Source organism: Vigna umbellata, chromosome 4 (genome assembly GCF_029865625.1).
Source record: "Vigna umbellata cultivar VRB3 chromosome 4, Vumbellata_1.0, whole genome shotgun sequence".
NCBI lineage: Eukaryota > Viridiplantae > Streptophyta > Magnoliopsida > Fabales > Fabaceae > Vigna > Vigna umbellata.
The window spans coordinates 32366868-32488763 of NC_142168.1; the positions used below are offsets into that span (position 1 = coordinate 32366868).

The 121896-nt window shown below is 31.3% G+C and overlaps 10 protein-coding genes and 2 pseudogenes across 14 annotated transcripts; 7 read left to right on the top strand and 5 right to left on the bottom strand.

The window, feature by feature from the left end:
- Positions 1–25676: 25676 nt before the first annotated feature.
- Positions 25677–31181, top strand: LOC124836034 (Gls protein (DUF810)). Its single transcript, XM_047311087.2, has 5 exons — positions 25677–26414; positions 27858–28724; positions 28915–29370; positions 29527–29716; positions 29805–31181. The coding sequence occupies exons 1-5, from the start codon at positions 26004–26006 to the stop codon at positions 30734–30736; spliced, it is 2856 nt and encodes a 951-aa protein (XP_047167043.1). The 5' UTR covers positions 25677–26003; the 3' UTR covers positions 30737–31181.
- A 441-nt stretch (positions 31182–31622) lies between these two features.
- Positions 31623–41007, bottom strand: STT3A (staurosporin and temperature sensitive 3-like A). Of its 2 annotated transcripts, none has more exons than XM_088113366.1 (23): positions 40800–41007; positions 40026–40088; positions 39778–39833; positions 39587–39658; positions 39333–39438; positions 39202–39252; positions 38790–38885; positions 38505–38564; positions 38307–38420; positions 37737–37823; positions 36789–36892; positions 36603–36698; positions 36218–36338; positions 36050–36130; positions 35843–35968; positions 35509–35736; positions 34694–34837; positions 33859–34045; positions 33690–33787; positions 33474–33553; positions 33300–33387; positions 31952–32041; positions 31623–31848 (listed from the first exon to the last, which is right to left on the bottom strand). In XM_088113366.1, exons 1-23 carry the CDS (start codon positions 40917–40919, stop codon positions 31792–31794), a joined length of 2325 nt encoding a protein of 774 aa, XP_087969492.1. In that variant the 5' UTR covers positions 40920–41007; the 3' UTR covers positions 31623–31791. The 2 variants fall into 2 exon arrangements, with proteins under 2 accessions (XP_087969492.1, XP_047167058.2); XM_047311102.2 differs by having other exon boundaries at positions 35837–35968.
- Positions 41008–48937: 7930 nt separating this feature from the next.
- On the bottom strand, positions 48938–49713 carry LOC124836068 (lachrymatory-factor synthase-like). The gene has a single exon (XM_047311134.2). The coding sequence runs from the start codon at positions 49649–49651 to the stop codon at positions 49136–49138; it is 516 nt and encodes a 171-aa protein (XP_047167090.1). The 5' UTR covers positions 49652–49713; the 3' UTR covers positions 48938–49135.
- A 10354-nt stretch (positions 49714–60067) lies between these two features.
- LOC124836063 (uncharacterized) lies at positions 60068–60870 on the top strand. The gene has a single exon (XM_047311126.2). It carries the CDS (start codon positions 60151–60153, stop codon positions 60715–60717), a length of 567 nt encoding a protein of 188 aa, XP_047167082.1. The 5' UTR covers positions 60068–60150; the 3' UTR covers positions 60718–60870.
- Positions 60871–66713: 5843 nt separating this feature from the next.
- On the top strand, positions 66714–75005 carry LOC124836040 (golgin Putative 1). The gene is made up of 21 exons (XM_047311097.2): positions 66714–66960; positions 67450–67530; positions 68270–68316; positions 68388–68978; positions 69062–69124; positions 69249–69326; positions 69434–69637; positions 70248–70304; positions 70405–70479; positions 70559–70630; positions 71372–71434; positions 71542–71640; positions 72177–72254; positions 72366–72434; positions 72968–73015; positions 73086–73181; positions 73262–73338; positions 73937–73982; positions 74081–74179; positions 74271–74315; positions 74449–75005. Exons 1-21 carry the CDS (start codon positions 66933–66935, stop codon positions 74518–74520), a joined length of 2088 nt encoding a protein of 695 aa, XP_047167053.2. The 5' UTR covers positions 66714–66932; the 3' UTR covers positions 74521–75005.
- A 76-nt stretch (positions 75006–75081) lies between these two features.
- On the bottom strand, positions 75082–77799 carry LOC124836065 (uncharacterized). Of its 2 annotated transcripts, none has more exons than XM_088113287.1 (3): positions 77639–77799; positions 77065–77276; positions 75082–75543 (listed from the first exon to the last, which is right to left on the bottom strand). In XM_088113287.1, the coding sequence occupies exons 2-3, from the start codon at positions 77245–77247 to the stop codon at positions 75289–75291; spliced, it is 438 nt and encodes a 145-aa protein (XP_087969413.1). In that variant the 5' UTR covers positions 77248–77276; positions 77639–77799; the 3' UTR covers positions 75082–75288. The 2 variants fall into 2 exon arrangements, with proteins under 2 accessions (XP_087969413.1, XP_087969412.1); XM_088113286.1 differs by lacking the exon at positions 77639–77799 and adding an exon at positions 77441–77584.
- A 482-nt stretch (positions 77800–78281) lies between these two features.
- LOC124836070 (putative RNA-dependent RNA polymerase 5) lies at positions 78282–90270 on the top strand. Of its 2 annotated transcripts, XM_088113284.1 has the most exons (18): positions 78352–78971; positions 79607–79739; positions 80272–80346; positions 80559–80748; positions 81783–81981; positions 82104–82191; positions 82281–82421; positions 83387–83467; positions 83578–83649; positions 84003–84106; positions 85290–85438; positions 85573–85795; positions 87129–87354; positions 87808–87968; positions 88342–88525; positions 89341–89479; positions 89664–89821; positions 89904–90270. In XM_088113284.1, exons 1-18 carry the CDS (start codon positions 78613–78615, stop codon positions 90144–90146), a joined length of 2925 nt encoding a protein of 974 aa, XP_087969410.1. In that variant the 5' UTR covers positions 78352–78612; the 3' UTR covers positions 90147–90270. The 2 variants fall into 2 exon arrangements, with proteins under 2 accessions (XP_087969411.1, XP_087969410.1); XM_088113285.1 differs by lacking the exons at positions 89341–89479; positions 89664–89821; positions 89904–90270 and adding an exon at positions 88741–89309 and having other exon boundaries at positions 78282–78971.
- A 2131-nt stretch (positions 90271–92401) lies between these two features.
- Positions 92402–94668, top strand: SKIP (chromatin protein family). The gene has a single exon (XM_047311088.2). It carries the CDS (start codon positions 92528–92530, stop codon positions 94361–94363), a length of 1836 nt encoding a protein of 611 aa, XP_047167044.1. The 5' UTR covers positions 92402–92527; the 3' UTR covers positions 94364–94668.
- Positions 94669–98733: 4065 nt separating this feature from the next.
- Positions 98734–103720, top strand: NADP-ME1 (NADP-malic enzyme 1). The gene is made up of 19 exons (XM_047311098.2): positions 98734–98905; positions 99461–99581; positions 99711–99785; positions 100005–100156; positions 100240–100345; positions 100486–100551; positions 100722–100817; positions 100896–100967; positions 101050–101133; positions 101211–101309; positions 101863–101910; positions 102010–102063; positions 102172–102270; positions 102351–102440; positions 102538–102615; positions 102741–102815; positions 102907–102997; positions 103202–103330; positions 103437–103720. The coding sequence occupies exons 1-19, from the start codon at positions 98754–98756 to the stop codon at positions 103523–103525; spliced, it is 1776 nt and encodes a 591-aa protein (XP_047167054.1). The 5' UTR covers positions 98734–98753; the 3' UTR covers positions 103526–103720.
- Positions 103721–103846: 126 nt separating this feature from the next.
- LOC124836042 (pentatricopeptide repeat-containing protein At4g21065 pseudogene) lies at positions 103847–105894 on the top strand (annotated as a pseudogene).
- Positions 105895–106493: 599 nt separating this feature from the next.
- Positions 106494–110785, bottom strand: LOC124836043 (kihadalactone A synthase LFS-like). Its single transcript, XM_047311100.2, has 11 exons — positions 110586–110785; positions 110324–110519; positions 109722–109820; positions 109539–109590; positions 108855–108976; positions 108606–108706; positions 108462–108520; positions 107978–108034; positions 107717–107762; positions 107232–107311; positions 106494–106961 (listed from the first exon to the last, which is right to left on the bottom strand). The coding sequence occupies exons 1-11, from the start codon at positions 110673–110675 to the stop codon at positions 106871–106873; spliced, it is 993 nt and encodes a 330-aa protein (XP_047167056.1). The 5' UTR covers positions 110676–110785; the 3' UTR covers positions 106494–106870.
- A 6631-nt stretch (positions 110786–117416) lies between these two features.
- LOC124836053 (kihadalactone A synthase LFS-like) lies at positions 117417–121652 on the bottom strand (annotated as a pseudogene). Its single transcript, XR_015785803.1, has 11 exons — positions 121519–121652; positions 121257–121452; positions 120721–120819; positions 120554–120605; positions 119861–119982; positions 119610–119710; positions 119469–119527; positions 119066–119122; positions 118742–118787; positions 118188–118267; positions 117417–117917 (listed from the first exon to the last, which is right to left on the bottom strand). The product of XR_015785803.1 is annotated as a kihadalactone A synthase LFS-like (transcript).
- Between the last annotated feature and the right edge of the window lie 244 nt (positions 121653–121896).

The window sequence follows — 121896 nt, forward strand, 5'->3', positions numbered from 1 at the left end:
GTAGAATCTTTGTGCTCATGAATATTGTGAATACAGTAAGTTATGGGAACCCTGAAAATTTAAAACTATGCTATGAATTGATCAAAGTATTTCGCTTTACAGAGCCACATTTATTATATAACGCCCTGTTTTGGGTCTCATTTATTTGTTCAGTAAAATTTGTAAATTTTAAAAATACTTATTGTGAATTTGATTTCACCATCCACAAATATTCGGAACAAATTTATTTATGTAAATAGTTTTAAAATAAGAAAATTATTCAAAATTTTAAATCAAAATATATGATTTTGAAATAAATTTTATTTTAATTAAATTCAAATAAAAAAATAAATAATATTATTTTTCAAATCGAAAGCTTCGCACTTTCGTACCTCTATATCAACATTTCCAACAAAGTATATATATATATATATATATATATATATATATATATATATATATATATATATATATATATATATATATATATATATATATATATATATATATATATATATATATATATAATCATGGTGGAAACTACAGATGGGTTAACAACCATATTTACAATTTATTTTCTCATAAAATTATAAAATAAACGTCGTGACTAGTTTTTATACTGTATAAATTATAAATTTAATAAAATAAATCATTAGTTATCTAAAACTTTAAAACGTGTTATTTTCACAGTTCATATGATGAAACATATAAACTTTATGATTTATCATAATTTTATTCATATCCCAAATAAATATAATTTTGATAACAAACTTATTCATCTTTCAAATAATCTTAGACACGGTTATAGACACAAATTCATTCATATTCCAAATAATTATAGATACAATCCATAAACACAAACTCATTCATATCCAATTAATTATAGGAATAACCTTCGAAGAATTAGTGTATAAACTAGTACCAAGAAATCATGATCTACCATTTATAAATTTCTTCTACACCTACAAGTCATAACAAAAATATATACAGAATGATGTGATGTACATTTCAATTACTTCTACACCGAGAAGTCATAACCAAAATATATATGGATTGCACCCAATTCACATTACAATTACTTCTATACCCAGTAGTCATAACCAAAATATATATGGATTGCATCTTATCCACGTTAAATGGTAGGGTAAATTCAAATCCTTCTAAGAGTGGTTGCTACCAATCTTGTCTCTAATACATTTTGCTTACGCCGAATTATATACATTACTTTGCTATCAACAAATATTATTAGAATAAACTCTAATTCATAACTCTGATACCATATTAAAACAAAAATGACTTTTAAGATGAGATTTACATCCTCTTATATATTTTAAACTTTTTTTTATCTTTAATCTATATAAAACCTCTCACAATCATATTATTATAATCAATTATAACATTGGAAATATTATCCATTTTAAAATTTGAAACTTCTATCATAATTTTTGTATTTAAAAAAGATTCAAGAAGAGAAATATATTTAAATTATCATAAAAAAAAGGTGTAATTAAGAAAAACATACAAAAACATAAAAGAAGATCTACAATGTGTGGAAACCGTATTTGATTATGATTTTTTTAGCACATCATTAAACATAGGTGCCAAAAGTGGTTTAAAACAACTTTTGGTGATGCTGCTCTTACCTCTAACACGGCATTATTGGAAGAAAACGAAGGGTAGGTGCACTCAATTACAAATAGTGACTTTTTCTTCAATAATTGAGTTGTAGCCTTGCACCATTTCTTACACATGTTTGAACATTGCAAGATTGTTTTCCCCACCAACGAAGGAACTCATTTCAAAAATGGTGTATGTTCATGACCCCATCAAATAGCTGTAAGATATCAACCAAAAAGGACCCATTCTCTTTCTTACCACCCTTGGCTTCTAGCTAGTACCAAAAACTTTCACTTCCTTTCTTATGGGCTACCCTATGCCAAATCTACTTTAATTAACGTACACCATGATTGATTTCCATTAAACTATTACTTAATTAACCACTAATCGAGAATATTAGTAGCATTAATTAGTGTAGTACGTAAAAAGCTTGTGGGTGGTGGATATTCTTTTCGTGACTATTTTATTCTCTTCTTTCTGCCTTTTTTTAAGCGTATCTAAGAATAATTAATCATCCAATTAATTCTTGCATTATGGAACTTTGTTTTACGGGTCATTCATGTGCATATCTTTTGCTAACATTTTTTTAAGTGCTGTGGGAAAATTGCACTACATGTCAAACAGCATGGTCGATCCATTTTGACCTAATTGGGTTTATAAAATCACATTTTTTTTTTATCGAGATGATGCTGTTTTCCGTTCACACGTGCTCTTTCATCCAAAAGTTGACTAAAATTAAAGAAGAATTAAAACTAAGTTTTTTTTTCTAAATAATGTTAGGTGGTGATTTATTGGGAGACACAGTAAGTTAATGAATCTTTATCTTTATATAGTATTTTACTTTCTCGTTTCTATCATGTAAGAAATGGATTTAAATTTAACTCAATTACGCAAAACCAACTTCTAAGATGAGGTTTGCATCCACTCATATACTCTAAATTAATCTTATCTCTAATTGACGTGAAACTTCCAACACACTTTCTTTACGTCAGTCGATGTGGGACTTTTAACATATTCAATGTGAGATTTAGATTCACATTTCATTTCTATACAATATATTTCTATACAATATGAGATTTAGAATCATACTTATATTCTCAATACATAAAACGTCTCAAAATTAATGTTTTCTTATTCCGTATTTAAGCTATTTTAAATATGATGTTCGAACATATATTAGTCATCAAACAAAACAAAAATAGGTCTTATCATTTGATCTAATTTTCTTTGTATGATAAGACGTGAAAGGGTGTCTCTATTTTTCCATGTACCTTATCAGATTCTATGTAATTGTTGCTTCAAGTTTGTTTTCTGATGACGTGATTAATACACGGAAATTCTCTAATCTTTGCCATCAAATCTATCACCCTAAAGCTAGCTAGTGAAAACACATTCAATAACTCATCTAATCATTGTTTAACATAAATTAAATTCTAAAGCATGTGCTGATTTAGATTTTGAGACCACTGTTTAATTTGTTTTCCGAGGAAAAGACTTGTTAAGCAATGAGTCATTTGGATTCCATTGTCACATGCCTTTGCATATCGGTGCAAGTGCTTCAAACGACTAAGTCAAAGGTTTGCTTCAATTACCAACAAAACAACCATAAATCATTATTAGATGCATCAGAGAAAAACAGTGTCTGAAATTACCATAAACATATATAATAGTTAAAAGGTGGCTGATAAATCGTATCTCAGCACAAAATCTGATGAAAGAGTTTGATTCAAAACCCAAATGAAAAAAAATAAATAAAAAATAATCCCCTTTTACACTGGCTAATTTTTTATGCTTACTTGACTTTAATTATAATAATGAAGCATCAATCTTATATAATGTTTTGATGAAAAAAAAAATGAAGAAAATCAATTGTCTTTTAGTTTCCATAATTACCTTACTAAGAGATAAATAAGATAAAAAAAATCAACAAAAAAAAAATAAGATGAAAATTCCAAAACTAAAAAAATAAAATCACAACAGTAGTCAAATGATAACAAAAAAAAAGACATTATATAATTCTTTTTACAATAAATAAATGACTCGTTTATGTCTTTTAACATCAAATACAAAAATACGTAAATTTAAATCTAACTTCAAAACTTTACTATAAAAATGTAAGAAAAAACTAAATAATACAAACTTAATTTTTTTTCAAAATATTTGAACATTAAGTTTATTATATAATTCATACTCATTTTATTATTTATTCTAATTGATATAAGATTTTTTAATGTGTAAAATTTTCATCAACCCAATATCCTTGACCTAATCAAGTACTAGAGAGCAGCATTGGAAATAAAGTATAACAAATACAACAACAGGACAACGAAATAAGATATTTTAATGAGATACTATTTTGAACTTTTGTACATGAATTGTAGAACCAACAACATAAAAAATCTATGTAACATATATCGGTTAAAAGGAGAATTGTCATAAAACTATCAAAAGTTGGTGTGATACTTCACTTTCTATATTAGTTAAAGTATAACTAACCTTAATTATAGCATAGTACTTATATGTATAAAATACAATGAATTTTAACTATGCCTTTTAGTTGCAATTTCAATGAATCCACTACCATTACCAATCATTAAAAATTATCAAGTTTCTAGCAAATAAAATTTATAGGCATGGGTTTAACAATGTGAAACAGTTACATTATTCTTAAACACTAAACACATACGGTATCATATAGACTAATGATTAGTTTATATGATATGGAAAGATAACTCAGGAAAACCACAACTCCTGTGCCGAACAAATTAATCAGTGACATTATTCGTTCAACCCTCTTAATCGTTCGATCAAGACATCTTACTCAATTTAAGAAAGTAAAAACATGCTTAAGCAACATCGGACCTCGATTGAACTCACCTTATACAAAGGCCCAATACGAAAACTATAAATATAGAAGCAATGTAAGAAAGTAGATGATTGTATTTATTGAACATTCAAGACTTGACAATTGTAACCGATTGGTAACTTAATATTAACTTCAATGAGTGTCTTTAACATGTATTCACCTTAAAGGACATAGAAAAGACAGAAAGGTAATTGAAAATATTGAAAGTAAAATCCCAATTCATTTACGGAAGCACATGCCACATTCTAAAAGAAATTATATGATTTTTTTTTTACTTTCTAATATTTTATTTTAAATACAAAAAATTATTTTTTTTATAACTATTTTATCATTATATAGTATATCAAATAAATGTAAAAATGTATTGGTGAATCATTATTCAAATATAAATGAAAATTTGTGATAAATAATAATAATAATAATAATAGATGTGAGAGTGTGTATTTTGTAGCATTGTGAGTCCCTAAAAGTGGTTGAGATGATTTGATGGCAATGGGATGGGAGAGGCTAGATAGAGGGCCTGAAGCCATCTCTCTCTAAAAAATTTGTCTCTTAAGGGTATGCTATCTTATTCCCATAGGACAACCCTTGTACCCCAACGGACGAATCCGATTTGGGACCTCATATCACAATAGGACAATCAGACAACAGTGATATGTGATAACTCTAGATTTCCTTGGAAATTTCTATTGTTTTTCAGTGTCAGACGATGATAATTGTATGAATCTAGAGATTCTCATGTGGCCTCGTTTCCACTTTGCAAAAATATTACTATCGTTTAATTTTAAATTTAGATTAAATCTGTATTTAATTTCTTAACAAAGATTAATTAAAATAATTAAATTCACACATTTTTTAAATTAATTAATGTCATTAAATTAAGAAAAAAAAATATATCCATTTTTAAATTTAAAAATAAAAATATATGAATATAAATATTTAATTTTTGAAAACACTATTAGATAAATTAGTGCAGCAGCTGACACCTGGGAACTTGATTTGTTTGAGAAATAAATGGGACATAGCATTAGTTGAAATTAATTAATGGGTAATCACAAAAATGGAAGTATGAAATTAATGCAAGAGTGTTGATAGATCATAGTTCCCCAACGCCATTCTTTAATTTTTCAGCTGCTTCTTTTGCTTCAAAACCTGTAATATTAACAGGAAAAAAGTCTCTTTTTTTCTTCTTCTTCTTCTTCTTCTGTGTTTCAATGTGGTCCAAAATATACATCTTTTCCACCTCTTCAAATAGGGCACATTCAAAGCCCTTGTCTCATCCACCACCAACATAACTAGTCAATTCAATGGATTAAATACCCTTCTTCGTTTCAAACAATAATTTCAATGGAATAATTTTATTCCTACCCTCTATTCCAAAGTTTAAAAAATGATCCTACAAGCTATGTGCTTGCATGAATATATCATAATTGCAATTGGTAAGATGTAATTATTACAAAATGACCTTGCTTCAAAGATATTTTCTGTATTTTGCTTGCCCTTTCTATTGTAGCCAAATGGTATAAAATTAGAGGCTTTTCTACAAATAAGGCAAGTTGGGCATGGTGAAGGCAATAATTTGAGATATATAATGGAAGGGTAATTAATGAATGGGGTGCATTTCCTACAGGAAGTTGTTGGGTACTAATCAAATGGGGACACACAATACCATTGCCTTCTGTAATATGTGCCCACCCATATTCAATTTTTTTTCTTTTTCTTTTTTTCAAACACTTCACTTTCTATGACCCACGTTTTCAAAAATTCATATTTAATTAAAATATCATAGTATTCCAAATTGCTTAATAAATGTTAGCGAGTGACGGTTTAATTTAATTTTATAATTTCATACCATGGTTCGTACAAATATAATGCAAGTACTATAATTTTTTTGTTTAAGAATAATGGGAGGTGAGATTATCTAAAACTATCATATAATTAGATGTTATTAATGAGAGGTGAATGCATGTTAGCAAACACTGCTATATGAAGGAATCGATGGTTAAAAGAAGAACAACGATAACGTTTGTTTGCAACCTTCAATTGAAAAACAGTGAGTACTGTTTTAAGAAGGGAAAGCTTACTGGCTCGAACTCAGGTGTACCTGTTTCCATGTATGCTAATAACAATTATGAATTTTGTTTTCTTTCAATCATGTTATATTTTGTAATACCGTACGGTTGTGTTAAGTAGAAAAAATGTTTTATGAAATAAATATTTTAATGAGAATTATTTTGGATGTTGAGTCCATCTCCACGTCTAATATTTACATAACAGTTCAAAGAGTTCAAACTGTGTCACCCAGACACTGACGAGGGCGGAGAGTGATTGTCGGTGCAAGAGACACGATGTACAAAGGGCACAGACAAAGAGCGGCTCCTGGCAGGCTTCCGGACACATGGATGAATCAAACATACACCGGAATGAGAGGGATTTAGAGACTGTATAAGTATGAAACTACACAGTTGAAGGATAGCTTAAAGGGATTGATTTGGCTACTCATATCACCAAATGCATTTGTTTTTCGGTAGCCTGGAAAGCCTCGTGACCTTTTGGTCTAATTATACTTTAATTGGTGGTAATCATAATTTATCTTAATTTAATCAGTATTAAAGTTAATCTTCATTTCGGTTGACTATCTGACTTGTCTTTAGAACCGTTCGATCACGGGAAGATAGTTCGTGAAAAAATCTGACTAACAGTTAATCGTTTGATTTGTGATTAATTAGAGAATCATACGATACACCTATAGAAAATGTTCTGATGTCAAAGTAAATTCAACATTTGACAATTTAGGTATTAAATATCATAGTAAATTCAATTTCACACTTCGTTACCTTAAATCTATAGTTAAAGATTCCGAAATAAGCATTTGATTAACAACGGTCTAATTATAGTTCAATTTGTGATAATCATAATTTATTTTAAGTATTATTTAATATTAGGTTAATCTTTATTTTAGTTGACCGTCTTATCCATCTCTAGAATCGTCTGATCACAAAGGTAGTTCGTAGAAAAATCTTACTATTAATTGTCTGATTTGTAATTAATAAAACGATCATACCATACAAAAGTTAATTTATTTTCTTTTAATCTTGTGACTTCTCAACATGATGATGAAATTTATTTTTTTAAGAAGCTTCTTATTTTCTAGAGAAGTTTTTTTTATTTTTGACAAACTCTATTTTGTGTTCAATTCTGATTAATTATCTTTCTCTTCGTTTTTTTTTTCTTCCTGTTTTAAACACGACAACCCTGATTGTGTTGGAATATGATTGTATTTTGTCTGAAAGTGTTTGCAAGGGAGAAAGGGCAATGGTGGTTTCATAAAGCAGGAAATCTTGTCACTGTGTGCTGGGTCTGGTTACAGGGATAAAGCATAAAATCTGTGTGATTGAAAATGACCAAACAATTGCATTTCCATATATTTTGGAATATGAATTCTTCTTTGTGGAACAAATTCTTTACTTAATATAAAATGTTTAGTTAAAATGAATTCAATGCATATTTTAATTATATTCAATTTAATCTAGTTCAACAAAATTAATTTTACTTATTTATTTCTGTTTTCTTCAAAAGAAAGAAAACAAATATATAAAATATTCAGAAAGAAATATTTTCTTAAAGAAAATCTTAAACTATTTTTTATTTTTTATATATTTTCCTTTTTCAGAAAAATGGCCATATTTAATTAAATAGAAAATAATAGAATTCAAGAGGAAGTGAAAAAATAAAATGTAAAAGACAAATAATTACATTTTTAATATTAAGGACCTTATTTATTTTTTATTAAATCAAGCAAATTATTACATTTTTATATTAAGATAAAGTGCAATTTTATAGATGAAGCAAGTCTTATTCGAACGAAAATGAAACCCAAGATTTGCAAGAGGTAATAATTGTCATCATATACTTTCAAATTATAATATTATTAAATTAATAAAAAATATTTACTTTATATTTTTTTAACTTGTATGGGTTCCATATAAATTGTAATAATAATTTGTTATTTTAATAATTATTATCATTTTTTATTTTTTTAATTCTACTTTTTATCATTATAAAAACAGTAGATGTCCAAATGCATAGACTTATGTGTTTCGAGTAACCTTTATAACATTTTTAATATTTGCATTTGTAAAAAGTGTTGTCTGGTTTTTATACAATTTTTAAAAAAATTATTAACTTAATGTAAATTAAATCTGTTTTTCACCTTGGTGTGCAAAAGTTATTTATTTAAATTTTAGAGGAAAATATTTAGTGCCTCAAACTTTAAATATATTTCACATATAGATATTTTAAGTTTTACTTTATTTTAATTGATTTTAAAAATTTATCTCATTTGTTAATAAATAGCATATGACCTTTAATTTTGTTAGAGTTGATTATTAAGCTTTGCTATTTTTATAAATAAATACAAATTGAATTATAATTGTATTGTCAAGTTACCCAAAATTATTTATTTTAAATATTAATCATATATTGATATGTACATTTGTTATAATTTATTATTTGTATATTAAAATATAATAAAAATATGAATTTAGAAGAAAAAAAAAGACAACATAAAAGTATTTATTTGATATTTTTAATTTTCAATTTCATTATATTTTAATGTTCGTAAAGGTAAATAATAAAGACAAAACTACTAAATGAGTACGATGATTGCGATTTTCTTTTTATACTTAATTTAACACTAAATTTGATATAAGTCATTATTTATAAAACACATAAATTTGAAGAATTAGTTGAGATTAAGGTGTCTATTTGTTCTCTCTCCTTTTAGCTATTACACTCTACATCTTGTTATTTTTTATCTTACTCTTATCTCTTTCTTTATTAATATATATATATATATATATATTGTTTTCTATGGCTTCCATGATATCTTCTACATTGCTAATGTTGATATTTCGTTAAGTTTTACTTTTATCATTTTCTAATAGATGGAGAGATGAATTCACATTAAATTAAAATAGTAGAGACAATTTTTAAGAAGGTATACAACTTTTCATCTAAAGTTAATATTATCAAATTAAACTAAAAGTTAGTGAGATAACATATAACTCTATATTTACGAATGTGGTAATTTAAATATCACCGTTTAATTATAATCAAGTTAAATGTATAATGAGAAAATTGATACAACCCATAGCAAATTGTACATGATATTCCTAGCATTAAGTTAGTCATACGTAGAAGTAAGAAAATAAAAAGTAGTAATAGATTTTATTGGAATAGTTGACGAAAATGATTAAAAACAAAATTATTTATTTGTATTTATTTTAATCCTAAAATTTAATGTAATTGTGATTTTGACCTCTCAAATTACTTTTAAAAGGGAGTTTTATCAAAACCAAAATATAATATAATTTCTTAATACTAAATTTAAAGGTTACAAAAAATTTAAAATCTTAAACCTTAACTATTAAACCTAAAATCCTAAAAAGCTTATTTGTATTACACTGAGAAAATTAATATTATTAATGGTAAGTGTCCGTTAATAATAAAAAATTTATTAACAAATATATCGGTCGATAAATCTAAAATATACATCAACTATCACAGTCTATCATAACTCTTTTGATAAGTTAAATGTATCGATAAATTTTTGTGTTAGACTAAATTTTCATTGATAAATCATGTATTTTTAGTTGTGTTAATGATTAAGGATTAAAATTATATTTTTCAACAACAAAACCGATGATGATGAAAATAAAAATTACCCTTGAAGAACTAAAAATATATTAAATCATTTAACTTTATATTTTGAATGAATGGAGAATCTTGAGTTGTTATTGAGTGGGATTAAAAGAAGGGACCCATTTTCTTTTATTATTACTTTGCTGAAGGAAACTTCGAGGAGCAACATATGTCAAACAATTTCAGTGGTGGCTAGGTTATAGAGTTCAGACAAAGTCAACGCAAATCCTTCTAATGCTTAATGCAAGACACAAACCATGTTCATGTTCTTGTTCTTGAGAAACACTTTAACAAGTATAATTCATAATTACATCTAACTTACTGGGACAGTTATGATGACAACGTGGTAGATATTTGACATATTTCCCATGAAAAAACAAGGAACAAACAGTAATTTTTCTCATGGATTACAACAAAGCATTACGATATATATATCATTACATTATGGATTTTGTTTTCGCCATAGATAGTTACATTAGATGTTGTATATATAGTGCTTTGTCCTTTCTCAAAGTGGGCCAAAAAGAGTAAAGTAGATCTTACTCAGTTCTTCTGCATTGATAAGATTTAAAGTGAACAAGTCTAAAAGGGTTTGCTCTTATTATTTTCACTTTTCTCAACTTTGTGTAAATTCACGAAATATTTTTTTATCTTTTGTTTCACATTCTCAATGTTGAAAGTCTCCATACACAAAAAATATAGATAAGAATAATTTATTTATATTTTATATATATATATATATATATATATATATATAAAATAAGTGAAAACTTAAACTTACAAATAAATTTTATAAGTGTATAGTATAATTATTTGGTAAGCAAAAAGATCAGATGGTTCTAACCACCTAAAACTCTAGAAGAGTTGAGTGATCAAATTAAACGAAGATTAATACTAACTATAATTACATTATGACTAAGGAAGATTAATATTATTTTGAAACTGATTCTAAAATCTATAAATCCAGATTTGAGGTATTGTGATAGATTGGTTATCTTCATTACACATTTATTACTAATACTGTCGGATTTTTACTAATGAGAGTGTCTTCTACAAGTAATTAATTTAACCAAATGATGTTAACGAGAAGTTAAGGGAAAATCTTGACATATGCTTAGAGTTTGAAAAATGAATCAAGAAAAAGAGTTGATATCGATTTCATAAACCAAAACAATAAGATTAAATGAGACTTAAATCTTATTATTTCGTAATATAATATAAAAGCAATGAAATAAAGTTTATTATTGTCAAATTTGTTATTTATTAGATTTATTATTTTTTTCATATATCAATTTATCAATTTATATTATATAATGAATGAATTAACTAAAATAATATCAATTTATATTATATAATTAAGTATAAATATCACGTTAAAATTAACTTTTTTTAAGTTTAACTTAAAGTTTATTTTTTAATGCACCTACAATTAATATTATTTATATATGTTTTCCTATGATCTTTCGGAATTTTTAACTTAATACTAATGGAGCTAATAATTTTACGTGGAGCACATATATATATTATTATGAGATTGTGTTGTGACCCATGCACGCGTCTTCAACGCTCATTAGATACACCACAAAAGTTGTAAAGGACAAACGATTGAAAAACCAAACTTTTCTCTGTTTTTGGGTGGGATCAATGGCAAATTTGTGAAGTAAGCAATAGAAGAACATGAGCAACACCACTTTTTTCTTAGACAAAACCACCTTAAAAACTCGTTACTCCTTAAATCATCATCATTACATTACCTTTAAACCAAACATCTGATTCCAAACTTTTCAACCTATTTCAAAACAAAAGAAAAACAAAATAAAACAATGTAAAATTAAGGGTACACAAGCATGTGCATGCAATGCAAAATCACAAGAGAAACGGCCACGCCGTCGCCGATGGAAACGTCTACGTTCATATTTATTTGTTTTTAATATAAATAAAATAATTTCATTTTAAGTTTAATTAATTATAGTGAGTGCGTAGGTTTCTGTGTTACCGTCAAAATAAATAAATAATAAAATAAAATAAAATAATAATGGATGAGGTGAATAGTGATAACGAGAGGCTACGGTGAGAAAGATTTTTGAGAACGGTGAGTGTGACCAATCAACAGTGACTGTCGGCATTGTAAGCGTCACAGCACGTGCAATGTCACTCTCAATGGCTTATTAGGTCGCGTGATAACCCACCACTTTTATAGTAAAACTTTTCAAAATATTAATTAACTTATTAGAGGTATATGTTAAATTATAAAATCACTACATTTTTTTTTGTTATTTTACAATTTAAAATAGTTTGCCGACGTCAATATTATAAACGAATCATATTTTTTTATAAGACTGAATTTTTTCTTAAAGATTAATGTGTTAAAATAAATTAAATCGGTCCAAAATTTATATATTTACGTTTAGAATTTTTTTTTAAAGTAATACTCAATTTATTTAATGCTAGTCTTCAAGAAGTAGACACCTATTATGTACTTTACGCACTTTTAAAATGTGGCTTGCAGAAAGAAGAATTTATTGGATTTTTTTAGAAAAAATTATATAATATATTATTCTTATAAATATTATAAGACCGTACCTATGATTCAATGTATTGTGTGTTACAGTAACTCTGTAATGATAATTCTTAAGAATATCTGTCATGAAAAATAAAATGAAAAGAGAAGAAGTCGCACTTGACAAGCTAAAAGAATATGTTTCTCAATTACCTCATATTTATATATACACGTTTTTTTTTTGTTTAACTGTTTCTCTGTTTTTAATATTAAAAATAAAATTTTATGATAAAAAATATAACTATTATGATCTTTTATTACAATATATGTATAGATTTTAAAATATTCTTTAATATAATTATAATTATATAAAAACTAGTTTTTCTTTAATTTTCTAAAACCAGAAATTAAATTGATAAAGCTTATATAAACTGAGACTAAAATTAAAATTTAGTCCTGACCAGTTCAGATGAAATGCTTGAATTTTTAATTTTTTTTCATACTGTTTTCCAATGAAGACTAAATTTATAATAAGCTACACGTTGACACTAAAATTAGGTGTAATTTGTTAAAATAAAATATCAATTACAATAATATTAGAAATACATAAAATGTTGTATTTTAATTTTAACTTTATATTTAAGCATGTTAAAAAAATAATTAGAATATAACCATCCTGCAAAAGTTATTTTCATATCAACGTCATCTCGTCAGAGACTATCACGTAAAGTGTTTATAGATAGGAAAATGATACTTGAACAACCATTTTTGACAACATTTAGACACGCGCACACGTGTCAAAATCTGAGTGGTCCATTTTCATTTAATTTTTCCAACTGGACCACTCAGATTTTGACACGTGTGCGCGTGTCTAAATGTTGTCAAAAATGGTTGTTCAAGTGTCATTTTCCTTATAGATATTTGAGTCTTATAATAATTATTTAAAAAAATAGATATAAAATTTGAGAACAAAATTTAGATGTCATTAATGTAAATTATTTTTAAACCGTCAATATATGGCCATTAATCTCTTAAAACAGTTTTAATTGATTAGTATACTTTATACTAAACCAAAAAATTAAATTAAATTTTAAACAAAATTGTTTTTTCTGCTTTCAACGTTCAACGGTTCTTCTTCATCTTTTTTACGTAACAGCGTTTCACTTTCTGTCTATGTAACACTTTTACGATCAAGATTTTCGACCTTTTACTAATATTAATATATATGCTATTTGACACCTCTTTTGTTTTCTTATACTCCTGTAATGGATGCCACCGATTATTCTTCTTCTTCTTTTAATTTTTGTTTTGTTTTGTTTTCGGTTAGATTTAATTTATTTACCATAATATAATGTTTAATTTGGTAAGTTTAGTGAACTTAATTTTGTTTGAGTTTTTTTTTTCAAAATTCATGTTGGTAGAATTGAGTTCATAGTAATCTATGTTTAAGTATATATTTCCATAAGAAAATGTTGTTAGTAAAAGTAATATTTACTTGTTGTTAAAAACCAGTTGTACTAAATTACACACTTAAAATATAAATATGTTAAAATAAATTATGTTGAATAAACAGAATACTTTATGATAGATACTCGATTTTTTTCTGTGTTCTATAAAATTACAATTTTAAAAATAAATCAATTTTGCTTCAAATTATATTATTAATGATGTTATTTTACATTTCAAAGCTGTCAATTCAAAATGAAAAAAAAAAAAAAAAAAAACTCCCGAGAGTATAGGGATGACAAATAATATTTAGCAGAAATATTATTTTGATTTAAAAAAATTATATTGACCAAATACGAGTATAGAAATGAAAATAACTAATATTTAATATTTCAAATTATATATAAAAATAAAGATCAGTATTTCTGTCTCATTTTATCTTCCATTTCAATACTCGTCTTTCTTTTAAATTACTATAAATTACTATAATATTTATTTTCTTTCTTTAATTTCTTTTATCTTTTTTTATTGTAACTTGTTCAAAATTTATAAACTTCTTATTTTCATGGTATTTTACTTTTCACAGTTTTAAATTAGATCATTTCTACTCTTTTTTATTATTTTTATTTATTTTTCTTTTGTAAATAGTATTTAACTTATAATTTTAAGTATTCAGTGTAAAATTTTAATTTACTATGTAACATTAACTTATGTTTTTGTTCTATTTAACTTCTAATTTCATTTTATTCAAAGAAATTTTATTTGGATAAAACATTTACATTCAACTTTAATGGTTTGTTTCATTCAAAATCCATCAAGTTTATCGGAATCTTCAAGATATTTTTCTTTCATCACAACATTTTGTCTAAATTTGTTTAAATGGAATATTGCATATGGAGTTCTCGATTTTATTAACACATTTGATTGTTATTTTTATCGTATTAATTGATATCTCATTTGATTTATATATTCATAATTTATTCTTTATTATTTAACAACAAAAAAAGAAATATGTATTCTTTTGAGATAAATATTTAAAATATATAGTAAAAAGGAATGTAAGATTTGAAATAATGTAACCCAAATGATAGAGAAACAATAGTGTTTGTACGTAAGTTTACACCCTTAAATGTGTGTTTGAAAACTCGTAAACGTACTAAGTTCTTAGCAAATACAGATTATTTCGTACATAAATACTAAGTTTCTGAAATAAGGCAATTGTCTTATAAAATGCTCGACATTAATATGTGCTTCTTTAGAGACTCATTATAACTAATATAAAACGTGTATTTTTCTTTTTTGGAAAAAGTAAATATTGACTTTTCAATTACCATTTTGTTTTTTGTTTATTATTATTATTATTAATGTTTAGCTTGCTATTAATAACATTTTGTGGGGGGAAAAACAATCCCGTAAGTAATTATATAATGCTCTCTTTTTTTTGCTAAGTTTTTCGCATATATTTTTCTTTAAAACTTTCTATTTAAATTCTATAAGCAGACACTCTCAGGAATTCAAATTGTCATTGACTATATTGTAAGAAAAAATGTATGCTTTCACTCTTATTACATACTAATTATGTCAAAAATGAGTTTTAAATATATTTTTAACTGGATTTAAAATTTCAATTAAAATACTTATATGGTATTATTGATATACTTAATACCTTTTTAAATAATTTGGTTTTAAAAAAATATATAAGTAAATTATACACAAACATAATATAATATATATATTCTGATTCCAAATTTGTCGAAAAATATATATAATCCTTTGTTTTTTGTGTGGATATAAATTTCAATTCTTAGGTTTTTAAAGGTGGCGAAATACGACTTGTATTGAAGACATGTAAAATGATTGGGAGAATGAAGAAGGGGAAAAAGATAGTAATAAAGTGGGGTAGCGTATTATAGGCTTAATCATATTATTGTTCATGGAATACAAAAGTCCAAATAGCACCACCCATAAAATAATTGCATGAATGAGAACAAAAGTGGAAGAACGGCAAATTAGACCAAATCCATCTTCCAAAGATTAATGTGCAACGACAAAAAATGGTGGAAAGTGGGTGGTGCCACCCATATCAACCATATCATTTTCTAAACTCCAAAATCAATGTAAGATAACAAATTCATCACATTATGTAATTCTCGTATAAATAACGAAATTAAGATACAATTAAATATCTTTGTATTTCAAAATTTCATCACATTATATATATATATTTTTGTTTCAAAATTTTAAATTCAATGAATATAGTTTTGTTAATTATATGTTAAATAATATTCTAAAATGATATTTGAATTTAAACGTGTAAACAGATATAAGGAGATCAAATTTCAGCCACAAACATAATTTAAAACAATTTAATAATAAGTTAAACATATTTTTATCTTTTAATTTTGAGTGATATTTAGTCTTCTTTCGAAACTTTAGTCTGTTTCATCGTAACATTTGAATTATTTACTTTTTAAATATATTTCATCATAACGTTTAAATTATTTACTCTGTTTAACACAATTTTTTTCAATATTAATTAATAAATATGTTTAAAACTTTAAATAAACTTAAAATGTTCGGTTAAAAAGACGAAATATATGAAAAATTAAATTAGTCTAAAATTCCATAAACAAACTAATTTCAATTTTGACTAAAAATTAAATGATAAAAATTATATCTAACCCTTTAATAAACGAGTTAAAAAGATTATATTTATTACTTTTAAAGTTTCTAACATTTAATTGTATTAAAATTTGGTTTTAAGAAGAAATTACAATTCGAAGCTAAAATCATGATGTTTAACCGATTAACATAAGCGTCATTTCACCAACCAAAGTCCAAAAATCTTTTCGGAAAATAAGAGCAAATTACGCCATAAAAAGCTAAGTTTTACAAACTCTGTTTACACTCTTTTTTCTTTCTGAATTGTCCTCACGAATTTTAGATTGCTTGATCTCTATATATCTTATAGGATCTTGATTTTCCTTTTTGTCATTTGGGTTATGGGAACTTTAATGTTACGTCTTGCTGTGTGGCTCTATTATTTTAATGTTCTTGACCAGGTCGCAGTCATAGTGTAAAGCTTTTCCAATTTGAGAATGACAATGATGGCAAAAAACCACTTTCAAACAATTTCAATCACATCGACCACTCACTTTATTAGCGGTCTTTCTCTTCCTTCTCCAAGTACCACTACATCATTAACCATCAATATGCCTATGCACACCAACTGTTTGCGAAAACCTTCATGTCGTTTTCTTCACTTCTTTCTTTTTTTCACATCGATATTCACCGGTAAAAAAGTTGCCCTATATTATATTACTTCATACAGCCAAACCTATCTATCCCACAACACCATATAGACCAAGATCACATCCAAGGTTTCTACCTTTAAAATTAAATAGGAAATAAGGACAACTCGTATATAATATATCACCAAAATTAAAAAATAGGTTAATGACAAAGTATAATAATTGATGCTTCAAAATTAATCTTTGATATATTCTAGAAATTGATAAAATTAGAAAAAAATAATAGTAACAAATTAGTGACATTATGTACTTTTTACTTTTTTTTATCTGTTTGGTTCCAGTGAGGATCCAACCTCGAGGTAAGTGTCATTAACAAACAGTTTAAGATGTTAAATAATTATGAATTACTTTTAATTTGAATTTAACCATCTAGAAACTAGTTAATCTATCATATATATATATATATATATATATATATATATATATGGGTTTACTAACACGCGTACGCCTGTTTTTCAGTTGGTACATTTTAGCTATGTGTACCGCATTTTAGTAGACAAAAATATCCTTATATATCATGGATTTTAAGTTTTAAGGTTAAGGATATTTGAATAATTTCATTCTCAAAACAAAAAAAAAAAAAACAAGAAATCCTCAAACTCTTACTTACCTCCCTCATTCCTCTCAACCATTTCTCTTTCATCTCTTTTACTCTAACATTTTCTCTGTCACTCTACTGTAGTCTCAAGTGAAAAAAATCAGAAACATTTGTCGTTAAACAATTTGCCTTTGTAAAGAGTTAAAATTGAACGTCGTTAAGTTTTTGTATGAGGTGGCTAACAGTGAACCAGGTCTATGCCTCGTTTCTTTTTTTTCTAAAATATTTGCCACGTTTTTCCCAAACCCTTCCTTCTTCTTTCTCAATCACTCAATACGTCTGCTCATCTCTTTCACACCCACCACTGTTGCTCTCCTTCCATCATTGTTTCTCCTTCGAAACAACTTCCCCATAGTGAAGCCACCTTCACCGCAAACCACCTTCACCGCAAACCACCATGGAACCTGCAAAGTAGAAATCCAAGTCTGAGAATCATAAAGTCTGCAAACTTCGAGCAAACCTACCACTGTGCCTAATGAACCAGCAAACCAAAAAACCACGTCGCAAGACCTCCATGAACCCAAATCGCGATCACTATCTTCCTTCGTCCTAATCAGAAACATATAGAAACCTAGAAATCCCAATCACCTTTGAAACGTAAGAGTTATATTGAAGATCTTTTCAACCGAGTCCGTATATATAAAAGTAAAAGTCGATTCTATTACAATCAACAGAATAATGTAATAGAAGTGGACTATATGAAAGACCGAACGGTGTTAGGTAAGACCGAACAATTATGGTGACGGGATGGAGTGCAATATATGAAAGACCAAACGGTGTTAGGTAAGACCGAACGGTTATGGTGACGGGATGGAGTGCAATATATGAAAGACCAAATGGTGTTGGGAAAAGACCGAACGATTATGGTGATTGGATGGCAATGGTGACCTAACGGTGATGGTTGCACAGGGCTAGAAGAAACAGGATTCAATCATGCATGTGTCACTCCTCAAACGAAATCCTCCAAATACCCACTTCTCTTCCGCTAATCTGAAAGAAACCCAAAAAAAAACCCCAATCATGATTCCCATCCTCTACCACGAGACCAATTTGCGAACCTTAACTCGCGCTGCCATGGTCATCCCTAAACCAGAACCAATTCGAAACCCTTAACCCATCGCGACTTTCTCCTCCATCAACCCTCACGCCTAACAACCACCATCATCCACTGCATTCATCTGCGTCACCAACATGCACAAAAACCAAAAACCAAAAACCAAAAACAATCACAAACTCCTAGTGCCTCTACCAACTAGAAATCGCGAGTGTGAGATCATCATTCTTCTCGTGCACCTTAGTTTCGCATGACGCTGTGAAAAACCACTTGTAAGTTAAAACCAGGAAACCCAACTAAAATATAAGCAATTGATCAATGCAAACAATGTCAACCTGTATTAAAACTGGTAGAAAATCCATATCTCAGTAACAGTGGGTGTGAAAGAGATGAGCGGACGTTTTAAGTGATTGGGGGAGAAGAAGGAAGGGTTTGAAAAAAACGTGGCAAATATTTTAGAAAAAAAGAAGAAACGTGACATAGACTTGGTTCACCGTTAGCCACTTCATATAAAAACTTAACGCCGTTCAATTTTAAGGACTAAACATAAGAGTTTCAAAACTAAAAGGACTGAGATGAACAAAACTTTTGAAGAGGAACGAAATAAAAAATCGCTTGATAATTTAAGGACTAAAAACATATTTAACCCATTTTTTTTATTTCCATGTATTTTTTAATGGAGAAGTTATTATAAAATTAATTTATAAATAAAAACCATTATTTTAATATGTATTCTACCCATGGAAAACAAAGATTTATCAACGTGAATAAAGATATTTATATACATATTTGTCTTCCATTTGAAAACAGCTTCTTCTTTTTTTAATTTTAAACAATTAATATATGTGGAACCTATATTGAATAGCTAAAAATTATATAATAACTTTTTTATTGGAAATATTCTAAATACTAAAATATTCTGTTAAATTGGAGAAAAAAAAACTAGGGTTAGAATATAAATAATTGAGGCCGACAAAAGAGCAAAACTTTCAGAAACAGGTGGCCTCTCAATGTCAAGTGTGTCGTGTTCACAATACTAGTTTTCTACAGTTCTCTAACAAATGTTTTTAATTTTCTGAAAAAAACAACTTAACCAAATAGTTTCATTTTATTAATAAATTAATTAATAAAACAGTTTGAATTGAAGTGGGATTATCTTTATAAAGTGATTTCATTTTTTTTTTTCAGTTTGTTTCAATCAATTCTACATTCATATATAGTTTTTACATATATTTGAATAAGTTTCTCAGTAGTATTTTTTGAGAAAATAATAGAAAAAACTTGTTAATATAAATTTAAACTAATATACGTATAAAAGAAATATATATATATATATATATATATATATATATATATATATATATATATATATATTTTATTGAACGTGCTTCAATTGGGTTGAAGAATTTATCTTGCTCAATTGTTTTTTCTGTATTTATCTATCTGCAATACAAAACTAGAAAAAAAAAAGTAGTATATTGGTATTGTTAAAGAGTTGTCACTGTTGAAATATTCTACTAAAATTTTGTTGGTTGGCCTATTTGAAGATTAGCTTAAGAATTTTTAAAATTTTAATATATATATTAGAAATATATTTAAATATGTGTAAACATTTTTTTGATTTAATATTTTAAATAATGATTCTATGTGAATAAATTAAAAGTATTGTTTTTTTATATATATTAAACTAATAAATTATAATAGTAATTGAAAATAGATTTGTAAACACAATAATTTAAATTACAATATTTTTTTCATATATTTACATTTTTTAAATAATATGAAACAAAAATTTATAATCTTTGAATTATCATTTTTCATTTTAATAAGTTAATTTTATATCTTACACATGTAATTTTAAAAAATATATAAAAATATAAAAAAGTTGACATACCAACTTTTAACTCGCTCTATTTCACAATTTAAACATGACATTTTGTCTGCCAATTTAGTAAGTAATGGATAAAATAAATCCACTTATATATTCAATTTAAGTGAAATATTCAATAAATTCTCATTATATCTTTGGAAGCAGAGTTTTACTTGGAATGTTTGGAATATACATATCATTGTTTAGATTAAGAATGGTAAAAATATTTATGTTGGTTGTATCTTCTATAAAATCTATAACAAATAATTCGTACACGCGAATATTTATTATAGTATCATACAACTCATACAAACATTAATTATTTATAAAATATTAAAATTAAAATTACATTTTATTAAATTTAATATTAATTTTTATAAGTAGACATTATGGTATGATACTCGACCCGAATGCATGACCCGTATTAATGGATGTTATTAATGGATGTTGAGAGAGTGATTAGGACTTGTACAAAAAAATAAGATTTGGAACAGATGGCAGCAAATAATGGGTTGGTGTCGGTGGAAGAACTAAACTCTCAAGCTTTATTATATACCCACGTGCCCAAATTCATTTATTTTTTCTTTCTTAATTCAATTTTAACAAAACTTAGAAAAATAATCACGTTGTTATTCTCATTGTCACAAGTTTATTTATTTACAAAATATAACTATTTATACACAGTTTCGCATGCATTACATGACATTACAAGTTTTTATTTTTATTTTTTTAAAAAAATCAATTTATTTTGGTTCGTGTATCTTTTTTTCAACTCACCTTTGATTTATAAAGTTATGGGAATGAACACTTGCAATTATTATTAAAAAAATATTGATATATTTATCGAGATAATTATGATAAAGCTTATTATTAAAAAATATTTTTTATATGTTATATAAATAAATAATGGATAATAATATTATCAGATAAGAATGTTTTTCTTTTGGCAATTAAATTGTGTATTATTATTAGACTAAAACTGTCTCATTTAAAAAAAAGGAAAAACTAAATGTGTAATCAAATTTTTATAAAGACTAAAATTATAATATTTGTAATTACACTGATCATGCTAAATTGTTCAAAAGAGTAAAATAGACACAACATATGGTAATAGTTGTTTGTGATTTGGACGATGAGATGATGAATTTTATCTTCAATATTGTTTAAAAAAATTATTAAAAATAAATAAGAAACAAATTAAGCTTTTAAAGATTCCTGGTGTTATTTTAGAACTCTCTAATAATGATGCCAATAGCTTCTATTTATTGGTACAGCAGGAAAAGAACAAAATCACAATAAGGAATCTACTGGGCCTTAGTGGCCCGATACTTTTTGGGAATGTAACTCAAAGAGGGTTGTTGGTTGGTTCTTCCTGCACCTCCTTTTCTTATTTATGCACTACCATAAAATTCATAAATCCCAAATTATCCCTCATTAAACATGAATTAACATAGTGTTCATTAGATAAACATGAATTAGACATTCAATGAGAAAAATTAAGCTTTTGGTTTAGTGAATTAGGATATATTTGGAACTAAGCTCTTCATTAATTTTTTTAGGAGAGAAAAATAAAAAAAAATGAAATTGGCTTTTTTATAAGCTAAATTCAGTTTATGAAAAAATTAAAAATAAAAATTTAGAGAAGGTATATGAGAGAATTTGCATTTTTGACTTATGTCTAGACTAATTTTAACTAATAGATCAGTTAATTTTATTTTTTTATTCTAAAAATCCTCATAAAGAAGTAATACAAACATGCCCTTTGATTTCGTTTAATACGTAGTTTCTAATCGCACCCTCATAAGTTTTAAATAATCTTTCTCATCCTTCGGACTTTCAAATTACTTGGTTTGAAAATTTCACAGAATAATTTTTTCCAAATTTTCAAAACATGATTTCTGAAATAAATTTTTCAGAAATATATTTTATGTATTTTGGAAAAAAAATTTAAACAAAATTTATAGAACAAGTTTTATAGAGCGTAAATAATATTTTTAGGGTTAATTTCTTTTAATGAATTTTTTTTATTCAAAACAATCTCTCACTTCTTCTTTGCTTCACAAAGTGCAATGAAGAACATTAATGCAGTGGCTGCAATAAAAGAAGCGGTGACGAACAAAGGTGATGACGGAAGCTGTGGCGGGTGGAGTGTATAAGAGTATTTTTGTACTTTTTTGCTATATGGGAGTACAGTCAATAATAATAAGGGTGCAGGAAGAAAATACGGAATTTGGACTGCACTATCAAATTAGAGGCCCAATCGAATTGAGCTAATGGCAGTTGCTTCCTACACCACCTTGGACTGCTTCCAGCACCTCCTCATTCCTGTTTTGCCCTCCAATAAACGAATGTTTACATCCGCTGAAACTTACATCTATAATATTTTTTTACTTTCGTTTTTATCACACCAAAACCAGACTCCTCTACAAAGTAATGCATATCTACACTTTATCACACCAAAATCATTTAACATGTATGTTTGGGTTCTTCTCCTTAAAGATTTTTAAAAAGGTGGTGGAGAAGTAGAAGTGGTAGGTGGTGGAGAAGTAGAAGGAGTTGGTGGTGGCGGTGAATGAACCGACGTTGGTGGAGGAGGGAAATTCTCCGGTGTCGACAGAGGAGATTTTTTCAGCAGAAATACGGTAGATGGAGGAGAAGAAATTTCTGGTGATGGTGACGACGTTGGTGGTGATGGTAAAGGCGATGACTGTGAAGGTTGCGATTAGGGATGGCAAAAAAATCCGCGCCCGCGGATATCCGCAGATAAAATCCGCGACGGATAGTTGATACCCGCGGATATTTACTACCCGCAACCCGCGGGTAGTGGATATTTTAATACCCGCTTATAATCGGGTCGGGTGCGGATATTATACTATCCGTACTCGCGGATACCCGCTACCCGCAAAAAATAAAAATAAAAATTTAATTTATATTTTATTAAGTTAAATTTAATTAAAATTAACATTAATTTATATTTTACAATATTAAATTTAATTAAAATTTATATTTAATTTAATTTATATTATATTTTATATATTTTTTATAATTTTATTTAAATTTTATTTTATTAATTTATTAAAATATATTTTTTTTTAATATTTACGGGTATCCGTGGATATCCGCGGGTTTTAAAATACCCGCGGATATTTTTTAAGCGGATATCCGTGCGGGTAGCGGATCGGGTAGCGGGTGGATTTTTTTTTGTCGGGTCGGGTTGCGGGTAGGCACTATCCGTGCCCGACCCGACCCGTTGCCATCCCTAGTTGCGATGGCGGTTCCGACGGTAGCAGAGACTCTACGTCGTTCAATGACTGCTACTACAAGTGGTAGAGATGAAGCTGTAATGAAATCCGACATAACCGAACATAAGATTAAAGTAAATAAAGATGAAAGTTTAAAAGGATATTTTTGTAATTAAAAAAGTTATTAGAGGTACAATAATGATTTGGTGGTGGTAGAAAGAACAATACCCTGAAGTAATGAACTTGTCCATTCCTGCATGTCACATTTAATGTAAAAAGGAGACATTAAAAAAAAACTAAAATTCGTATATTTTTTCTTATTTGGTTGAGGCCATAAAGTAGAAGAGAAGCTATTTTCTAATTTCAATGTTAGGTAAGTATGAACTTTAACATAGATTTGCAACACTGTAAGATTAGAAATATAGAAAGTATTCATTGAGCTGAAAATGAATAAAATTATTTAAAAAAACTACAGATTTCTTCTATATTTATAAAATTAATTTTTTTATTAGAAAAAGAACTATGTTTTTACAATTTTCAACTATATTAAATATATAGTTGAAATTACAAGAAATTTTAATCCCAAAAACAATTAAAATCTTTAAAAATAATCTTTATTAAACATACTTTTAATGTACGTAATAGTTACTCTGTTTATACATATTAGTTTTAATATCTATTTTTATACTTTGAGTAGTTAAATACTTATGCTCACATTTATTACTTATATTTTAAACCTATTAAATATCGTTAGACACAGTTCTGTTTAAGCTATAAATATTTTTTTTAATACAATGAAGTCTGTTAGCTCTGTACAAAAATAGCAAAGATAATTATTTAGTGAGTGTTTTTTTCTCTTTAGATAAAATTAAAATAAAAAAACACCAAGTTCATTTGAATTTTTAATATTCTTAATTAACCCTTTTGCTTGACAAAATAAAAAATTAAAAAATTCACAAAAATATAAGATCAAGTTTTTTCATTTAGAGAAAATAACATTAAATCAAATTGAAGTTTTCACACAGAGGAGAAACATAACCAAATTAAACGATAATCGAATAAGATAAAAAAGAATCGAACCAAGTGTCAGAAATATAGTATACAAGATTCACCTTTAACAGTACCATACATCATTATTACAATACAACAAAAGAATTAGTATAATTAGAAATGACAAAAAATATTTTTATATTACTATTCAATAATAAAGTAAATAATACCAATAACTAGTAATGTAATCAGCCGAAACATTACTAAAAAAAATGATCATCTTTCTTAAAAGATGAATTACATATTAAAATATCATAATTAGTGTAAGAAAAAGTTGTTCCTATCCAGGAAATAAATAATTAAGAAAAGAATTATGTATAAGACGATTGATCTTATCATATCCAGCAAGCAAAGCATTAAAAAAATGGTATAAGAAAATGTGTCTTAATCCAAAAGATGCAATTTTGTTTTCTTCTTTATTCCTTCATCATCTTTTTGTGTGTCCCCACTGTGCTCTCTGCAACCACCGTTCTTCAATTTCAAAGTTCAAAGTTCAAACTATGATCTCACTCACTCACTCACTCACACCCATTTTTTCACAAAATTTTTCTCTCTTTCTTTAATTCTCCGACTGGCCCACGCACCTATCGTCAAAGTCAAGCAAGAATAACAAACACAAAGGGCCAAACGAACCAAACTTCCCCACAGCACTTTCTCTGACATCCAAGCAGAGAAATCACGGTCCCACTTCACGCGCCTCAAAAAGTTTCAAACTTGCGCCACCACATATCAAGATCCTTTCAATTTCTTATCTGGGTCACCGGCAAATGTCCGGAAAGAGACACCACCAGAGCGCCATGCCGGTGCACCCAATTCAGGAACTTCCCGGAGCTCCGTTTGGCGACCCGGCTCCGTATTTTTCAGAATCGGAGCTCCGGGAGACGGCGTACGAGATCCTAGTCGCGGCGTGCCGGAGTTCGGGGCCGAAGCCGCTGACTTTCATATCGCAGTCGGAGAGGGGGGATCGCGATAGGGCGGCGCCGGCGCCGTCGTTGCATCGGTCGCTGACTTCGACGGCGGCGAGCAAGGTGAAGAGGGCCCTGGGGCTGAAAACGTCGTCGTCGAAGGGGAGCAAGCGCGCGGGGACTACGGGGGAGTTGGTGAGAGTGCAGATGAAGATTTCTGAGCAGAGTGATACCAGAATTAGAAGAGCACTTCTCAGAATTGCTGCAGGCCAGGTTTTGAACTTAGTTTTGAGTTTAATTTTCTATCAACTTTAAATTATCAATCAATCTGCATTCATGTTTGGAATGAGTTTTAAGATGGTTTTTGTCATCCGATTATTTGTAATCGAATCGAATGACAATCTTTCTGCTCTAAAATTTAAGAAGCTATTAATAGTCATGGATTTTTTGTTTTATTATGAGGGAGAAATGGGTGGAGTGTGTGATTTCAAATTTTAAGGTTTGATTAAAGGGTTTAATTTGGACTCATAAATTGAGTTTTGCTTAAGTTGTGCTTGCCTTGCAGTGGAAGTTTTGTTCATCTTTACCTTATTCAGGTTGTCCTAATGAGTGAATTGCACTTAGTTTGACTTGATTTGACTACTGAAGTGTGTAGAGATTAGATGGAATGTTATACTTAGGTTTTAAGCAAGGACATAAGTAATTACTGTTTGATTTTCACAGTTTTGTAACTTGTGCTATACCTGATGACAAAGCTGCAGAATTCATCGTTTGTCGTTGCCTATGATGCACAAATATGATACGACAATTTGATTATTCTAAAAGTACATGTGATGTGTACGTGTAAGATACCGTATCTAATACAATTGTCCTAAAAATATATACAATGCCATGTGTGTAATATTCTTATCTAATGAGTATAAAAGTTCATAAAACATAATAAATATGAAATTTCAATTTTGTAATCTAAATTAAGATCATACTTATTGAACATTACTATAACAAGAGAAATTATAAATCATTGTCATCATAAATACAGTCTGCAAATATGAATCATATCAATCTAATTTCTTTCTAGAAATCATTTGTAAAGAGTTTTCATTGGCTCATTAGAAACAGTGCTTGCTTCTATGTTCTGTACTAAGAAGTTTTATTGAGTGTTTGTAACATCATTTAAAGGCTTGGATACTTCCTTAATATGTATTTGTGAAATATCTGAGACTATTAGAAACAAATTGAAGTATTGGTGATTCATAGGTTGTTGCTCATGATGGGTGGCAACGATGCTTGACACATTCTATCTTCAATGTCTAATATCACAGGTGGCACAATAGACTCAACAAACCTCAGTCCAAAGTTATTGAATGGGCCTAATGTGATTTAGCTGACCTGATTTTCAAGTTGCTGACCACTGAGCTGTAGCTTTTCATAAAAAAAACACAATTATAATTTAAAACTATATGAAGACAGACAAGAAGCTAATAAACATCAGTTATCATTGATTGCATAATATAACTTCTGTTTATTGTTTGTTTGGTCATTAAGTGGGATATGCTTCCTACTGTTACAAAAGGGTCAATTTCACTTCATTTCTTTGTCTATAGTTGGATGGAAACATGTGGATCAAAATTTATAGTTTGAATATGTGCATTATGGTTCGTTGTATCTGTTTAATTACAGTAATAACTTACTACTAGATGTTTGTTCATGAAATAGCTTGGAAGACGCATGGAGACAGTTGTTCTTCCTCTGGAGTTAATCCAGCTGTTTAGGAGTTCTGATATTCCCAGTCAACAAGAGTATGAGGTTTGGCTGAGGAGACATTTGAAGGTTCTTGAAGTGGGACTTCTCTTGCATCCGTATCTTCCCTTAGATAAATCAGACCCTTCTGCACAGACCCTCCGGCACATAATCCATGGAGCACTTGAGAAATCCATGGATATTGGAAAGAACGGTGAATCAATACAAACCTTTCGGACTGCTGTATTGTCTCTTGCTTGCAGATCACCTAGTGGATCTATTTCTGAGACATGCCACTGGGCTGATGGTTTTCCACTGAACCTTTGGATCTACCAAACTCTTTTGGAAGCATGTTTTGATCTTCATGCTGAATCTTCTGTGATAGAAGAGGTTGATGAGGTCTTAGAACTCATTAAGAAGACCTGGGTTATGCTTGGAATTAATGAGACGCTGCATAACATTTGTTTCTCATGGATCTTGTTTCATAGGTATGTTGTCACTGGCCAAGGGGAGAACGATCTTCTGTTTGCATCTAGTAATTTATTGGAAGAAGTTGGGAAAGATAGTGGGGTCTCAAAAGATCCTCTTTGTTCAAAAATTTTGAGAAACACATTGAGTTTGATATTAAGTTGGGCAGAGAAAAGGCTCCTTGCATACCATGATACTTTCGATGATGGTAATATTGAATCAATGGAAAGTGTAGTTTCACTTGCAGTATTATCAGCAAAGATATTAGAAGATTTCTCTCATGACTACAATCGGAAGAAGAAGAAAGAAGATGATGTAGAATACACTAGAGTTGATAATTATATTAGATCATCTTTGCATGCTGTTTTCATTCAGGCAAGTTCTGTCATTCGTTCCATCTCCCTTAAATATGAATACTTTCTTTACACATGACAAGTTATGACATGTTTGTATGTATGGTTTACTTTTGATACCACTGACTGAAACTGGATAAAATCAACGTTTTGATTTTTCCTAATGTGGTGCCTCAGTACGAGCTAACTCTTTTTGATCTTCTTTAAGGCAGAAGTTGGAGAAACTGGACCCTAACAAGCATCCACCAAGAAAACAGAATAAAGCCTTTCCCATTCTTTCTATCCTTGCTCGAGATATTACTGAACTGGCTTATAATGAGAAAGCAATATTTAGCCCCAAACTGAAGAGATGGCATCCTCACGCTGCTGGTGTTGCCATTGCCACCCTTCATGTGTGTTATGGAAATGAGTTGAAGAAGTATGTTAAGGGTATTAATGAGTTGACACCTGATGCAATAGAAGTGCTGATGGCTGCCGACAAATTGGAGAAAGATCTGGTGCAGATAGCAGTGGCCGATTCTGTTGAGAGTGAAGATGGCGGAAAATCCATTATAAGGGAAATGCAACCTTATGAAGCTGAAGCTGTAATTGCTACTCTGGTTAAGTCATGGATAAAGATCAGAGTAGATAGATTGGGGGAATGGGTTGACAGAAATCTCCAACAAGAGGTTGTTGCTCTTAATCTTATCAAGTGAACATAATATTTGTTCTTTCTTTTATCAAACAAAGTGTTTCTCCTTCCATTGAATTTTTTTGAGGTTATTTGAAGATGTTGTTGGCAAGTTTAAAAGATGTAATTTTAACTTCACCTTTGCTTCCCATAGGTATGGAATCCACAGGCAAATAAAGAGGGCTTTGCACCTTCTGCTGTTGAAGTTCTACGAATAATAGATGATACTCTGGAGGCTTTCTTTCTGTTGCCTATACCCATGCATGCTGATTTGCTTCCTGATTTGATGTCTGGTCTTGACAAGTCCCTCCAACAGTATATTTTGAAAGCCAAATCTGGCTGTGGTATATATGTATTGCATAACATTTATTTTTCTGAGGGAAATTTTTGAATCACTGTTTGACAAGGATTTCCCTTTTCTTTGATCTGCAGGGAGCCCTAGTAGCTTCATCCCACCATTGCCTGAACTGACTAGGTGTTCAACGAAATCAAAATTCAATGGTGTATTCAGGAAGAAAGAAAAGTCACAAGTGGCTCAGAGGAGGAAAGCCCATGTTGGAACCACTAATGGAAACAGCTCAATTGATATAGCCCAGATGTCTGTTCGCATCAATACCATGCAGCGCATTCGAATGGAGTTAGGGGTTTTGGAGAAGAGGATAGTTGCCAATCTCAGCAGTTCTAAATCTGCTACAGACGATATAGCAAATGGGGTGAGCTTGAAGTTCAAGCTTTCTGCATCTGCTGCTGTGGAAGGCATTCATCAACTCTGCGAATGCATAGCATACAAAATCGTTTTCCATGATCTGAGTCATGTTCTCTGGGATGGGCTATATGTTGGGCAAGTTGCATCTGCCAGGATTGATCTTTTTCTTCAGGAGCTTGAGCAATACCTGGAGATCATATCATCTACAGTGCATGATAAAGTTAGAACTCGTGTAATTGTTGAAGTAATGCGGGCTTCTTTTGATGGGTTCTTACTGGTTTTGTTAGCTGGAGGTCCGTCGCGCGCATTCTCTCTGCAAGATTCTGTCATTATAGAGGAAGATTTCAAGTTTCTTACTGGCTTGTTCTGGTCTAATGGAGACGGATTGCCAACAGATTTGATAGAAAGACATTCTACCACTGTCAGAGGTGTACTTCCCTTGTTTTCTGCAGATACTGAGCACATAATTCAGCAATTCAGTCAGCTTACGATGGAAATGTATGGTTCTACAGCCAAGTCCAGGCTTCCATTGCCTCCAACAGCTGAGCAATGGAGCCCCACAGAACCAAACACTCTTTTGCGAGTATTGTGTAACAGGAATGATGAAGCAGCTGCTAAGTTCCTTAAGAAGAACTACAACTTGCCCACGAAGGTTTGAGTCTAACAATTGACAAGTAACCACTCTGATATGCCACGCCTTCCACCCATTATAGATTTTTAGACCCATTTTTGTGTTGAAACACTGTTTGGTTTTTGAGGATACGATTGAAGTAAAGGTGGGTGCAACTGTGCGTTATACTCTCTTACTGATCAAACTCTAGGAAATATGGTGCCGTATCGTCAATAATGCTCAGAAGTATACGTTGTACAGGTGTGATTCTTGGCTTGCTAATTTGTTGGCTTATTTTTGGTTCTTGTCCAAAGCAATTACTGACGGCATTGTAATACAAAGAAGTATTTATAGTTACTTACAGTTTGTTTTATTATTTTGAATTGAATGGTTCATTTATTTGTGCAACGATGTAATCTCCTCCCCTTGGCCCCTCCCAACAAACAATCTGAGCTTGTTCTTCGTAAATGAAACAAATTATTTATTTGTGTGACTTTATTAATCTTCGAGGCATTTATTAATAAATTAGTTATTCGAAGACTAAATTTATTATTAATGTGAAAAATCCGATTCCGTACTCTTGATTGATGACGTGTTGTTCAAATACCTAAAATGTTTGCTTTAAATTACAATCAATATTTGTGTTGTAAATCAGGCAACACGAAAGCTAAGAAACTGTTAAAACAAGAGAAGCAGTAATTGACGTTAACAAACTATTTTAAACGGAAAAACGCTAATCTTTTTTAAACTTTGTACAGGGCAGTAGCAATTAAGTGTCTTGAAAATCTTCAGAACTTATTTTTAATCATTTAGCAGAAAGGTATATCCTTTTTTTTTATTCTTTTAAACACATTTAAATAAATACCCTGGCCAGAAAATTAACATGAAATCATTTTGCTGAGAGGAATTTCAATCCTAAATGAGATCTTACAAATTGGGTCAAAATATGGAATTCCAAAATTTTCATTTGATCATTCGATACTCGAGAGTAACCAACCATGCCGGCAAAATCTCTTTCATGGCAATTGCATTAGTTGTCTACATGTATACATGAAACGCACACTAATAAGCTTACCCCTACCCAAGGAAATGAAAAATCTAAACTAAAAGGGATTCCTCTTTAGTCCTTTTCTTTTCGAGGCAGTTTTTGAGCTTGTTTTCTGCAGAACATGGAAACCAGAGACCAGTCATGGCTAGGTTAAAGTGATCTCCAACTACAAATATTAAGGAATTAAGGCACATAGGAAACAATCATATACTCACCGATTTCGACTTCTTAGTCTTTCCTCTTATCCTGTTCTTTGGTGGTTTCAACTTGTATATCCGAACCATCCAATGGTGAGTTGTGAAGACCTAAATGCATTGAAAACCATGTCATCAGTAAGACTAAAGACCACAGAAGCTACTGAAATTATTAATTCTCATCATAATAACTAGAAGAAAATTGTTAACAAACGAATTTTGAGTACTAATTAAGGAATCAAAAGTAGAAATTTTACAGCCCCCACTGCAACCCCATTGGAGATCTTCCTACAACATTTTCATATAATTAAATGCATTTACTTATCCAAATAATTCTTAAGAGGATTCTAGAATAATACAATACTACTGCTATTAACAATATCCAACATATTGAACAAAAAACCCAAATATACGACTTTTAAGTTTTACTAGTACAATAAACGCCAAGTAAACCGGCAAAAAAATATAGAATGGCTAATACTTCAAAGAACTCTATATTCCAAACCTAAAAATTTGAGTATTTCAACTAGAACTTGAGAGAGACCAAACCATCAGTTGGAGTTATGGGTACTAAAGAGGGTGTAAAAAGCATAGATTGTTAAAAAAAAAAAGGTTAAATATGTTTTTGGTCCCTTAACTTTAAGAGAAAATGGGAATTAGTCCCTCTTCAAAACTTTGGACTAATTTAGTCCCCAAACTTTAGAAATGTGTGAATTTAGTCCTTTTAACCAAATTTTGTTAACTTTATTTGATGTTTCAAACGCATTTATCAGTGAACATTGAAGCAAAAATGTGTCAAACGAGATAAACAACTCAAATGCTATCATGAAATGCACTTAAAACATCAAACAAACCTAACAAAATTTAGTTAAAAGGACTAAATTCACACATTTTTAAAGTTTGGGGACTAAATTAGGCCAAAGTTTTGAAGAGGGACTAATTCCAATTTTCGCTGAAAGTTAAGGGACCAAAAACATATTTAACCCAAAAAAAAAAAATATAGCAAAAGCTAATAGAATCGTATAAAAATGACAACTACAGGTAAAATAAAATATACTCTCCAAAATTTCAAACGGTAAAGTTTATTACCACTATAGTAGACTATCGAGGAACGATGCAAGATAACTATCCAAACACAAATAGAGACTCTGTAACAATTAACACATCTGGAACATTATAAATGAATTATTGAAGACATTGCACCGCACTGGTAGGTTCTCCGTATATTGTAGAACAAATTCCATGGTTATTCAGTATGTAATTCATCATGAATGCACTGAAAATAATTTCAGGATCATAATAGCTGAAGCACACAACAACATACAGTTCCAAATATAATATTTTAACAAATCAATAAAAACAATCTAACCTCCTCAAAATGCGTAAGTTTGAAATGTTTTTTTCCAATTTCTGTCCGCCTCACTCTGTCGAAAGCTTTACCATCTGTCTCCACAAACCTGGAGAAAAAGCAGAGCAAGGGGAGTTAGGCACCATACCAGCTGGAAACGTTAAATTTGAAAACCAATTTTAGACAAAAGCTGACCTGTAATATGAAAGTTTATACATGAGGCAGTTTAGCATTGTTGGTGTGGCCATGGAATCAATCCGATATTGACCATCCCTCTTGAAATTTGAAAAAAAAAAGTTAACACTCCTCAAAAGTTATATCACAAGTGAAGCTATAGTGTCATCTATTCTAGAAAACAAAATATCAAGGCCAGGATAAAACATTGAGCAACGCAGGATTAATTTAACTTACTAAATAATCCGGTTCCTTTATGTGAGGGAATACACCCCCTCCAATACGAACCATCCACAGGAATTTATTGATATCATCACTGGGATAGCCAACCAGTCCTGTTAATAATTATAGCATCTAATCAGAACAAGGTGCCTTAGGATAACCCAATAAAGAAAAAGATGCTGACCTCCGAAGACAACAAGGACATATTTGACATCCAGTGACTGGAAAATTTCCCAAGCTGCCTTCTCTGGAGAAGACATGGCAGTACCAACAGTAGCAATATGTGTGTTATTCCAGGTGTTATTGTCCACAATGACTGTTCGGTTAGCCATCGCAGTTGTTTGGTACCCATAGTCCCACCAAGATGCCACCTACAACAATTTTAATCAGCGTCAATATTTAAACATTTTTTACTGTTTTAACCAGCATGTTTTTTCTTCATTTGGAGTAAGAATAATCTTAGGGCGCAAACAGTTTAGGAACTTCAGCCACAAAATTTGTAATTTAGAAGCACTACCCAATTACTTAAATAAAACAATATTTGCTTAAAGCTTTAACCAAAATTCGAATATCATTAACCAATTTTCACATAATCCCTTTTGAAATTATGAAGCATATTAATAAAGAATAAGTAACTTCTCAATAGATTTCCACTGATCACAAGTGGAAAAGGAACCAACATGGTCGGGGAACAATAATTTGTAAAAGGAATGTTGTGTGCCCAAGGTAATATATAACATCAGTTAAATCACCTCAGTCTCAATTGACTTTCACCTTTTACATAATATCAAACTACTGAATGGCCAATTTAGTTCACCAACGGAAACATCATCTGTCAAATTGGTTCATTTAAATTTAAGTAGCAGAAGATTCTTTAATTTCAAAACATAATCTAAATTTCATAAATTAGCACAAAACTCAGGAAGCCATGGAAGCTAACCAACACTCATAAATTTCAAAAATAGCACACATGACACATGTATTTCAGCCAAAAAATAACAAAATCCCATAGAACTTACTTTATCATCTACTTCTGTATTATGACTCAGCCAAGCATATGCCTCTCTAAAATCATCAAAAACATGAAGCCCGTCGTGTGAATGTGATGTTAAAACAATAGAAGGGGCTGAATAAGCTTCTGCTGCTGCCCATACACTGTGAACCTACATTTGAGATCAAGATAGAGAGGAACTTTTTTGTAACATACAGATTGAACACGAAAGGGCACTATTGTTCAGAAAGAAATTAAAAAAAATCAACACAAGTTATTATACTTCTACTTGAGTATTAACTAGCACAGTTCTACACTTTTTAACTAGGCGTTTGTTTCAAGGTATAATAAAGGATTCATAGGAAAGTAAGCTTCAGAATGTTACATATTAACGTTAGGTTCACTTTTTGGAATAACATTCCCAATTCCCATCGGAATGGAAGTTACTATTTATAATAACTACCTCTCAGCCACTTCATTATTTCATCACATTTATTTTCCCACTTTTATTCTTCTTTTAATTGTTGATTAAAAATATTCTTTTCTATAATTGCTAAATGTCAATCAAACATGTTCAAGGGAAATAATATTCCTTGACATAATATTTTTGGGAATGTAATATGATACCAGGAATCAAGGGGTTCATTTAAGAAGGAAAGTGAATTTTAAAAGAAGGCTAATAAAATATATTAATTAAATAAAAAAGAAATCTTTATCAAATAAATAATCCACCTACTTGGACTTCATACTCCTAGTGGAGAAAAAACAAAAAAAAAAGAAATATCAAATAAATAATCCACCTTAGGAAACTTTAACTGAACAATATCATGCTTAGGAAATTACCACATAGAAGGCGCCTAGCAACACAAGTAAGATAATAGCAATGACGGATGTTTCCAGAGGTAAAACCGAAAGCCTTTTCTTAATTTGTGACTTGCTAAGAGGCTTTTCCACAGGTTCCTTTTCCTTCTTTTTGCTCTTCTTAGAGGTCCGTTCCTTTGATGTGTCCTCAGTTTTATCTGCCTTAACCGAATCATTTGGCACAATATTTTCAGAACTGCCTTCCCCTGCCTTGATAATAAAAAACAGAATTTGAACAAAGCAAACTAATAAAACGAGCAGAAGAACATATGAAGTCAAAACTGGTGACCGTTAAAAAAATAAAGCTTACATCAACCTGAGAATGATCTGATAAGTGAGGCAACTGAAACTTGATAGATCTTGTAAAAACATCAAAAGCCTGAGAAAGGGCAATCCCAGACAATATACATGCTGCTGGAGCAAGTACAAGCATCAAGCGAACCTGATATTCATCAAGATTATGTCTTCAATAAAATATTAAAAAGGCAATTGAATGAGAAAACACCTCCACTATTATGCTTACCATGACTCCAGAAAAGTATACTGATGTAACAATATAAAGTACCACAAAGGAACTTGCATCAGATAGGGGAGAGAAACATGCCTACCATAAGAAAGCACCATCACGATTTAGTTTATATTGAGTATGGAAAACAAAGATAAAACAATTATTTTATAAAAAATAACTTACAATAATTCCAGCTGGAACCAGGAATGCCAAGACATTGATGTCCATGAAGTATGAAGGCCAAGTAGGTGGCTGATGCTCACTAACACTAGCAATGATTGGAATATACTTGCTTGCATAAGTACTGTCACAAAACAAATACATTAAGTATTGTAGCCAAATCATTGAAAGGAAATATTTTGCAGAATGACAAAGAGAAAGGTGATATTCAAAATTCACTTCTTTGGGCTATAGTACTATTATATTAGGTAAGTTCCATGGCTATTATGAAATTGAATAACCAACAATCCCCTTAATCATAGAATATCAGTTTAGGTGAAGTAAAAAAATGATTAGAATAATTTTTATAGGATTTGAATGGTAATGAAGATTGTGAAACAGCTCTTACGGATCTAGCAGACTTAAACTTCTTCCACTCCATCCCTTAGTTGGGCTTGAAGCTACCAATGCTATAAGTACTGCCACCATTGCACAGCAGACAGCCCTGCAAAATAAACAAGAATAGCAGGTACTGGTTTAATATCTTCCAGCAATGTTTTGAATAGTCAAAAAAATCAATAGAAGGGACACCCACAGGCCAACAGAAACAACTAGTGCCACAGCTACTTTGAACATTTTTGGGGAAAGAATTCCTTTAACATAGTACACAAGAGCCACTACATGGATGATAATGAAAACCTGCCCAAGAAAAAATAGGTAGGTAAAAATACAGCTAATAAGGTGGATATAAAGAGACGGAAAAAGGAAAAATACTATAAAAAAATTATTGGATATGCTACAAAAAAAATGTATGTGTCTATAATCAGTGCTAAATAATGATTGTCATTACACTTGCAAAATAAATAGCATTTACTTCATAATTAGATTTAGAAGCTAGCATGAGATTTGCAGAAATTGGTATACTATATTAAATAATGATTTAGTTAAATTAAAAACTAAAATAACAAGGCTAACCAGACACAGTAGTAGCACCAATTGGTGACAATATGATAGTTTAGTCACCCACGATGTTGATCACGTGGCCTTTCTGAACTTTTAGTTAACAAAGCACTGTAAATTTGATCTATACAGGTAGGAAACAAGTTTGTGTTGTTGTGTTAAAAGGAGTCACATGTTAACCATGATATAGTAGTACTTTTATTTAATTAACAAAGTGTTTTACAATGCACATTGATCTTTCATAAAAATATTTGTATTGAGTTATCTCAACAAAGTTATCAACTTCCAAGTTCATAAGCCTGTTTATAAGAATACTGACACTGACTAGCTAAAGGGTTATTTAAACACTTTCGTTGATATATTGGCACATAACTTCTCCCTCCACAGAAACAAAAGGAAGAAAAACAATATTCAGTTAACTATTTTATTATTACCGTTATAATTTTGTGACAACAATCCCATTGAAAATAAAGCACTCACAAGAAAATGTACGCAATAATAGTGTTAGGCTCAAACATGCTCTTGGTCACATCTTTATTGTAAGTTCGACATAATCCAAAGACTGGGATGGAACTGAACTCACCAGAAACGATGCAAAATGCTCTGATGTCATCACAGCATTAAACCCAACCACTGGCACCAAGGAAGCCAACAGTGTGCCCAATACAACCTGCATTAAGAAAAACGTAATGTGAATCTTGAGCAAGATAGACTGATTTGAGATAGGTTCAAAACATAAAAACCAATTCAGACCAGAAATACCTCTGGCTTGTAATCGTAAACAAAAACGCGCTAAATTCACAAAATATAGTAAATATGTGACCCAAGGAACTACAAATTATCATAGAAAAATACAGATTCTACGCATAATCAAATTCTTCATTCATGTATTGCTAAAAGAAAGTTGAACCTCATTGTCGAGCATTTTATCAAGTTAAACCTTGACAAAAAAGCCAAATCAACTTGCGAGACGAGGCTTTTTTTGTTGTTTATGGTTGTTAAACCTAGACAAAACTCTCACATGTATTATCCAAATTACAGCTTACCACATTAAGCACAAGTAATATACAATGTACATTTCAACTACCCAAATCAAAAGGAAAATGCATTTATTTAAACTCAAAATAACTGTATGACTGAAAGAGCTACTTACAAGAGGTGCATATGCAATGTAGAGTCGAGAAGAATAGCGACCAGTTACAATGCACAAGAGTACATGCATAGGAATAAGATTAATGATAAAAGTGTAGCCTCCCCATGAGCAAACCTGAAGATAAGAAATGAATTTAGTATGAACAAGAGGGGTCAGGGGCAATGACAACCAAGATAAATAGTACTGTAAAAAGCTTACCATGTAAAAGTATGCTATGGAATTCAATGTGGCATAAAAAAGGGATCCTGTGTTGAGCGTCTACATGATGTGTAAATCAAGTCAGAAACTTAAATAGAAAACAATACAAAGCTTAGCGGTTTCTAAGTGCAGAGGCCACCGAACTGACTGTTCATATAGAATATTCAAATTACACATTATCGGACAATGATAATAGAGCACTGTAATAATCTGGTGGGAATTTTGGAAACAAGAGTCATTATACAAATCAATGCAAGGAAAAAGTTCCTTGCTTTAGCAGATCACCTTAATATAGAGATAGAAAGTGAAGATCAAAGCAAATATAGCAACAGCTTCATTGTCATAGCTGCCAGCCACTGATCGAGATATATATGATGGGACCTGCACTCACAAGATGAATCAAGACCAATTACATGTAAGAGGGATGTCAGAGCCCAGCAAACAAAAAGACCCAGGCATATTAGAAGATAGCAACTTACTAACAGGCATCATTAATTTACAAGTACACATCAAGACACGTGGTTACTAACCAGCATCCAACAATTTTACTAAACATTGATCATCTAATCATTCATACAGAACGTTCAATGGTTGAGCCAATATTTATGACCATAACAATCATAAATAAAATTTTAATAATCATTAGGAAGATTGGAAGACAATCTCGTGAAGTCACAAAGCTTATTGAGAAATTCACCATAGCCAGAAGAATTGCTGCTGTCAAGCCAGCCCCCGTACCCTTAACCTCCTGCAAAAGGAAGCAGCTCAAATTAGAAAGTACACAAATAACAGAAAAAATATCGATGTGAAATTCCAGCATCAACAAACCTTTGTCAGAAGATAAGTTGCCCATGAAGCGAAGGCTGAGAATATAGGTGCAGTAAACACACAGACAGTTTCAACAGAGAGAGGTATGTTTAGGGAATTCAGTATCCTGAAACCAGAAGGTACTGTTAAAAATATACCAACCATCTTACATACGCTTCAAAACCTTTGCTTGAATGGATATTTAATATTAGTATATAACAAATAGAAAAATCACAGCATACACAACCAACATTTACAGTGTTTCAAATGCCTACCACCATAAGGTGCCGGCTGTCAAGGTCAACCCAGGATAAACAGTCCCACCAATTACACGACCAAGTGGATACCTTGAAAGTGACAGAAAACAAATACATTATATTATACCCAGAAAGATTTAACAATGAGCTGTTTAAACAGTGCAAGTATAGAGGAAAAATTGCTTCAAAACTAAAAACCATCAGCTTACCAAGTTCGGTCATCAAACCAATTCCAGAAATCATATATCCCATTCTTTGTCAAAAACTGAAAACAACAAATACATCTTATCTTCTCTGAAATTTTATGGCATTGAGATTAACAAAGTAAAATTAAACAAACGTTTTTGCCATGAAGAAATTCCAATTTCCATTATCCGGTATGAAAGATTCCTTAGTCATCCCACTAGAACATAGTAATACGAGCAAAATTGAAACATTCCAGATAGTGCTTGCTCACCTGAGTGACTCTATAGTTGAAATAAGGATCAAACTCGTGAATAACACTCTCATACTTAATAACCTGTACACAATGCATAAAAAGGTGAGGAAGGGAGTACAAGAAAAACTCTGCCAAACTGATGGAAATAGATAACCTACTCCAATGCCGCAGAAAAAAAGAAGGCTAATACAAATAGAAAATTGAGTAAGCACTTAGTATTCAGTTCATAGAAATGGCCACACCATATCACCATTTCCATACAATTATTTCAACAAAACACGACTGCTCCACGCATTCGTGCTTTTGGAACCATAACCAACGAAAAAGAAATTAACGAAATACAGATACACTGATTAAAATTTCAACCAAAGGGAAATGCTTCAATTTAGAATATAATCTAATATTTTAAATACTATAATCGGAAATTCCCTTCAAATGCACGTACATTTGAAATCGCATAACATCTTCTCACACATTTCAGTCTAAGCATTACTCTTACACCACTAGTGTAAGCGTTTTTTTTAATCGTTGACTTATCTCGCGAATGAAGGAACACAGCTCGGTCAAGTCGCAAAAAACAAAATCTAAACACTAAACCGTCACGGCTAAGTCACTAAGATATGTTCGATGATTGTTATAGACACGACGAAAAACACGACAGTTAAATAGAGCTGTAATCCTGGCTACTGAATTTAGAAGCAGACAATCACGTTGAAAAAGGAAAACGCGAAATCGGAACGTGTTTCAGGTAATCAGATCTGCGGAAGAAGGATGAATGAGGAAAATGCTTACCGAGAATAGACGGATCGAGAAGGCGAGAACGCCGATCAGAAGAAGGATAAAGAACGCGAGAACGTTGCCGAAGGCGTGCCTGACAGAGGACACGCCGTTCTGAGCATCGGAGGCCGCCATTGACGGCCAGATTGAGCTCTGAAGAGAGAGAATGTAAGCGAAGAGGAAAAAAGAGAGAGAGTTTCGGTGTGACTCACTGGGGTTTATATCTGTGGAAGTCGTTGCCGAGCCGATGGGGAAGACCAAGCTACGTTGGCTTGCAGAGGATCAAAAGACCATATTGGGTCTGGTTTTACGAAAAATGACTGAAGTATCCTTTGGGTTCTGACGTGGCGAAGTTTTGTTGGATTTCTTACAAATTTTTGCCACTCTGGATCATGTGATTGGACGTAGACTCTCTCCTCTTGGGTCTTCGCTTCAGACATGGCTGATTTTTCATTCCTCCTTCAAGTATATACTGTTAGGCTTTTTCTTCCTCTCAGGTATCTCTTACTAATTTTTAAAATGATAATTTTACATATTTTTTAAGATATTCTCTATAAATATTCGTTTTAAAAAAAATTAAAAGTTTTCTAAAAATTTTGGACCATGATTTTTATAATAATATTTTTATGAAAAATAATCTTTGGAAATAGGATTTTAGAAACATATAATATGCATTATAGAACCATTTTTTTTTTAAATACAGTTTTCAAAATAATTTTTCATAACACATAATAATATATTCTAGAATAATTTTTTTCCGCAATCTTCTGTATGATTTTTCTTCTCTTAGCTATAACGGCATCAATGACAATAGTAATAGTGTAGTCCAGTTAGCATCGTTGTCTAATTCTAGTAATATATGGGTGCAGTTAGCACGGTAGTGCATTTCTACTAATATATGGGTGCATTTAGTAATAATGAGGTGCAGGAAGAAATATATATTATAACTTTGGGAAGCAAGCTCCATGGTTTCCAAAATGAGATTTTTGGAACAATAATTTTATAATAAGATTTATAGAAAGAATTTTTGGAACAAAATAATTATACGGCAGTACAGTTGATAATTAAGTGGGTACAGGAAGCAAAACATATTATCACTACAGAAAATACAATGTTAATTGGAATTTGGGAAACAAGGCCCATGGACCAAACACTCACTAGCCCAATGCACAGACCGAGTTTTTATTAGGTACTATTATGTGACCTTATTTCATAAAAGTTTAAAAAGTGAAATAACTTGAATTAAAGTAACAGTGGAATCAAAGTCAAATCACAAACCCTACATAATACATAATAATGATTATTACATAGAAAAATATATCACTTAAAATTAAAGAAAAATAATTATTAGTTCATATGCTTTAAGAATAAATAATAAAAAGAAAAGGAAGAAGAATATGTTTAGACACATAACTTGTAATTATTCAACTTCGATTCTATTTTTCAAATACTAAGACAAAAATAAATTATATAATGTTTGTAGAGATGTCATTCTACCTCATTTTGAAAGACATTTTCTAATACTTTGATTAATACACATTCAAAAAGTCTCATGCCAGTTTTTTTACAAAAAAAAAAATTGCAACATTTCACGTTATGAAAAGGGGCAAATTAAATCTTCTAAAATCAGATATATACCTAAACAATAAAACAAATACACATAGATCAAAATTTCATGACAATGTAAGAGAAGACTAGATTTATCATATACTTCTCAAGAAAGTAAAAGTTGTTTTTATATTTTGTCATTACATACAAACATAATCCTAGATGTTTTACTTAGTCTATACAAATCATTCATGTACAACAATATAAATTTAACAAATTCAAGAAAACTTATTTAAAAGCATAATGTAGTTTGGTGTTAATAGATAATTGATAAAATTTTAAAGGGTTAACCTGTGTTGTAGTCTTTTAACTTTGACACGAAATTAAAATTTATTCATATATAAAATTTTGATATATTTTCTTTCCTATAAGCTTTAAAAATGAAACGATATAATTATTTTAATTTAATTACATTGATTTTTTTTACATATAAAATGTGTTTCATAACGAAGTAGAACAAGTATAAAAAATTAAAATATTAACATGAAACACATTTTAGATGCTAAGAAAATTAACATAATTTGATTAAAAAATTATATTAATTATTTTTTTAAAATAAAAAAATATTTAAAAATTAGACAAAAATATTTTAATTTTGTATTTACATATAGACTAAAAATATATTTAACCCAATTTTAAACTTAATTATGTATAATCTAAAATATCAATATTCTTCTAAACGAGCCTACACACCATAAATAATTAAAAATTAAAAAAGAGAGACAACCAACTTCATTGAAATTGCAAAGGAGCAAAAGTAATATGAGAATGAAAAAGGAATTACTATTAAAATAAATCACGAAAAGAAAAAAAAAAGATAATGTGTGAACAATAACAAATTCAACAAAAACAATATAGTTGTGCTTAATAAATGAGTTTATAAGAAGAAATAAAAAAATCATATTCACAACAAAAAAAGTAGGTCTTATGTATTTGAGAGGAAAAATAAAGAGAATTTTCATAAAATGTTTTAAACATTTTCGTACATCTATTACTCAATTAACACACACACGTGTGTGTATATTAATATATATATATATATATATATATATATATATATATATATATATATATATAATGTTATTTTCATATCATAATTTTTTTACTTATTTGTTTTAGTCAAACAATTGTTTTCTACTTTATTTTTTATTTTTTTTTATTTTATATTATATATTTATTTATATTTATCATTCGGAAAATAAAAGTAGTTACATGTGCTAGTAATGTGACCCACATGAGCGTCTGTCAAGAAAAACATAGTTTGATAATTCAAACTTGATAATGAGTTGGTGTTGTTAAACATAGCCAAGTCACCCAAACAAACAAACTCGTTTTATTTATTTTATTTATTTTTAATTAAGAACCACGTGTTCTTTTGGAAAAATAAAAATTTGCAAATACAAATATTATGCTGACCACACGTTATCAAATTGGAAAATGTTATTTGGACAACGTATTTTTAACACTGTTTTGACAACGCCACGTGTCAGCGCTTCATTGGCTCAGTAATTTGAAATTAAAACAGAGAAAGGGTTACGGGGTGAGGGGTATTTTGGGATTTCCAGGTTAAAATTTTAAGAATTGGGTTTGGCGGTTTAGGGTGGGAAAGACGTTCGTTCAACCCTTCCAGTGTCTCGCTCTCTCGCTCTCTCGCTCTCTCGCTCTCTCGTTCGTCTTCGAAACTTCCATTCCTCCTTCTTCAATACGTGCGTTGAAACCTTGGATATTCTGTGTGGCTGTGTGTTCAATCTTTACCGTAGTCAGTCTGTCGTCCACAAGGAAACCCTTCCATCTTGTGTGTCGCTCTGTCCTCCATCTTGCCCTTGAAACAAGATTTGAAAACATGCACATGGTCATCACTACAAGGTTTGATGCGTTGCAATCGCGCGTTGGGAACATTGAACAACAACTGCAACACTTCCAAAGTGCTTCTGAAAACAATCCTCAGACTTGGTCAAAGTTGACAGCATGTTATCTCACCCAAGTTGCTCACCTCATAAACATTGTTTCTTTCCTCCATCATGGGGTGCCAAAACATCACTTCCCACCACTGAAACACAAGGAACAGCCTAAGACAAGTGCAAAAGTGCCTAAAAGTCACTTCTTTTTCCAATGGTGACCCCTGTTCACCTGACTGAGTACCTATGTTGGACTTTCTGTACAAATTCCAATTTTCTCTCGGGTAATCGTTTACAGTGTCCTTGTAATCGATTATAGTGTCAAAGAAGGTGTAAACTTGATTTTCAAGGCATAATTTGAAAGGTCTTTGAGTCTAGATTCCAACAAAACAAGAATCAACTCATTTGGAGTTCGGTGGAGAAAGATATGAGCAAAAGAACAAGCAAAGGTGAGAGTTGGCAAAAATATATGAAACGCTAACTTGAAACAATAAACTGTACCAACTCAGATGTCCAAAAATTACAAATTAGTAATCATTGGAAAGATTTTTGAGTCTAGTTTCTAATAAAAAAAGAATCACATCATTTGGAGGTCGGTGGGAAAAGTTATCACTAAAATAGCCAGCAAAGGTCAAAGTTGACAGCATGTTATCTCACCCAAGTTGCTCACCTCATAAACATTGTTTCTTTCCTCCATCATGGGGTGCCAAAACATCTCTTCCCACCACTGAAACACAAGGAACAACCCAAGACAAGTGCAAAAGTGCCTAAAAGTCACTTCTTTTTCCAATGGTGACCCCTGTTCACCTGACTGAGTACCTGTATTGGACTTTCTGTACAAATTCCAATTTTCTCTCGGGTAATCGTTTACAGTGTCCTTGTAATCGATTACAGTGTCAAAGAAGGTGTAAACTTGATTTCCAAGGCATAATTTGAAAGGTCTTTGAGTCTAGATTCCAACAAAACAAGAATCAACTCATTTGGAGTTCGGTGGAGAAAGATATGAGCAAAAGAACAAGCAAAGGTGAGAGTTGGCAAAAATATATGAAACGCTAACTTGAAACAATAAACTGTACCAACTCAGATGTTCAAAAATTACAAATTAGTAGTCATTGGAAAGATTTTTGAGTCTAGTTTCTAATAAAAAAGAATCACATCATTTGGAGGTCGGTGGGAAAAGTTATCAGTAAAATAGCCAGCAAAGGTCAAAGTTGACAGCATGTTATCTCACCCAAGTTGCTCACCTCATAAACATTGTTTCTTTCCTCCATCATGGGGTGCCAAAACATCACTTCGCACCACTGAAACATAAGGAACAGCCGAAGACAAGTGCAAAAGTGCCTAAAAGTCACTTCTTTTTCCAATGGTGACCCCTGTTCACCTGACTGAGTACCTGTGTTGGACTTTCTGTACAAATTCCAATTTTCTCTCGGGTAATCGTTTACAGTGTCCTTGTAATCGATTACAGTGTCAAAGAAGGTGTAAACTTGATTTCCAAGGCATAATTTGAAAGGTCTTTGAGTCTAGATTCCAACAAAACAAGAATCAACTCATTTGGAGTTCGGTGGAGAAAGATATGAGCAAAAGAACAAGCAAAGGTGAGAGGTTGCAAAAATATATGAAACGCTAACTTGAAACAATAAACTGTACCAACTCAGATGTCCAAAAATTACAAATTAGTAGTCATTGGAAAGATTTTTGAGTCTAGTTTCTAATAAAAAAAGAATCACATCATTTGGAGGTCGGTGGGAAAAGTTATCAGTATAATAGCAAGCAAAGGTCAAAGTTGACAGCATGTTATCTCACCCAAGTTGCTCATCTCATAAACATTGTTTCTTTCCTCCATCACGGGGTGCCAAAACATCACTTCTCACCCTATACTCACACTTAAACAACAAAATCAAGTTAAAACCATGGGATTTATGCCAATCATACTGGTTTTCACAATGGTCGCCCACGTTAACCTGACTAACTACCTCTGTTGGACTTTTTGTACAAAACCTTATTTTCTCTCGGGTAATTGTTTAGGAGGGAGTTGTAAACGATTACCACAGCCTTTGTTCAGCACTCTCAGTCATCCCTTGCACAATTTGCTCCCCCCACTCATGAGGGGTCACTCCACACTCCTTGGGGCATAATCACATCACCAACCACCCTCTCCCACCACTGAAACACCAGGACCAGCCTAAGACAAGTGCAAAAGTGCCTAAAAGTCACTTTTTTTGACAATGGTCACCCCTGTGAATCTGACTGACTACCTGTGTTGGACTTTCTGTACAAAAGCTTATTTTCTCTCGGGTAATCGTTTACCAGCCACTTGTAAACGATTACCACATCCTTTTTTCAGCACTCTCAGTCATCCCTTGCACAAGTTGCTCCCCCCACTGATGAGGGGTCACTCCACACTCCTTGGGACACAATCACATCACCAACCACCCTCTCCCACTACTGAAACACCAGGACCAGCCTAAGACAAGTGCAAAAGTGCCTAAAAGTCACTTTTTTTGACAATGGTCACCCGTGTGAGTCTGACTGACTACCTGTGTTGGACTTTCTGTACAAAACCTTATTTTCTCTCGGGTAATCGTTTACGAGGGAGTTGTAAACGATTACCACAGCCTTTCTTCAGCACTCTCAGTCATCCCTTGCACAAGTTGCTCCCCCACTCATGAGGGGTCACTCAACACTCCTTGGCCTCACAGGACATCACCCCCCACTCAAATTATGATTCAAATGAACTGGTTTTCTCATAAGTCACCCATGTTACCCATAATGACCACTCAAACACCAACATCTTACAAACAAGCCTGCAACTTAGCAAACACAAAACTTTACCACATTCTAAAATCCACAAACCCACAACTCATAATAACAATGGTATTCAAAAAATAAAATGAGACCAACTCAAACAAAAACTCAAATTTTATATCATTCAAATAAATCCGATACATTACACTTTGTTTTCTTAATCTATTTACAATGATTACAATGATCATTTACTTTCCATTAATCAACTAAATACACATATGACTCATTTTTTATTCTAAGCACTACGATTCTGGTGTATGGAGTCCTAAGTGCTCTTCCCTTGTAACGCATTCGGGATCCAACCCTAACATACGTCTTCAAAGGTTCATTTCCGTCGTCGGACAATGGTCACCGGACCTTGCCATTCAGCACGATAACTTGTACGAAAAACACCACCTTTACGAAAATGGAGGGAGACAACACCACGCACACAGAACAATCACATACAAAGCTAAGTCAAGAGGCACGAAACACGTTCAGGAGACGGGACCTTCACGAGACGGGAACTTCGTTTCCAATAAAACAGAGAAAGGGGTATTTTCGGATTTTCAGTTAAAAGAAGGGTTACGAACTTCCATTTCGAAGGTTTTTATAAAATATTTTTTTTAAACCAAACCAATGAAAATAGGACACGTGACGTTGTCAAAAAAGTGTTAAGAAATGGTTGTTGGAATATCGCGGTCCTTTTCTAATTGGTCCTTTTTGTTGCTCTGTACTATTTCATGCAAAATAAAAATAAATAAATAAACGTTTTTTATTCCAGCACTACCTTAAAAACTTTATTTGAATTACTACTTAAATAAAAGTGTTCTAAAGTTACTTTTAAAATTAATTTCTCATATAAGATAAAGCCACATTATAACAATATAATAATCAATACAGGTTGCATTTATTTCTAAAAATTCTCCCAAATTTATGATTTGTTTCTTCTTAAGATACCAGTACTACATATGGATAGAGTTCATCATAGGTTAAATTGTACTAATAAATTTGGTTTATCACTTTTAATAAACCCTCATTCCCCATATTTTTTATTTTCCTCACAAAAGTTATATTCTAAACTTCAGTAAAGACCAAAACCAATTTACAATACAAATCTACTTGGCTAGAAACAGTTGTGACGGGATAACAAATATATAAATAAGAAGAGATATTAAAAGTTAATTAATAAATGTCATTTTTAATCTTAAAGAAATTAATTTTTTTGAAATTCTAACTTAATTTTTGCAATACAACACACAATATTGTAGAAACTAAGATAAATCTTTTTATGATAAAAAAAATTGTTGTTAGACACAATTTCACCCTTATTTAAAGGTAATAAAAAAATTAGTTTTTGTATTTATAAAGAAAAATAATAACAAAAAATAACATTAAATAAGAATAAAAAAATTTGAATATAAAAATATCATTGTCCTTTCAAAATAGGTACTCAGTAACAACTTAGAAAGTCACTTTAAGTTTAATTATTTTTTACAAGATTAATTTACAAAAGTAAAGATTATGTATAACTATACTTATATATGTACTATGAATTAATTTTATTTTTTATCTCTAAATTCTAAATTAATCATTATGCTAAGAAATGATAAATATTTATCATAAATATCCATAAATTCGTAAACACGTCTATAAAAAAATATTAAACCGAATTAATGGGGCCACATATATATATATATATATATATATATATATATATATATATATATATATATATATAACAGCAATGTCACTGTCAATTCCATTGTAAATATCATTGTCTTCTGAATAGACTCTCTGTTACCAAGAAAAGTAGATTAAAAGTCATAAACTTCTTATTGTGCATACTGATCACAACACTTTAAGACAAAACTAAAATATCAGATGCATAAATTTTGAATCACAGTAACTCCACTTCAGCAGTATCATATGCATGCGAAATATATGATATTTATGAACTAAACCTTTAATTAATAAAATATTAATTATTAATATTTATTGATTAAAAAAACAACAACAACAACACAGCACAAACATAACAGTATCTAAGTTTGTCCTTTACTTGTGGGACATGAGTGCTTCTTCCATGGTCTTCAAACCTTGTTCCATGTTCTTAGCCATGGCAAACAAGCCTTTGTCTATGAAGGAATCAAGATATTCAAGTGTCCAGCCTTGAACCGGTTCGACTTCGTAGAGCCACTCAACCTCACACCCTTCGGCGGTTGGCCTCACTGTCCAGGTTGCAAGGTAGGAGTGAAACCCAACGTTGCTATCCACAATACAATAGGTAAAAGTCCACCGAGCAGGGTCGATGGATAACAGCTTCTGCTTGGTCCAGTTCACAGATTTTTTGGCATCATCGTCCACCGGTGTCTTGAAACCACCGCAGAAACGCACACACCCTGGTATTCCGGAGATTCCTTCAACGGGAATGCACATCGGTGTGGGAAACCACTTGCTCAGGCCGAAGAAATCCTCCAAAAGAGGCCAAACTTTTTCTGCTTTCACTCCTTTCACTTCTGCTATGGCCTTCCCCTTCCATTTTTCCTGGCTTCCTTGCTCGTTAGACTCCATATTTAGTACCTGCAATGTCACACACACAGAAGGAGGTTTATCAAGTTCGTATCTTTGCTATGAAGGTGTAGCCTTCTATATATATAAGAGAAACTGGTCCTACATTAGAACGTGGAAAATTTTACTTTGAATAAAAGTTTTGAAAATTCACACAAAAAGTATTTTACGTTCGTTTGATCTGAATACATTCATTTGATTTAGTTGGTGAAGTCTTACTAACGATAAATATTAATATAAAAAATAGTTTAAAATATATAAATACATACATACCTCATTTTTAAATTAGTTTTAAAATTTATTTTCTATACAATATCATAGTCATTAGAATGTATTCTAACAAAGTTTATTCAATTTATTATATCACATATTATTAAAATATGAGTAAGAGTAACATAATATACATTTACATTCATTTAACTTATTTAACCTCATAAGATGATTTTAAAAGAGTGAATTTTTTAATTCTTTGAAAAATAATAAAATAAAATAAAAAAGATAGTGTGAAATAAATATAAATAAATTATGTATATTAAAATATCATATTTATTGTTTGTTAAATATTGTTTCACTTGTTTAATTATCCATTTTCAACGTAAAAAAGGTTATATTAAAAATATTAAAAAAAAATCAGTTTACCTGTTAACAACCTCCTTAATTTTTTACTTTTTTTTTTCTTTCTTAAAAATAAGAAAGTGTTTTTCCTAATTGAAAAAGTGTCACTATCTTTATCTCTCCACTTGCATTTCATCTTTTGAAGTGTTTCTCTTTGTAATATTCTTTAGATAATAGTAATAATTAAGGATATGTCTAAGTCTAAAGTAGAAAATTGGACAACTCCATCAATCACTTTATTTCTTAGGTTTTGCAGAGTACGACACAAGAATCATTCTTCATGAAAATCATATGCTATATCTCTAAACAATTGTACTAACCACTCTTGAATTAAAAAATGTTAATAATTGAATTGAAATATGTTAAACAATTGTACTAACTTTAATTCAAATGGCCGTTCTAGTCAACTTTTTTCTATTTAAGGTCGCCGACGACGTCATGATCAGGCAGATGGTCTCTTTGCGGTGGCCGATTTGGCGGGGGCAGCTGTTACATAGAAACAAAGTTAGGACAGCTGTTATAGAAATTGGGTTTTATTAGAAATTGGGGATAAATTGCGTTTTGACAACAATACGTAAGCACGCACACTATTGTGTTTTGACACCTAACCACTAACTACTGCTAATGGAAGAGACTAACTTGACTCACAAATTTACAAGTAAGGATCCATTACAATAATTTTTCTAATGAGGAATTAAATTGAGATTTTCAAACCAAACTGGAGACAAAATTGGGTATTAAACCAAATATAAATGAATATGACTTTATTATTATTCTTTTTAAATTCACTGCATTTTGAATTGGTCAAAAGTTGGTAACTAGTGTTTCTAAGATATCAATTATTTAGCTTGTTAAAACTTATATAAGGGGCGCCAAATTCTTAGGCACCACAAAACAAATCATATGAGAATCACACCTTTAGGTTTGTATCCATCACTCAATACTCATATTATTTTTTTTCTTTTATCAGCATTCAATACTCATATACTAACTTATAAGACTGATATTTAAATTTTATAAGACCTTTTGTCAAATTTTGGTAATATGATACAAAAAAAAGAGAGAGAGTTTTAATTAGAAAAATATTTTTTTATTTAATATTATACATTTACCAACGATCAAATAAATTGTAGTAAAAATATAAATTTTATAAAACTCTTTTAATACAACAAAGTTTGAAAAAATATCTTAAAAGTATACATAAGATAACTTAAATATAATATATATATATATATATATATATATATATATATAATGATTAAGAAAATTATTGAAAATCTATAAGTGAAAAGTCACATATTAGATGAAAATAAAAAAATTGAACACATCATAAAATACAAGACTTATAAATTTATTGTCTTCAAATTTTGGATTAGAATTAATATATTATTTTATATGATTCAAATCTCATTATTATTAAATTTTTACTATAAATATATTGAAAGATCTATCTATGATATGATAGTCTATTATGTATCTTGATATCATAGTCAATTATGTATCTTAATGATAGTTTCGTATAAATATTGAACTTTGTTGGAATTAATCAATCGCACATTATAATAATTTATTTATTTTATGAATTTAAAAAAAGTAAAATAATCAAAATTAATGTTTAATCAAATATAAATTTGTTTACTTTATCAGCCTTTTTTTTCCGTCATTTTTTATTTCATTTCTTTAGGTCAAAGAGAGCATCATATTATTCAAAAATCAATGATATCAATACCTAATAATTCATATTCTCACCCTCATAATTAATCATTCCAGTCTTTTCCACAAAATAGAGACAAAACAGAGAAGGAAAATAATTCAAATTGTCGACATTTGATAAAAGATGTCTTTAAATTCTAAAATAAAAGATGTTAGAATTTTCAATCCTCTTTATATATATATATCTTTTTCTTTAAATATTTAAGTTTTTATGGTGTGAAGAAAAAAGTAAGAAAGTAAAAAAAGAAAAGAAAAAAGAATTAAAACAAAAAACATGTTTTCATTAAGTAAATATAATGAAAAGATATAAATGAATGAAAATCTTGTAAACGTAACGATTGATTTTAAAAGAAAAAGAGAGAGATGATATATAATTTTTAATGTAATAACCAAATTATCCTTACACCCAAATCAAATAACAATACATATATAAACTATGCTGATTTGCATTCATGATGGCACCGTAATTAATTATGATTAAACAAAATTAATTATGTCCTATTTAATATACGTGTATTTAGTCAAGTAAGTAATAATTAAACTTACGTATGAAAAAAATTGATAGATTTGGACCTATCATGTACATTGCATATTCAGCCATTTAAACTTTGTGATTGGTATAAAAAACAAAGTCAGTCTCAATTTTCCTCTGCTTGTTTGGCTTTCTTCGGAATAGAAATACGTGTCTATGATTCACACACACATTTCCTTGCATTTTCTTTTTCTCAAGAGTGCAAGCACCTTTCATAATGCATTATCAATATGCAAAGCATGATAAATCTTTGGAGTAAGTATCTTTGTTATTCATATTAAATTAAAATTGATTTTTTTTTATTTTAAATTTTGATACATTTTTTGTTTTTGAACTTTAATAGATATAGACAGTTTAACTCAACTACATTTTTATCTGTTAAACAATATTCTATACTGATATTTAAATTAAAACATGTCGAACAATATCAATAATTCAAATGTTATCTTAAAACACTATTTGACATGTTTGAAAAAATTAACACAATTAGATTAAGTTAGATTAAGTTGATTATAACTGTCAATTTTTAAAATTTGAATATCACATATAACAAAGTGAAAACAAAAATAGATTTCAATTTCAATGAAATTTTATAAATCATGGTTAAATATGTTTTGATATATTAACTTTAAATAAAAATTGTAAGTAATCTTCAAAACTTTGACTTAATTTAGTCTCTCAACTTTAGAAATGTACGGATTTAATTATTTTTAACAAAATTTTATTAAGTTTATTTGATGTTTTAAACACACTTCATAATATCATTTGAGTTATTTACCGATTTAACACATTTTTTCTTTGTAAAATTGCGTTTAAAACATGAAATAAACTTAATAAAATTTATTTAAAAAAACCTAAATTCATGTAATTCTAATCTAAAATTTCAAAAAATACCATATTTCAATTTTCAGTTAAAACTAAGATATAAAAAACATATTTAATCCTATAAACTAATACCATAATTAACCCTGTATATTTTGAATCGATCCAAACCTAGTTACATTACTTGGATGGAGGTATTTTTTGTTAAATTTGTTTTTTAAATACAAACTCGTCATCATATGGCCCAAAGTACAATGATTTTTTGTCCTTTAATTTGGAACCCACCCCTTCAATAATGGTGATATTATATTCATGTGGCAGACAATAAAATCTACTTATATACGATTGGAATTATATAAACTAAAATCATATATAAACAACTACCATTGGTTGATTATTTTTAGCTTCATAATATTATAAAATGAAATAAATAAGTTTATAATCTCCAAATCCAACAATGTTGATAGATACTATAATTAAGTAGTGGAAGTGGGTGGGTGTAGCTTTGTACAAAAGCACTTTTCATCTTCTCAAAACCTAAATCATCCAAATCCCACCAAATTGTGGGTGTCACTTACCAAAAAGTTTTAAGACCCACCAATACAAAAATGTAATTTATTTAAGTTTTAAATCTCTCGTATATTTATATTTGCAATTGCATCTTTATTAAGTTATTTTTATCTGGTATTTTCTTTTTTTTTTATATTTTTAATTGAACTTTTACAATTTAATTATTTTGTTAATGTTTTATCTTGTCATATTATTTATTTGTATATTTTAAAATAATAAGTTTTTTAATTAATATAAAATAATATTAAAGTTAATGTAAAATAACAAATATTTTTTATTTCTCAATATAATTTTATATTAATCACACAAAATCATAAATTTCATCATACAAATTTATGTAAGAGACGACGAAGGAACAAAATAAAAGTTGTCACTCAAAAGGTTTAAATTACAGAGAATCAACCGAAAAATATATAATTTTTAAGTATTCAATAAAAAAATTATATTTAATAAAAAATAATTAAAAATACTAAATTTAAAAAGAAAACATAAAACTTAATTAAATTTAATTATAACAATAAAAAATGAGTTTTTTTCACGATTTTTTCTTCATCATTTCTTCCCTCTTTCACCTCTTCTGAGTTTTCTTCTATTTTTTGTAGTCCACTCATTCAAACCTAAGATATCAGTACAAGGGTAAAATAGACTTTTCATTTAAGAATGGTTCGCCACGGACATCACTTTTGTGTGTTTTCCTTTTCAGTACGAAATTTTATTAAAATGATTAACTTATACAAAGAAATTTAAATATTTTATGATAAATTGTATAGTTGGAATAAAGAATTTTAAATTTCATTTAAATGATTTGAGAATTTTTATATTCTGAGGTTTATTATTTTCTTTATGTGTTCTTTGATTTTGTTTGGAAAGTCAACTAATAAAGATTAAAATATTGCTGGGAAGATTATTTTTAGAATAATTTTTCAATGTTATTTAACAAATAATTTCTATTTAATTTTTTATAATTATTTTTATTGTTACTATGAATTATTATTATTATTGGATATTAACTAGAGTTTTTAATTAATTTTGACACAAACTAATTTTTCTTAATTGACATTTATCGTAATTTCTTGGTATTAGTGATAATTTTTTTTATCACGGATATTGTTTTTATTTTTTATTAATAATTTGTAACAGTCACAGGAAAATTCAACAGATATTAACTAAAACTTGTTGTTAATATAAATTGAAGAAAATTTCAATAATTCCATGAAAAATCAATCTAACTTTATCCGTACTTCACATATAATTGAAATGTGAACCAAACATTCAGAATAACAGATAAGATGTATTTCTTTTAGTTACAACGTCGTTAACTAACACGTGCTAATGCATACCATCAAGCCTAAAAGGAAAACATAATTACAGAAACTTAGAAAAATAAAAACAATTAAGTTAGTTAATTTTAATTAAAATGTTATGAATTAAAAAATTTAATTAAAGAATTATTAAATGATATTTTTCGTAATTCAAGCAATTTTTTTTAAATCGTAGAAGTAGCTTATATGGTTATAGTTCCATTTATGCATCAATGCATCTATTCTTAAGGAAAATTAATAAACATTTCATTAATGAATTTTACGTAAATTAAGATTATAAAACAATTATCGGTCTATGCATAAAAAGTGAGCTTAAACTTCTCAAAATTAAGAAAAAAATGTTTTCATTCTTTTAATTAACTCTAACATTAGAGTTTCTTAGTAACAAATACACTCAGATGACAAGAAAAAAACGTTTTAAGTCCAATAAAAGTTATTCCAACACCTATGAAAACAAGTATAATTCATCTACATAATATAATTGTATCTAATTTTTAATATATATGAAAACTCGTTACATATGAGAGAATAGGAGCTTAAAAAATATATTATTTTGACTCGATCCATTTAAAAAAAAAACGTGGTAAAATAAATATTGTACAGTGCCAATTATTAAATTGGAAGATATAAATAATAAAAGCTGTCCATATTTGCTATGGTGTCTAGGTTAATTTTTAAATCAATGGGTCTTTATTATCTCGTCCATAGACAAAATATGAAAAAAAATCACGAGTGTTGATATTTTATATAATTTATAATAATTGTAATTAGCATTGTAATATGTTTCAGTAGGGATGTGGAGGCCGAGATACAAACCTAACAAAACTGAACTGCTTCTCTTTATGCTTTCCGTCACAATGCTTCCTTCCTCTCTTTATGTTTTATTCCTTAGGAAAAGGTGGGCTGAGTACCTGCAAAGGCACTCCGACGCTCAAGTCAGAAAAGGAGTCACCTGAATCTTTTGGTTCAAAGTGATCAAGAAGAAGAATAATTTCTCTAAGGGGAAAAACGTACCTTTTTTCTGGTGTGCTCTGTGTATTTAAAACAGTAAAATAAACCGTTACCTGACAATCCGGTCAGTTATTGAAGTTTGACTGTGTAGAAGTTGTAACTGCTAGATCGTGTGCTGATACTGAGTCAATTACTTCCGTGATTCGCGGCGTTGGTTAGCTGATTATGCATAACTGCTTATCTGTAACTGCACGCTACGATATAGTGCTTGTATGTCGACCATCTTGTGCGTCGACATGAATAGGTGACTTGTCGTGTGCGCGGTGCGAACGTTATGTCGCGACATCACTATTTGGTTGTCGAGGACCAAGTGATCGACGACACAGTATCTTTAAGAAGGCCTCGTATTGGTTCAACTGTCACCAGGTCGCCCGAGTCACCGGTCGACCATTGGAGGATTGGGTATCCTATAGTACATAATATATTTTTAAAAAGTACTAATAGTTAAATTAAAAAAAAAACTAATTTCGAAGAGAGAGCGAATAAATGTGCCGTGTGGGGATATGAAACACTTTTATCACTTGGGCTTGTAAAGCCCAGTATAAGCCCATTGTAGGGGTGGCCTCATTCAGCATCCTAAACAAGGAGGCAAAGAATGAAAAAAAAAAGGACTGGACAAACATTTCTTAAAGAATTTGATTAAATTCAAATGCATTTGCACTGTGAAAATTATAATAAAACAATCAATTTTCAAATAATATAATATTCTAAATATTATAATTCTATCAAAGTAAAGAACCGATTAAGTTGAATTTTTTTTTGCCGAAAAGATGATTTAGATCACTTTTGTTTTTAATTTCGAAGGGGAAACTAATAAGAAAATAGAAGGTGAATTATTGTTATATTTAGTTTAAAAAATGACATTGACATCACGAAAAATTGGAAATGTATGTGATACATCATTATACGATTGAAAGACAAGAATTAATAAACAAACTATATTTACTTACTTTTAAAAACTTTAAATCAAAATATATTAAAATTTAAGACATAACAAATTTCTTTTTTACATCAAATTAAACTCCAAATATAATTAATTGACGTTTTGTTTATTAATTAGATATAATCTATGGATCACGCATACTTTTCTAATATTATAATCATAAGATATAAAAGTTACAATCTTTTTAAGTACCACTTTTTCGTGGCAGATGAATCTGAAGCCTAATGGCAAGAAAACACAAATGACCCATAAAATATATAAACCGAGACCACCATGAAAAACTTAAGTGTAAAGCATTCCAACGGTTCTATTCAAAAAAAAAAGTTCTAAAAGCAAATGCATTACAATTAAAAGACAATAGTTCACAATTATTACTGTTCAATGCATATCTTTTAGCTGGACCACTCATGATTTAGGACAAAATATCTCATTGATTTACACGAGTAATCAAGTGTGTTTGACATTTGTCAGATTTAATTAGTCGATTAAACGGGAGAATTAAGCAATAATCTTTCACTAATTTTTTGTCTCCTGATAGTTACGTGATTGTGTCTTTTTCTCTTTGAGTTTTCAAAACTTTTCATAAAGGAAATTTTCTTTTCATTCTTTTGTTCATTCACCAATAGTTAATTCTCATCCATTCAATTATTGTCTTGAGCCCCAGCAAGAAAATAAATTTTGTATAGAGAAGTTAACCATAAGGAAAATGCTAACTAAGAAACATTATACTGCATAATTCATAATAATTAGTATAGGCTAGACAACCATGTAAGTAGGACTAGACAAAAATAATCACTAAACGGTCATACATGTTTAAACTTACGAATTTGGACAAACAAAATAAGGGTTGAGTGGCCAGATGTCGGTAAGAATCGAACGGACAATCTTGACAGTAAACATCTTTAAATAACTAATGCAAATCAAGATTAAGAGTAAATATTAATTAGCATACAATGGGTCGAGATTCGGTCGTGGTTAGGGTTTTGCTAATCTTAGACCCGTTTTAAAAATTATAAATAGAGGTCAAAAGTAAGAAGTAGGTGATCACATTTGTTATGAATTTAAGACTTTGTTCTCACTACCGTTTATATTGATTACTGATTTAAGTATCAAAGTGCCTTAGATATGTACTCAAACAATTTGGGATGTTGATAAGAACGGACTTTGACTAAAGGTGTATAGATTTACCTTATATGCAATGCAGAGAAAGCAATACATACATGTATCGTCTTGGAAGTGTGTAACTTTTTGTGTCTTAAACGTGTGGAGTTTAACATTGGGACCAGAATGGTGATGGATCAAAAGGGTAGCCATTGAATGTGTACATTAATGATAAAACAGCACTTCCAATTGGAAAAGAGAAAGAAAAAAAATGGTCCCGTGTTGGTGGTTGAGCAGGGAAAGAAGAAAGTTTGATTTGGAGCCTTATGAGTAGAACTGTTATCTTGTGAACCATGGTACCTAAGATCACAAACATCTTACACAAACATCTTACGTTAGAAAATCTACCTAAGGAAGCAAAGAAATTTGTAGTTTAGGAGGATAAATGGGTTGATTTTGACATAATAAACTTACTAGCATGGTGCATGTTGGTGTTTCTACTCATTGTTCAAGCTTCTTGTGAACATAATGTAAGCAAAATTAGTTCCACTTATACAAAAATGGGATTGATATATTTTGAAAATGGTTGGAAATATATGGAGATTAATTATATTATCACTTTAAAATAATTAATAAGTTAAGAAATGTAACTCAGTTAGTTTACCACATAATATTGTTTAGTTTTTATGAATAAAAAGAAAATAATTAATAATTAGATACTAATTCAGATATGAGAAAGAAAGAAATAAAAAATTAACAATGCAATTATATATTTCTACCGTACGTGTCTGAAAATTAATTGACTATGGTCTACACACGCATGCCTTTCAATTTTGTTACATTGTGTATTATGTTATGACAAACTTAGTCTCTACGTCAAATGTTAACCGTTGTACTGTCGCTATTATAGTTATAGATTATTATTAGTTTCTATAATGGAGACCTTCTAGTAAATTCCAATCCAACTTCCATCTAAAGCACAAACATCCAAACAAATAATATAATAACAACCAACCCAATCATTCATCTGCCTCTCAAACGCGCTTTTTGTTCGTCTATTCCAAGCCCCATTTGATTTCAACTAATTTTACCTTTATTTTTCTACTCCAACCCTTCCTTTTATTTTAATATAATCTTTTTTAGTAAATTTTGTTGAGTCTACGAGAAAGAGGTTTATTGAGACACATATGAATAATACGACAAAAAAATTAATACGACTTAAAACTCAAAACTTTAAGATTTTAGATTAAAAATAGTATCAATTGTGACTCAACTTGTGTTTTATTAATATTGTATTTTTATTTGAATTTTTTTTTTCAATAAAACCAATAGTGATATGAATTGATGGTTAGTTTTGATGAGCGACGGTAAAAAAAGATATTTATAATTGAAAATGTTTTTACTAAAAGGAGACTATATCAATATGGAATTATCCATCCTTTGAAAGAGAGATTTGTTGGGAATATAAAAGTTTAAATTTTATATTGTTTAAAAATAAAAAAAGTAGAATAATTTTAAAATTTTTAGATTGAAAGTGATCTGAATTTCTTATATGACGATAAATCCAACAAATCTATTTTTAATTTATGTATCTTTAGTCCACCATACAATTAAAACGTGATTTTGATTTGAAAAATAACCGATTTCCTATAAAAGATTAAAACTTTCATATACCAACGTGATTTTGATTCGAGTGAAAAATTATATTTGAAGTTATAAGTTCTGAAAGTGGTACTTTAGAGGTTTACAATATAATAATATCCAAACACAGTCCTTTATATACCCCCACGCTTCTCACTCCACAACACATTCCAATTCATCTCTTCCAACACATAACAACAACAGAGTCTCATCCACTCACCACCTTCGAACAATGGAAATCCAAAAAAGCCCAAGCCCAAGCCCACAGTTGGCGGCGGCGAGGAAGCTCTGGAACGTAGTACGGATCGTGTTCTTGATGTTGAGAAAAGGCATAGCGAAGAGTAAACACGCCGTTGACTTCAACTTCAACGGCGGCAAACTCGCCGCCGCCAAAGCCATCCTCCACCTCCAGCGCCACCACCACGACGCCGTTTACCCCCACCGCGACTACGAGTTCAGCTGCAGCAACAGCCCCGCCGTCACCTTCCCCTTCCACGTCACTAAACGCGGCAAACACCGAACCCGCTTCCCCCAGTACGGCGACGCTTCGAGCGTTCAGAAAGTGCTGGAGATTCTGAACAGCAATAACCAGATGGAGGGTTCTCCTCTGGTGAAGAGTCCGATTGGGAAGAAAGTGAGAATCACGGACTCTCCCTTCCCTCTGAAGGAGGAGGACGAGGACAACCAGGTTGACGTGGCGGCTGAGGAGTTCATCAAGAGGTTTTACAAAGACCTCAACTTGCAGCAGAAAATGGCTGCCATTGAATCACCCTACCATTCTAACTTCTGGGGCAGATGATAACCGTTACTCTTTCCTACTCTCAAACCACATCGTATAGTTCGGAAGTACTATGTATCCATCTTCATCTCTCTCTCTGTCATATACATATTCATGTGTTGTTTACATAAATACGAGTTTAATGGATATATAATATACTGATCTTGTAAAATATATGTTCAGTAATCAGAAATTATACGTGATTATCTTAAAAGCTAAAACTACTATTATTAGAGTATAAATCTTTTTTATGTTTATAAAAAAAATTAAAAAATGAAATTAATTATTCGAAAAATTAACATGTGTTCTAGGAATTGTTTATATTCACATGTAATTAATAAGGTCAAATTTATAATATATATATAAATAAATGACTGTAAATTTAATATTATATACAAATTTTTTAAGATTGAATTAGATTTAAAAATTATTTTTTACATGATATAAGAATTATGATATAATTTAATAAAATTTGTTGTATATATTATTCTATTAATTAGTGTAAGATATATATATTTTTTAACGTAAAAGAATATGGTAGAAGGTTCTAAACTTCATTATATAAATTAGCTTTGTAAAATAGAATTAGATTTAAAATATCAACAATAATACGTGATTATGAAAAAACAAAATTAGAAGTTTGATTATATATGTTGGAATCAAAGGAATTGGACCAAGTTCTCCATGTTATCAAATGCACATGGTGTTTGTTTTTACCAAAACAAGTTATTTAATTTGATACGCAATTCATCTCAACCATAATTTTTTGTCACATCATCTTCTTCATGTTTTTCACAGCCTTTTTGCAAAGTGAAAAAAAGGTTACATGGTGAGAGTTATTTGCACGAAGAGAGCACTTGGTTAGTTAAAGACACACCCATGGCTATAAATTGATGATTCTCAAACAGTTTAAGATGGAGAGAGATTTTGATGCAGCTTGTACATAATTTGTCTTTTGCTTACCTACTTTTTTTATTACTTTTTCATATGTTTATAGTAAAGAAAGGAAAATTATAATTTGACATACATAAATTTTGTATATTTATTTGATATTATTTTTTTAATTTTTTTCTTAAAAAATATAAAAATTTACTTTTTTATAATTATTTTATTATTGTATTATGTGTGAAATAAATGTAAAAATGGTATTATATCATTACTCAATAAATAAAAAAGAAAGGGTAAATTTCATCTTTTATCAATGATGTGAAATGTTTGGTTTTGTTATGTTATCATTATTATTGATAGTAGTAAGTAACAAAAAGAATGGAGTATTGTCACACGAAGCAAAAGAGAGTTATGTTCGTGCTTGTCTTTGTAGTTAAAATTATCTCTTGGCTCTCAATAAAACTTTTCATTTTTTTCTCCTATGAAATGGAAAATACAGCAAGGAAACGTTTGAGAGAAATCTATGGTAGATCTTGTGTACGGTTTTCCATAGAAATTCATTAACACATATACTTAATACAAATAAGAAAAAAATAAATATATTGCTTTTTGTTTTTAAATTTTATTAAAGTGGGCATGAAGAAAAGGTACTTAATTAACATTTTAAAGAAAAGAAAGAAAAAAACACTAGTGTGGAAAAAAAAAAGAATAATTTTAATATAGTGGTGCTCTATAATTGAGTGAAGAGTAGTCCCTTTCGAGCACTAAAGGATTGTCTCACTTTTCCTCTTTACATTGTGTTAATTGGCTAAACTTAAGTTTTTTGAAGGATATTTTAACCTTTTTTTGGAGTTAATTTTAATATCTTGATTTGGAGATAGCCTTTGACACATGGCATTTTCATATATCACTTGATGTTTAATTATTATTATTTTTATTTCAAAGCTTAATGTCACGATCAATTTCATAGTTGGACATCAATCATATTCCATTTTTGACACATATGTGTGTATGGCCAAAGTATTTTTTTGAAAGAGCAACTTGAGAACTTAAGAAATTAATTTATTTTGATTAGTTAAATGTTATGGTTTTTCTACCATTTTAGACACGTCATTTAAAATAAATTATACTTTTCAACGGCATTAGATAAACTTATGAGATTAGTTCTACAATTTCTCTTAAAAAAATAACATAAGACAAAAATGTCCAACGTATTAGATAAACTTATGTTTAATTTAATCATCTTTTTAGTAGAAACATCTTTTAACTTATTGTAATGATAATAATGGAGAGTTACTTAGTGGGATAAATCAAAAGTAGTGCATTGATTTGTCCATTACTGTATAAAAAGTAGTGGCAATGGCAATAGAAGACCCATTTTCTAAAAGAGAAAAAAAAAAAGTTATGCTGCTTTTGGTTCATCACATAGGTAAGACAAAGAAGTGTTGCTTCAATTAATTAAGAATGGGTTTAAGGTTTCTAATAATCTTGAAAGTTTTGATTTTGTGTAGTTTATTTAAATGTGTGCACGACTAACTACACGTATTTAATACGTGTTCCAACATGATGGAACTTTTACTTTATTAGAAAAAGAGATAAAAGAATAATAGTTTTTAAATATACCTTAAAAAATTCATGAGTTGATGAATTTTTGTACTCAATTACATTTAATTACTTTAATTTTAATTATGTTTAGTTTTATTTTTTTATAATAAATAGTCATAAATAATATTTATTGTAATCTTTTTTGTGTTGAGTCTAGTTTGTAAATATATTTTTTTAGAATTTTTTTTCTTTTCTCTGATTGGTTGTATTTGATATATATATAATATTATTATAAATACAAAATCATAACTATTTTTAAAATTTGTTTTTATTATACTTAATAATTCATATCGTTTCAAAATTAAAGTCAATTACAATTTAAATACTCATTTTCACCTTTCAAAACACTTTTTAATTTTAAGTATAAATTTATGTCAAAGTTTAAGTTTCAAAAACTGACAATACCTCGTAAGGGTTGATTAACCTTAAAAATGTTATTCTAGATATTTGAGATTGGAACATTCATACCTATTCGATTCTTTAACTTCTCCATAGGAAACATTTAGTCATTTTTCTTAAATTTTGGAGACTTATGTTTTTACCACATTCATTAATTTCATATTTTTTTGGAATTAACATCAAACACAATTTAAATACTTTTATTGATTGAGATTAAAATAAAATTCATTCATTTTTTTTGGTATTTTTCTCAAAAAAACTATGTAAAGTTGATCTGTTTTTATCTTAATATAAGCCCTCAACTTTTATATAAAGTGTGTTTTAATCAATATTAACCATATATGTTACATTAAATTGTGTACTAGGTGAGAAGAGTCTAAAAACCCAAACAAAGAAAACAACTATAATTTTTTTACTCTAAAAGTTATTACATAATTTTAGTTTTTCCAAAACACAGAAGTCTTAACTACACATTCTTCATAGTTAAGGGATGTTCATATTTGCAGCCACTGGTTAGGTCAAATCGTGAAACAATCTAAATTTGAAGAAACTTGGATTCTCTTTTTCTTTTCAATCCAAGAGACAGGTAGAAGATACCAAATAGAATCTCTAATCAAATTGAAAATTATGATGTGGAATTGGTTTCTTTAACTAATAATTTTCTCCAACCATACTTATCTTCTTAAATTATTAATAGAATTTAATTCTTATGGTGCACTAATTGGTTTTCATTGTTAGTTAATTTTCCTTTAAAATAATAATAATTTTATAGTGATTTTTTTTATTTATGTTTTGAATGATGTGACGTTGACGTGGGTGTAATGTATTGACCAAAAAGTAATTATGAGTGGTTATAATTAATTTACATTTAATTTAATGGATAAGGCTTGGCTCCTTTTGTCTTTACAAAAGTACTTTTTTTATTAGTGTTTCCTTTCATAAAAATAAAATAATCAGATGAAAAAAAAGTAAAAAACATAAATTGTATGATTAAAAATAAATAAATAAAAAACTTATTTTATTTATTGGTGGTAACTTTATAATTATACAAACCATAAACCCATAATTATACAAAATAGTTCACAAATAATTGGAATTGGTACATCTCAATCTCCTTTTGAAAGATCTTTACTTTTTGCACCTCCCTTATCTTTGCATGCTACAGCCTCCAATTAAAAGAAAGCGCATAGGATTCATACAGGAAAAGACAGAAAAAGCCATCGTGTTGAAATATTGTTATATGTGTCTTTTAATTTCAGTTGACAGTTATTTGTAACCTTCTTTTTCTAACACCACCATCAATCATTCAAGTATTTTTATATTATGAAATTTATTTTAAATATAAGTAAAAATAAAATATTATTATGTGCTTTACAAGCAGGGACAGAAGCAGTAAAATAATTTTGGGACCAATAAAGTATTTAAAATGTAATTATTTATTGTTCTTAGATTAACATGTGATATTGTATTGTTTAATTTAGGTCCGTTCAATTGCAAAAGATCCAACAATTACTTCATTTATATTTTAATCAAACGTCTCAATTTAAAATTTTATTATTGAAAGTTAATTGTTATTTAGTTTTTTTTTCCGAAATTAATAGTCAAGCTAGCATGAGTATGACTATTTCACTTTTTTCTTAAAAGAATAATTTAAATTATTGGTGGGAGATATTTCATTTAATTTCTTACCTTGTCATAGATAATACTACCTTTTATTGGTTGGAGAAATTATGTGTAAATATACTATTTATACTTACAAATAATTAAAATTAATTAAATTATATTTTATTAAATTAAATTTAATTAAAATTAAAATTAATTAATATTTTATCAAATTAAATTTAATTAAAATTAAATTTTAATTTATATTATATTTTATATTTTTTTTAACGAGTATTCATGCAACATAGCGAATAATCTTTTTATTGCAATTTTATCGAATAAATATCATTTGCATAATTAAAAAAAAACTTTCGTTTTGGAAATGATATTTTTATTGAACAATATACTAAAATAAAATAGTTTAACACACTAGTTTTCAGGTCTATTACACAAGCGATGCGATATAAAATGAATAAAATCTTAACTGGAAGGAAGGGTGTCACTGTCCCTATCATCAAAGGCTTTGTAATCTCACTAAACATAGAAATGGACATGCCACCATATTTTGGGGCAGAAAATTTACATTTTACAATTGTTCTTAAACAGTTAATGAAAAATAATAATTGACACTTCTTTGGTATATATTATTTTAAAAATATTTTTATTCTTATTTATTTTATAACCGTAAAAGTCCTTATGAAAAAAATTAATGGTAATATTTTCTAATTTAAATTTTTTTTGAACAGTTTTATTATATATTAACTAGCGAAAATATAGGCACGTGTATTCTATCTTTTAATATCGATAACATATATTATTAGTGACAATATTAATGTATTAAATTTTTTAAGGTATTTATGATATATTACATTTAAGTAAGTGATGAAAGAGTAATAATATTTTAACACACATTACATTAAAAAATAAATGATAATGAAGGAGATTTATTGTTGATTTTTGTTTTTAAATATCTATGAATTATTTAAATTTTAAAAATAATAATTAAAAAATACGATTACAAAAACACAAGATGTATATAGTTAGAGATATAAATACAGATAAAATAAATTTTAGTTATTAAAATAAAAAATATTATGTAAATAATTTTTTATTATGAGTAATTATTTAAATTTAAAAAATAGTTACTAAAATGATAAAAGAGTAAACAATTATTTTATAATCATAAAAAAGTAATTACTAAAATGATAAAACTGATTTTTTTATTATATATAATTATTTAAATTTTAAAAGTAGTAATTGAATGTATAGAATTGAAAAAACAAAAAAGCACATAAAGATGTGCTATATAGTTATAGATATAAGTAATTATGCTCTACTTTTTGTTTTTTAGTTTTATTTTCTTTTAAAGTTAACAATAATAAATTATCATAGCATATATGGAATTAAGTTTAATAAGTAAAAAAAACTTATTAAGACAGTGTCTGTGTTGGTCAATATTGTAGTAATATTCAACGGAATATTTATTTATTTTAATTAGTGTAACACACTGATAATAAGAAAATTGCGTTAAAGTAAGACGGTGAAGCGAGGAGTGGCGAATCAGAAACTCAACAACACACCGATAAACAACAGGTTTTATAATATTTCTCGCGCGATTCGTATCAGGCAAGTGCAGAATCGAAGCGACGTCGTTCGTTGGGCGATGAAAGCAGCTCAATTAGTGTTGGATCTCTGAACACTTCGGTATTCGAATATTGAGCAACTCGTTGTTCGTTCTCGCAATGGATTCGTGGCTCAAAGCCGCTGAAGGTAACGGATCTCATTCGTTTGTTGCATATCGGTCGTACGATTTCGTTTCTGATTCCTTCAATTTTCCAGAGCTCAGAGTTTGTGGCATCTTGTTATTGTTTTCAATCTCGATCGATGAACCTTCGGTTGATGGTTAAATGCTCATCTGTGAAATTATGTTCAGCGAAATTTCTTTCTATGTTATTTTAGTTTTGAACTGTGATGCTTATGTATTGGAAATTAGGGAATGAACTGGTGAGTGTTAATGGTTTCATCAATGTAGTATAATACGTGCTAATTTGTCACTTGATATTTAAGAATGAAGGACGGCATTGTCTGTTATTAGGAGTGTTGCTTCATTTTGTTTGTTCTGGAGGGGAGAGATGGTGGTGAGACGGAGTTATATCACTGGATGTATTTTCATTTCGGATGTTACGGTTATGGATGCAATTCTTTTTCATGTTGAGCTTAGTTCTGACATGGACCTGTTTTTTGGCCTTGGTTGATCAGGTTTATTTGAAGTTGTAGATCGACGAGCGAAGGCTGTTGCCACTGACTTAACGGAGGAGCAGTCAGATTTTAAGTCTCCAGGTTTATATTTAGTTCTTTTGGTTCACTCTGTAGTTAGGCTTAGCCATCTACTTATGCTGAATACTTTTTTCTCTGGAATTGGACTTGCATTATTGCTAAAAAGCTGTTCTGTTATATAGACAAATATCGAGGCCATCATGGTTTAAAACATTTAATGTGTTTGGTTCAGCTTTTTTTGAAGAAATAATTATTTTTGTAAGCTTCCTTAAGTGATCTTTTGAATAATGAGTTATTTCCCTAAAATTAATCTAAAGGAAGCATGCACTATGATAAACTTTTGTTAAGTCAGGAAAAACCCAATGTAATTCTACAACCGTTAAGTTGTAAGAGCTAGAATCAGTGTGTTCTTAGAATTTAGCCATCCCTTTAAGGAAAGTGGTGGTATTGACATCATGTTCTTATAACCTAGATGCCTAAAACTATACGTTGTACCTTTTTGCAACTTTTCTCTCTCTAGATGTCACGTGTCCCCCCTTGGAACAAGACTAATATATAAGCCCAACACAAATGAATTGGGCATTATGGCTTTTGAGATGCAAGGGTAGAAGAACTTTTGATTGCTTCTCTAATGGAAAAGTTCTATATTTCCCATATGAAAGCTCTCAAAATTCTTCTAGCTTGTACGCAACCTGGTCAATCATGTCTTTCAGATGTATATTTCACTATTTAGCTGTACATTTTCTCCTATATCAGAAATGCTTACAATTGTTTTCTTGTTACCTTTTTAAAAAATTACCAGCAAATGGGCAAGCATCACAAGGCAAGAGGGAAAAATCAACACCAAAGGTATTGCCACTGCGTTACTATCCTGCATCCGCATATTATATTCACATCAAACTTGCCTTGAATTTTTGCAGGCTCAAAAAGGACTATCCAATTCATCTACTATAAGCAGTGATACTTCCAAGGAGAAAACTGGATCTCCCCTAGCACCTGAACTCATAACTTATCCTGAAAATGACGGGATCACTTCCCAATCTTCAAACCAACCGAAGGAGCCACGACCTAGTGATGCAACATCACCCTTGTTGGACACTTCATTATCAAACACGCTAGATGATGATAATGCTAAACATGACAATGATGATGTGGAAGCATTAGTAAACGATGCAAATGTCGGAGTTGCCACTGTTGCTGCTAATGGTGATCCTCCCCAAGAGAATGCTTCAGATACTCGTGAGATGAATCCACTTCCGGCTCCCAAAGAAAGTGAGAGCCCCCGTGATGAACCCACCAGTGCTGGTCAAATTATCAAATCTGTAGATTCAGATGCCAATAAAAATATGGATGAAGAGAAATCTGAATCTGTGGCTGCTGAAACATCTGATAATGACACAATACTCAAAGATTCTGATGTAAAAAAGGTTGAATCTGTTGCGAACAGAATAAATCAAGAAGATAATAAAATAGACATATCCCCCAAAAAAGTACAGGATCAACTTGATGAGGTAATACTTATAATGGACAAGTTTATAATTCCCGTACACATTATAAAAAATTCTCCTGACTAATTTTTTTAGTCGGGATATAGGCTCAAGGATTGCTTAAAACAACAAAATCTACTGGTCAGTCTAAAGAGGCAAGGTTAGCTCGGGTAAGGGTGTTGGTTAAACCAACATTTCTGTTAGCTTCATGGGATTAGTTTTGGAATCTCAATAATATTTTCTTTCTAATTGGTTATTATAGATGCTGGTTTGATATTTTCAACTGATGCTCAGGTCTGTGCTGGATTGTCATCTCGCCTTCAAGAATACAAATCTGAAAATGCACAGTTGGAGGAACTTCTCACTGCAGAGGTGAAGCAACATCACCATTTCCTGTTTAAAGGAATATAAAATCTCATTATTTGCTTGAATAGAAACAGATTGACTACTGTATCTCGTGATTATTTCTAAATCTACAGAGGGAACTGGGTAAATCATATGAAGCTAGCATAAAACAGCTCCAGAAGGATTTGTCTGAAAGTAAAAGGGAAGTGACAAGAGTTGAAGCAAATATGGCTGAGGCCTTGGCAGCAAAAAATGCTGAAATTGAGGCACTTCTAAGTTCCATGGATGCAGTTAAGAGGCAGGCTGCATTGTCGGAAGGAAATCTAGCTTCCATGCAGGTTCCTCTTTGTTAATTTATTGAAGTGTGCCTAGGAATATTTTACTTACTCGTGTAACAGCTGTTTTCACCTGAACTATCTTCTGTGCAATTTGCTTTCATCTTGTATGACTATTTATTTGATGAATAATGAAGGGTCGTATTTGCTTCTAGGAATCTTAAGATGTAGTTTATTCACTTTTATCTACGAACAGTTTTTGGAGTATGAATGATAAGGTTTGCTGGAATAACATGTTTACCCACCTTTTTCTACTCTCCAGAAAAGTCCACTGATACTTTCTTTATCGCCTTATTGCTGTCCAATGTCATAGCTATAAGATGAACTTTAGTTTTCAGTTTGTTTATATGTACGTGATAACTGATAAAATTTATCTGTTTAGCAGATATCAGGGAATCTTTTTACGCAATGAATCAGGAAAACAAAATTAACTGTATTAGGACTTGTTGGAGTAGGCACCAAAATGATCTTCCTTGTTGCTTTCCTTCATTAATTTCTTCCTGTGGTGTTGGATTAGTCATTTCACTGCAGCTTGTACCTTCAATATATTTTTAATGTAGAGTTAGTGTTATTTATAACTATGACTTGAGTAACACTATGCATATCTTACCAGGCAAGCATGGAATCAATGATGAGAAGTCGAGAACTATCAGAAACAAGGATGATGCAGGTAATTAGGTTCTGTTCTGCAAGTATGATTACTATAGTTATACAATATATCTCATTTACATGATGAAATTGTGTGAATATTAAAACTGCTGTTCTTATAGGCTCTTAGAGAGGAGCTAGCATCTGCTGAGCGAAGAGCAGAAGAGGAGCGTGCTGCACATAATAAGACCAAAATGGTCTGTAACTTCTGTGATTTATTTCTCAAGTTTCTGTGTTTTGCATTACATTTTAGTGATTCTCTGACTGGTAGAACAGGCTGCTATGGAAAGAGAAGTAGATTTGGAGCACAGAGCAGTTGAGTCATCCACTGCACTTGCAAGGATACAGGTAATGTAAGCACTTACTGTGGTTTAGATCCACTTTAAAATGGTTTCGTTAACCCCACTGTTTTTATAAAGTGGATTTTTTTCTTTCTTTCTCAAAATGCTTTTTGTTTTGGGTTCCTCCAGTTTAGTTCAGTTTGGTTATCTATTTTATACTCATACCTGGTTTGGTTTTCTCAAAGGACCAATCAGAACCTCTACATAACGTAGTTTGGTTTCTCTTTTTCTCAAAATGGTTCATTTTTTATAATTTTGCTTAGTTTAGTTTTGGACACACAAGTCATATACATAATTCCATACCCTAATTATCGTCCTGGTATGCAAAACATGTGTAAATCTTCACTTGCCAGTGTGGGAATATGAAAGAGTGTTGTGCAGTGGATCTTGAGATGATTATAAAATATTTTTCATTGACAAAAATAACAAAAATATTTTTCACATTAAATTTGGAAATAGGAGGTGAGATCTTCTCAGCCAGTTCAATACTTCTACGCAAGTCTGGCTACATTCTCTCCAGCTTTTGGTATTTTTTGGCGTCATATATGTTTGGTATTGTTATTCAAAATTTTAACAGAGATCTACTTTACCAGAAAAGGATGATAAGCAATATTAACACATCCACAATTATAAAGCATGTGTTACTAAGGCTGCTTCCGTTCCCCCTCTCGAACTATTTTGCTTCTAGAATTGTTATTGACATTGGGTAAAATGTAGGGACTGATTTGTTAGTTGCTCGTCTTTTCAGAGAGTAGCGGATGAGAGGACAGCTAAAGTCACCGAACTTGAGCAGAAGGTGGCACTTCTCGAGGTACATGAATAAACGCTTAACTTTTTCCTTTCTGAATTTTAGGGCTGATTTCTGATTGCTATTCTGAAAGATCTACTGAATAAGGTGTTGGTAACCTCTGTGACCAGGTTGAATGTGCATCTTTAAATCAAGAACTACAAGATATGGAAGTCCGTGTGCGCCGGGAATTGAAAAAGTCCCCAGAAGAGGCTAATCAATTAATTCAGGTATAACAGATTATGGAGAGGAAAGTTGGTCAATTTGCAACTTATTAGATTTCCTTATATTTCACATCTTCTTCAAAGTTCATCAACAAGTATTAGTGTTAGCATCTTTCAAGAGTCAGCGTCGTTTTTGGTTATTGCCTTAACCAATTCAAAGAACATTTGATTTTCTGCATCAATATATATACAGAGCAGATATTTGTTATTTATTTTTGCGTGTTAAGCTTCACTGTTTTAAAGTAGACAATTACTCTATTTGCTACTTTACGCAGCTTACACAACTGAATCACTTACTACTTTTATGTTCGTCTTGCTAAATCTTTTCAAATATAAAATTAGACCTAAATACCATCTTTTAGCTGAAGAAACTTAAAGAGGAGTGGGTGAGTGAAAAAACATCCATGGTCATGGTTGAACCAGGGCATCGCTGGGTACATGTGTAAAGTTGGCCCAAACATTTCTAGATGACAATTATGATAGTAATATCAGTGATCATTTTTCATTCGGATGGAATGATGATGGAACTTTTACATATTCAGATGCAAGCATGGCAAGATGAATTGGAACGGGCCCGCCAAGGTCAGAGGGATGCTGAAAACAAGCTATCTTCCTTGGAGGCAAGGAATTTTTTTATTATTTTGTTGTGAAGTTTTTTGAGATAATGACTTCCTGTCCTGCAGGTAAAGTTTCTCTTCTCATTATTGATATGTTTGGTTTCAATGTTACAGGCTGAAATGCAGAAAATGAGAGTTGAGATGGCTGCCATGAAGAGGGATGCTGAGCATTACTCACGTCAGGTAATAATCGTGGTGCTTCTTTAAAAAAATTTCGTGCATAAAATTTAAATTTCCAAGTTTGATATATAAAAAAAATAAAACCTATTTGTTTCTTAAGTGGGCAGAGCTTAGACGTTCATACTGCGGCATTGTTGGTGGTGAAGTTTGAGAGTCATTCTCATGGAATGCATAATTTTCTGTAGCTTTTGTCATACAAGTGGTCTTGTTTATAAGATTTTGAAATAACTGTAAAAAGAATTGGTAAAACCATTTCCATTTGAGGAATAATCAGTTAATGGTTACTTAATAACTATCCAAGTGATTAATCGGTAATTGTTTCTAAACTGAAAATATTTTTTACAGTTAAATCCTTTTACAGTTAAATCCTTTACAGTTAGCTTTTGTCACACATTAAGCCTGCAGCCTATCATGCTATTCTTGTGTTGGTTAACAGTAACTGTATAGAAAAATTGAAGTTAAAGTGTATGTTCTGGTGTTGAGATCATTTGGAATACTACTGGCTTATTTTAAACATAGTCTTAATTTTGTAACAGGAACATATGGAATTAGAGAAACGCTACCGGGAACTGACTGACCTTTTGGTAATTTATTTTATGATTAAATTTCATGCAAATCGGTAATATTCAATAATTTGAGTTATCTTCATTTCAGTACTACAAACAAACACAATTAGAAACCATGGTCAGTGAAAAAGCTGCCGCTGAGTTTCAATTGGAGAAGGAAATCAAGCGTCTCCAGGAAGCACGGGTATGTGATTAGGTTCTTATGGCTATTTGATTAGTAGTTTGACTGTACGGTGATTTTTATGTCATTGTTATATTGAACAGGCAGAGGCCGAACGGAACAAAGTTTCTCGTCGGGCATCATCATCATGGGAAGATGAGACTGAAATAAAATCCCTGGAGTAAGTTTCTTCTTACTATCTTTGTAGTACTTATCTTGTTTTTCTTGTAATGCATTTGATTAAAATGACTATAAACTACAACCTCAGTGGTTGAGTTTCTTTAATTGTGCTTTAAAAAAAAGTAATTGAAAAAAAGCAGAAGTGACAGTTGCTTCGCAATAATGTAGTTTTCTCCTCTCTTTTTTCTGTTTCTGTTTTTTCAGATAGGTTTATCCTGAAAATTGCTAATAAGTGATTTTATTTTATTAAAAAGTGTTTTTTTTTTATTTTTCTTTTCAAACAAACAGACGTTATTTACCCTCCCAACAGCGACAGAAGTTCCCCAAACCCATTAAAATGTACTGATCCTTTGTCAAACTCTATTTGCTTACCCTCCCCGTGTTAAATCATCTCTCGTATTTTCTTCCTTTTCTATTATGTTCGTTACTTCATAAATGTTAAAGTTATAGCCGTTTTTGCTTATAATAGCTTCTCAAATCACTTTATCACTCAATTGTGCTTCTATGTACTATTTGCCGTCATTCCAAATGGTTGGGCCGTCTGTTTTCATTTCTCATTGTAGAGTTTGGAAAGTTATCTGACAAAGTAAAAATTGCAGGCCTCTTCCTGTGCATCACCGTCATTTGGTCGGTGCAAGTATTCAGGTATAGCAGCTTACCAACCATCATGTTGCATTTCATTTCCTGTCATTTTCATTCTCCTTTTTGACAATTATACTTCGTATGTGGCATGTCTCATGCAGTTGCAAAAAGCAGTGAAACTGTTAGATTCAGGGGCTGTCAGGGCCACAAGATTTCTTTGGAGATATCCTACAGCTCGAGTTTTTTTATTTTTTTATTTGGTGAGATCAGTTCATTAAATGTTTAAAATAGGTAGGAGATGAAATACCATTGAAGGATTGAAATTTTACTGACCTTTTGAAATTGCATCAGGTCTTTGTACATCTCTTCTTGATGTATCTCTTGCATCGTCTACAGGTAAAAGATCCGAGTGCAACATAGATAGAATATGTCAACTCATGATACATGCAGCATCCATAAAGCTACCCGTTTCAGTAGCTCCCGACCGTAAAATCTTTGTTGAATCTGATTTTCTTTATCTTCTATTTAGGAACAAGCTGACACTATGGCTGCCAGAGAGGTTGCGGAATCTATGGGACTCGCTAACCAGAATATACGATGACTGATAAAAAATACTCCATCTAGTAGGGTCTATGTCAGGCGTTAATACCTTCCTTACAGCACATTTTCAAGTGTACATTTCCAATGCCGCTGCTTATGGTGTCTTCATAATGGTTCCCCAAAGAATTTCAGCATTGCAAACCAAAACAGGAACTTAGGTGTAGGCATCTATTGATCTTTTGAGAAACTGCTGCAGGATGCTGAACTGTTGGGAAATTGGAGTTCGCTTTAGCCGAATGATATTATCGAATGGGTGACAGCTTCTCCTTCTTGTGTAGTGACTGTCCTCAGAATTGAATTGGTTAATTATGTTTATTCGTTTTTTTCTTCATTGAAAATGTTTTTTCGAGTGGAACATTGTAGATACCAACATATTGTAATATCTCTTTTCTTTGTTCGAAGGGCATTTGCCCAATCTAAAGAATGCATACATATATGGGGAATTCGTAATTGGAAATAGAACAAATATTTGGTTTTTGATGCCTACTATTTCACTATTATGAAGGTTACGTTTTCTTTGATGGAAATATATACGTTGAAAAGAAATTAATGAAGCGTGATGTAAAAGTGAATTATTCTTATTTTTCAATACGTGAATATAAAATTAGGGACTATGATAAAAATCTGTTGTGATCTTGTTTTTCTCAAATCATATTTTGATTTGAACTAAATTCATTCATCCTTTACTGTAAGGAAGCACATGTTTGGCACTGAAAATACAATGCAAACTGATTTTATGGAAGCTAACAAAATCCTCAGCTGTCTTAGTTTACTTTGTGTCTTCTTCCTCCAATTGGTACTCCTCATCGTCATCATCCTCATCCTCTTCATCTTCATCAAGTTTACTGATTTCGGAAAATTTGCTTAGCTCCAACCTGCCTTCATCCTCTAAAAAATCGAGCCCAAATTTTGTGTTACGTTGCTTGACCAAAAGCCAACGCAACAACCGGTCTTCTTTGTTTAGGTAATGCAATTCTTTGTTGATTTCAGGTGTAGCCATCATGCTCATTTGCATCAGCGTCCCCTACATCCATTAAAAATTGAAAATAACACACATGCATGATTTCCATTCAAACTCAATAAATTTTAATTTTTAAGTCTGTTTCACCAAAGTCACACTCTCAAACTAAATAAAGTTCAGAGAAACTTCACTAGCTGCAAAGCATAAAACAGAACATTCAATAAACATTTCTCAATCATATGTCCCAGTTTACTTTGTCTGAACCATGGCAAGTGAGAATATACAGACAATCATAAGCTTGTAATCATTATTCTTTGCCTCTGAATCAGCCTGTTTCAATCTTCAGAATTTTATAGCACTAGAAAGGTCCTCAAAGGTTCCTGACAACGTGAACCATGCTTTTAGACTTTGTCCTAACGCAATATATATTTGAACTTGTCTCCCAGAGTTTTAATCAATGGCTGCTGCATAACATGTAATTAGACAGTATTGTAGGGGAAGGAAAGGGTCAGCGATGTTTGTTATTTTGGACAATTTGTGAAGTAGAAATGATTGGATTTTTAACCATTCAAGGCTGTCTGTGACTGAAGCAAGTTGATGCAATTTTTATAGTTATTATATTTTTGTATAGTTATCATATTTTTGGGCTTAGGGATATATGATGTAAAACCTTGGAGGCCAGGAATAAGAAGACGGCTCCAAGGCTTACGGACTTGAATTTTCTGGCTTGAAGTATTGTTAACTATGAATTAGATTATTCACTCTATATTTATTCTCCAGTTTAGGGCAATCAACATTTTACCGGAACAGTTGCACTAATTGTCATTTGTCAGTCTGGTTCATTGGATCACTGATATGCAAGATGGACATCTAGTGTGCTCTCATTAAGCGGGTGGCTAATTAAGCAGCAGATTCTACTAAATATGCTCATTCTCCATATAGTCTAATGCCACTTTGGCCGATGTATCTCTCACTTGTTTTCCCTCATGGATTTTAGTGTTTCTTTTTGGGTAATCTCCTTTACACTCTAAAAATTAAATTATTCGGAATACTTCAAGCCAGGAGTTATGCAAAACATTTTCAATGATCAAATACCTAAACTACTAAACAATTTTTTATATTAATTTAATGATGTTATACACACAGTTCTAGCCATGACTAACACAACCCATATAATGAAACAGTTAAAGCAATGAAATTTTGACATAAATAGAACAAGAACTATGAAGCATTCACCTAAATGGCGGTGGTCTAGCTACATACTACTGGTGCACTGGTAGTTCAGTTACCACAATGATGTTAAATGGCAAGACAAAAATTTCATGAATTGAGTTGCACATAAATAGTCGAAAATTTAACTATATAATTAGCAAATGAATTCATTAACCTCAACAGCTGTAAAATAAAATATTAATTAATTGAGTTGCACCATCTAAATAGTAGAGTAATTCAGTGAAGTTCCTGAAGTATTCTCTAGGCCTAAAATTACGTCAATACTTACATCAAAACAGGTATTATAAACAGCACAACAACAACCAATGATGCATAAACTCTCTGTAATGCATCACAAACAATCAACCTCACCTGATAATATCTGCCATCCAGCTTCTTCACACCATATCCCAATTGAACATTTCCAAAATTCTTAACATCAGTGACAACCCCATTTCTTCCAGACACATGTTTTCCCACCCGTACAACCAAATCCAAAATAGCTTCTTTCGCGATATGAGGTTTAAACAGAAACATACAGTCGTAAGGAGGCATCTTATTCCTCCTGCTTGGGCACAATCTATCTGCATGCAAAAAATAGCAGTTGGTCAAGAAGGTTAATCAAACTTTGTCACTACTGTCTTTCAAAGTTAGTATAACAATGATAAAATGTCAATTTCTGAAAACAATGTCACTATCGGGATAAGCTCAAAACTAAATAATGAATCAGACAGTAGGGTCTACTAACTAGGATCTATCATAGTAAAATCACATTATTACTGTTCTTTCCGACACTACAACAGTCATCGTTATTCATCGACCCTTGGTGTAGGATTGCGATACGATAGACACAACAAGTTGCACTGAAAATTGCAAAAAACTGAAAGTAGCAATGCAAAATCGTTAGGGTTTTTAGAAGAATAGAAAAAGAGTGTTACAAACGCACCTAGATAACAATTTCGTTGTTCACTGGTTCTCCCTAGCAGGTTTCTGCCATAGGCCTCTGCGATCTCTCTACTCTGGCATTTCCTTTCTCTTCGGCACTGGGTTGGGTCAAATTAGGGTTTTCGAATTATTGGGCCTCATAACATTTTTCAGGTAGAACATTAGGTTCTTTCTCCCTGCACCTCCAGATATTTTATATTGCATCTCCAATTTTTAAAATAGTTTCAAAGATTATATTTCTTTTCAAAAATATTTTAGTAATAATCAGATTAGTTGTAATTTTGAGAAATAAACACGAAAACGAATCCATGCTGACACAATCCATATAAAATAAGAGAAGAAAAGAACAGGTTAAAAATGTGATTTCTTAAAAAAAAATTGTCTTAAATAGGCTTACCGTTTATAAATACATGTATTAAATTAATCTTTATATATATATATATATTTTTTTTCTGACTTTTTTTTACGATGTTTGAATTTTGAAGAGGGAAATCTCACACGTTAATGTCAATATTCCACTTTTTCATTACATGTTCTGAACTTTAGAAATTAATTTATAACATCGCAAGATGATTGTCACACGATTAATAATACTGTTTTCATCCTTTAAGAATAAAAGTGACGGAATTTGAGTCTTAACAATGCATGGTGATTAATCTAATTGGACCGAACACTTAGTCTATTTTTTCTCACATTGTCCTTTTGAATTGAAATCGGTGGAAGGTGCTTTTTTCAACACTACAGTGTTATAGTACGTAGAAAAGCCAGTAACGTACCATTGCCTCTTCACTGTGTGAGGTAGCAAAAGCCAAGCATAAAGTGATTCCATCGTTCCACTATCGCCTCTTCACTGTGTGAGGTAGCAAAAGCCAAGCATAAAGTGATTCCATCGTTCCACTATCGCCACTTCCAATATAAATAATAATATATTCTTTTCATTACATTTTCAATTCCATTTTCGTTCCTCTTCTTCTCATGGCGGAGAACCACCACCACCGGAACAACCACGTGCGTCTTCCCACCACGGTGGAGGCTCTTATAGACAGAATCTGCCGCGAGCAGAACCAACTTCCGCCGGATTTCATCATCCGCCAACGTCTCCACGAAGTCGGGGAGCAGAAAGCGCTTCAAATTCTCCATACCATCGCTGGAAAGCAAATCCGAATCTCTCTCTCGGCTTTCATCGCCCACATGCTCAAAAGCTCCGTCTCCGTCACGCCCTCCCCGCCTCGAATCCTCTCTCCCACGCGCCCTCGCGAACCGTCGTTGGCGTTGCACGCGCTCGGAGAATTAGAGTTCCGTAAGGCCTTTCTGATTCTGAGTTACATTGGAAGGTAATTTATGCAATGCTGACCTCGTGACTAAACAGTTAGTTACAGCTTCCTTGCTGACTCAGCATAACGCAATCTTTCTCATTTCCTCTTCTCTGTTTCTCTTGTATAAATATTAGATCATCGAGTTTGGAAAAATAAAGAGTAGATAATGCTCGCCGTCCATATTTTATTTTAGTTTTTTTTATTAAAATAAGAAAAATATAAGGAATGAGTTTTACAATGTATGTTTAGCTAAACTTCTCAAACGCTTACAATGAGGTAAATTTGTTTATAAATTAAAATGAACTTACGTATAAATATATTTATATAAATTTTCTGTATTAGTTTTGGAAGTTTAAGCATAAGCTAATTTTATTTTAATTTCCATTTGTAGATTTTTTTTTGAGAAAGTTTATTTAATTTACAAATCAATTTATGCAATATAAAATTTGTTTTTAAATATATTCTTGAAAACTTAGATCCACGACTTTGATTTTAACTTACTTGAAAATTTGGTTTTTCTTTTCTTCTTGCGAGTGTTTGTAGAACTATTTTCTCTCCAGAATTTTTGTTTTTGGTTTTGAGGTGTTGATTCAGCTTGTGTGTATAAGCTGATCAATGGAATAATACATGTGGTTTTCTTTGCACGATTGCAGCGAGAGTCTTGAGAATGTTACCGATGCTGATTATATTAGAAGCCTTAAAGACTTGCCAATGGTAACGTTTGAGAAAACAGTGTGGGAGGCTTTTGGGAAAGATCACATCTACTGTCAAAGTGATCGGCAATTGGTAAATATTGCCTTCCAATGACGGATTAACTAATTTTTATAGTGCAGTTCATTTTATGAGTTTTCATCTTGTTTAAGTATTCCCTGCTACTTCATTTTGCAACAACTAAAGCTCAACAAAGAATTGAAATAGTTTTTTTTAAGGAGCATGATGACTGTATACTAATAGTATAAAACTGCTTTATACTGTCATCCAATCAGAACTAAAACTGATATGACTTTTCAGATACGTATTGTAAAACTGTTTGACACAATGAGTACAAAACATATTTTCTCTGATTTTAATTAGAATAGAAGAAGGTTAAAATCTTGAATTCTATGTGTAAATGATGACATGGTTTAAATTTTTGTTGAATGATATTAAGCTAGTCCATCCCTTTTACGCCCATGGTCATGGAAAGACGAAGAGAAAATGCTGTTTAGGCATGGGTACAAACTTTCACAGCACGCAGTGCTGAATATAAATCATCAGTGTTGGCTATCTTCTCTGATTAGTTATTGCTTGCTTACTATATTGTGTTTGGTTTCTTCAGTATCGTGATTGGGACTCTGGTCGGACACATGTATATCAATGTTATGTTTCTTCGGATGGGAGCTTAAGGTTCAAGGTTTGTATGTTTCTCTCCTCCCTTGGATTTGTGTACTGTTAAATAATTGTCCGAATACAATGGTTCCAATGCTATAGTGCTGAATCAAAAAGCTCTTGAGATTGTTGTATGGTCAGTGTTATAGTTACATTTTAGTCTTTACAGATTAAATTGTGTATTTTTATGTGAAACATGGTTTGTTTTATGGCCACTTTCTTTAAATTGCAATTCAGGGGCCCATACTACAAAGCACACAAACACACTTGCAGAGATCTCTTGGTGATGACAATGTTTTGCTAGTTAAATTTGCTGACAATGGGAGTGAGAGGAATTCAAGGACCAGTGCTGAAGAAGCAAATGATCTCTATGGAAAGTTTGGAAAAGAAGGGATCAATGTTGGTCTGCGTTTGTATCGCTTTTTTGGTAATTCTGCTTCTCATGTTCGTTTTACTTCATTTCTTTTGCCCTGCCTTTTAACAGTTTGTATGATCCTGAAATCAGTTATTTATCTGATTAACATGTAGCTGATGTAAGTAGTCTGGGAAATTTGTATTTTCATTTATTCTGTGCAACATATAATCTAGACTACAAGTATACAACCCTCTGATCTTTTATATTTATTTTTTTCCTTCCACATTTTGTAAATCATTCTACTCTCTGCTTATTCACATTTAATCTGCATTATATCTTAAGTCCTATTTATGAAATTTCACTTGCTTGATAATATTTTTGTTGTTTATGTGACGGTTTTGTGATCATATTTTGTGGCAGTTCATATGAAGCTATATTTTTATTATTTTCGTTATCTCAGGTTTGAAATTCTTGTTCTGTTAGGTTCTTGTGTTATAATTTTTATTTGTTAAAGAGTATTTGTACATTCTCGAGTTAATTTCTGTAACTGTTTAATATGCCCAGTTTCTCTTCTCTCAATCTTTGGTTACCTTTCAGTCCTTGAAGAGTGTATGATTAACACACAAATTCATTCTCTCTTTGCTTATGTGGTCCTGTGTTTTGTGGTTAATAAATGATAGACATATGTATGTGGATTTAGAATGCTGTTTTATTGATTTCTTTTTTATTAGATCATATATTTTGTTTTAAAAGTATTCTCTCATTTGGTGGTGGCATTGACCTCATGTTCCAAGCTCATATTTTAAATTGCGGTTGTGTTGTGGCATTTGGAGCTAATACAGCTGTTGCCACTTGAGATGGTCATGTCGGTTGACACGGATCAATATTTGAAACTTGCATAAAGCTTTTCTTTCTTGGGTTTAGTGTGCAAGCACCTAAATATAAGACAAGCGGTAGGTATGCTGAGGACATTACATTGCAGTCCTAGTGACTGAGGACTGTTGTAGTTGAGCTTCGAGGTGGTTGATTCAACTTGCTACTGAAAGCATTCTTAATTCATCTCATTGTCGTGTGTTTGACGCTATCTCTTGTCTTTTGTACGACAGTTTTTAAAGATGGGGGAAAAGAGGAGCGGAAGAAGGACCCAACAAGTTCCTCTGTTAAGTGTTATTTTGTTAGGATGCAATCCTTTTGTTCTGCAGATGAGAGTGCTAATTACATTTTGTCTAATAAGACAGTGTCTGAAGCAAGAGCTTTATTCATGCATGCTCACCTGTTACCCAGTTTAGACAAGTATATGGCTAGGTATGAGTTAGACATTTTATGGAAATACTATCATCATTTAGATCTTTTATCTATTTTTCTGCGTTCTGCTGCAGTTCCAGTCAAAATAGATCTCATGCAATGTACTAACCTCAGGCATTCAGGTTCTCTCTCATTCTGTCAAAGACCTTCAAACTCAATATTGACTTGGCAACTGTGAATGTCCAAACAATAGAAGATGTATTTTGCCAGGTATAGTCAATTTTAAGTCGCCTTAAGGGATTTATAATTTATGGCCATGCTTCGAGAAAATTATTTTATTATTATTTTATTGTGTTTAGGATGGAAATGGCAATGTTATATATGATAATGAAAAACTACGTATTCTCACGGATGGAACTGGGTTCATCTCTAGGGATTTAGCATTGCTCTGCCCCAATAGTGTGTACAAAGGAAATAACTTGGTGAATAATTACATTCAGGTATCTTTACTTTTGAATTTGTTAATTCACATGACTTTTTCTTTTCGCTTAACTTCGTTTATTTTTCTATAGTTGGTCAGAACTCGTGTTAAGAATCCACTTAATATATGTATTGTGAATCCGTCAGTTATTTCTATCAAAATCGTTGCCTGTTGATTATGTATCTAGTTTCCTTGATTCACGCATGAATACTAATGTCTTAGAGGGATAAAGCTTGACTTTTACATTTTGCAGTTCATATGCTTTCAATTTATGCTGCCTTCTTTTTCCTAGTAATTTGGTTTGAAACAGTTTATTGATGGAAAGCTACTGTAAAATGGCTTGAGATCCCATGAATTAGTGATACAATCAAAATAGTGAATATAATAGGGGGAAACCTTCACTCTAGTTTTGGGGCTTTAGGCCTGTTATCAGGTTGTTGTAAGACTACCCACATGTGGCTAATCTTGTAAATGTTTAGTCCTAAGTGTGAGATAGAGAAATATGGACTGGAAATCTTAAATTGATTATTTATATGGTTAAAAATAGTGTACGCAAGTGAGGGGAAACTTCACCCATTGCGGTATATAAGAAAAAAGTTTTAGTGGAATGCTCTTTGTGTTGCTTTGTATTTACATGTACTTGTACATAATCAACTATTTTAAAGAATAAAACATCTTAAATGAAATAAATCAATGCAGAGAAGAAGTGCGAGCAAACGTTCCTATTAGTAAAACTTTTGGCTAATTATCTCCAACTCATATGCTTTTGAAGGAACTATTTCTTTTATACACACTTTTCATTAGATATATTTCTTTTCTTGATTGCCTGGACATTCTGTTATTCTGCTTATGGCTTTATTGCTGTTACGTTTCTCTCAAAAAACTTAAATATCAGCTTGTGTTCTCTAATATATTTCATTGAGTTCTATGATCTAGTCTTCTTTCTTTGATTATTCTGTGCATTGTGACTTCCTTTAAACTCAGGAAATTAACAATCTTGTGGATCGGGAGGATATGGGTAAGGGAATGGGAGAAATGGAGCTGAAGCTGAGCACACATCAACCGGTGGATGATTTGTTTTTATTTTTCATTTCACATATTTTATATATGCATGTGTGCGGTGTGATTTGCATATATGTTATTTTAATAAAACTTTTTTTTCTCCGATCCTCCAGCCTTTGCTGATTCAGTGCCGTCTCTTTCACATGGGTCGCACAATTAAGGGCACTCTTTTGGTTAACAGAAAGGTATATCATCTATATTTTGTACTTTTAGGTATTTCAATATTTTTGCCCTTAATCTTTTAGTGGAAGTTGGAGTTTTGTAAGACAAAGTGTATAAGATAGAGAATATATTTATGAACTTCTAAAACAAAATTCTGCTGGCCATGGAGGGGATTTTGTGATCCAACATTCAATTCCATGGTCCGTCTGGTCTTATTGGTGTCCTGTACAATCTTCCTCTAATTTTGATAGTTTTCTTGATGTAACAACCTACACCAACAACATTCATCCATTTCAAGAGTTAATTATATGTTTTATTTATATTCTTATTTGATTCCAGTGCTTGTGATTTGATACCACATTTTTTAATCTGACAGCTTCCTCCTAGGACAATACAGGTTAGGCATTCAATGATTAAAGTTGAGAAAGACCTTAGTCTGAATATGCAAAGCATAAATTCATTGGAGGTAGTGAACACAAGGTATTTCTCTTTTACATCAATGAGGGGTTCATAGAGGTTTTTTATTTTGTTGCTAATACGTCATCTTGGCTTGTTGGGATATGGCAAAAACCTTAGATGGTTGTTCTTTAACAAAGGGCTTTGTATGAAAATCATACTTGATGACCCTATGCAAGTTAGTCATGAATATTGTCCATAATCCAGTCCAACATGATAGAACTAAACATGTTTATATTGATAAGTACTTCATCAAAGATAATCTTCACAATAGAGGCTTAGTGGTTACAACTCATCTCCCCACAGGATTTCAAATAACAGACATTTTCACTAAAGGACTTCTTGAGGACAGATTCCTGAATCTTGTAAGCAAGTTGAAAATGATTGATATTCATTTACCAATTTGAGGAAGAGTGTTGTAAATAACATATTATTTGAACAAAAAATACTCCGAATATCTCTTTGAGTGATTAGGAAAAGATATCTTAAAAAAATTTCTATTCATTTCAACATACTTTTATTTCCTTTTTAAAAGTTTTGATCATTGCAAATAGAGATGATAAAAATGGAATTGGGATGATTGTTATGAATAAAATAATTCTTTACTTTCTTACTTAGGTTGATTATGTAATCATTTGAGCTTATTTTCTTACAAATAGAGATTCCTACCCATGACCACACCAGGATATAGCATAGTGTGTTGGGAATTGAGACATATTTGTGTTTCACTTGAAAATATCCTTAGAAGGCATATGATTTTAAAAGCTTAAACTGATAGGATGTGTCCAATTGCAGAAGCTTGATGATATGGTTTGTTCATCAAATCATATGCTTTATCAAGATACGTCACATAGCTTTTCACTAGACCAATGTTTGGCACCTTCATATTTGGGTTTCATCATAGAAGGTCCAATTGCTTAACTGGTCTTGTGCACAATAGACATGGTGTAGGTATACCCATTCAAAGTAAGAGTCTTTTAAGAATAAAATGGCTTGGAAATGCTTTTATCATATGGAGGAAAATTTAGTAGTCTTTTGATGCATTTATTTCTTCTAACAATATACGTTAATAGTAATATTATTCCTCAACAACTTGCCTAATGGTAGAAGATTTTTGGAGCTTCATCTAATCTTTTTTATTCTTTAGTAGGAAAATAATTTTTTGCATTGTTTGAAAGCTAGCTGATCTGAAGTGTACATATTTCAGCATCAAGCCAAATAGAACTTATTTATCTAAAAATCTGATTGCACTTTTGAGCTATGGAGGAGTGCCAAATGAATTCTTCAAGGCTTTACTAGAGAGTAATTTGGAAGATGCAAATCATGTTTTCTCCAATAAGCGTGTTGCACTCAGAGGTTGCCGGCCAATGCTTCTTTCGTCACTTTTTTTTTTTTTTTTTTATCAAAAGCTGTTCTTTATTTGGATTCAGATCTATCCGTACTGCTGCCCAAAATATGAATGTTCTTTCATTTTTTTGGTTAATTTGCAGCTTCAATTAATAATGGCACCATGGATGAATACAATGCAGCAGAAATGATTTTATGTGGAATTCCTCTGGATGAGCCATTTTTGCAGTATCATCTGTCTATACTTGCAAGGGAGGAACGAAAGAAGCTTAGAGGAGGGAAGCTCTATATCCCTGACTCTTTCTATTTAATGGGGACTGTAGATCCCACTGGATGCCTGGAAAAGGATCAAGTTTGTATAATACAGTAAGCATAAATCTTTTAATTTTCCCAATGCATTGATCTTTTAGTGAACCAAAATAAATCTTAAAAGTTAAATGTGTTTTATCTTCGAGGACTATTGTGATAGGAGAATTTTGGTGATGCATATCTTCTACTTTAGTTGATAAAACTGTATAAATGGGGTGCAAGTTTTGTTCGTTCTTTTCAAAGAATTGGCACATTTATCTACTTTTACATTGCTTGTCAAATAGATTCAACATCAATAGCCTTATCTCGCATTCTCTCTAGGTGAGGTGGGCTCCATGGATCATGTAATGCCTTTTAACTTGATTTAAAAGTAAGTCCTCCTGGATATTGTTCACCATGAAATCTCCTTCTTGATCTCTATCCTTTTTCACATGACTAAAAATCCTGTATTTTACTTTCTTCATCAGTGTCTTCAATAGCCTTCTTTACACATTTCCAAACTATATTAACCATTTTTTTTGTTCAATAAGAGTCACATCGATATATCCTTGTATACAATTATTATATATCCTGGGCATCTTCGTGAGTGTAACATTTTCACTTCTCCTACAACTGTTTTCTTCTATAATCACTTCAAAGCCCAACATTCACAATTGCAGAGTGTAATTGATAGTATAATAATATGTTAAAACTTACCTTTGAGCTTAGTAGGTACTTACAGTCACAAATATTCCGTGATGGGTTCCTTCCTTTAACAATCCAACTTGTATAGTTCTTAATAAATTCAAGAGAAGTATAAACATCTATGACTCTTCGGCAGTTCCCATTAAATATTAATATGACTAATATTGTATGAAAATTAGTCCAATTCTTACTATGGTAGTGTCTGACTTAGCTTTTTCATTTTCTTTTCTTATTTTTAAGAGAAGCTTGGGGAGACAGATTTAGAGAGAAGCTCTTAAAAAATGAAGCAACTTAATTATTATAAAAGAAAAGGAGAGAAACATAATTTTTTTGTAAAAAGCTAAATGGAGTGACTGTGACAAAAAAATGTGCACATCGTAGTGTCTCCCTCTCCATCTCATATTGAACTAATTGATGTTGGATAGTGAAATTAATCTTTTCTTTTGTTAAATGTGAACAGCTTCTGTTATATCTAGCTTCTGTTGTGTTATTGTAATATCAATCGCAAACATAGAAGTCTATCTTTAGCTTATGAAATGGGGTAGGTGATATTACTCAACTTAGTGAGATGCAATATTGATAGGCAAAGATAAAACAAAATGATGATCACATTCAACTGTGTGCTCTAGTAGATCTTTATTGTAGGAAATTATGTTTGCAATTTAACATAGTCATATGTGCTGACTGTTTCATTCCTCATTTGTAGTGAGAATGACCAAATTACCGGGGATGTGTTGGTCTACAGAAATCCAGGTTTACATTTTGGCGACATTCACATAATGCGTGCCACACATGTGGATAAGTTAGAATCTTTTGTTGGACATAGCAAGTATGCAATTTTTTTCCCGTGTGTTGGAACTCGCTCAGTGGCAGATGAAATTGCTGGAGGTGATTTTGATGGAGATTTGTACTGGGTTTCCAAACATCCTCAGGTTCCAATATCAATTTCAGTTTAGAGGCCCTCATTTTCTTACTACATCTAATGCTATTGAAGGAATTGAATTCCTTTCAGTGTTTCTGTTTCTTACTAAATTTTAATTGTCACATTTTATATTTTCCATTTCCCCCTTAGTAAGTTCAAACGAAAAGATTAAAAGTATTGCATGGAAAGGTTGTAGTTAGTTAACACATGGAGACAAATAAACAAGATGACTATATAACAACCATGTCACTGTTTGAAAAAGTTAAATGATAAGGACTTAATTGAAAAATATAAAAATTGAGTATTCAATAAATCAAAAATATTTAATAGGGATTCAATTGAACATACCTAAATTTATAAGGGATTAAAACTTAATCAAGCCATATTTATATTTGGGCCCTATCATAGTTCTTTAAAAGTTCCTTTATATTGACAAGTTTTTTTTTTTTTTTAAATGTTTCAGCTTTTACAATATTTCAGAAAGAGTGACCCTTGGATGGAAAATTCTGCCCCTTGCCAATCTGTCCAATTGGACTCCAGTGCTAAAAAGCCTAGTACATTTTCAGCCACGGAACTTGAGGATGAACTTTTTAGACTATTCCTCAAAACTCGTTTCCAACCAAGGTGTGCATGACTGTTTACATAGTAATTAAGTATTGATATCTTACTCTCGTATGTAAAACCGTTTTGCAGACATAATTAAGCCTGTATGTTTCATAATCACCCTGGAATTTTTCTAATGCATCGTAGTATGCAGATGTTGGTAGTCCTTCATCAATTAAGTGTTTGTAACACTTCACCTTCTTTATAGTTTTCTGTTATGCAGATATAGTAGTAATCTGTCTCACCGACATCTGGCATTTGAAATTCCATGTAATTAGTGTTTTCACTTTGTATATTGTTTGCTATCAAGAGGAAACATTACTGTTGTGGGTAATAAGTATTTTTTCCATTTTTAATTCTTAGATCCATACATGACAATTTGTTCTCTTTCCAGTAATGCAATGGGTGTGGCAGCTGACAGCTGGATGGCACTCATGGATCGTCTGTTGACATTAAAAAATTACTGCAGTGAAGAGAATGAGAAGGAGAAGGAGAAAGAAAATCTGAAAGAAAATATACTTAAGTTGATCGATATATACTACGAGGCATTAGATGCTCCTAAGAAGGGAGGGAGAAAGGTTAGTTTTGTATTATTCTTTTGTTGCTACAACTCCGCCTCTTTAGTTGGGCCATAACAAACTAACATATTCTTGTTATGATAATTGGATGGGTTAATGTTCCCATCCTACATGACATTATTTTCAGTAATGAAACCTATACGTAGCTAAAGATTTAACTACTTCTATATGTGAGTATGCATGGGATAACGAGGGTCTTATCACTTGTGCCCTAGGAGGAAAAAGAATTTCTGGTGTGGACTTGTGCAAGGTTGACTTTAGGAGGTTCTCCATTTTAGATGCGAAGAAATTTTACAGATATCAGCATTTTGGTTGTAGATAATGTCAGTGATTATATATGTTAAATTTCCATAAACTGGATGAAACTTGACCAGTTAATTGTGAGTTTACAGAATCTTCATATATTTTTGTCAGTGGACAGCACTGTGATTAGTTGATTTCATTTTCAATTACCATGAGGATTGATGACCTTGTCTACACTAAAGAATTTTTTAAGGAATTTTAGAACATTTGAAAACTTGTTGGGCCAGTGAGTCACAATACTGCAAACGAGATAGTGTCTTCCTGACTTGGTGGGCTGGAGAAATCGACTAAATAAATTCTTTGTTTCCCTTTAATGATTTCTGAGATGGAATGGATTTACTTTCTCAAAATCCATTATTAGTGCTCTGTTGCTTTCAACCATTTAAAATGTTAATTTTGGGTACTTGTAAGGGCGCATGAATCCAGTTTTAGCTTTGTAATTTTTCAAATATTCGAGTTCATGAAAACACTTTAAATTTCCAAATTTGAATCATCTGGTAATTCTTTAACAGGTACAAGTTCCAGATGATTTAAAAGCAGAGATATTCCCACACTACATGGAAAGAGATAAATCATTCACTTCAACCTCTATTTTAGGTTTAATTTATGATTGGGTTGGTACATGGCAAACAAAAGACTTATCTGAGGAAGGTGATGACTGGAAATTAACTCAGTATAATTTAATTATTTCTGCAATACTTTATTACCTCTGGTGGAGCTAGAGAGGAACAACTCTTATATTTTGGGCATAAAAGATAAATAAATAAGTAAAAAGTTATTGACCCAGATTTGTTAGCTTAATGTATGTTTTTCCTTTTACTGCCATGGCCATCAGAAATTAGATTGCTCCCCTGTTTTGACGTTGAAGTACCTCCTAGCTGTATGGAAAAGTGGAACACAAAGTATAAAGAATACAGGACGGAAATGCATATTGCCTTGAATGACATTAACTCCAACGACGAGGCAGCTAAAGTCATTAGAAAATATAAGGAGGTATAATTTCTGTCTCTTTCTTCCTCAACCGTTACTTTCATGCATTCATAAAACGATTCCAAGAATTTGGACTCTCTTGTAGGAGTTATATGGTGCTACTGCCACGATGGAGGATAGTCCGAAGAATATTAGTGATATTTATGACGAGGCTTTGGCTATTTACCGCATCTGTTACGAATATGCAATGCTTACAAATTCAGTATCTAAATGTGGCTTTGCTTGGAAGATTGCGGGTTCAGCTTTGACAAGTCTTTATATCATAAAACAAAAACAGAAGCCTCTGAACTGTGCTCCATATGTATTGCGTGAGATTTTCAGTTCATGAATTATGCTGCAAACTTCTATAGTTCATCATAAAAGTATCACTGTTTTATAGATTGGATATTTCGTTGATAAGTATGACTGATAAAATTGAAGTATCGGTATATTATAACTGTTCTTGTATAGTATGTTCCAACTTCCTCAAGCTAATTTGATTATTTATAACTGTTGTTGTGTGGTATTTAAAAGAGGAGTAATTTTAATGGACAGAAGGTAAAAGAAAATAGAAAAAAATGATATTGATATGAAGTTATATTTAAGTAGAATTCAGCAATTATTTTTCAGATAAAACATTTTTTTAGATAAAATAAATACAAATAAACTGACGTTTAACTGAGAAAAAGTTGGATTTATTTTGTGTGTTCATAATTTTAAATATGTAAGTAGGAATACTTTAGTCATAATAAGAAAATCAATAATAGTGTGTAACTATAATACGATTGTTTATTAAATAATACAAAACTTAGACAAGATTGATGTATAAATGAGGTGAATAGTCTTCATTGCATTTCACAATTACTTTTTATTCTTTAATTTATAATCAGCAAAGAAGTTATTCATTGTTCTAACCTTTTAAGATTACATTTTAACTACATCGTAAAATGAGTAAGAAGACATTAATTGTAACCCTCCCATTTTTTTCTTACCAAAATCTATAACCATCAACAATTAAAATTACAACTTCTTCCCGTTTTCTTAAAAATCTCAATAAATAAAATATTGTTTTACAACCATAAATTTTATATAGAAAAAAAACTTAAAACTAAAATATTGTTTTAAATATCTCATGTCACTCTTTTCTAATAGTGTGTATTTTTTATACTTGTATGACTATCTATTCCTATATAAAATAAGATCATTTTGGGATGAATTAATATATAAATATCAAAACATTATAATTAACATACATATCAATCATAATATAACAAATCACTCAAATCTTAAATCTTATATAGTTACATGTATCAAAGTATCATACAATTATACTCATTGTTTTACACAATCACACAAAACATATTATAATCATAAATAATACAGCAGTTTACTAATACAAGTTCCATCTCCCACTTTTCTTGAAAGTCTTGACATATATATCTTGAAAGTCTTGACTGATATATATATATATATATATATATATATATATATATATATATATATATATATATATATATATATATATATATTATTTTTATTAATCTTATGGAGAGCTCAAAAAAATAGACATGTGTACTTTTTATTATTTTCTTTAAGAGTAAACACATTCTATCTTTCATCACTTTTGGATGAGTCATCCTATACAAATATACAATTTATATATCATAATAATCATACTAAATAATTTATATTCTACAATTTAGACTATAAAATAATAAATCACATATGTAAAATATACTAAAATTACGTACAAAATTAATATTTATTATGTTGAATATATAGATAGAAAGTACTTTATTTATTTATAAGAAAAGAAATATAAACTAAGTATAAAATAAAATAAGTTATACTAATAAACTAACTAAAAAATAAAAAATAAAGATAAAAAATTAAATTTAATAAAAAAATAACTAAAAAATATAAATAAAAAGTAATAAAATTTAAATAAAAAGTAATAATAAACAAAATAAAAATAAAAATAAAAATAATAATAAATTAATTAAAAATAATAAAAATATATAGATTGAAAAATAAAAAATAATAACAAATTAATTTATAAATAAAAATAAAAATAAAATAAAGATAAAATATCTAATTTTATAATATAATAACGATGAAGAGAAATCATCTTTATTATATCTTTATTATATCATATAAGTTATTTAAATTTATTTTTAACTATTTATCTCTCTTAATTAATTAATTAACTTTTACATTTGTAATATTTTGAAGAATTATGAATTGATAAAATAACTCTAATGCATGATTAAATTTTTTACAATACATTTATTTATATAATATATTAATTATTTATCTTACACAATATAAAAAAATATTTAAGTTATGATACTGATGGTCTTATAAAATTGCTAATCTAATAATTAGAAAGAAAAAAAAGGGAATAAACTCATCTTATAAAAAATTACATTTCACACATTATTACTGACGTTTATGATAATTATTTAAGTTGTAATATACTTTATACTATTGATATTATTTTAAAAATTGTAATTATCTTAATAGGCTAAAACACTAGATAGGGGTGGAAACAAAAACCGCCTAATAAATTAATCTCTTTCAAAACAAAATTGTCTAGATAAGCCCCAAAATCTTCATTTTAGGGTTTTCATTTTTCACACCAAAAAATCAAACTAGGTTATCTTTCTCCTGTGTTCGATTTTCGATCTTTCTCCTGTGTTCGATTTTCGATCTTTCTCCGAAATTAGAACCATGGCCACTCTGAAGGAGCTACTTCCTCCTGCGAAATCCTCCTCCACCACCTACTACGACCACACCAACGATCCATGGTTCAAGCAGCGCTTCACCTCCGAGGAGGAGAAATCCGCCGCCGCCGCCATCAACCAGAAGCCCGTTCCACCGTACCTGAAGCGCGCCGGCTTCGTTCCCCGCAAAATCGAGGACTTCGGTGATGGCGGCGCGTTCCCCGAGATTCACGTCGCACAGTACCCTCTCGACATGGGAAGAGACAGGTCCTCGAAACCTGGATCCAAAATTCTTCCCGTCACCGTCGACGCTCACGGCAACGTCGCCTACGATGCCATCGTGAAGCAGAACGAAAACGCGCGCAAAATCGTGTACACGCAGCAGAAGGACCTCGTCCCCAAGATACTAAAAAACGACGAAGACTCTGATGACGAGGACGCCGTTTCCGACGATGAAACGCAGAAACAGATCGAGGAAACGATGCAGGAGACCAAAGCCGCGCTGGAGAAGATCGTGAACGTGAGACTCAGCGCTGCCCAGCCGAAGAACGTTCCGAAACAGAATTCTGACGCAAAGTATATAAAATACAAACCCTCGCAGCAATCCGCGGCGTTCAATTCAGGTGCTAAAGAAAGAGTAATTAGGATGGTTGAGATGCCGGTGGATCCGCTTGAACCTCCGAAGTTTAAGCACAAGCGTGTGCCGAAGGCGTCGGGGTCGCCGCCAGTGCCTGTGATGCACTCGCCGCCGCGGCCGGTGACAGTGAAGGACCAGCAGGATTGGAAGATTCCGCCATGTATTTCGAATTGGAAGAATCCGAAGGGTTACACTATTCCGCTTGATAAGAGGCTGGCTGCTGATGGAAGAGGCCTTCAAGAGGTTCAGATTAATGACAATTTTGCTAAGTTATCGGAGGCGCTGTATGTGGCTGAGCAGAAGGCGAGGGAGGCCGTTGCAATGAGGTCCAAGGTGCAGAAGGAGATGATGTTGAAGGAGAAGGAGAGGAAAGAGCAAGAGTTGAGGGCATTGGCGCAGAAGGCGCGGTCGGAGAGAATTGGAGGGGAAAGAATTGGGGTTGTTCCGGCCCCACCTGCGGCTGTGCCCGTTGATGAGGATGATATGAGAGTTGATTATGAGCATGAGAAGGAGAATCCGAGGGAGAGAGATAGGGATAGGAGTTTTGCGAAGGAGAGTAGAGAGGAGAGGGAGGAGAGGTTGCAGCGCGAGAAAATTCGCGAGGAGAGGAGGAAGGAGAGGGAGAGGGAAAGGAGATTGGAGGCTAAGGATGCTGCTATGGGGAAGAGGAGCAAGATCACGCGTGACAGGGATCGTGATATTAGTGAAAAAGTTGCTCTTGGTATGGCTTCTACTAAGCCCGGGACTGAGGTTATGTATGATGAGAGGCTGTTTAACCAGGATAAGGGGATTTCATCTGGGTTTGCCACTGATGATCAGTACAATGTTTATGAGCATGGGTTGTTTACTGCACAGCCTACTCTTTCGACCTTATATAGGCCAAAGAAGAATCTTGATGATGAGACTTACGGAGGTGCGGATGAGCAGTTGGAGAAGATTATGAAGACTGATAGGTTTAAGCCTGATAAAGGGTTTGCTGGGGCTTCTGAGAGGAGCGGTCCGAGAGATAGGCCGGTTGAGTTTGAGAATGAGGAGGCTGATCCGTTTGGTTTGGATCAGTTCTTGACAGAGGTGAAGAAGGGTAAGAAGGCCATGGAGAAAGTGGGTGGTGGAGGAACTATGAGGGCTAGCGCAGGATCTTCGATGCGGGATGGTTACGATGGAGGTTCTGGTAGGACTCGCATTGGATTTGAAAGAGGACATTAGGGCATGATATTCGATGATGCATGACCTGTTTCTCATTCCTAGAGGTTGGTATGTATGAAAATGAATGGTCAAGACAATGTGCTTCTGTTAGCATTTCGGTTTTTCTCCAACCCCCTAGTTTAGGTGGGGAAAATAACTGTTTTTTGTACACTTTTTACTCTTTTGTTAAATTGCTTATGATGTTATGAGAGTCTATCTTTCAGGTAAGTTATATATTGAATGAAATGTAATATTCACGATAGATACTTGTCTGTAGGAGACATATATTTGCTCTGGTTTTTCTTAAGCTTTGGACTTGTTCATCATCTCAAGTTTGAAAATCTTGTTCTATTAGCTAGTTGTGTTAGATTGTTAATAATAGGTTTCATCTAGGTTGTTGTCATTCAAGTGTGGTAGTTCATTCTGGAGTTACTTTGTGACATAGTGAATATGTCAAGCTTTCCTCCTCTGCCCTCAATCTTGGAGTAATGCATTTTTTTTATATCTGTTTATGTATATGTATTTAGAATGCTGCTCCTTGTGGATCCATTAGATGGTTCTGTATGTGCCTAACATCTGTTTCAACATTTTTGCATTTTCAGGATTTACATTCTCAGATATATCATCTAGGAATTTTGGCTACTTTTTAATTGCTCTACGAATATTTTTAAAATTTAAAATATTTCAAATGAAAATAAGTAAAGATTAAAAGTTACAAGTGTGTTAGAAAATATAAATTTTCCCTATTTTCATGGAAAATTATCTTGTTAAATTCCTGAGAATGGTTTTTCAAAATTTGCAATGAACAGGAAGTATCATCTCAATAGGGTACAGGATGAAGCCTACTACACAATAATATTTTTGAATTATAGATTTATTTTAAAATTTAAGAAAGAAGGAGGAAGAAGGGTTTGGAATGCACTCTGTCAGATTTCATGGAGAGAATCTTAACCCCACAAAGCTTTCATCTTCTAACTGCCATTGTCAATTTTCAAGTCAGAAGATCTGCCATAAATATGTTAAGAAGGAACTATCTTCATTTATTAAGAAGTGGTCATGTGTTTAGAATCCACCAAATTGCTACTAAATAATTTAGTGAATTTTAATTTTTTTTATTTAAATAAAATATTTCAATTACTACCAAATTTTAAGAAAAAGTTATTTAAATGTCAAATAATTTTTAAAATTAAAAAATATTAATATTTATATTTATTATAGTCAGTCTTAATTGATGATATTTTTTGGCCAGACCCAATCGAGGATAGGATGTTTGGATAATAAAAGTGATGTAGTGGGTTGGATATGAGTTGGACATGTGTTGGGCCGACACATGTTGAATTAATTAAGTTGGGTCAATTTTATGTTAAATTATCAATTATATTCCAATTGATTATCAAAGTTTTAGAATTTATGAAAAGAATACTTGTTAATATCATACACAAATAGAAAGTTCAGATTTAAATCACTATATTGATGAAATAAGAAGAGTTTTGCGTAATTTCAAAAATAGGAAAAAGTTTGTGGGGGCAGAAAACATTGTGACTAAAAATCCTAATTGTGACATTGGTGATTGGTGATAATTTGATCGATAAAGAATTACCTGAAACATTAGGGTTAGTAATAGTGTATGTATCTCTATCTTTATTATTTTATTTTATTGAGTTAAAATTTAATTGTCATTATTATTTTTATTATTTCACATATTAATATTATATTATTTTTATAATGCTTATTGATATCATTTATTTATTTTTATGCCATTTGATTTTAATTTAAATATTATTTAAGAGATTTAAATTTCAAATTAACATCAATTAGGCTAAAAGAACTGGAGCATAACGGAGAAAATAGTTTAGAAATTATAAAAGAAATGGACTTTACCAGTTGTTCAATAAGGAAATGAAATATTATATAAAGAAATATTTTGTCCACATTAAGATATAAAAGGAAACTAAGATGTATATATTAAAAAATTATTGTTTTTTATTGTTTTCGAGTCAACTATTTACTATGTTATTTGTATAAAATATTTGAATGTTTGTCTTGGTCTCTTTTAAATGTTTTTGAAAGATTACCCACTTGCATTTGATAATATGAGTAGTCAAATCAATCCTTTTAAGCTATCTTTCAATTGTATAGTCTCATACCTATACAGTCTCTAGATTCCTCTCATTCCGGTGTATGTTCGATTCGTCCCTGTGCCCCTTTCACTTGAAGCCTGTCAGGAACCGCTCCTTGTCAGTACCTCTTGCACTATACCTATTACATCGGGGATCACTTATCACCCTCGTCAGTGTCCGGGTGTCACACTATAAATAATTACACACTTGTATGACTATAGACTAAATTGACAATTTTCTTCTTTCTTGTAATTTTACATAGAAATCGAAATATCATTGCTTTTAGTCATTCACTCACTATAAACACTTTATTGTTACTTTCTCAAAAGGTGTTACTTTGATCCATACATTTTTATTGATTAAGGAAACATATTTTTTTTTCATAATTTTATAATCATTTATTGAGAAGACATTTTTGGTCGTACTTTTATATGACATTTCATGAATATTTTAACAATTAAATGAAGACGAATATGTTCCACAATTTTAATAAAAGTATAATAATGATTTTCTTTTTCTCATAAAGTTCGACTATCTTAAAATTTTTCTTAAAAAATAAATTTATATTTACTAATTTTCCATAACTTATAAAACCATCTGTTTAGTTAAATTTGTATTAAAAAAATTAATCCGATGTTTTCTTTGATCCAATTATTGATATTTTCAAAAGAAAAAAGAAAACGTGTATCATCTCTTTAAAGTCAATACAAGGGTGCTGATGGGACCCACATCATTATTGTCTATCTTTTCTGCCCATTAAGATAAGGTCACTCACTCTGACTCAGATCAACAATAAGTCATATTTATTTAATAAAATAATTACTAAAAAAATGTAAACTATAACAATTTGACAAAATGTTTATACAAATTATGACAATTTCATACAAAAGAACATTAATTTTGACAGATACTTGGAGGAGATAATATTAAAAAATAGTATGCTATTTTAGTATAAGTAATGATTAAGTTTTTTTCCTATTCTTGTATTTATATGTATGAAAATATTTATTAAATGTGAATTCTACAAACGATTCTTTGTTTATTGAGAAGTTAATTATTTCCTAATTGTTTAGTTAAAACAATAATTAAGTCCTGTTCTTTTTATTTAACTTCACCAGCATCGTTTGGATTAAGATAAGTTATATTAGTTGTAACAAAAGTCCTGCTCTTTTTATTTTCAACTGAAGATGCAGGAAAAAATAAAATAAAATAAAACTAAATAAAATAAAACTGAAGATGCAGGAAAAAATAAAATAAAATAAAATAAAATAAAAAGGTAATTTGAGGTTTTAATTTATTTATAATAATATTCAAATAAAGGTATATTCCTCTTAATTATTCTATTTTTGTCTCAATTATTCATATAATTGCCTCATAGTACTTGAAAGATATTCGGATGATGCGCAGACATGACTGCAACCACTTCTTTTGTCTTTTTCTTTTTTGACAGATATTTTCTCCTTTGTTAAGATCCTATGATAAAATTATGTCAGTATTTTAAAATAATGATAAACTGATATTCATCTATATTTATTTAACATAAATTATAAAGATAAAATAATTATAAAAAACTAAATTTTTATATTTAAAAAAAACTAAAATAAAATATAAATAAATTATGTGTTAAAGTATACTTTTATAAATTTTATCAAATTAACAATTTTAATTATTCATCCATTCTTTCTTGAATCTAATACTACAATGATAAATTTGTAAAATGAAATTTACATTTTAATTATGTATTATAAAAAATAATTAAAATACATGTATATCAGTGTTTTCACCATCTAACTCTGTTGTTTGTCGTTTGTCAGTGTTTTCACCATTGTTATATTTTTACAGAACGTTTTCTGCATATAATTCACCATTGAAAAGTTCGTGCTTTCATGTATATCATGTTATGTATTATATAAGTCATGACAATTCCCCCGACATAGAGCATGACCAACATACTATTCAAAAGTACTTGTTTTCGATTTCTTTTTCTTCTGCTAACAACCCCTTTGATTTTAAATAAGTCCACTTGAATCTAACAACGCAGAATCACTGTAAAAATTATTACTTTAGCAATGCAATGAAGTAGAAGTGGTGCATTTGGTCACATGGTTCACTTTCCGAATAGAAAACGACACAAACACTTGTTTACTTTTCTTCCCTTGACTCTCTTTATTTATGTATTGAAAGTCATCATTCCAGTACATAAAAGCAGTGCTTGTGGTGTTGTGAATCATTGGCATTGTTTTTGGCACTTCACAGTTCACAGTTGTATCAGAGAGACAGTGGTGAGTTGAATGGAGAGCATTTTGAAGCCCCTGAGAGATGGTGAGTCAGTGCTTGATCTGAGTCCAAGATCAACCGTGAGTGGTGGTGTTGCAGATGTCTACGGTGAGGATCATGCCACTGAGGACCAACTTGTCACCCCATGGACTTTCTCAGTTGCCAGGTCAATCTCTCCAGCTTGTTCAATCTGTGTGTTTCTTAGTTTCCAAATTTTCAGTTTTTAGCTTCATGGCTTCCATTAGTTGTATGCACTGTACTTGACTGTAAGATTGTCAGTGAAAGTGGTTAATTAGCAGAAATTGAAGTTGTTGATACCCTATACTCAAAACTTCCACAGCTTAGATGACTGAGTTTGAGTACAAGTTAGCTACATAAGCTGATTCTTGCTTGTGAATGAAACTTAATTCTTTTAGCAGAAATTGAAGTTGTTGACTTTACAAATCTCTGACCCTCCACTTCCAACTTTCATATATAAATATAGGAAGTTAGATGAGTGAGTCTGTGTAGAAGTTAAGTATATAAGTTGATTCTACCTCGCGAAAGAAACTTAATTCATGTCATGTTCTTATTTTCTTCTTTGTTAAGTGTATATGAACAAAAATTATTTAGACAGTATATATAAGATGTATAGGATGTGAATGCTAGTGATTTTTATATTTGGTCATTTTTGTTTTAGCTGAAAATGTGGGCTGAGTTTCTGTATGTTTTTGTGCTGCAGTGGGTATTCTTTGCTTAGAGATCCACAGTACAACAAGGGGCTTGCTTTCACCGAGAAAGAGAGAGATGCACACTATTTGCGTGGACTATTACCTCCTACAATTACCTCCCAGAAACTTCAGGTTTGCATTAACTGATGATTTTTGTCTGTTATCTTTTTAGTTTAATTTCTCCATTAAAAAAGAAGAAGCTTTTTCCCTTTTTGACCTTTCCTTCTTGTTCTAATCACTTCTTTCTGCTACTGTTTACAGGAGAAACAGTTGATAAACAATATCCGACAGTATCAGGTGCCATTGCAGAAGTACATAGCTATGATGGAACTTCAGGCAGGTTTCTCTACTCATCATATCTTCTTCCATGTTTGTGGTTAAGTTTGTCTTGTTCATGATGTGGGTACCCTTTTATATGTGGTGCATGAAGGGGCATATCATTGCAAATATTTTATACTAGTGCTGTTTCTTCTATCCATGAAAAGTGAAAATGAAAATAAAGCATTTCTCTAGTTCTGAAAATTGAAAAGTGAAACATGTTTTGCTGGTACACAGGAGACAAATGAAAGGCTGTTTTACAAACTTCTAGTTGACAATGTTGAGGAACTGCTCCCAATTGTGTATACTCCTGTTGTTGGTGAGGCCTGCCAGAAATATGGGAGCATCTTCAAGCGTCCTCAGGGTCTTTTCATAAGTTTGAAAGAGAAGTATACATTTCTTTATTCATGTGCTTGTATGAAATTTTGGGCTACATTTGATGCGGGGTCATTGAGTTGTTGAACTTTTTCAGGGGAAAGATCCTTGAGGTGTTGAAAAACTGGCCTGAAAAGAGTATCCAAGTTATTGTTGTAACAGATGGTGAACGAATTTTGGGACTTGGAGATCTTGGATGTCAGGTATTTGACTTAGAATATTTCCACCAGGGAATCAAATTCCCTGATATGAAAAACTATGACTCAAGTTATGAAGACATATATAGATATATTATGACAGTAGATGATTTGGTCTTTACATAATGATGTTGAATGTGATTTAGGGGATGGGAATTCCTGTTGGTAAACTGGCCTTGTACACAGCACTAGGAGGAGTTCGTCCATCAGCAGTAAGAATTCTGCATATTTTCTGTTGTTCTCATTATATGATTTATATCAAGACATGTCTCCTTTGTCTTTTTTGAACATTTGACATTAAGAACTTCATTAAGTTAGTAATAAACTAATCAAATTCACTCTTTGCGAGTTGTGTTGTGATGTTTTCATCTTTTGTGGCCAGTGTTTGCCCATTACGATTGATGTGGGAACAAACAACGAGAAATTACTGAATGATGAGTTTTACATTGGGCTTAGACAAAAGAGGGCAACTGGGCAGGTTGGTATAGCTAACTTAATAACGCATGTAGCTTTTATTAGCATCATTTTCTTAACTTGGTTTCTGCATTCTCCTTAGGAATATTCCGAACTTCTGCAAGAGTTCATGACTGCTGTCAAGCAAAACTACGGAGAAAAAGTTCTTATACAGGTTTCAAATTTTTTGTATGATTCTTAACATTTCTGAATTCATTCAATGTAGTATCAGACTATTTAAAATTGTTGTTCTGCAGTTTGAAGATTTTGCGAACCACAACGCTTTTGAGTTGCTTGCAAAATATGGTACAACTCATCTTGTTTTCAATGATGATATTCAGGTACTAAGTTGCATAAAGGATGACATCTACATCTTGAAGATTTTTGTATTGTAATTATTAATGCATTGTTGTCTCAGGGAACTGCATCTGTGGTACTTGCTGGGGTTGTGGCAGCCTTGAAGCTCATTGGTGGTACTCTGGCTGACCACACATTCTTGTTCCTTGGTGCTGGAGAGGTATTTTGAGCCTTTTCTGAATTATTATGTATACAATCTTTCCCTGAATCTGAAGCAAAGGGAAACAACCAGTGGAATAGAATAAGTAGTATTTAATTGTGAAAACTTGAGTTAAATATGTTTAGTCCCTAAACTTGGATACGAAATTTGAATTCATTTATGTCCCAAACTTTGATACATCCTGGTCTTCAAACTTAAGAAATGAATGGATATAATCTTCTTAATCCAATTATATTAAATTTTTTTAACCTGTTAAACACATTTGAAGATGATGTTTGAATTGTTTACACCTAATTCATATGTCAATCCGAAATATCCTTTAATAAATCCAAAATATACTCTAAAAGGACTATATATTTTTACTTTTAGAGTTTTGACACCAAAATATATCAAAGTTTGAGAGAATAACGAATTCTAATTTTACATTTAGAGACTAAAAACATATTTAACCTAACTTTTATTCTGAGGCATACGCATGCACAGTCTCTCACATCACCTGTTGTCCGCAACTGGCAAATTAGTCTATCCAATTTATATTCTGTCATGTTTTCAGGCAGGGACAGGAATAGCAGAACTTATAGCTCTCGAGACATCAAAGCAGGTGAATAGCTGTTTATTGTTTTTGCAGTGGTCAAGTTGGTTTCTTTAGTTAGTTTTAAAATCGACATTGCTGATTTTCTTCTACTTATTTCTTGAGCAGACAAAGACACCTATAGAGGAGACTCGCAAGAAGATATGGCTTGTCGATTCAAAGGTAGTAAAAAACATGATAGGCTTCCATGAAAATACGTTTTATTTTAATTTGTTATCTTTTGTCTTAATGGTTTAAGTTTCTGCAATACATTTCCTTTTTCTCTTTCAGGGTTTGATTGTTGGTTCAAGAAAGCATTCACTTCAACATTTCAAGAAGCCATGGGCTCATGAACATGAGCCTGTTGACACTCTCTTAGAAGCTGTTAAGGTGTCAAAATATGTCTGTTTATAACTTGCAGTAGGTTGCCTTTTCATGAGTGTCTGTCGTTAATCAGTCTACATCTTCAGGTAATCAAACCTACAGTTTTGGTTGGATCATCAGGAGTGGGAAAAACATTTACAAAGGAAGTAATTGAAGCTGTGTCTTCCATCAATGAAGTAAACTCTAATCTCCTCTTGCATATGATTATTTGTGTGCTTGTTTAGATAGACAATTTTAAATAGAAACTGTGTCTCTATCATGCCTTCCCTGCAGAAACCTCTTATTTTGGCTCTCTCCAATCCAACATCACAATCTGAGTGTACAGCTGAAGAGGCTTATCAATGGAGTGAGGTAAAATAACACAACCGTATTTGTTTCTTGAATTGGTTGAAAGAGTTCTTTGATTTGATGCAAAAGGATGCCTTATTTGCAATAGTAACTTCCATAACTTATCTTTGCTTGTCTTCAAAACACAGGGTCGTGCAATTTTTGCTAGTGGAAGTCCATTTGATCCTATAGAATACAAGGGAAAAGTGTACTATTCAGGCCAGGTTTTGCAATCCTCTTCATATTCATTACCAGTTACTCTTCTATTTGGTTATACAACAAACAATCATGTCAAGTCTTGTCTTGTCTATTCAGGCCAACAATGCTTACATTTTCCCTGGTTTTGGTTTGGGATTGGTAATCTCTGGAGCAATCCGAGTTCATGATGATATGCTTCTGGCAGCATGTAAGTGGACAACAAATCAATACATCCAACAAACATGATGTTTTGTGATGTTCTGTTCTTTCTATCCTCTTTGTTTCATTCTCTCAAGCTTCTTCAACTGCACATTTTCTTTTATTGTGTGTTGGCAATGCTAAGATCTTAATAATGGTTTTGGATCTTGTAAACTTCACAAATTAATTCTCAACATTATTGATATATATGCAGCGGAAGCCTTGGCTAAACTAGTGACTGAGGAGAACTATGAAAAGGGCTTGATTTATCCACCATTCTCTGACATCAGAACAATTTCAGCTAACATAGCTGCAGGTGTTGCTGCCAAGGCATATGAGCTGGGTTTGTGCTCATCATCACAACTCTCATGCTTTGTTCTAGTTTACAACAATTTCAGCTAACATTTGACATGTTTTGAGACTAACAATTGTGTTAAACTTTCTTTTAGGCTTGGCTACACGTCTCCCTCGTCCTGAGAATCTTGTGAAGTATGCCCAGAGTTGCATGTATTCTCCTGTGTACCGAAACTATAGGTGAATTATGGGGCAAATCATTGTTAAATTTGGCAGTAATAAACACGAATGTGTAGGTGGCATACGTGAGTGGTTTTATGCTTTTTGTCATGTAATCACCAAAACTACTGGTGAATTATGCTTTTTGTTATGTAATCACTGTTGGCTTTGGCTGTAATAAACATAATGCTTTGTATTATTAAATCTTAATTTCATCTCACGCCATGCCCATGGCTAGCTCAGTAAACATTACCATTCAATAGTTTTCAACAACTGATTCGTGTAATTAATATAACGGCACCATATTCTACTTCGATTTAATCAATTTTAATATTTTACAGAAAAATAAAAATGTTATCTTTAACGCACAAAACACTGAAAGTGGCCTGAAACCTGCCGGAACTCATGAGAATAAACACATACATTGGAAAAGTCTCCCAAAACAGCCCAATTCTCACACACCAAACGTCGAACACCTTAAATGCACCCAAACCGCGAGTGAAACGAGACTGCCCAAATAACAAACCAAATGAATGGGAACGAGATTGAAGCAGATTGTTCAAATAACAAACCGAATGAAAGAGACCCATATTGAATGAGAATGAATTAGCAGAGCCAAATAGAATGAATTGATGAGAAAATGCATAGAAGTGGAGCGAGGAGATGGTCAGATATTACTCCAACATGAAGAGTGTGTACAAGCTACACGCCACGCTAATAAAACAAGGACAACACCAGAACCCTCTCTCCCTGCGTGCCTTCATTCTCCGCTGTGCCAACTCATCATCACCCCCCGACACCGCCCGTTACGCCGCCTCCGTGCTCCTCCGTTTCCCGATCTCCGGCGACACCTTCCTCTACAACGCCATCATCCGCCACGTGGCAGTTCACGCTCCCTCCCTCGCCCTCGCCCTCTTCTCCCACATGCACCGCACCAATATCCCCTTGGATCACTTCACCTTCCCCTTCATTCTCAAAACCTCCAAACTAAACCCCCACCACATCCACTCCATCGTTCTCAAGCTTGGTTTCCACTCCACCATCTACGTTCAAAACGCCCTTATAAACTCCTACGGAACCTCCTCCACCTCCCTCCACCTCACCCTTAAACTGTTCGACGAAATCTCCCACCCAGACTTGGTCTCTTGGTCCTCTTTAATCTCATCTTTCGCCAAACAAGGGTTCCCCGATGAAGCCCTTAGGCTTTTCCAACAAATGCAGCTCTGCCAGAGTCATATCCTACCCGATGGGGTCATCATGCTTAGTGTGCTATCTGCTGTTTCCAGCTTGGGTGCCTTGGAATTAGGTATCTGGGTTCACGCTTTTATTTCCAGAACTGGGCTCAGCCTTACTGTTCCATTAGGTACTGCACTTATTGACATGTATTCTCGCTGTGGGGACATTGATCGTTCTGTTAAGGTGTTTGATGAAATGCCTCACAGGAATGTGGTAACGTGGACCGCGCTGATTAACGGGCTTGCTGTTCATGGACGTGGTAGGGAGGCTTTAGAGGCCTTTTATGATATGATGGAGTCTGGTTTGAAGCCTGATCGTGTTGCTTTTATGGGTGCATTGGTTGCTTGTAGTCATGGTGGGCTTGTGGAGGAGGGGCGGAGGGTTTTTGAGGGCATGTGGAGTAGGTATGGGGTTGCACCGGGGCTTGAGCATTATGGTTGTATGGTTGATCTTCTTGGCCGCGCAGGCATGATGGTTGAAGCTTTTGAGTTTGTGGAGGGGATGCTTGTTAAGCCAAATTCGGTTATTTGGAGGACCTTGCTTGGGGCATGTGTGAATCACAATCATCTTGGGCTGGCTGAGAAGGCCAGAGCGAGGATCAAGGAGTTGGACCCTTATCATGATGGTGATTATGTGCTTTTGTCAAACGCTTATGGTGGAGTTGGTAAATGGGTTGAGAAGGAGGGGGTGAGGAATTCTATGAAGGAGGGTAGGATTGTGAAGGAGCCTGGCCATAGTTTGGTTCACGTTGATCAAGTGGTTCATGAGTTTTTGTCTGGAGATAATTCTCACCCGAAGTGGGAGGAGATTACAAGATATTTAGGTTCGATTATTGACACAGTAAAACTTGGAGGTTACACCCCTATTACGTCTAATGTGCTGCATGACATTCAAGAGGAAGAGAAAGAGCATTGTCTGGGCTATCACAGTGAGAAATTAGCAGTGGCTTTTGTTCTTCTTTATCATAGGGATAGAAAGACCATTAGGGTCATTAAGAATCTTAGGATTTGTTATGACTGTCATAGTTTCATGAAGCACGTTTCAAGTTTCTTTGATAGATATATTGTCATAAGGGATCGAAGTCGATTCCACCATTTTAGCAAGGGATCATGCTCTTGCAGAGATTTTTGGTAAGTTAATCATGTTCAAATGTCAAAATTCAAGCTTTACTAGCTTTTACGGTTATATATGATTCCATAAATTGCAAGGCTAGCATTCGCATCCTAATCACTCAAAGACAGTGTTCAGTATATAAACAAATTCAGTTTAATACCAAATACTAATTTTTAGCTTTATTTATTAAATATTTAATCTAATGGATTGACACGTTGTTTTGGGATTGAAATGCTTTCTTTAAAGCAAAAGACTTAATTTTTGAACACCCACTTTTCCATAATCTCTTGACAGGGCCATTCTATATCTTTCTCTCTCTATCCACAATTTTGCATACTTCATTAATAGGTATCCAAATAGGATAAGTATTTGGGGACAGTCACGTAAGATTTGGATGTTTCTGCACGTGTCTGACAAAGAAACCAAATTGGCTTCTGGACCACCCTCATCACACCATTCACAAAAAAAAAAACAGTTTCTTTCCCTCTTTCAATGAAACCCCACACAATTTCAACATCATTTCACATTCTATCACCAACACACGTCGCACTTTCGTACTACCTCGTCCACATAAAACATTGATGCTTAAAAAGAATACCATTGTGTAAAGCATTTGGAGAAATACAAACACTAACAAAGGTGAGTAAAACATAAACTTTTGTTTGCAAAGTATATTTATTGACTAGAAACAATTCTAATTTTTTTCTTCATATCCTATTCCCAGCATTGGGCTGAATAAAAAAATACATCGCTTGATTTCTTTCATGTTTTTCTTTTAGCTGTAGCAATAAGTACCAAACCATGTAGCTATCTCCCCACCCCTTCCCCAGGACTATCCCAACAAAATCTAAATAACATGTTTTAATATATGATGCTGTTGTCTCTAAATGCAGTACAAAATTTCCTGGCTACTCAGCTCCAAAAGCAAACTTCCTAAGCTTCTTGTTTATGGTAAATATCCAAATCAGAGTAAGTGAGTGTTTTTGTGAAAAAACACTAGGCTGTTCCAAAGGTTGACTGTTCAAGCTTGCTGTTTCTTGTAAATTTTCAGATCAGCATGAGTGTCCTTGTAGCGCTGAGTCAGGTAGTCCTGGCATAAGATGGGAGGAAATCTGGTAAAAGAGAAAAATGCAAAGATGTTAAGAGCCACTACAAACAGCACAGATTTTATACCGTGGTTGCTTCCTATTGATTTATCTACATAACATTTGGGTGAACAATTAGGCAATTTCATGCACATTGCTTTATATTATAAATGGCCTGTTTTAGTACTCTATCGACCAAACAAACAAGCCTCAGAAGGGAAGGATGGAATCTGAATGTGAGATTAACTTTCTAACATACACTATGCTGCTAATTTTTAGTTGACATGTTTAACTTACTTAGGAGGATTACTATCAGATTTGCAGGTTGGCAAGCACTCTACTAGACAGTCATGACTTGGCTCCAAGAAGTATGCAATCTGTAAAAGGAAACAGCACAGTGATGAGCATGTTGCATAATTTTGTAATATAATAACATAGTGGTGGTTCATATTGTCGCTATCAATGAATAAAAAAAGGGAAGACCGACTGTGCTGGAAAAACCAACGACCGTGACAGAAGTCAATCCTGGTGGCTGTAACCAGTAGCCAATAATTGTCCTTAGCACTATGAATTCCAATGATGGCAGAAGATAATGGAGAACCACAAGACCACAAGATAAATATTGAAATACTATTTATGTTTTGACCAGATAAGTACTGAGATACGAATAAATATTGAGGTCTTCAGGGAGGCTAAATATATTATGTATTAAACAATTTAATACCGATTTTGCTATGAATATAAATGACAGAAGGTAAAGAGTAAAAAAAGCTGGGGCTTACAGAATATCTTTCTTGACCATTTCCTAGAACTCTGTGCAGTGTGGACCTGAGCATGAATACAACGTAATTTGTTGATTACAAAATTTCATAAATCACTTGTGTATAAGCTTCTACTACAAGCTTACAATTTTCTCTAGAGAATAGTTATAGTAGTAGCTCATAACACAAATCAATATCTGTCTTTTGAATTTCTCTAATATGAGAAGTATGCCTGCCTTCATTCAAAATTAGAAATATTCGAAAGTGGGAAAGATTTCTTACTTGAAAACACAGTTGCTCCAGCGCTCCAGCATGTCACCAAGATTCACAATGAAGGCTCTGCAATATAAGCAGTCTGTCAGATAATGTAATATAGTTCTGAAGGGCATGACAGAGGTAATAACATTAAAGCCTAGTAATTGGCATAGTACAGCTCAAAAAGAACTAAAATTTCAGAAATATATCAGTTGTGCAGACAAGTGTAATTTTACAATGAATGAATTGTTTTGTGCGTGCTAGTGATACTGTCAAATGAAAAGTATGGCTTCTCACATCATCCCATCTATAGATTTGTATGAATGAAAAAACTGACTATGAAACTACCATAAACAAATCCAGGAAAAAATAATGTTGAAAGAACAAGGGAGTGTCTGAAGAAGTTTAGAAATTAACTCATGAATTAAAACGTAGGGATGAAGAAATAAGGATTCTCACAACTGCTTTGCATGAAAGTAGAAATAAAAGCTACAATGACATATGGACTAACCCCTTCAATGGTGCCACATCCTCCCATATCTGAGGTTTAGCATCCCTATTCTTGCATATCTACAATGAAGGACATTATTGCTCTAAGTTCATAACACACAAATTTTTGTAATATTGAAGAAAAAAAAATCATTATCTTTCTTACTTGAAGGCCTGAAACATCATCTGTTGCCAACAGTGTAATTAAACCATAGTCAGTATGAGCTCCAGCTCCATATAATCCTTTCGAGGGGTCTGAGATTTGACCTTCATTGAACATAGATGAATACAACCCTGTAAGTTTTTTTTCTTTGCAATTGTACCAGACACAGTGACCACGTGGTACTGGTTCGGAATTTGTGACTTTCTACATTAGTATTACAATACTTCTTTCCAAGAATATCACATACAATACCTTCATAGTGCAGCAAACGCAGAGTTGCAATTGCCTCTCCGAACATTTTTGGCTGGTCAAAAAATTTTTCATCCAAATCAAGTGCAAGGGCTATTATCTTTGCAACAACTTTCCCTACTTCTCTGGATTACCAAACAAAACAGGCAGAAACAAATTACTAGAGAAAAAAAAATTGAAGCCCTTTTCCCCAATGCAGTCCATATGAACAACCAAGGCAGTTCAACATGATCTATAGTTTCCTTCATGGGAAGGGAGTAATAACATTGACAAGAAAATAAAAAAAAGTAAGACCTTGATCCCCTCCCACCAGGGAGAGGAAGAACAGCCAACAAGAAACACAATGGAAATCTTGTTGTTGAAATGAAAACCAAACACTGTTCCATATCAGGGTTTTAAAAAACAGTCAAAGATCATGATTTTGAGCAAAACATGATGTTCAAGACAGTAGAGTGACTGCACAAGCAGCACATGTCTGAATTATAAAAAAATGTCAAAATCATAACTGCAATTCAAAGTCTTGCTTCATCTATTAAAGACAAAGGTTTTCATAAAGTACGGCGAGTCAGAAACAAACTTACAATTAACTAGTTTCACATGCAACACAGATGATCAAAAAACATACTAGCTGAGCTGAGATAGCATCTTATGACAAAAATAAATAAATAAACCATCAGTAAAACGTACAATGTCTCTCGATGGAACTTTTCCATGGTCTCCCTCCACCCCGGCAAAACATCTACATAGGAAAAATGTTCAACAAAAATTTAAAACAAGAAAATAAAATCCAAAATGTTGGAAGACTCCATTGGTAGAAAACAGATTTTTTGTCTTCAAAAGTCAGGAAGACTGAAAAGTTGGCTCTTTTACCTGGTGCAGGCCATCTATTCTGACCATAGAAAGGCTTCTTCGATTCTGGGTCATCTTCAGCTTTTTCAACTCCAATATAATACCCCTCTTTATAGTCTCCTATTTAACCAAGCAGAGAAGAGGTTATTAAGGTTTTGAACGACAAAAACTTGCACACGGTTATTTCAAAACTTCTAGTGCTTTACAATTAGAATTTATTGTAATACTTTGCAGAGTAAAGGCTTACATGAAACATCAACATAGATCTTTTATGCAAAGCTTCAATTTTGGTAGAAAGGCAACAGTATAAGCACGTAATTAACTGACCTTGAGTTTTGTTCGGTTTGATCAAAACTAAGATACAGTTCTTTCTGTACTCTTTTCTGTTGATTTTCAATTAGAATTGACGTTTTATTTCGGTAATACGTGACAAATGTTTGCATCAAACATCAATATCAATATAGATTGTACATGCAAAACTTCAATTCTGACAAGACAGTAACACCAAAAGCAACCGTCTAAGTCTTCTCCGTTCAGAATCATGAAAAAAGAAGAATAAGAAAACAGGGTGGTGAAATCCATGCAAACATGCAGAAAATCCGAAATGGGTACTGCATACATACCAAGAAGTTGATTTTCAGGATCAAGAAGTTCATCAAGAACAGGGGTATATCCCCTGTGTTTTTCATTCCTGAGAATCTTCATCTTTTCCTCGAGGGGAAGAGAGAAAAACTTCTTGCTCTGTGCAAAAACCTCGTCCATGAATTCCTGGCTTATGCCATGGTTGACAACGTAGAAAAAACCCGAATCCAAACACGCCTGAAACAAAACATCAACATAAGATCACAAGAAAACAGAGAGATGAAACAGAGGAAAAGAGCAAACCTGTTTGAGTAAACGAACGGATTGGTTGATGTCGGAGTTGGATAGGTCGATGCAGTTGAGGGCAGAGAATTGTGTGCTCTGTCTTCCCATGTTTGAAGAGCAAAGAAGGACAGCCTCAAATTCCTGAAACCACTTTGCACTTTCCAATGACCACCGAACAAAACTCAAAATTGCCTTTGCTTATATAAGCAAAATTCGTAGCAGCCATGCTTTTTTTTTTTCAAAAAAAAAATTATTTTTTTCTGTTCAATTTATTTTGCCTGTTTGGAAACATAAATTTCTTGGTTGTGGGTTCTCTGGAATCATTGACCTGCTTCCTTTTTCTTCTTCAAAATTGGCATTTTATCCTTATCTAGATCATAAATTTTTGGGTGTATATATATATATATATATATATAGTATTTCAAAAAATATATATTAAGACAATAGTTATAGTGTTCAATTTTTGTTTATATTTTTAGTAAAATCATTTTTTTTAATTACTTTATAAAGTTTTATTATTAAACAAACACGGGATGACAAGATTCTTGTTTTAGTTGAACTAGTAAGTTTGAATTTGAGTTTTAAGTGTATAATTATGCTAAATATTTGGATAATATTTAAAGGGTTTTTCTTAGATTTTGGAGTTTATGTAAATTGAGTTTGACAATGAGATCTTTTGTAATGATAGGGTTAAGTCAAATATAGTTGTCTAAACGACCATTATTTATTTTTTTATTGTTTTTTCATGACTTCAACAACTTCGGTTTGAAAATGTGTTTTTTTTTTTTAATTTCTGTTTTCTATCTTTGTTGATAATTTCTTGATTATTCAGCATCGAAGACTATTATATGAATAAAAATTGGAATTTGTAATGTATGATATTTGGTATTTAATTATGTTTTAAATATGATTATTGTGTCCAAATAAATATATGTGATGAAAACATGAGAATATTTCATGCTTATTAGGAATTGGAAAAACTTGTAAATAATCATACCTCTCTCTTTTAGAACAAATAATTCATTTGTATATTTTGAATAAATTTTGTTTGAATCATTATGTCTGCATTAATTTAAATAAAAAGTATAATTAATAAATAAAAGTTAAATATAAAACTTGTAAAATTATTGCATTTTCCATAAATGTTAAATTTTAATGGTATTGCCTAATTATTATTATAAGTTGACTTAAGTATCAATTAGAATGCTTATTTTGTATTTTTAGTGATTATCAAATACGTAACGTAAGAGCACCATTCCAAAAACACATTACCGTTTGAGTTTATATTGAAAAACTCACTGAAGCTAGTTTTCTAATTAAGAAACGAGAGGAAAATATATTTTATGATTAATTGAAATTCGTTTAATATCATTTTTAGTTTCACTTTTTATTTAATCTTCTACTTCTACCTTTTAGGATGTTTTAATTAATAATAAAGTGTACTATAAAGATGTTTAAAAAATGTGTATTATGTTTCTAAAGTTTCCATCTAATATTTTCATTTGACTCAATAGATGTAAACAATATTGACTTAAAATGTGAAAAATTTTGTGTAAACCTAGTTATAGCAAAGAATTTAGAGATTAATTAAGTTTGTGTACTTAATGTTCTATAGTAACAATTAGGCATGAATAATTAATTAGAAAAACAAATTTAAATTAAATAGTATTAATGAAAAGGTTTAAAGGGTGGTTAAAAAGATTAAATAGTTTAGAATCTATAGTTTAGTAATTAGCTTAAAATTAAATAAGTGTACATTATTTTTAAAATACTTTTACTAGTTTTGATGTAAAATTTTGTAATTAAGACTCGTATTTGATAATTTTTTACTTTTACTTTAATTTTGAACTACTTAAAAATTAATTTAATTATTATAGTTAGATTTTTTTTTTCTTACTTTAAATACTGAGAGTTCTATGCAAAAATATAAATTAGAGTATATTTTCATTCAAACGAGAGGATTTTTCTTCCTTGTTGCTTTGACATAATTGATTTTAAATATTTAATATTAATATGGAATAAAAAATCAAAATTGATAAGAAAAATACTTAAAGTCTAATTCCATCTTCTAAATAAACTATTAGATTGATAACAAATTATTTAAAGTTTAATAACTTTTTTGGAAATGGATTTAAAATTAATGACTACTAACTGATAGTCGTACAAAAGTGGAAAAATATTAGTTTGGAGACACGTTATAGTTATTCATTTATTTTAAAACGTTTGTTTTATATCAAAAACCAATATTTAACTCATGTTTATTTTTCAACATCGGGGAAAATGTAACATTTCTTTCGTCGTTGTATATAATTATTTATTACACTTTATTAATAAAATCAAGATAAAAGTTCATATATATATATATATATATATATATATATATATATATATATATATATATATATATATATATATTACAATTTCACATCCGAATAAATAAATTTTACCATGATTAACAAAATAACTCAAGATTATTCATCTTATCTAATATCTACTCATTTAAATATTTATGATTAAATCACAAACTATAATTTTATTAAATCTTGAATATTTGTTATAAATAATTACTTTTATATGCAAGCATAAAAAATTATGAGAAGAAAATATTTATTTATCAATCAAATGAAGATAATAAGTATAATTAAAAGATAAATAATATATAAATATAAATTAAATAACAAGAAATGATTAAATAAATCAATCAATTTATTTTATAGGATGTTAAGATACCACTAATGATAGGAAATATATTTAGACCAAAAATAATTACATATTAGCAATGAGTTGACCAGCAAGTTAAAAATATTAAATAAAAGAAACATAAATCAATTGATAATTTTCTTTCCCTGTTAAGAATGAGTTAACCAACAAATTGAAAAAGATTAAAAAATACGTAAATTAGTTGATTGATGAGTTAAAGATAAAAATACAATAATATAAGCTATATTTATTGACGACGAAAATAATAGAATACTTAAAAAATTATTTTAAACACTAAATAAAATAATTATTTATAAAGACTTTATTTAAAATATCAAAACTTATGAAATATTTAAAACGTAATTATTGTTGAAATTAGAAAATGTTGTAGATCTTAGATTATAGTTAATTAACTTTCTGAAGATTTTATATCTTGAATAAATAAAAAAAACATGTATTAGAAAATATAATATAAAGTTTGTACTAAATACTCATTATCATTGAACAAACTTTCTATTTTGTTAAATAATAGTTTAAAACTTGCTATGGCATGCATGATTAGAGGCTATATGGGCGCCACCTGTCAAATCAATCAACACACGGTATACTTTTTTGGACGCTTTAAGTACCTTTTTTATTAACTCGTTTTTTTCTAATTTCCGTGACCACAATTTCTGTGCTATTGTGTAGAAAAAGTGTGCCACATTTTCTTCTCTTTCGCAAATAAATATTTGAACCAAAAGTTTTTTTTTTTTTTTTTATGATTTTGAGTGGTAGGGTTGAAGTCAACATCTATACAGTCTTTCTAATATTTAAGGATTATTTAGCCATTTGTTTAAATTTTTGTAATTGTTCGTTCCAACCTTTCTTTTTAGCCGTTCGTCCAAATCAATTGAAAATTATAGAAGGCACGTCAAAGTTAGTTTTTATAGTTTGAATATTAGTGATAAATAAATTTAAATAATTTATCTCATTATCTTAAATTTATATTTATATTTTTTTGAATGATTTTGTAATTAATGATAGAATGATTACAATTTAATTGGTTCTAATCATATTTTATTTTTAAGTTGATTTAACATTTATTAATTAGCTCGATCGGTCTGATTTTTCGACCATTCAATTTTGTTGATAATTTTTTGATTTGGACTTTTCACTAATGATTGACCGTCTAATCTATGATTAACTTATTGGTTCACTGTCTAATTTATAATTGATAAAACAATCATAAAATGTAATAAAGATTAGATTTTGTTAAGTAATTTTTTTAAAACAATAATATATTCTTACTTTTATTAATGAGATAGTGATAATAATAATAATAATAAATAAATAACTTGTTGTATGTAATCACCCATCCAAAAAATTTTACTAAAGAAAATTCTCTATCATTAATTAAACCACAATAATTATTTATTGAATATTGTGTCAAATGAATTATAAATTTACTTTAAAATTCTTATGTCATTGACATTAAAAAAAATTAGTACGACATGCCTTATATAATTTCTCATCCAATTAAAATAAATGATTATTTTAATCATTTTGCATGTACCTTTAAGTGGACTTTAACCACCTCATTAAACAGTTGTATCTAATCACCTTTACCTAACCTTATGTTCTAGTTTCATAATTATGTGAGAAAGTACTGAATTGAAAAAAATTCTGTAATGCAATGGATACTAACTACACAGGGAAAAACAGTGACAAATAACTGTAACTGATACACATTATAAGACTAGCTTTTTCATAATGAAAACGTGTTTGTTTAAGAAAGGTATTTTGTTTTCCTCAATTAAAAGAAATGGGAGGTAAATTGTACTATTCAAAGACTGAATACTAATTAAATGGGAGTGTAACTAATTAATTCATAATAAGCATAAGTTAAGTACTTTATATAGGATCTCATAATTTTCATGTTTTAGAATTGTGGTTAAGAAATAAATCATAAATTTAATTTACACAAGATATTGATGCTATTTTTAATCTAAAATATAAAAGTAATAGTTTGGTTTTGATATAAATAATAATTAGGATACGAATAATATCTATTCATTTCTCAATTAAAAAAATATTTATCTTATGATATTTATTTAAAAATTATTTACGGATATTTTAAAATAATGCTAATATTCATGAATACCACATATATTTAAAAGGTATTCAACATTAGTATAAACGAATGACACATTTCATATTGGATCTGAGTCGCATCCTTTTACAACAAGAGACTTATTCCTTCCATCACCACACACGGTTCCTTACACCTCTTCGATGTTTTTTAATTTCAAAAATATCATTTTTATTTTTACCCTTTACATTTTTTAACATTTTCTTAAAACCCTAATATTTTACTCTCTTATTCACTCAGCCACACATCACACCCTCACCCCCACACCCTTTACCTTTTTTAACTTTTTTTTTAAAACCCTAATTTTTTACTCTCTTATTCACTCAGTCGCACACCACATCCCATCTCCACACTCTTACTATTCTCTCTTCCTCTCTTATTCTCCTCTTCCTTTTTTCCCAATTTCCCATTTTGGTCAAGATTCTATGTGAATATGTGTTGTCTGTGTATTGGGTGCTATGCGTGTATTAGGTGCTACTATGTGCCTCTATTATGTGTTAAATGAAGAAAAAGAGAAATGCGAAAGACGACAACAGATGGTGTATCCGTAAAACATTTAAATGGATCTCGAAATCTGTCCATAGATATTGGGGGTGCATTGATACAGTGAGTAGATGTTGGTGAAGGTAAATACTTTTTAACTACCATGAATTAAATATTTTATAGTGACAAAAAAGGAATGGAGAGATATAAAAAGCATTGTGTGGTGATGGAAGAAGTAACACTCTTACAACAGTTGCACAAGCCCATTTGGACATATAATACGGGCTTTCAAACCGAGTACACCTCACATGGGCCTAAACATTGACCAACCAATTGGCAGTGTTTTTTTTTCTGCCCCCTCCATAAATTTCTTCCCGTATCCTCAAATAAATAAATTTCCCATTTTACCCCTTTTCAAATTGTACAAGTAAAATCTTCTAACCTTTCCACAAAAATGGGACAACCCTTTTAAATTTCAGATTAGATAATTATGAATGTGAAACCATCATTCTGAATTAACGTTTTCATAATGAAAGAGGGCATATACTATTTTTTTTATAGAATATATAAATAAAAGACCTATAGATTTCTTGATGAACTCAAGTTTGTACATGAAAATTATACAATTATGGTACCTAAGTTTGGATTTTTATGGCTTGCAAGGTTGAAGAAGGCCCTCTCTTGTGTCTAAGTTGAGCATAGGTTCCTTGCTCGAGGACCTTGCCCTCACACACATAACCAATCGAATCAAGCTCTTTGATAGTGTTAAGCCTATGTGCCACAACAATGGTGGTTCTTCCTACCATAGTCCCATCAAGTGCTTCCTGCACAACTTGTTCTGATTGCACATCCAATGCACTTGTTGCCTCATCCAAAAGTAGTATCTTTGGGTTCCGAATTATCGCCCTTGTTATTGCTATTCTCTGCTTTTGCCCTCCTGATAGTTGCACTCCCCTTTCTCCACATTCAGTTTCATATCCATCTTACCCAAATGGAAAATTCACTTATTTACTCATCAACTAGTTCCAAAAGCTGGTTAAAAGAGTTTATAAAGTGCTTGTAAGATTTAAGGTTTTTCAAAAAGATTGAACATGTGATGATCTTTGCTTGTAAGAGAATAGTCCTTTTTGGTTGTATAGATCAGGAATTAAACATTGACAACATTCTTAAAAGACTAACCAAGAAGCAGCTTTGTCAAATTTTATTGTACATCAACTTCTCAGAAATGAATTTGACAGTTTATGGTTAAAACAATTGTCTGATTCTTGTTTATTAATTAGAAGCTGTTAAGCTTGAATGATATCAAACATTTTTCTTTCTTGTCATTTGAAGTTATTGATGAAATCTAAGAGAGATAATTAAGTGTCGAGATTAATCAAACGTTTTTGCTTATGTATTACAGACAAGATACTTTAATAATTATTAACAAGTTCAAGCAGAAGTAATTATTGTAACAGTTGAATTGCAAATCAACTTTTAGTAGTATCTTTGAAATCTAGTAAAAAATCACTTTGGTACTTTATGGATTCACAACATGGAAAGATAAAAATAATTTCTTTCAATAGTGAATCAATCATACTGTTACTAAAACTGTTTGATGACCCATGCTTTTCTTCTCTTTGATTTTTCATCTAATGCTTTAGGAGGTCACTTTAGAAAGAAAGAGCTTTTGATTTCATTTATGTTTTTCTTTTAGCTTGCAGCAATAAATACCAAACCATGTAGCTATCTTCCCACCCCTTCCCCAGGACTATCCCAACAAAATCTAAATAACATGTTTAACATATGATGCTGTTGTCTCTAAAACAATATGCAGTTCAAAATTTCCTGGCTACTCAGCTCCAAAAGCAAACTTCCTAAGCTTCTTGTTGGTAAATATCCAAATCAGTGTAAGTGAGTGTTTTTGTGAAAAAACACTAGGCTGTTCAGTTCCAAAGGTTGACTATTCAAGCTTGCTGTTTCTTGTAAATTTCAGATCAGCATGAGTGTCCTTGTAGCGTTGAGTCAGGTAGTCCTGGAATAAGATGGGAGGAAATCTGGTAAAAGAGAAAAATGCAAAGATGTTAAGAGCCTCTACAAACAGCACAGATTTTATACCGTGGTTGCTTCCTATTGATTTATCTACATAACATTTGGGTGAACAATTAGGCAATTTCATGCACATTGCTTTATATTATAAATGGCCTGTTTTAGTACTCTATCGACCAAACAAACATGCCTCAGAATGGAAGGATGGAATCTGAATGTGAGATTAACTTTCTAACATACACTATGCTGCTAATTTTTAGATGGCATGTTTAACTTACTTAGGAGGATTACTATCAGATTTGCAGGTTGGCAAGCACTCTACTAGACAGTCATGACTTGGCTCCAAGAAGTATGCAATCTGTAAAAGGAAACAGCACAGTGATGAGCATGTTGCATGATTTTGCCAAGCTTTGCAAGTTAAAACTGATATGATATACATAGATGCATAATCTAGAAAGAGACCAAATTTTGGAATATAATAACATAGTGATGGTTCATATTGTCGCTATCAATGAATAAAAAAAGGGAAGACCGACTGTGCTGGAAAAACCAACGACCGTGACAGAAGTCAATCCTGGGAGCTGTAACCAGTAGCCCAATAATTGTCCTTAGCATTATGAATTCCAATGATGGCAGAAGATAATGGAGAACCACAAGACCACAAGATAAATATTGAAATACTATATATGTTTTGACCAGATAAGTACTGAGATACGAATAAATATTGAGGTCTTCAGGAAGGCTAAATATATTATGTATTAAACAATTTAATACCGATTTTGCTATGAATATAAATGACAGAAGGTAAAGAGTAAAAAAAGCTGGGACTTACAGAATATCTTTCTTGACCATTTCCTAGAACTCTGTGCAGTGTGGACCTGAGCATAAATACAACGTAATTTGCTGATTACAAAATTTCAAAGAAAAAAATGCCCTATGAGAATACACCAAAGGTCCTATCACATATTCATAAAACTACTAATCACAAATCACTTGTGTATAAGCTTCTACTGAAGCTTACATTTTCTCTAGAGAATAGTAATAGTAGTAGCTCATAACACAAATCAATATCTGTCTTTTGAATTTCTCTAATCTCAGAAGTATGCCTGCCTTCATTCAAAATTAGAAATATTCGAAAGTGGGAAAGATTTCTTACTTGAAAACACAGTTGCTCCAGCGCTCCAGCATGTCACCAAGATTCACAATGAAGGCTCTGCAATATAAGCAGTCTGTTAGATAATGTCATATAATTCAGAAGGGCATGACAAAGGTAATAAAATTAAAACCTAGTAGCAATGAATGAATTGTTTTGTGCGTTAGTGATACTGTCAAATGAAAAGTATGGCTTCTCACATCATCCCATCTATAGATTTGTATGAATGACAAAAACTGATTACCATAAAAAATCCAGGAAAAAATAATCTTGAAAGAACAAGGGAGTGTCTGAAGAAGTTTAGAAATTAACTCATGAATTAAAACGTAGGGATGAAGAAATAAGGATTCTCACAACTGTGTTGCATGAAAATAGAAATGAAAGCTACAATGACATATGGACTAACCCCTTCAATGGTGCTACATCCTCCCATATCTGAGGTTTAGCATCCCTATTTTTGCATATCTACAATGAAAGACATTGTTGCTCTAAGTTCATAACACAAATTTTTGTAATATTGAAGAAAAAAAATCATTTGCCTTCTTACTTGAAGGCCTGAAACATCATCTGTTGCCAACAGTGTAATTAAACCAAAGTCAGTATGAGCACCAGCTCCATATAATCCTTTCGAGGGGTCTGAGATTTGACCTTCATTGAACATAGATGAATACAACCGTGTAAGTTTTTTTTTTCTTTGCAATTGTACCAGACACAGCGACCACGTGGTACTGGTTCGGAATTTGTGACTTTCTACATTAGTCTTACAATACTTCTTTCGAAGAATATCACATACAATACCTTCATAGCGCAGCAAACGCAGAATTGCAATTGGCTCTCCGAATATTTTTGGCTGGTCAAAAAATTTTTCATCCAAATCAAGTGCAAGGGCTATTATCTTTGCAACAGCTTTCCCCACTTCTCTGGATTACCCAACAAAAACAGGCAGAAACAAATTACTAGAGAAAAAAAAATTGAATCCCTTTTCCCCCAATGCAGAATTTGAGTCCATGTGAACAACCAAGGCAGTTAAACATGATCTATAGTTTCCTTCATGGGAAGGGACTAAATAACATTGACAAGAAAATGAAAAAAGTAAGACCTTGATCCCCTCCCACCAGGGAGAGGAAGAACAGCCAACAAGAAACACAATGGAAATCGTTTTGTTGAAATGAAAACCAAACACTGCTTCATATCAGGGTTTTAAAAAACAGTCAATGATCATGATTTTGAGCAAAACATGATGTTCAAGACAGTAGAGTGACTGCACAGGTAGCAGATGTCTGAATTATAAAAAAATGTCAAAATCATAACTGCAATTCAAAGTCTTGCTTCATCTATTAAAGACCAAGGTTTTCATAAAGTACGGTGAGTCAGAAACAAACTTACAGTTAACTAGTTCACATGCAACACAGATTATCAAAAAACATACTAGCAGAGCTGAGATAGCATCTTAGGACAAAAATAAATAAATAAACCATCAGTAAAATGTACAATGTCTCTCGATGGAACTTTTCCATGGTCTCTCTCCACCCCGGCAAAACATCTACATAGGAAAAAAGTTCAAGAAAATAAAATCCAAAATGTTGGAAGACTCAATTGGTAGAAAACAGACTTTTTGTCTCCAAAAGTCTCGAAGACTTAAAAGTTGACTCTTTTACCTGGTGCAGGCCATCTATTCTGACCATAGAAAGGCTTCTTCGATTCTGGGTCATCTTCACCTTTTTCAACTCCAATATAATACCCTTCTTTATAGTCTCCTATTTAACCAAGCAGAGAAGAGGTTATTAAGGTTTTGAAAGACAAAACTTGCACACGGTTGTTTCAAAACTTCTAGTGCTTTACAATTAGAATTTATTGTAATACTTTGCACAGTAAAGGCTTACATGAAACATCAGCATAGATCTTTTATGCAAAGCTTCAATTTTGGTAGATACAGTTCTTTCTGTACTCTTTTGTGTTGATTTTTAATTAGAATTGACGGTTTATTTCGGTAATACGTGACAAATGTTTGCATCAAACATCAATATCAATATAGATTGTACATGCAAAACTTCAATTCTGACAAGACAGTAAAACCAAAAGCAACCGTCTAAGTCTTCTCCGTCCAGAATCATGAAAAAGAGGAATAAGAAAACGGGGTGGTGGAATCCATGCAAACAAGCAGAAAATTCCAAAATGGGTACTGCATACATACCACGAAGTTGATTTTCAGGATCAAGAAGTTCATCAAGAACAGGGGTATATCCCCTGTGTTTTTCATTCCTGAGAATCTTCATCTTTTCCTCAAGGGGAAGAGAGAAAAACTTCTTGCTCTGTGAAAAAACCTCGTCCATGAATTCCTGGCATATGCCATGGTTGACAACGTAGAAAAAACCCGAATCCAAACACGCCTGAAACAAAACAACAACATAAGATCACAAGAAAACAGAGAGATGAAACAGAGGAAAAGAGCAAACCTGTTTGAGTAAACGAACGGATTGGTTGATGTCGGGGTTGGATATGTCGATGCAGTTGAGGGCAGAGAATTGTGTGCTCTGTCTTCCCATGTTTGGTATTTTGTCCTTATCCAGATCATAAATTTTTGGGCAAGGAAATTATATATATATATATATATATATATATATATATATATATATATATATATATATATATATATATATATATATAGTTTAGTAGTATTTTCAAAAAATATATATTAAGACAGTAGTTTATAGTGTTCAATTTTTATTTGTCTGTGGTTATGTAATTGTTGTAAGTTGGACAAGATTTTTACCATAATATTTATTATTGGGTATTTAATCACTGTTTCAAGTCATTATGTTAATCATTCTTAA

Excerpts from the sequence above, each read along its gene's own strand:
- LOC124836040 (XM_047311097.2), top strand. The coding sequence starts at position 66,933 with ATGGATTCGTGGCTCAAAGCCGCTGAAG. Across the intron at positions 69,638-70,247 it reads GAAATCTAGCTTCCATGCAG|GCAAGCATGGAATCAATGAT; the intron begins GTTCCTCTTTGT and ends ATATCTTACCAG. Across the intron at positions 72,435-72,967 it reads CTGAGCATTACTCACGTCAG|GAACATATGGAATTAGAGAA; the intron begins GTAATAATCGTG and ends ATTTTGTAACAG.
- LOC124836070 (XM_088113284.1), top strand. The coding sequence starts at position 78,613 with ATGGCGGAGAACCACCACCACCGGAACAACCACGTGCGTCTTCCCACC. Across the intron at positions 79,740-80,271 it reads GTCAAAGTGATCGGCAATTG|TATCGTGATTGGGACTCTGG; the intron begins GTAAATATTGCC and ends TGGTTTCTTCAG. Across the intron at positions 89,822-89,903 it reads TCATTAGAAAATATAAGGAG|GAGTTATATGGTGCTACTGC; the intron begins GTATAATTTCTG and ends ACTCTCTTGTAG.
- NADP-ME1 (XM_047311098.2), top strand. The coding sequence starts at position 98,754 with ATGGAGAGCATTTTGAAGCCCCTGAGAGATGGTGAGTCAGTGCTTGAT. Across the intron at positions 98,906-99,460 it reads TGGACTTTCTCAGTTGCCAG|TGGGTATTCTTTGCTTAGAG; the intron begins GTCAATCTCTCC and ends TTTGTGCTGCAG. Across the intron at positions 101,310-101,862 it reads TGTTCCTTGGTGCTGGAGAG|GCAGGGACAGGAATAGCAGA; the intron begins GTATTTTGAGCC and ends TCATGTTTTCAG.
- LOC124836068 (XM_047311134.2), bottom strand. The coding sequence starts at position 49,651 with ATGGAGTCTAACGAGCAAGGAAGCCAGGAAAAATGGAAGGGGAAGGCC.
- LOC124836043 (XM_047311100.2), bottom strand. The coding sequence starts at position 110,675 with ATGGGAAGACAGAGCACACAATTCTCTGCCCTCAACTGCATCGACCTA. Across the intron at positions 108,707-108,854 it reads GCGTTTGCTGCACTATGAAG|GTCAAATCTCAGACCCCTCG; the intron begins GTATTGTATGTG and ends TGTTCAATGAAG. Across the intron at positions 108,521-108,605 it reads ATGATGTTTCAGGCCTTCAA|ATATGCAAGAATAGGGATGC; the intron begins GTAAGAAAGATA and ends CCTTCATTGTAG.
- STT3A (XM_047311102.2), bottom strand. The coding sequence starts at position 40,919 with ATGGCGGCCTCCGATGCTCAGAACGGCGTGTCCTCTGTCAGGCACGCC. Across the intron at positions 33,388-33,473 it reads TATAAACTTTCATATTACAG|GTTTGTGGAGACAGATGGTA; the intron begins GTCAGCTTTTGT and ends CTTTTTCTCCAG. Across the intron at positions 31,849-31,951 it reads AGACTAAGAAGTCGAAATCG|AAAACAAGCTCAAAAACTGC; the intron begins GTGAGTATATGA and ends CATGTTCTGCAG.
- LOC124836065 (XM_088113286.1), bottom strand. Across the intron at positions 75,544-77,064 it reads TGGATGGCAGATATTATCAG|GGGACGCTGATGCAAATGAG; the intron begins GTGAGGTTGATT and ends TAATGGATGTAG.
- LOC124836063 (XM_047311126.2), top strand. The coding sequence starts at position 60,151 with ATGGAAATCCAAAAAAGCCCAAGCCCAAGCCCACAGTTGGCGGCGGCG.
- LOC124836034 (XM_047311087.2), top strand. The coding sequence starts at position 26,004 with ATGTCCGGAAAGAGACACCACCAGAGCGCCATGCCGGTGCACCCAATT. Across the intron at positions 26,415-27,857 it reads TCAGAATTGCTGCAGGCCAG|CTTGGAAGACGCATGGAGAC; the intron begins GTTTTGAACTTA and ends TTCATGAAATAG. Across the intron at positions 28,725-28,914 it reads TGCATGCTGTTTTCATTCAG|AAGTTGGAGAAACTGGACCC; the intron begins GCAAGTTCTGTC and ends TCTTTAAGGCAG.
- SKIP (XM_047311088.2), top strand. The coding sequence starts at position 92,528 with ATGGCCACTCTGAAGGAGCTACTTCCTCCTGCGAAATCCTCCTCCACC.